The sequence below is a fragment of the Ochotona princeps genome, chromosome 6 (genome assembly GCF_030435755.1).
Source record: "Ochotona princeps isolate mOchPri1 chromosome 6, mOchPri1.hap1, whole genome shotgun sequence".
Lineage (NCBI taxonomy): Eukaryota > Metazoa > Chordata > Mammalia > Lagomorpha > Ochotonidae > Ochotona > Ochotona princeps.
In genome coordinates, this window is record NC_080837.1 from 10,940,968 (window position 1) to 11,082,206 (window position 141,239).

The window sequence follows — 141,239 nt, forward strand, 5'->3', positions numbered from 1 at the left end:
AGGAGTCTGCCCTCGGACTTCAGAACCCCAGAACAGTAAGACAATTGTGTTGTATTGTCTTTAGACCACTACGTTTGTGGGAATAAACGTTAGACCAATCAAAGAAACTAAGACACAGAAAAATATGACCCACAAGAGGGGAAAAAGACCATAGAGGCAAACCTACATCCAATGTCAAGAACTTTGACAGAACCAAGAATTTTATTTTATGTTATCAAAATTGTATTTACTTAGTCATTTGTTTGAAAGACGGAGTAATGGAAAGCAAGAGAGGAATCTCCTATCTCTTAGTTTGTTCCTCCCGTAACTGGAACTGCTGGGGTTGAGCCAGGCGCGAGTCAGGAACATGGAACTCCATCCAGGTTTCTCACATGGGTGGCAGGGGATCGGTCACTTGAGCCATCTGCTGTTGCTTTCCCAGATGCATTAGCAGGGAGTTGGGTTGGAAGCAGAGCATCTGGGATTTGGACCAGAGCTCTGATATGGGATGCCAGCATCATAGCTGGTGGCTAACCCACTGTGCCACAATGCTGACTGCACCACAAAGTGTTAGAGGAAAATAGGAGGAGCAATGAGTAAAACGCTGGAGGAAGAGGAATTGTATTTATTTTTAAAGACTTTTTTTTTTCTTTTTGGAAAGTCAGATATACAGAGAGAAGAGACAGAGAGGAAGATCTTCCGCCTGATGATTCACTCCCCAAGTGACTGCAACGGCCAGAGCTGAGCAGGAACTTCTGGGTTTCCCACGTGGCTGCAGGGTCCCAAGACCTTGGGCCATCCTCCACTGCTTACTCAGGCCACAAGCAGGGAGCTGGATGGGAAGTGGAGCTGCCGGGATTAGAACTAGTGCCCATATAGGATCTCGGTACTTACAAGGCGAGGTCTTTAGCCAGTAGGCGCCGTGCCAGGCCCCAGGATGGGGGATTTTAACAGAAAATTTGATTATTAAAAAGGTCAAAGAATTGAAGCATTTAAACAATCAAGCGATTATTCAAAAACTGACAGATATATCATAAAGAATTTGCTGAGCCCAGCAGCAAGATGGGACACAGCGGAGGTAATGGAAAAATGAAGTTGGCGAAGCCAGTAGAATGCACCGAAAGCCTGGGGCCGGTGTGGTGGTGCAGTACTGATTAGAGTTCTGACAGCTCTGCTTCCCACCCTGCTCCCTGCTAATGTACCTGGGAAGGGAACAGTTGACGGACCCTTGTACTTGGACTTGTCACCCATGTTGGAAGACCCCAGGAACCTGGGTTTGAACTGGTCCAGTTGCAAAAACAAAGAAAAGAAAAGAAAGAAAACAAAGAATAGCCTGGCGCAGTGGCCTAGTGACTAAAATCCTTTCCTTCCATGTGCCAGGATCCCATATAGGTGCCGGTTTATATCCCAGCTGCTCCACTTCCCATCCAGCTCCTGCTTGTGACCTGGAAAAGCAGTGGAGGATGACCCAAAGTCTTGGGACCTTGTACCTGTGTGGGAGACCCGGAAGAAGATCCTGGCTCCTGGCTTTGGATTAGCTGAGCTCCGGCCATTGCCATCACTAGGGGAGTCAACCAGCAGTCTCCCCTTCTCTCTGTCAATCTGACTTTTCAATAAAAATAAATCTTAAAATAAATAAAGACTTCAGGCAGAGTGATAAAGTGATTTTCTATTGGGTGGTTCCCTCTCCAAATGGTTACAACAGCTGGGAGCCTGGAACTCCCACCCAGGCCTCTCAGGAGTGACAGAGGCCCAAGGACTGGGGTTACTTGCTGTTTTCTCAGGTGCGTGCTCAGGGGGACTGGTTGAGAAGTGGAGCAGCTAGGGCTCGAACCAGCGTCCACAGGGGATGTGGGTGTCACAGGTGATGGGTGCTTAACCTGAGACATCACAAGGCTAGCCTGGAGACAGGGCCACATCCTCTCTCTCTCTCTCTCTCTCTCTCTCTGATCTGCTATTTCTCTTGTCTGCTGTGCTACCAGCCCTTCCACTTTCCAGCTTCCAAATGGGCTGCCTTTGTTTTCTTCTGTTCTCTGTGTCCTTGTTGATTTATTGCATTTTTTGGTTTTAAAGACAAGAGCACTTTGCTCTTATTTAGTGGGGGGTTGGAAGGAATGAATCCAGAAGTGTGTGTGTGGGGGGGTGTGGGTGTGTAATCGACGGTTTGTACTTTTACTCCCTAAGTCTTTAAAATGCTGTCAGCAACAAGGCACTTCCTGGAAGCCGTGTTCCCAGCCAGCGAGCTAACAGCCTTGCTGCCTGCCTCCCCGCTCCTCAAAGGCCTCCCGACTCATTTCTTCATCTCCCTTTCTTCTCGTGCCCTAGGGGACCATGAGGCTGCTGCAGTAAATTATAATTATGCCTGGCCTGAGCCCATGACTTGCACATGACACATTAGTAGGAGAGAGACAGACAGTCACTTTCTTCTTGCTGACCCCAGCCAGGGGCACCCAGGCTCAGCACAGCCCCACAGATGCCTGCCTTTCTGGGCCTGCACGGCCTGCACCAACAGTCGGTGTTAACACTGGCCTTGAACGCCAAGCCTTCATCACCGCCTCTCACCCTGCCTGTGTTTCGTGATCAGCGCAGGATTCAACCCTAACATGCTCTTTTTTTTTTTCCTAACATGCCTTTTTTCTTCTCTTCAACAAGACCTGTAAACACTTCGTTGCTTCCTAGCCTGGTTTAAGGGACACAACTCCCCCGCCACCTGCTCTAACACCTCTGGGAGTCAGCAGGCGCCCACACCCAGCGCCCATTGGTGCTTTAGGCTCCAACCTGTGTCTCCTATTTGCTTCTAGAGGGCTGCCCCACTGGATAGAGGAGTCCTAAGAACAAGAAACTACATCTGGGTCTGTGAACGCCATGATTTTCTTCTCTCTGCTAGTCTAGGGAGCTGGCGGCACATCTCCCAATACACCCAGCATCACTACAGCCCACTTCAATCTGCTAAAAACCTGTTCTTTGTCTTGTGGTCTTTCTCATGAAAAACCAAAGTGTTTTCTGCTTTTGTGATTTCTGCCTTGCTTGCTTGGCTGGGGGCTGTGTGAACTCCAGCCTGACAGTCTATGTGACACCTGGCAGGTCACGTAGGCAGAGCACTCCTCAGGAAGGACGTCCCTGGTGTTAGATAAGACCCATTGCCCTATAGCCCGTCAGTTTCTACTTTTTGAAAGTTGCTTGCTTCAAACCCACCAATAGAAGCCTGCCAACGTGCTCTTTTTTAAAAGTTAACAGATAAACTGACCAATCATGACTGTATAATTATATGGAATTGGCCTGAAATGTATAAAAACCCTGAGCTGTCGAACCTCGCTCTCTTTTTTGTTCTGGGCATTCTTCTGCCCCTTCTGCTGCAGCTTTTCCTGCTTCGGCCATAGCCGCAGCAGCTACTGCTGCTCCCCGGTCCTGCTGGGCTGGGAACTGGCTTAGTTCGAATAAACCGCCTTTATGTGTTTGCATTGACTTCAAACTCCTGATGGTTTTTCTGGGATCGCAAAATCTGGGCACAACACCCACACCCCTCTGCCTTCACATGAATTTCACACATACCCGCTCGCTACTTTTCTTGGATAAGAATGTTTGGCTTGGTGCCCACGTGAAAGGACCCATAACTGCCCTGGAGAGGGATCTGTCCTTCCGGAACACAGGATACAAGTCCAGCCAGGGAGACCCGAGGGGATTGGACAGGCAGAGAGAACTTATGATTGCACCAATATTGGGTTGTTTGTTAATGAGGAAACAACAGGGGAAACAGATCTCCACTGTCTGCATGGCTGATTTTCAGCCAATCTTCTGAAAAAAAAAACTCACGTGAGATCGTAAATATGTTGGCTCAGGTTTGCTGGTGACTTCTGAGAGAACTAAGAAGCAGACTCCATTCAGACGGAGGTTTCCCTACTGTGCGAAGGACACTGTAAAGAGAATGGGAAAACGGTATAGACTGAGGGGAAGCAGTTTCAAAAAACTGATCAGGGAACATTATCCAAAACATATACAGAAAACTTCCGAAAGTGGTGGCCACCTGGGGCATGAATCAGTGGATGGCAGATATGTCTGTCTCTCCCTCTTCGAGTCTTTCTTTCAAGTAAAAATAATTAAGCAATTTTTAAAAAAAATATTTATTTATTTCTATTACAAAGCCAAATATACAGAGAGGAGAAGAGGCAGAGAAGAAGGTCTTCTGTCCGATGATTCATCCCCCAAGTGACCACAACGGCTGGAGCCAAGCTGACCTGAAGCCAGGAACCAGGAGCTCCTCCAGGTCTCCCACGCGGGTGCAGGGTCCCAAAGCTTTGGGTTGTCCTTAACTGCTTCCCCAGGTCACAAGCAGGGAGCTGGATGGGAAGTGGGGCTGCCAGGACCAAAACCGGCGCCCATATGGATTGGCAGCACGCCCTAGTCGAGGACACTAGCTGCTGCCACCGTGCCGGGCCCTCTTCTCTGCCCTTTGACCACGACTTTGTGTCCAGCCTTACCCCCCAACTGACTCTGACAACTTCGAAGTTTGCCTGGCTCCAAGATTCTGCTTGATTCTGGTCCATTCACTCCCCTGGACTTCCACGGAAGTCATCTTAGATAGATTCCCCAGGTGGCCACTTGAGGGCGTCCGAGAGTCTCTGTTGTCTCACTTTTTGGAAAAAAGATTTATTTTAGTTATTTGAGTGGGGGAGGGGATTGGAGAAAGATCTTCCACCCTCTGGTTCATTCCCTAAATGGCCACAATAGCCAGGGCTGGGCCTGTCCAAAGCCAGCAGCTAGGAGATTCTTCCAAGTCTCCTACATGTGTGCTAGACCCCCAGCAATTGGGTTATCTTCTACTGCTTTCCCAGGAACGTTAGCAGGGAGTTGGATTGGAAGTGGAGCAGCTAGGACTTGAACTGATGCTCATATGGGATGCTGGTGTTATAGCTGGTGGCTTAATTTGCTGTGCCCTGGAATTTTCATGTTAAAAATATTTTTTAAATTTCATGTGATAGGAAAAAACCTCCCACCCACTGGTTAAACTCCTCAGATGTCTGCAGTAGTTCCTGGGTGGGCTAAAGCTGGGAACCAGATGTATCCTCCCAAAAGGATGGCAGAGGCCCAGTGACTTGAGCTGTCACCTGATGCTTCCAGGAGCTACAATGGCCAGGGCTGGGCTCGTCCAAAGCCAGGAGCCAGGAGCTTCTTCCAGGTTTCTCACATGGGTGCAGGGGTCCAAGCACTTGGGCCACCTTCCACTGCTTTCCCAGGTGCATTAGCAGAGAGCTGGATCGGAAGCAGAGCAACAGGGACTCCAACCGGCACTCTAGTATGGGCCTCTAGCAGTGACCTAATCCACTGCACGGCAAGGCTGGCCCCTGCTCTTGGTCCTCAATGGCTGATCACATCAGCACTCGGAGGCCCCCAAACTCCGCTTTCTACCTGTGTCTGTAGGCGTCGTAAAGCCTGGCTCCCCAGATTGAAGTTTGGAGCACCCTGCACCCTTTGGAATGCCTGGCTTCCTGGGCTGCGACAGGCAGTCGGCCACCACCCTGAACTTACTTCAGCTTTTACCCCTGTCTCCAGGGTCGTCTCTCTTGGGAGCACTTCCTTGATCAGTCATTGGCTCGTCACACCTGCTCTCGGGAACCCAGCCCTGGAAATCAGCCAGCCCTGATGCTGCAGACTGGACGTCCAGCAAAGCAGACCCGGAGGAAAACCTCATTCAATTAGGCTGCCGCTAGAGGGCGTCCGTGTTCTGGTCACTGTGAACAGGTGCTCTAACAGGACACGCGTCGGGGGGAGCTCCTGTGCCTGCAGCCTCGCCCCTGCAAAGCTCCAGGAAGGCGCCTGGTGCAGCTGGAGAAGCAGGCGCTAAGCCAAGTTGTCTTGCCGATCTGAACATGTTTGCCCAAGCCCCCCTGTCCCTGCAGACTGGCCACTGGCTTAGCTGGAAAAAGAGTGATTCTCTCACTACTGGACACTGAAGTACACTGGACATGAACGCGGTGTCTTGTCTGGGGGTCTGTGCTCACAGGGGACCTGCCACCTGGAAAAACAGCAGAGAATGGCTCAAGTTGCTGGACCCCTGACCCATGTGGGAGATTCAGGTGATGTTCCAGGCTCCTGGCTTCAGCCTGACCCTGTCCTGGTCATTGTAGCCATCTGGGGAATGAACCAGTAGGCGGAAGATCTCCTTCCATCTTCCTCTCCCATTCTGTAGCTGATTTTCAAATGAATATATCTTCACAAAGATTCATCTATTTTTTTTTTTTTTATTGGAAAGTGTCAGATTCACAGAGAGGAGAGGACACAGAGAGAAAAGATCCTCCATCCACTGTTTCACTGCCTAGTGGCCACAATGGCTGGAGATGAGGCAATCCGAAGCCAGGAGCCAGGAGCTTCCTTTGGATCTCCCACGCCGGTGCAAGGTCCCAAGGCTTTGGGCCGTCCTCGACTGCTTCCCCAGGCCACAAGCAGGGAGCTGGATGGGAAGTGGAGCAGCTGGGATACAAACTGGAACTCAGATGGGATCCTGGCACATGCAAGGTGAAGACTTTAGCCACTGGGTTACTACACCGGGCCCAATAAATGTATCTTTAAAAAAAGAACAGAAGCTAAGCATTGTTTATCAAGCTTAAAGACAAGGATTTCAGATAAAAACTGGGATTTGCAGGAAGGAAGGCAAGCACGGTACACGGTACAACAGGCTACATTTGTTTTTGTTTTTGTTTTTTGGCTTTTTGTTTTTAATGATTTCTTGGAAAAACAATGGATTGTTTCAATCAAAAATGATAACCGCTATTTTAGGGTTTTGAACTTGAAAATGTAACCTATTTATGATGATAGCACAGGGCAAATGAAACTACTGTCTTATTAAGTGATAAGTTTTATGAAAATGAGTGTAAATTAATTGTGAGCAGAATGGTAATTAAAGAAGTCACCTGGAGCTGAGCTAGTAATGTTATCCAGAGGTGGAGCAAGACAATTAGGAGAGGAAATAAAAATCAACAGAAAACATCTGTTTAATTGAAGACAGGAAAGAAGGAACACAAGAACTGTGGAACAAACAGGAAATCCACAGCCTGGTGATAGATGTCACCCAATCAATAAACCAATTAATAAACTGTTATGATCAATGTGAACAGACTGAGCAGTGCAACCGTCTGTGCTGCTTCGCGAGGCAGGTACAGGGAAGGCAAAGGGGCAGAGAAAGATGTGCTCGAGTCCTCCAGGCACAGTGCGGACAAGAAATACAAAGGGCCAGCACTGTGGTGCTTCAGGTTAAGTCATCACCTGTGTCGTCAGCATCCCACAAGGGCGCTGGTTCAAGTCCCGGCTGTTCCACATCTGATCCAGCTCTCTGTTCAAGTTCCTTGGAAACCATCAGAAAATGATCCACATGCTGGGGCCGCTACATCCATATGGGAGATTCTTTAAAGCCCCTGACTTTTGGCTTGGTTCAGATCTGTCTGTGGAGGCTACTTAGGGAGTGAGCCAGTGGCTGGAAGATCTCTCTCTCCCTCTCTAAATAATTAAAAATAGAATTTTGTTTAAGAATAAGAACAAATAAGAATTCTGGTGTTGTTACACTGACACCAGAGAATGAAATTTCAGACTGAGACAAGATGGCCTCAGAAGCAAGACCGAGCAGTCCTAACGATGTGTACGGGAGCAATCCACCTGCTCACACCTCTGGAGTGTAGACCCCGACAGGCCTAGTTCCCTGAAGACGCCATCCACCTGTGTCTCTGCAGACCTTCCTGCTGTGTGTGTCTGAGACCAAATTCCCACTTCTTGCAGAGGGCGGAGGGAGTTGCTCCCATCAGAGCCCATCCTACCGCCCATCGTTTTACCTTAACCATCTCTGTGAACTCCCCGCCTACAAAGACGGCAACACTCAGAGGTTCACAGGCTTGTGGATTTTGGAGGAAGACACAGCATAATCCAAACAGGACCAGAATCAGAAGCAGAGTGGATGGAGAACTCTGAACAAACCCACAGCCCTGCCTGGAATCTTTCACAGCTCTCTCAGCGATGGATGGGCCAAGAAAAATAAAAGTCAGTAAGGAAGATGTGAATGATCCCATGAACCAACTGGACCTGATTATCATCCATAATACGCGCTGCCCAGTAACTGCACGTTTCCCAGGTGACAGTTACCTTCCTGCCCAGGACTGGGTATAAGTACGTGTGAAAAAATGAATGAATGGAATGCTCTCAAAAACATGTATAAAAAAATCTGTGTTTGCCCATTAAACAGCACAATACTAAGCAACTCTTGGGCCAAGGAAGAAATACCAGAGAAATGTAAACATATTGAACTGGCAGATGATGATAATGTATCAAAATTCATAGCGTGCGGGCACACCTGTATTTGAAGGAAAATTTATAGCTTTCAATCCTTGCACTGTAAAAGAAGAAAAGTATCCAATCAACATTCTGAATCCCCCACCTTCAGGAGCTAGAAAAGGAACAAATTCAACCGCAAAGGACAAGAAGAAAGGAAATAATGAAAACAACAGCAGAAATCAGTGGAATAGAAAATTTATCAAAAAGGTAAAAAAAAAATGCAGAAAAAAATCAAAATTTAATTCTGTAAAAAGATGAATAGAATTGACGCACCTCAGGAAGACTCAGTGAGTAAGAAACCTGAAAGTGGGGCACAGCCAGAGTCCCATGGCAATGACTTCACTTGCAGGATCTCTGCCCAGGTTTAAACAAGGTGCGGGGAAAGTGCAAAAGGATACTGTTGCAGGGCTCCTGTTTTGGCCCCAAGACATGGTTTAGTTCTGCTGAGTGGTGCACAGGGACAAGAGAAGTGTGGGAAGGAGTGGAAATACACTGGCAGGGATCGTGGGGCTAGACCTTTGGACTGCCTTGTCCAGGGCCCTGACAGCCACAACTGTCACTCAGTGTCTTAGTCCCATGGGATTTGCTGAGTTGTCCACTGGGGAGTTTGTGCTCCTGCCTTGACGCCCCTCACAGTTACCATTCTCGCTTGGCTTGCACCATAAACTGAGCAGCACACACAATTTTATGTAAGGAACGCAGGTATGGAGAGGAAGAGGCTCCAATGTACACGTGAAGACAGGCATTTAAATTTAGATGCCGTGGAGGAGAGCAAGCTTAATGTTGTTCTGAATCAGAGAGCAGGCCGACCCACTTCTTTCTTCTAAGAGCCAGCAGCTGCTGGGAGGCTAGCAGATTGAACCACTTCCTGCTCACACAAGCTGCACACACACAGAGACACACACACACACACACACACACAGATGGTTAGAAGAACAAAGAAAAGGGGCAAAAAAGAAAAAAAATTATTCCTGGATGAGGTTTTTTTGCAACCTCAGAACCCAGTTCCACACCTTGCATCCCCTGACTTCCCACCCCAGGCAAGCTTCCCGGGATCGGGCCATCCTTCCCAAACAGGGAGCTACAGATCCATGCTGCAGTTAAGTACCTGCCGGCTCCCGGACGCAGGTGGAACGCAGGCGGACTGGCGACAGGAAAAAGAAGGAAACAACGAAAGACAGGTGAGTTCTTTTTTTCAGATGAATTCTTATTAGGAAACTGCACACATGCACCCCCTACACCCAACATACGCGTGAAGCATCCCCGTACGCTGAGCTGGCTGGACTTACACAACAGCACATGTGCAGTTTTGGGATCTAGAGCAAAGCTTTCGTTAAATTTACTGGGAGCAGCTTCAACTTGACTCGTCAGCTAATCAAAGCTCTTTGTTTCATTTCAGTTCCCCTCAACGGCACGAGGAGGGGCTGTGGATGACGGGCCACCTGCACCCGCTTTCACAGGCCCGGGTCAAGGACTTGGGCTCCTGGCAAGATTCCCGGGCTCCCCTGAGCCCTGTTGAAACTGAGTTGGGGTGAAAGAGAACGATCTTTGAGCATCGGGGTACAGCAGCCTGGATCTCGGGCAGCACTCTGGAACTGGGCGTCTGGCAGAGTGATGGCCCAAGGTGGAGAATGAATGTGGAAGGAGGAGGCCTGGGTGGGGTTTGTGCAGCACTCACATCCGGCCTCTGGAAGGCTCCCACAGCCCTGGGTGGAGCAGGTGGAAGGGTGGCGCCCCTCGCAGGCCAGCAGGGGAAAGGCAGGGCATAGAGGGTATGGTGGGCAGAAAAAGCATCATACCCCCACCTGACTCCTCTCACCACTCCCTGTAGCATTTCTTCCCAGTTCCCTGACCCGGGGGGATTAGCCCTCTTAAAAAATTTGTTGGGGTTTGCATTATGGCACAGAGGGTTCAGTGACTGCCCATGATGCCCATATGGGCGCTGGTTCATGTCCTGGATGCTCCACTTCTGACCCAGCTCCTTGCTAATGTGGCTGGGAAAGCAGTGGATGATGGGGGCCCCTGCTCCCATGTGGGTGACCAGATTGAGTTTCAGGATCCGGGCTTGGTCCCCATCATTGTGGCCACTTGGGGGAGTGAACCAGTAGATGGAAGATCTCTACTTCTCTGTGTGTCTCTTTTCAATTTTTTTTTTTTTTTAAGGATTTACTTACTTATTTGAAAGGCAAAGTGACAGAGAAAAAGAAAGAAATCTTCTGTTGACTGGTTCACTCCCTGAATGACTGTGACACCCATGGCTGGGTCAGGCTAAAACCAGGAACCAGGACATCCCCATGTGGCTGCAGGTGCCCAGCCACTTGGGCCACCCTGAGCTGCTTTCCCACGTGCACTAGCAGGGGTAGGAAATGGATCGAAAGTAGAGTGGCCAGGACTGTAATGTGCAGCTTAACCTACACAGCATCTGCCTCCACCATCCGCCCCTCAAGTGTTCCCCACCCCGTTTCCACCAGCTCCCAGGCCATCCAGGTCAAGTCGGCCCCCGAGCACTGGGACCCAGTCACACAGCCTGGTATCTCATGTTGTGCCTTCCTGATCTGGGCCCCGGCTCCACTACGTAAGTGGGCTGGCCCTGACTGGGAGTCCAGCCCCACCTGTGTTCTCCCAAAAATTCCCCAGGGATGAAAATGGAACAGGGCTGGAGGCTGAGGAATCTCTGAAACTGCTCTCAAGTTTCATAAAGCCCTGGGCAGGTCCTCCTGTCGACCCGGGGTGACACAGCTGTTGCCTTACCCCTTCCCAGGGTGTGTGTGGGGTGCCTGCTGAGGCCCAGTGCAGCTGCTGGGAGGCCATCGACCACTGCGGCAGGGAGGGCCTGGGCAGGGCCGGCTGGGGGAGGGGGATGTATGTGGGCGGAAGCCAGACTGGAGCACGTGGGAGGTGAGAAAAAGGGAGGGTGTGGGTGCAGACGGCTGTTTCACACATTCGGCTTGGCTCTGAAGAAGAGAATCAGGGTGGCCGCTGTAAGATGTGGGAACTAGGCAGGAATTTCAGCTTGTTTAAATGTTGGTAGAAGGTTCTAGTTTGGGGGAGAGACTTGGGGATCAACTGTAGTGGAGTGGAGTCCCCAAGAGGAGGCGGGATTCCACCCATCTCCCAGCCAGCCCTGGGGAGGGATGGGAGGCTGAGTCACCTAAGGGGGGGCCTTGGGAATGCAGCCTGTGGGCTGACCACCCACCTTGGTGATCTCGGTGGTGGGGACTAGGTGGTGGGGACTAGGAGGCGGGTTTCAGGGTCTGGGCTGTGCCATCTGCTCCTGCTGCTTCAGGCAATGGGGAGGGTGCTGTATGCAGACTGGCAAGGGTTACCCCCACCCCCATTCCCCAGGCTAGCGAACCCAGACCTTTGGCACAAGAGGGTTACGCAAATGCATGCGTCTCCCAGGGAGTCGGTGAAGAAATGGCTGGCAGATGGCCCAGCGGGAGTCTGTGAGTGGGCAGAGTTGAGGGGATTGGGAGGTGCTGCAGAGGGGGAGGAGTTGAAGTTGAAGCCTCCTCACGCCCTACTCTGGGTGAAGTCCTGGAGGGCAGCCTTTGCTGAGGAATCAGCGGCTCACCTGCTGGGCACAGGGCTGGGGCAGGGGCGGGGTGCGCAGCTGGGAAGCCTTGCCTGTTTGAGAGAATGAAGTCAACATGGACCAACAGGGCAACTGAGTCGTGGGGCCAACCGGCCTGATTCCCAGGGGGCCATCAGGGGAAGCGGGGAGACTGATGGTCTCCTCCTGGGGCTGTCAGCCTTGGCTGCCCCTAGGCCCAGGTTAGTGTCCCTTGCTGGCCCACGTGTTGCTCAGTGGCAACAGTGACTGCAAGGGGCCAGCAGCGTCCAGTGGGGGAGAGCTCCAGTTTGCACGTACAGTGTTACCTGCCTCCAAGGGACAAGGTGCAGGGGCTGGGGGGAGGCAAGGAGCTGCCACCCTCAGAAGTGACCAACTGCGTGCCAGGTGAAAAGTGATGGATGTCCCTGGATGACATGGAACCCCACCCCCAATGAGCTGGGGGGACATGGCAGAGCCTGGACAGGGAGGGTAGGAGTGGGAGCAGGATGCAGGTCCGAGGTTTCCGGTCATTGTCAGGCCACAGTGCAGGATGCATTCGCCCACCTGCCCTCCTCTTCGAAGGCAAACTCCAAGTCCAAGTCCCAGTGCCTGGGTGGGCCCACTGCTCCGTCTCCCTGCGAGCTTCTCCCCAAGGTCTGACCCGGTTCTCACACCCACGGACAGGAGGCAGAACAAAAGCAAGTGGTGTCCACAGGCCCCGGGCTTCCTCTGCTTCTCTGGGAAGCGCCTCTTTCTTGGCTGACCTCAGGAGGTGGCCAGAACCCCCATCCCTGTCCAGGGGCTCTGGTCTCCTTCACTGGTGTCCACACAAGCTGGCTCCCTGGGCCCCACAGGGACACTCCTCCGAACTCACTCCTCTAGGCCCAGCATGTGACACAGGATCCCGTGAAACTTGAGACATTGTTTTTTTCTTAAAAGGGCAAGGCACTATTTCAATCACTGTTTTTGCAGGGACAAAAGAAAGAAAAACATTGTTTGGCTTTGGGATGCTGTAGCCTGCCTTCCGGACCACTCACTTGCCCCAAGTGACTGAAGAATGCCAGGGTCGGAAGCAGGGCCAGCACCACCAACGGGCCCCGTGTGAGCACAAGTGCTTGAGCAATCCCCAGGCCTCACTAGGGTCCCACGTGGCTCCAGCTGCCCCTGCCCCGCCCCCTGCCCACCGCCTGGCCCGCCCATGACCCCTGGCCGGGCCACCCTCCTCAGGGCCACAGGCAGAAAGGAAGCTGCTGCACGCGCGGCATCAGATGCCCTCTCCCGCAGGGTTTTCCCCACGCAGCCTGGAAGCACACTGTGGCAGCCCCCACGGGACGTTGGGCAGAGCGGGTGTCTGCAGGCGTTTCTGATGGCTGCAGCTGGGGAGGCCAACCCACAACAAACAAGCTCCCCAGTCCCCAGGGCCGGGTGACAAGCATTGAGAAACTCTATCCCATCCAAGCCGGGCCCCCTGCTGCGCGGCGGCTGGCAAGCTGCTGCCTTAGTTCATGGAGAGGCCTCCCCGCTGGTTGGAGACAGGCCAGAGACACTGTGCTATTGTGGTGTTGGGGACATCAACGGGAACCTTCCCAGGCAGGTGTCCCCAACCACCAGGGCCGAGGAGGGGCCCCAGGAACCACCGGGAAGGGCGTGCTTTGACCACCCATGAGAAGCACAAAGCAGCACACACACACCGGCTAAATACAAAGACCCTAAAATCCAAAGCTGAAGCTGAAAGAGGAGTTTGTGAGCCAAAGGCAAACCTCAAAACCGTGCAGTTTCCAGAAACCTACCTTGATCAAAAAGAAAGGGCACCCCCCGCCCCCCCACTTGTCCCCTCATGTGGTGGCATAGAAAGATAATCCTCTGCCTGCAACAAAGGCATCCCACTGGTTCTAATCCCGGCTGCCCCACTTCCCATCCAGCTCCTTGTTTGCAGCCTGGGAAAGCAGTAGAGGATGACTCAAAGTGTTGGGACCTTGCACCCACATCGGAGACCTAGAGAAAGCTTCTGCCTCTGGATTAGCTCAACTCTGGCCACTCAGGCCATTTAGGGAGTGAACCAGCAGATTAAAGACCTTTCCCCTCTGCCCTCTACCCCTCTGAAATTCTTTCAGTTAAAAATAAATAAACTTAGGAAAGAGGTGATAGCCATGAGGATGCCACTTAGGGCAGCCATGTCTGTGAGCTTCAGGCTTGGGTTCGAGGCCAGTCTGTATTTCTGAAGGAGATGATGACTCAAGTCCTGAAGCCCCTGTCACCCACGTGGGTGACCCCGCTGGAGTCCCAGGCTTCTGGTCACCAGCTGAAAGCCACAACTCTCCCTGCTCTTCGTAACTCCCACCCACCTTTCTGTCATCTGTGACTCCTCCCCCTGGGGGTACTTCCCCTCCCCAGGGTCACTCCCCTTCCAAGACCCCAGGTGGACTCCAACACAGAGGGGTCATCTCTTCCTGTTGACATGGAGGGAAAGCACCCTTTCCTTCACCCTTCCCTTCATAAAGGCTGCCCAGGGACCTGTGATCTCACCTTTTAAATAAAAAGAAACTAAATCACTGCCTTCCCAGGCAGCTGCCTTGCTGGAGTCTGTCAAAGCTCTTCTGGCGAGATTGAAATTGATAGGCTTCATGGCCACCATGTTGGAAGCAGTCAGGCCCAGGCAGACCTGTGGACGGTGAGCAGCCGGGTGCGGTACAGGATGGTGGCTGTCCACCTGGGAGGGCTGGAAGTTGTTGCCTCACACAGATCCAGCTCCCTGCTCATGTACAGCCTGGGAGGCTGCAGAGGACAGCCCAGGTGCTTGGGCTCCTGCCACCCGCATGGGAGACCCTGACTGAGTTCAGGCTTCCAGCGTGAGCCTTGCCCAGCTCTGTCTGGTGTGATGTGCTTGAGGAGGGAACCAGCGGATGGAAGATCTCTCTCTGTCACTTCTCTCTTCACTCCAAATAAATTAATCTTTTTAAAAAAACAAGAACTCCCAAACCCAAAACAACCAGATTGTGCACAAGTAAGGGAACGAGAGAGGCCCCCAGGGATGAGGGACACCCTGAGTTCCTGTCCCCTTGCAGGCCAAGCTTCAGACTCTCTGGGCTGCACGTAGGCCACTTCCCAGCCGAACTTTAGCAGGAGGATACTGAAGGGCGCCCACTGCCCTGGCTGGCCAAGGCCTTGGGAGGCGCTAGGTTCTCGCCTCCCTGCGGCTCAAATTCTTGATCTCATCTCAGTCCAAAGGCACTGAGTGCCACCGTCTTCACTTCCAAAGACCTCACAGATTTCACTGGTCTCTTTCTCTCTGCTCTTTTAGAAAATCCCAATTCAGGCACAGAGAGTCAAGTACCCAAACCTTAGGTATACAACTTGCACAATTATCCCACACACGTACCCCTCCATTCCCGCACTGTAGAGTGTGTCCAACACACCTGTGAGATTTGCTCTACTCTCTTCCTGCTGAGTTGCAGAGCGAGAGCAGAGCTGCTGACGGGCAGGGCCCGTGCTATGGCCTGAGCTGTGGGATCCTGAGACCTTGACCCCTTAACTGATCATCTCTTCATTTGTCAGGGACAATTTTCTCGTTTTTCAAGATGGTGCCTTCTGGGCTTCCTTAGGCTAAGTGAGGTGGTCAGTGTGGAGCCCAAGATCCAATAGTGTTGGGGGCCTCTCTACAAGACAAGGGGGGCACCAGAGCCATGCTCTCTTACACCACACAAACCCAGGAAGAAGGCCTCGCTGACCAGAACCTCACTGTGGGTTCTCTCCACCTGCCATGATGCACACCATTAGAGCCGGGGTCCACAGCATTCCGGGCACATGAATACTGTGTAGCCCACCCTAGGAACAGAGGAAGAGGCTGGAGCTTGAACAGGAGGTCGCTGCAGGTGGCATGGTCCCAGTCAGTGGGGGGCCATGCAGGATTGGGCTGCTCCCCTCTCACGGGGTCCAGTCTGCCCGCTGGCTGCTGTGGACATGCTGCAAGGAGACCTTATACAAATTTGGAACTGCAATTGAATGTCAGCCACCAGCCTCCCATCCATCTGTCCTTTCGTGAGAGCTCCAACACTCCCGACAATTCTGTGGGACTTTATTTTCCTGATCCAAACATGACCCTGGTGGGCAGGCCCATCTGAGCATTGGATTGTTAGGAAAAAAGAAAAAAACCCAACCCACATAATGAACAGGTTTCAATGGACCAGCCAGCAAATCCCCAACACCTGCCTTTAAACAAGGGCAATCTTGGGTCACTTTGGCCAGGAGCAGCTCAGAAGGGGTCAGGCTTAAGCCAAAGTTCCTGACCTTGTCACGGTCCTGTCCACCGCCAGGCTCTTGTTAGGGTAAAAGTGTTCATGACAGCTTTCCGTTCCTAATTGTATTTTGGTGCTACAGTGTTTCTTGTTTGTTTGTTTTTCTGTGATCTCTTTATTCCTGCAATGCTGTGATGCCCCGTGCCAGGGCCTCATCCTCAGGCTACCATGGTGGGGGCGGGGGCAGGGCACAGGAAGGACACAACCCTGGATCAAGGTAGTCCCTCCTTCCAGGCAGAGAGAGCTCCTATCTGCTGGGTCAGGATTCAGCTGGCTGTGGGGTGGTGGGAGGACCGAAGCCAAGAGCCAGAGACTCAATCCAGGTCTCCAGAACCCTACTATCGCTTGAGCTGCCTCTTAGGGCGTGCATTAGCGCCGAGCTGGAGCCAGGAATGGTGCCACCCAGACATTAGGCTGAAGGATGCAGGTGTCTTCACCAGCATCTTATTTGTTAGGTAAACACCTGCCTGGGGTGGGGGGTCTGCAAGCACCATCATTCCATATGGGTGCCGGTTCTTGCCCCAACAGCTCCACTTCCCATCCAGCTCCCTGCTCGTGGCCTAGGAGGGCAGCAGAGCATGACCCAAAACGTTGGGACCCTGCACCCACGTGGGAGACCTGGAGGAAGGTCCTGGCTTCTGGTTTCAGATTGGCTCAGCTCTGGCCCTTGTGCTCCTTGGGAAGTGAACAGATGGAAGATCTTTCTCTGTCTCTCCTCCCTGTAAATCAGCCTTTCAAATAAAAATAAATAAGACTTTAAAAAAAATAAAGTAGAAAACATCTTCCCCTTATTATTATTTCAAAGCATTTACTCTAAGTAGAAAAGGAAAAGGTGCAAAGAATAAAACAAATGCCCATGTCTGATGGCATACTGTGGGGAGAGTTGGAGTCCCAGAAGAGCCCTGCCTTGTGGACCGCTACCTTCTGCACTGGGCGTTGCAGCCTGCCCATGTGCCCCTCTGTTCACAGCAGCAGGGCAGGAAGGGACCTTGCAGGCTGCTCTGCTGCAATGCAGACTCAGAGAGATTAGGAACAACCACGGAACAGGGGCACACCCTGGGCCGGCCACCCAGCACTTCCTGTCGTGACCTTGTGCGGGACCTCAGCGTTCCTTCACACTCATTCTGTTCTCCCTGGCCAGCCCACGTCCTAAGGCCTCCATGCCACCTGCAGCCATAGAACAAAGGGTGCCTCCCTTGAGCACCTCCGCCCCTCCTGGCACCGCTCTATCACTCTGCTTCCCTTCAGCACCCAGAGGAATGCCCTACTCTGCATCTTAGATTCCCTTAAGGGGCTGGCGTTGTGGTGTAGCAGGTGAAGTGCTGTCTGTGACACCAGCATTCCATATGAATGCCGGTTTGAGTCCCGGCTGCTACACTTCCCCTCCAGCGCCTTAATAATACATCTGCAAAGCAGCAGAGGGTGACTGAAGCACTTGGGCTCTTGTATCCATGTGCAAGACCTGGAAGAAGCTCCTAGCTCCTGGCTTCAGATCTGTCCAGCTAGGGCCATTGTGGCTATTGGGGAGTGAGCCAGCAGGTGGAAGCTCTCCCTCTCTCTGTCCCTTCCTCTGTGTAACTCTACATTTCAAAATAGATTTTTAAAAAATCCTTTAAAATAAGAAAAAAGGACCCGGCGCGACAGCGTAATGGTTAGGTCCTCGCCTTGAATGCACCGGGATCCCATGAGGGCGCCGGTTCTAATCCTGGCAGCTCCACTTTCCCTGCTTGTGGCCTGGGAAAGCAGTCAAGGACGGTCCAAAGCCTTGGGACCTTGCACCCGTGTGGGAGACCGGGAAAGAAGTTCCTGGCTCCCGGCTTTGGATCGGCAGCACTGGCCGTTGTGGCCACTTGGGGAGTGACTCATTGGATGGAAGATCTTCCTCTCTGTTTCTCCTCCTCTCTGTCCATCTGCCTTTCCAATAAAATAAATAAATCTTTAAAAAAAATTAAAGTAAAATAAGAAAAAAGATAGAATGACCAAGATGCTGAGAAACCCAGAGACCAAATCCCATAAGAATTGATTCTGTTTGCTCCTGGTTTCTCAGCATGGCCCACAGATCTTTTTTTTTTCCCCCTGGTTTCTATCCACTTCTTTTTGAACTTCAGTGTAGAATCCAGGGAAAACAGGATCCCCATGCCTTGGGGGAGGGGACGGCACAGACACTGACCTGGGTGTCCATGGTGGAAGTGGTGGCACACAGCTCCCTAAGCAGCCAATTTGTCTTTAGAAAAATAATTTTTTAAGATTTATTTATTTACTTGGAAGACAGGATTACCAAGAGAGAAGGGAAGGTAGAGAAAGATCTTCTTTAAAAAAAAAAAGATTTATTGGGCCCGGCGGCGTGGCCTAGCGGCTAAAGTCCTCACCTTGAACGCCCCGGGATCCCATATGGGCGCCGGTTCTAGTCCCGGCAGCTCCACTTCCCATCCAGCTCCCTGCTTGTGGCCTGGGAAAGCAGTCGAGGACGGCCCAATGCTTTGGAACCCTGCACCCGCGTGGGAGACCCGGAAGAGGTTCCTGGTTCCTGGCTTCGGAGCGGCCGCAATGGCTGGAGCTGAGCTGATCCAAAACCAGGGGCCAGGAGCTTCTTCCGGGTCTCCAATGCAGTTGCAGGGTCCCAAGGCTCTGGGTAGTCCTTGACTGCTTTCCCAGGCCACAAGCAGGGAGTTGGATGGGAAGCGGTGCCACCAGGACATGAACTGGTGCACTTATGGGATGCTGGTACCACAAACACTGGCTTAACTTGCTATACCACTGCACCAGTTTCAGCCAATTTGTTTATGACGGTGTCTCTGGTCACCCGATCCCCTGAAGTAGACCAATCCTGGATTACTGTTATAATCAAACTTCTGAAAAGTTTTGTCTAAACTCTGCTTTTCCTTTTATTGCCTAGGGTTTGTAACTGGTTTGTGTATGTATTTATTTGAAAGGCATACAGAGAGAGAGCTTTCATCTGTTGGCTCACTTCCCATACAGCTGCCATAACCAGGGCCAGGGCATGCAGAAGGTGGCAGGCAGGAACTCCATACCGGTCTCCCCTGCGGGTGGCAGGGCCTGGAGCACTTGGGTCGTCACCTGTTAGCTCCTGGCTGCACATTAACAGGGAACTGGCTCACGGTCCTGTGAGCTTCACCCAAGGCCGAGGCACAGCTGCTGGATACTCCCTGTGTCCTTCCAGGGGGCAGAGCACCCGTCCCTGGCATGTCCCATTCCTTAGGGCTCCCCTGCCAGGACCTGCTCACTTCCAGGCTGTGTCGCTGCTCAGTGTCACTTGATTTCAGAGGGAGGGACACAACATGGGGACTGGTATGCTCGTTCCCTGTCCCCAGGGGTCTCCTCCATCCTCATCCTTCTTGGCTTTCAGCATCCCTGGCCATTGTGGGGGGCCTTCTGCCTTGAGGCACCTGGATCTGCCCCCTGGGCTGGGCTCTGCCTCCTTCTTCTCTCCATCGCAGCCAGGGAACCCCCATCAGCCCAGGGTCACTAACTGGGCGAGGGGGACCCTGTGCCCTGGAGGTTTGGGGCTCTTCTCCACCACGTGAAAGCTGTCTCCCGAGTAGGCTCTGCGACCCCGGTCTCTGCTCCCTTCAGGGTCATGGTCACAGTGTGCTGGGGACTATCAGGATCTGCCAAAGGCCCTGTAGTCACGTCTCCTGGCCACTCGCTCTTTCCCTCTTGCTCACCTTCTGTCCAGTGGCCATGACCATGGCCATGGTTCAACACCTCTGCCGCAGGAAGCTTCTTCCATGAGCATGAATCTGCAGGTGTGAGACCCCCAGGCAGCAGCGTGCCCGACTGCCGCGTGGGAAGGCTTAGGATGGAACCCAGCCTCCCACTTCGCTCAGGCTCCAGAGTGCCCTCTGCTGGGCATGGCTGGATATCCGGCCCCAACTGCATCTGAGCTACTCCACAAGTTTGGAGACAAGGTGTGGGCCACAGCAAGTCAAAGAAGCGGCGCGTGTTGATCAGGCTCTCCGGGGAGCCAGTTCCTGCAGCTTTTTGTGCTGTCCATGTACCATTAAGGTGTCTGAATCAGGAAGAGGCCAATCCAGACTACCGCATCTGGAAGCCTTCTAGACCAAGTTGTGTACAATAAGGGCGCCTGTGAGTACCACATTTCACAGCTACAGGTGGAATCTGGCTTTAGAAAGCCTTCACAGTTAGTCAGTGTAGTTTTTAGCATATATAAACAAAGATTTATGTATTTATTTGAAAGGCAGAGTGACAGAGGAAAAAACAGAGAAAGCGAGATTTTCCTTCCACTGATTCACTCTCCCGAGTAACCAGGACAGCTGCGCCCTGATCACATGGCAGCCAGGAGCCAAGCACTCCATCTAGGTGTTCCATGTGGGTGGCAATGACTGAAGCATTTGCGCCTTCACTCCTTGCTTCCCAGGCACATCTGCCAGGGGCTGTGCCAGAAGCAGAGTAGTCAGACCCAGAGCTGGTGCTCTGACAAGGATTGGGGTGCGGCAATACCTGCTTGAAGACTAACTTGAGATCATTTTACAGCCAAAAGTGAGGAGGAAGATATGGAGATTTCCATCATCCCCTCCCCCAACACATGACCTCCCTGGTCATCGGCAACTTCCCACGCTGCCTGGTTCACCTGCACTGAGCGATCTGTGTAAGGGTGCACTGCTAGTTCAGGCAAGTACATCTGCCATCATCCATCATTGTGTCACCCATAGAGACTCCACTGCCCTACATAGAGGCTGTGATTAAAAAAAAAAAAAAAGTCCCAGGGTTGGCACTTTGTCCAGCAGCTATGACACCAGTTGTAATGCCCATGTCCCAGTTGGAGAGCTTAAGATTCTTAGTTATGGAGTTGTTGCAGTGGTGTTGCAAGCTAAGCCTCTACCTGTGTCACTAGCATCCCATTTCGGCACCAGTTCATGTCCCGGCTGCTCCACTTCCCATTTAGCTCCCTGCTAATGCACCTGAGGAAGCAGCAGAAGATGGCCCAGAGCTTGTGCTCCCACCCACTGAAGGAGATCTGGGGCCTTGCAGCACCAAGACCCAGGACCGCTGCGAAGGGGAGCCTGTCTTCTTAGCAGCCAGGCTGCCAACACTGAGCATGGGCCGCTGCCCCATACTCCGGGCTGTGGGCATTGGTGGGACCAACCACTAGCACGGTGGTGTGGGCTGACCTGGGCAGGTCCTGGTGGTGACCCTCCTCAGCTGGAGCAGGGACTTGGGAAAGTAGGTCTCCCACATGGACGCAGGGTCCCACGGATCTGGGCCGTCTTCCACCGCTCTCCCAGACCATCAGCAGGGAGCTGGATGGGAAGTGGAGTAGCTGGAACACAAACTGGCATCCATATGGGATGCTGGCACATTGCAGGTGGAGGATTAGCCTATTGAGTCATCGCACTGGCCCTATGATTAAGATTTTTGAGACTCTTCTAAATTTGTTTTTCTGTTAGCAATTGGGGAGGTTTACTGTTTATGTCCTATGCGTGTGTCTTAGGTCAGGCTCGTTCTCCATGATTGGTACGATATGATCTGCTGCAGTTTGCCTTACAATCTTCGATTCTTTTATTCAGCAAAAGCTGATGGAGTGTTTCCACATCTGCTTTAGGGAAGGAAATGGACAAAGCTCTCTGCCGTGGAGCTGGGAGTGTGGGGCAAACTGCTACTTACGTCCCATGTCAGAGGGCCTAAGGTCAAGTCCTGGCTCTACTCGCCAACCCAGCTTCCAACAAGTGATGGCTCAAGTGCCTGTGGCTCTGGCACCCATGGGTGCCAGAGGGAGTCCCTGGCTTCTGGTTTCATTCTAACCCAACTCTTACTGTGGCAGGATCTGAGAAATGGGCCAGAAAATGAAAGATTTCTGATTGCCTCTCCGTGTCTTGTCTTTCAAAAACAAGGAAAAGATGCCAATGTTATTATACAGGAGGTTAAACCTCTACTTGCAATACCAACATCACATACTGGAGCACAGCAGTGAATCCCAGCCACTCTGCCTCCTAACCCATGCCTGCCAGTGCACCTGGGAAGGCAGCAGAAGATGGCCAAGGGGCTTGGCGCCTGCTTTCATGGGGGAGACCAGGACTCAGTTCCTGATCTCAGCCTAGCCAGGCCTAGCTGTTGTGGGATTCAAGTTCTTCTCCCCTCTCTCTACAACTTTGTGCTTCCAATTAACAAATAAATGTTTTAAAATAAGTGAGAACTATGAGAAAAAAACATGTTGGGGTTGGCATTGTGGTGCAGTGGGTTAATCTGCCACTTGCGATCTCTTACAGGAGCACCGGCTTGAGTACTGGCTGCTCTGTTTCTGACCCAGCTCCCTACTAATACACCTGAGAAAGCAGTGGAGGATGGCTCAAGTGCTTGGGCCCCTATACCCACATAGGAGACCTGGGAGAAGCTCCTGGCTACCATCTGGGGAGTGAACCAGCAGATGCAAGAACTCTCTCTCTCAACTCTGCCTTTCAAACAAACAAAACAATAAATCTTTCTCTTTTTTAAGGTTTATTTATTTTTATTACAAAGTCAGATATACAGAGAGGAGGAGAGACAGATAGGAAGATCTTCTGTCCACTGATTCACTCCCCAAGTGGTCGCAATGGTCAGAGCACTGATCCAAAGCCAGGAGCCTCCTTTGGGTCTCCCACGTAGGTGCAGGATCCCGGCATTTTAGGCTTTTCCCAGGCCACAAGCAGAGAGCTGGATGGGAAATGGGTCCGCCAGGACACTAACTGGTATGCCTATATGGGATCCTGGTGCATGCAAGGTGAGGATCCAGCCACTAACCTACTGCCCTGGGCCCCAATTTAAATCTCTTTTTAAACTAATTGCTGAACCTGTGGTGCATATATGTGATGAAAAGAGAGGAGAGTGAAGGAGGTGAGGAGAATGAGAGACAATTTCAGTGGAGCTGGCTGTTGTGCCCATTGGAGGGAACAGGGACAGACAGGATAAGGATCTGGTCTCTGTCTCCCATAGGTCCCCGTTGCCCACTCTGAGCCACATCAGCAGCAGTGTGAGTCAAGCGTCACATGACCTGCAAGGTGAGTGGGCTCCGGCACTGGCGCTCAGCCTAAGAGGCTGCCCTGGCCCATCTGTGCTACAGTTCTGATCTGTGGTCCCGGACAGAGTACTCATCAGTGAGCCATGTCAGGGACTGGCATGAGTGGCTGACTGACTCGAGGAAGTCTTAAGATGGATGTGCGAATCAGTCCTTGGGGAAGACGAGCCTGTGGAGGCCTGCACCTATTCACCCCAGTGTCTGGAAGGTGGCCCTGATGGACACTCATGTCCTGTGTTAGAGTCCTGGCCCCGCTCTCGATCCTGCTTCCTGCTATGACACATCCTGGGAGGCAGTGGGGCCTCACTCCAGGAGCTGTGTTTCTGGCACACTCTTGGGAGCCCTGGATGGAGTGCCCAGTACCTGCCAGGCTTCAGTCTGGCTCAGTCCCAGCTGCTGCAGGCACCTTGGGGACAAGGGGAGGGGGAATAGATATGATTTGGATAATAATTTTGAGACAGGTGCGTGGAGCCAGAATCCTTGAGGCGGGTCTGGGGTGTGTGGAACCCTGGGCTTGACTGGCTGCTCCTCGTGGTCCCAGAATCTCAGCATCCAGAGCTCATCTCCCAGGCAGGTCAGCGCAGCTGGGGGGGCTGTTCTCCTCGCCTTGGCTATGTGAATGCCTCGCAAAGCAGTGATTCCTATCACTTCCGGCTTCCTGTTTCTGTTTGCATAAACAGCCATGCATTCTCCCGGCTGCCAGCCCCCTGTGTGCACACAGTCCCCCTTGCCTGTCGTCCCGCGGTTCTGCTTCCTGTGGTCAACCATAGTGTGAAAATAGTACATGGGAAGTTCCAGAAATAAACAGCTCAGGCTTGAAACAGTTTGTGGCTCTGTGGTTTCTGTTATTAGTAGTGTTCATCGCTGATCCTCTCCTGCTGTGGGAGTTGAGTTCTATTTCAGCACAGGTCTGCACATAGGAGCAGAGAAACTATGGACAGGGCTTGCTGTTGCTGCTGTTTCGGCCATCCGAGAGCCTGCGGTGGGGGCGAGATCTTTTCCGTTTCCTTTCACTGACTTGCATCGACCCCCACATCAGTCCCTACACTCAACATGTTCAATCTCTGGAAGCAAAGGAGAGCTGAGGAGCACACAGGTGCCACAGCCACCTCCCGCCACATGTCCCGCCATGCTGGGGTTCAGACTGCCTGCACCCCCAGGGTGTGTGTTGGGACAGGCCTGGTGTTCCAGCTGGCATGTCTACAGGTTAGCTAGCGGCCCTGTTGGTTCCCCTGAGTCTGGCTGGCTTGGTTCTCAGTGTGGGATTAGTTGAGATCTGGACTGCCTCCTGAGCTCCCACAGGAAGTTCAGCTCTGGTATAGCAGGAGCACAGGAAGCAGAGTGTCACCCACAAACTTGGTGGAGGCATCACTCCAACCATCATGCTGGCCAAGTGTATTCCATCGCATGGTCCCCTGGGGCCTGCAGGTGCCTCCGTCTGCACTGGGGGTCCAAGGGAGGAGAGCGGGCAGCCAGAGGCATTGTGGGAAAATCTTGTTGAATAGGAGAGGACCTGGAGCTTCACTCCTGCCACAAGGCAGGGCAGGGTTGGGTGGAGGGGCAGCTATCAACCAAACAGGGCTGCTCAGAGGAGGTGTCGTGTAATCTAGGCCTTGGAGATGGGGCGGATGAAGTGTGTGTGCATGTGTGGCACACATGTGCTTATGTATATACGTGTGTACATGCACTCATGCCTGAAGTGGATGTGCGTACATAAGTGTGTGCATGTGTACGTGTGTACATGTGCCCTGTGTATTTGTTTGTATAGGCATGCGAGTATGTATGCTTGTGTATATTTGTGTATGTGTAGCTGTGTGTGCTTGTTGTGTGTGTTTCCATGTGTTTGTGTGTGTGGAGGGCGGCCCACTAGAGTAGGAGGGTGCATCTGTCATCCCTGGTGAGAAGCCTGGAACAATCTCTTTGAACACAGTCATCTCTGGACTTCTAATCCCATCCCGGTCATTTTCTTCATTTTCAAATTCTGAAACCCACACTGTGCATGCCCAAATTCAAGTCGAAGACGCTGCTTTCAGCAAGCACTCATGCTGGAGGGCATGAGGCTTGTACCTGATATCCGAGTTTCACTCCAAGCCAGCACCTGCCTCCAGCTCAGCCCTCCAGAAAAGGTCTCCTCCATCGAGGCCAGATCCAGGCTAGGGAGCGGGAACAGTGGGAACCTCGACCGGCAGAGAGCAGAGGGTCCCCACACACGGACCAAACACACCAAACAATCATGGGAACGAGGGTTCCGGACAGGATGTGGCCAGGATAGCCCTTCACAATGTAAAATAGGGACGCACCAGGATCTGGGGCAGGCTGGGTGAGCTCATTTCCCACGCCGGTGGCAGGCTGCGAGGAGACGCCCCCTGCAGGTGGAGCGAGGAATCCCTTAGAGAAATGACAGGAGGCGTGGAGGATCCGAGTCCTCGGATAGGCAGGCTCTCTGCTTGGTGTGCTGGATTTAAACCCTGTTTCTTTCTTTCTTTCTTTTTTTTTTTTTTATAAAAGATTTACTTATTTTTATTACAAAGTCAGATGTACAGAGAGGAGAGGCAGAGAGGAAGATCTTTCGTCCGATGATTCACTCCCCAAGTGAGCCGCAACTGGCCGGTGCTGCGCCGATCCGAAGCCGGGAACCTGGAACCTCTTCCGGGTCTCCCACGAGGGTGCAGGGTCCCAAAGCTTTGGGCCGTCCTCGACTGCTTTCTCAGGCCACAAGCAGGGAGCTGGATGAGAAGTAGAGCTGCTGGGATTAGAACCGGCACCCATATGGGATCCCGGTGTGTTCAAGGTGAAGACTTTAGTCGCTAGGCCACACCGCCGGGCCCTAAACCCTGTTTCTAAAGAGCACGCACTGTTTCACCTAACCCAAGGATGGAGCTGTCTCCGCAGTTGCCCTGGGGTCTTGGGGCTCTGGGCCAGTCTCAGTGCTGCTTTGGGGTCCCTTATGTCTGCTGTTTCCCTACAGTGAGGACGCATCGTTATTACTGAACCCCAAATTCCCATGAGGGCAGAGAACGGGATGGGGTCCTGGACCCTGGGATCACCCCTGGGTGGGGGGCTGCTCAGGGCCTCCTCTGGAGGCCAGGCAGACCACGCCCTCAGGGTGATGCAGGAATGGTGTCAAAGCCCATCTGTCCACCCTCATCCCGCCTGACAGGGCTGCCTGGCAGTGTGAGGGGTATGGTGATGTGGGGGGCCGCGTAGACACCTCCCCTGCTCCCCTCCAGCTGACAGAGTTCTTCAGAACCCACCCTGCTGCCCACCCGGGCTCTGGGCTGTGCAGGACAAGGTCCTACCGAGCCCCAGGCAAGCAACTTTGGGCTCTCAGTGCCATCTAGTGCCCACATGGGGCACAGCTACACACAGCTGGCTGTGCGGTGCTTGAGAAAGTCACGGGAGCCCCAGAAGGATCTAGAACCTTTCTCCTTGGGCAGTGATGTGGTGTCTCAAAATCAGGTGTTGTGCCAACTTGGTGCTTGTAAAGTCTTATAAAACATGTCTTGTAGGGCCCAGCGCAGTGGCCTAGCGGCTAAAATCCTAGCTTTGAACACGCCGGGATCCCATATGGGCACCGGTTCTAATCCCGGCAGCTCCACTTCCCATCCAGCTCCTTGCTGTGGCCTGGGAAAGCAGTCAAGGACAGCCCAAAGCCTGGAACCCTGCACCGGCGTGGGAGACCTGGAGAAAGTTCCTGGCTTCTGGCTTCAGATTGGTGCAGCACCGGCTGTTGCGGTCACTTGGGAAGTGAATCATCGAACGGAAGATTCTCCTCCTCCCTCCTCTCTGTACATCTGAGTTTGCAGTAAAAATAAAAAAAAAACATGTCTTGTAGAGACGTGTGTTGACTGTGTGTTTACTGCATGGAGGGTGCTGCAGGGCAGAGAGCAAGGGACCTTCTCTTTCTGCTAAGGGCTGGGGATCCAAGGGCTGCAGAGTGGGGTGCCATGGCATCAGTCAAGAGGTGTCAGCCAGGGTGGGGACCCAGAGTGGACGGAGAGCCAGGAGGGGAGGCGGGAGAACAGCTACACCTGAGCATGCCTGAGGCTGTATCCAGGACTGGGGCAGGAGGAATATTCCCAGGCGGTGAAGAGGGACCGACTGCTCCCTCCTGGCACCCAGGGTCACTTAGAAGCAGAGGTGACCCCTGCCTTAAGAGCTCAGAAACCGAAAGACTAGGTGCAGACAGACAGGTCAGCAGGGTAGGGTATAGATAGACGGATAGGTCAGCAGGATAGGGTGTAGACAGAGGTGAGCAGATCCACAGGCCTGGATGCTGGCAGCACCCACACATGTGTGTGCTGGCTTAGGTACCGCTGCCCCGCAGACAGGGCTCAGGTGTTCACAGAGTCAGCACCACGAAAGTTGACTCCAGGGTTGATGGCTCCAAGGCAGGACTGTGGAGGGGCAGGTGCCCTTGCAAGAAGAGAGAGCCGCAAGCTGAGGCCAGCCATGTGCTTGGGGTGGGGAGATTGAGAGATGAGGGTAGGAAGGTGGACCAGGCAGGTGGTGGGCAGGCAGGGCACGAAGGATGAGGGGGCATGGGTACCAGGCATCAGCTCCTGGGGGATGAGCTGAGGCCTGAAGAGTGGAGCCTGGCGCTGGGGTGCCTGTGGCTGCTGCCAAGAAGGGCGTGAGGTGGGGGTCATCTCTGAGACAGGACCAGGGGTGGGCAGGGATGTCAAGAGGTCTTGGACTCAGAGGGATGCTGGCCACAGCAGGCACATGGCAGGGCCAGCCCCAGAGGTCTGCTGCTGGTCTGAAGACAACTGCAGTGGGGGTGCTCCCTTCCCCTGCTCACATCGTCCAGGCTGAGGAAGACACCCAGTGCATATGACCTTCTGGTGCTGCCTTTAATTACGAAAGATGTAAAACGACGCGTTACAAAACCTGGAAGCTACTTTATACAAAGTCCAATCTTTAAATATTGCTCCATGGGCCCGGGAGTTAGGGCACTGGCGGGGGTCTGGTGGGGGTGCCCACAGATAGGAGGCCCAGCACCCTGGTCCTGGGCTGTGGCCCCACGCTGTGTAGCTGCCGGGTAAATGAGTACAGTGACGAGTCAGCTGGCAGGGGCAGGAGGGCTGCAGGTGCCCAGGACGGAGGAGGCCCGGGCAGAATCAGTATATGCTGGCAGTGGGGCCCCTTGCTGTGTGGGCAGGTGCAGGGGTCCCCACAGGTAAGGCACTAGGCAAAGCTGCCACGGCAGGACAAGAACACTGCCGCTGGATCCTGAGAAGCCAAGCGGGGATTGGGGGGCCTCTGATTGGGGTAGGGGGAGATGGAGAGAAGGGGCTGGCTCCTTCAAATCCCTGTCACCTAGTCAGCCTTTTGGGTCCTCCTCAAGGATTGGGAGGCAGGGGGCCTAACCCAGGAGGGGATCTTTTCCTGAGCCCAAAGTCTGGCTGTGAGGGTGCTGGGCTGGCCATGGAGAGTTAGAGAAATCCTGGTATTGGAGTTTGGGGGAGGGCGGAGGTGCCTGTCAGCCTCACCGGAGATCAGGGTGCAGTTCTGAGGGCAGCAGCTGGGAAACCCTTGGTGACCACCTCGGAGCCCCTGGCAGGGCAGTGGCTGTTCCTGCAAAGCTTTCATCACCTTCCCTGTCTTCTGCAGGGTTCTCTCCATCCCCAGCCACCTGATCTTTGCCCAGACCCTGGCCTCATGGGCCTGGCAGGCTTTGTCCCCTCCACGCTTCCTGTTCGAGGGCCAATCTTAGGGTTCAGGGGGATCCCAGCAATCAGGCCTTTGTGTTTGTGCGAAGCCAGTCTTCAGAGAAACCTCAGTGGGAAGGGTTGCAGGTAGGCCTGGGGAGGGGCGACAGGGGTGGGGTACGGATGCAATCCCCTGATGTTAGAAGGACAGTAAGAGCAGCTGAGGCTCTGAGAAGACCCAGCAAGGGACAGGCCAGCTCCCAGTCAGTCTGCCACCCAGCGCTACCCTGGTAGGCACCTGGGGTCCCCAAGTGGGGCAGTGGGCCTGTAGGACTCCCTGGGGGTGGGGGAGCTGTGAGCGTATAGTCGGCTCAGGGGAGGCTGTGAGCTGCTGGGAGTGAGCATGGGGCACCCAGGCCCTTTCTTGCTGACTGAGTAGAACTGTTTTTTCCCCCTGGGACCAGGGAGAGGTGGGCCAAGCAGCAGAAAGGGGGCTGGGGGCCGGGGGCTGGGAACTGAGTCTCTGTGCCAGGGCTGAGCTCTCCCCAGCAAGCACAGAGCCCCATTATCAGTTGAGCCCTGCAAAGCCTCCAGCCGTGAAGGTCGATCACTCAGTTGGCAGGCACGGGCTCAGGCTAGAGCCTGGGGCTTCCCGCTGAGCCTATGCCATGGGCAGCAGCCCCCCCACCCTTACCCTGGGCCCTTCCTCCATGCTGACGGAGATTGAAGGCTCTGAGCACGACCCAGACTCCTGGGCTCTGTACTGGACGGCGAGAAGAGACGGGAGGTCACAGAGATGAAGGCACAGTGTGCGCCGCTGCAGCCTACAACAGGGCCTGGGATGCAGCTCATCTGGAAGCAGGGAGCTGCAGGCCGAGGGGCCGCAGCCCCACTGTTGGCAGGCTCCCAGTCCTGGCAGGCAGGCAGGCAGTCAGGCAGGCGGGTAGGTGGGTGGCTCACAGGCGGTCAGTCCGAAAGGTTTCCTCCACGGCGGGGTCCAGCAGGCCCATGCTGGAGTCACTCAGCATGCTGAGTCCATCCAGGCTCAGGGGCTCAATCTGCAGCTCCTCCTCCAAGGGAAAGGGTGCGTCCACATTCAGGTTGACCTCGGGCATGCCTGTCAGGGTGCTGCCAAGCTCTTTGAACAGGTTGGGGCCCGAGTCTTCTGGAAGGGGTGATGAGAGGGCAGATGAGGTGGCCCGAGGGCCTAGAGATCCCCAGGGCCCAGCCCCCCAGCCTCGTGGACCAGGATGTCCCTTATTACCACAGCTCCAGCTCTGCAGGGCGTGTCCCTCTGAAGGGCTGTCAATCACCTATGATTGACTATCCTGGCAGTGGCTGCACCACTCCCTGGGGCGGGCAGCTGCCTCTCTAACAGGAGTCGTACAGAGACCACATGGGATGAGCTCTCACAGGGGTATCTGTGGGTCAGGATGGGGACATGCAGGGAGCAGTGGGGCGTGGCCCACACTCACCCGTCAGCAGGGTGGGCGGGAAGCTCCCGCAGCTGGAGTACAAGGCTGGCCTCAGCTGGAACGTGTCCTGTGGTTCTCCTCGGGGGCCTTGTTGCACCAGGGGCACCTGGGGACGTGGAGGGCGGGCACCTGCTGAGCACTGAATCCCGCCCACCTGCAGCCCTAGGAGCCATTGTGGGAACGCAGGCAGGTGGACACTGAGTGTGGGCTGAGCAGCTCCCTGGGGTGGGGAATAGGGTTCCTGCCCAAGGACCCCCACCCATGCTCCTGGGCGTCACTAGCCGGCTGCTCTGGCAGGTGGGGGCACCACATTTGAGGAGCAGGGAGGACTCAAGGTTGTTGGAGCCACAGAACACACAGCAGGGTCAAGGGGTGCCCAGGATACTGTACCCAAGTTCCACCCACAGTGCAGTATGTGTGCTGAGGTGGGCAGGAGGGGTGTCAGAACAAGCACCTGCTGAGCGAAGGCTGTGGCTGGCCTAAGGGAGTGTTGGTCGAAGCCCACGTCGGGGAAGAAGCTGGTCAAAGTCGAGCCCTTTGGGGGACAGGAAACAGAGGGGTTAGCTTGGACCTCAGCATATGCCAAACCCACTCACTCCTTGCTGACACCCCTGCTGGGACCTACCTGGGATGGGAGAAGCTGGAAGTCTGACGATGCTGCCTGGGGCTGCTGGACAGGGGGCTCCTGGGTAGGGGGTTGCTGCAGGACAGGCTGGGGCAGCTCATGGGCTGCGGGGTAAGGGGGCGGCGGGGACACTTGGGCTGGCGCTTCTGAGGGCAGGAAGGCAAGTGGGCCTCGATCGGGGGACAACATCTGTGGGCAAACACACATACGCATGTGGCACAGTCAGGTTTGAGTCCTTCCAGGACAGGAAATGGCAAGGTGGGTGAAACCAGACCTCCTCTTCATCATGGTGAAGATGTTCCACTTCCCATCCAGCTCCCTGTTTGTGGCCTGGGAAAGCAGTTGAGGGCGGTCCAAAGCCTTGGGTCTCTGCACCCACGTGGGAGACCTAGAGGAAGTTGCCAGCTCCTGGTTTCAGACCATCTCAGCTCTAGCTGTTGTGGCCGCCTTGGGAGTGAATCAGATGATGGAAGATACTGCTCTCTGTCCCTTCCTCACTCTTGGTAACTTTTTGAAATAAATGAAATGAAAATATGTAGGGATGTGTGTGTGTGTGTGTGTGAGAGAGAGAGAGAGAGAGAGAGAGAGAGAGAGAGACAGACGGGGGGGGGGGGTTGTGGGAAAGTTGCAGGGCATCAAGACCCATGATCAGATGATGGCTGACCAACGATCCAGAACGAATATTTAACTAGTATGGTCATCCCAAAGAGATCAGCTAGAAAAGCTCCAAGCAGCCCCTCAGGGTAGTGGGATGAGAAATAATGCTGAGAGAAGGCAGCTGTCGTTTCAGAATAAGCCCTTTAGGAAGACGGAACACACATGCAGGGAGAGTAGTGATTGTTTTCAATCTCTTCAGGCCCCTTCACATACAGTGAATAGGGAAGAGCTCCTGGGCCTCGACATTCCAATCACACAAGCAGAAATGAAGGCAGCACGGTGACCAAGGCCAGGGGGATGTTATGAGCTACACGGCCAGCCGTTCCCAGAGGAGACAGGTGATTAATGACAGAGTCCTCCCTGGCTTCTCACAGGCTTCCATTAACTCCTCTGCACCACCTCACTGCTCATTTGGAGGAGTGGTTAATGATGTTACACTGTACCCAGGGAGAGACCGATAGGTTAAAAATTTACAAAATAAAGTGCATTAGAATATAATGTGTTCACTCTGGATCTCTGAAAGCAGCCAGGCTAAGCAGGCTTGTCTGACCCCTGTGACACATACACTCCTCACACCTCCTGCCTTAGGGACAGGCAGAACATGGTCTTGGCCATTCTACCATCACAGGGAGGCCCCAGGCTCCCTGTGGAATAGGGGTGGAATATCCTATGGACTCCTAAGCCTTATTATAGTTACAGAGCCTCTGCTTTTCCAAGCCTTCCCTGACTTGTTGCCTAGTCCGCACAAACCTGAGTTGCACAGTCTGCAGGCTGCCCTTGCTCCCAAATCCAGGCTTGCAAGTCCATGCACATTGCCATGATGACACAACCTTGCACTGTGTAGAAGTTACTGCAGCCCTCTACCCGGCCCAGTCCTCTGCTCCCTTGGGTTTGGTGTTAAGGGAGTGGACTGTGCATGAGCATGCACAGAGTGAAGCCACAACGGCCTGGGGTCTCACTATAAGTGGCTGGGGTGGGGGGTGTACCTGAGAGCCAGGGTAGGGGTTCAGTGGGCTGCTGGAAGAGAGCTGTCTGCCAAAGCTGGGATGTGCTTCTGGGCCCGGAGAGAGCGTAAGGGGGCTGACAGGTGGCTGCCGGCGCCGGGAGGGGCCACTCAGGTTTGTGGTGGGTAAAGATGGGTTGCTGAGGGAGAAAAGCCGGAGTGAAGGGTGGAGGGTGGACGCGTTGGTGGCTGAGGGCTGCGGATGGCTGTTGAGGGGTGAGGCCAGCGTCATCTTGTTGAGCGTTGTCTGGATGGAGGGGTTACTCCGGGAACTCTGCAGCCCTGCAAGACAGAAAGCACATTCCGAATGCTAGCTGGGATGCTAAGCCCCATCTCCTGGGCCTCGGAGGTGACAAAGGACTCCCTCCTACCTCTGGCTCACTGCTTTAAAGACCCGAGGTGGACACAAAGGGACAGGAGGGAACATCCCTTCACACCCCCCTATCTGCTAGCTCAGGGTCCCTCTCTTGTTCACCTAGCTGGGGGCCTCCAGCAGGGGGTACTTACCAGAGGAGCTTCGTATCCCCAGGTGGGTCATTGCAGCAGGCAAATTGCCCACACTGTTGCCCATGCTGGTGCTGCCCAACAGGTGGTCGCTGGCATCCAGGGAGGCTGGCAGGGGCGCCGTGTAGTGCAAGTTGGTGAGATCCGGGAGGGAGCCGCCTGTGTTCAGGGTCCCCAGGAAGGGTGAGAGCCCCATGTTCTGACCGTTATGTGGAAAAGCACTGCAAAGAGACAGGCAAGCATCCCGTTCCAAGGTGCACCCGGCAGCTGGGAACAGGCCCCGCAAAGTGCCTCGCCCTGCCCTCCATGCTCAGAGCTCTGGTGTGACATCTTCTTTCCTTCCACATTATGTGGGTGAGGCCACCTGTGCCCAGCCAGGTTAGAGGGATGCCAGAGCACTTTGAAAATTACAAACTGTAAGATGCAAGCCACCGCTTTATGCTCATGAGGGTTCTCCGGGCCCGATTTTCCTACCAAGAATAAATTTCTCTCTGGGGGAATAAGATGCTTTTCAATTTCAGGATACATTACTATTATTATAATTTTCAATGAGTGTGCCTACACATAAGGGACAGTGCACGCCTGTGTCACCCTCAGCCATCCCTGAGGCCCTGAGAGAGTGCACAGGTGGCGGCTCCTCTCACCCTCATATTCCATGGCAGCTGAAAAGGGCAGAACACAGGGAGTGGAGCTCACTGCAAGGCAGGTGTGATATTCGAAGTGAGCCTGCAGATGCAACCCAGCTGAAAGCCCTCCATGTCAGGGCCGGCAAGGGCTGGGTACAGTCAGCAGGTACAAGTGGCCCTGGGGGCCCCATAGCCCAAATTGTCCACATCAGAGTGGGCTGTGAAGGAAAGGCTTGGTTGAGTATCCAGAGCAGTAAGAAGGCTGGCACCAGTGTCAGAACTGGGAGCGAGGGAAGTGAGGGGCACAGGGGTGAGGCAGGGAGACAGGGGAGGGAAGGAACACAGGGAGGAGCCCGCTACTGTGCAGGGCAAGCTGGAGGATGGCTCTTAGCAATGCCACTGTGGTCAGGGTGTGAGGACAGCCCAAGCAGCAGTGTCTCCTGCAGTCCCCAGGCCTGTGCTGGGCCAAGTGCAGAGTGACTGTAGAAGAGAATGGCTGAGAAGGCTCTGTTGGCCTGGGATGCGGGAGCTGATGAATGAACGAGACTGAGGACAGCTTCCCCAATTTGGCACATGCTGCAGGTGCTAGTCACCGGTTCCAGAGGCTTGACAGAGGGGCTGGCCCCATGGCATAACAAGCTAATCCTCTGCTTGTAATGCCAGCATCCCACATGGCACTTGTTCAAATCCTGGCTCCTTCATTTATGATCCAGCTCCCTGCTTGTGGCTTGGGAAAGCAGTAGAGGATGGCCCAAAGCCTTGGCACCCTGTACTCTCTTGGGAGACCAGTAGAAGCTCCTGGCTCTTGGTTTAGGATTAGCTCAGCTCGAGTTGTTGCAGCTGCTTGGGGAGTGAACCAGTGGGGTGAAATATCTTTTGTCTCTCCTCTCTATGTATTTTTCCAATAAAAGCTTATTATTTATTTAATAAACAGGCTTAATGGAGCTGCAACAGAGCCATGACTGAGCTACAAGAAGGTAACTCATGGTGCAGTGCCACCAAGCAGGTCCTGGACAGAAGCTGGATGTGTCCAGCATGAAGGGACTGACCAGTGGGCTTTCCTGGGGGATGCCCTGGCCAAGCTGAAGGCAGAAGAACTCAGGTGACCTGGGCAGGCAAACTCACTGTGGGCAGAGTTCATGGCAGGCCAGGAGCAGGCAAGTGTGAAGTCACACCACACCCTGGGAACCATGAGGCCCTGACAGGGGCAAGCTTAGGAGGAAAGGGTGGAGGGGAGAGGTGGGGCTGTAGAGACACATTGAGAGCATGGGGGAAGGCAGGTAGCAGCGAAAGACAGCTCTGTTCTTCTCAGGATGGGGAGGGTATCTGGAGACAGAGCAATGAGCTATGCTGCTGTTGGACATGCACAGCCAGGCCCAAGGGGATGGAGCCTAGGAGGACTCCTGGGGTGTGGCACAGAGACTGGCAGTGCCACCACTAAGACAATGACCCAGGAGGGAAACGAGCAGATTAGGGGGCAGGCCAGGGGAGGGCCAAGATGGTGAACTCCACTCTAGATCTCTGGGATCTCTGTCACATGGGATGACATGGGGCAGGGATGTCACCTACCCAGTGGGGTCCTGGATGATGTCACTGATGTTCCAGACAGTTCCACGGGCCTGGTGGAGGTAGAGACCAGGCCAAGGTGTGGACAAGGGGTAGGGAGGCCTCAAGAGAAAATGCTCTTCCTGCAGGTGCGGCTGAGGGCAGTGTTTGGTGTGGCAGTTAAGACTGCTTGAGTTGTCTGAATCCAATATCAGAGTGTCTGGGTTTGAGTCTCAGCATGGCTTCTAGTCTGTCTCCCTGTCCATGCAGGCCTGTTGAGGTAGCAGCTGATGACCCAAGGGACTGGGGCTCCAGTCGTCCTCATGGCAGACCTGGGTAGGGGTCCTGCCTGTCAGTTTCAGCTCCCTCAGCATTTGTCTGTCTCTGTCTCCCTGCCTTTCAAATAAGGCCAGAAATCATTTTGGAAACAGAGTGGCTGAGGATTCCAAAGCCATGAAGAAGGCCACGGGCAGAGGTGACAGACCCCAGACAGGGCAGGGACTGGAGGAGCATCCCCACCGGAATGGGAGATGGAGGTCCAGCAGAGTTTGTTCCTGATGGGAAAATCAGGGTGTGGATGGGGTTAACTATGGAAGCAAGCTGACTGTCACAGAAAACGTGGATGTGAGCTTTGTCTTTCAGATGCCATATTTATGGATTTGGCTTACTAAGATTAAATGTCAAATTAGGAAATGAAGTTTGAGACCTCACAGCTGCCCACCCTGAGACCAGTTGGGTTCTGTGCTAGGGAGACGGGTCAGTAGGGCTGATGTTGGGGGATTGAAGGTGCGGAGAGGAAGGTGAAGGAGCACTGTGCAGTGAAAAGAAAATGCCTGCCCAACAGAAGCCTGCTCACCGGCAAGCATGCCTGAGGTCCTGGGCCAGCCACCATCGCCCCTGCTGACATCAGCACTGAATCTCCTCTGAGGCAGGGAATGTTCCCCCCAGGGCAGTCGGTGGCCAGGAGTAGCTGCCCTGCCCAACCTCTGCATCTGACTCGGTGCCCAGGGCATCCTCTCCTTCTGTGGAATTACTACCTGGCCTTCCTTAGCCTCCATTTTTGTGCAGGATGTGTTCTTCTTTTTCAGATCTCTTAGGGACTGAAGCTGGATACCACCATTAACTACATTAATTAATGAATGCTTTCCTAGAAGCTATGCTGCCCATTTTCTTATTTCCTCATCTTCCATTTCTAAGCAACAGTGGTACAACATGCATATCCTAGCGTTCACCATGCTGACCACGCATAAGTGCACAGTTGAGTGGCGCTCTCTGATGTCACTTCCGTGTGCCTGGCTGCTAGGCAGTAGCTTTGTGACTTTAAACTGAGGAAACGCAAGGGCCAATCTGGTGTTCCACATGGAAATGTGGTGCCTTGGGTTTCTGCAGAGCTGTGCGGTGACATGAAGCCATCAGAACTCCCCCTCCCCTACAACACAGCCAGACGCAGCGTCACTTACTTGCCGCCTCCCACGTCACAGGACCGAGGCCGCCCTGACAGCGACTGAATCTGCGAAGAGAGAAGAGAGCTGGCCTCACTCACTGGGAAGGTAGAGAGTCTCAGTAGCGCCAGCCAGTGCCACAGAGTGGCTGAACACTTCCTGGGCGTCAGGGAGGCCTCACAGCAATCAGCTCTCTTCTTTTGATATTTCATTAATGCATCTTTTAGGTGGTATGTAGTATTTCCTTCCACAAGGCCAATGTTTTACACATGGAACTATTTTAAAGTACTACTGTACTTTAAAAAGCTCATGGGAAAATGGAATTAAGTAGTAAGTTTATTGGGAATGGTGCTATGGTCAGGCTGCCACTTGTGGCTCTGGCATTCCTTAAGGCTTCAAATCCTGGCTGCTCTTCTTCTGATCCAGTTACCTGCTAATGGGTTGGGAAGGCAGTGGAAAATGGCCCAAGTCCTTGGACCCTGCACCCACGCGGAAGCTCCAGAGGAAGCTCCTGTCTTCTGGTTTTGGATCAGCCAAATCCAGTCATTATGACCAGCTGGGGAGTGAACCAGCAATTGGAAGATCTTTCTTTGTGTCTACCCCTCTCTCTGTGTAACTGTCTGTCTATCTTTCTTTGTGCCTTCCTTCCTTCCATTTTTATTGAAAAGGTAGATTTACAGAGAGGAAAAAGATCTTCCACCCACTGGTTCACTCCCCCAGTGGTCACAAGGGTGAAAACTGAGCTGATCTGAAGCCAGGAGCTTCTTCTGGGTCTCCCACACAGCTGCAGGATCCCAAGGCTTTAGGCCATCCTACCGGGTTTCCCAGGCCACAAGCAGAGAGCTGGATGGTAAGTGGAGCAGCCAGGACATGAACTGGCACCTATATGATATCTCCAGTATGCAAGGTGAGGACCATTCCGGGCCCAAACTATGTCTTTCAAATAAATCTCTACTTTAAAAAAGCTAAGTTTAATTTAGTACAAAACACAAAACAAAAACTCACAATCCTCTAAATAGGGTCTGTGTTAGCAGGAAGCTGCAGTTGGGAGTGAAGCCCAGGCATTCATGTGGGACATGGGTGGCCCACGGGACCTTGTGCACCTGGTCTGAGGGGAAGGGAAGGAGATGGAAAACAGAACAGGAGGAGTCAACCAGGAGTGAATGCCAGAAGGCAGCAAGTACTTCTGCCTGAGGACAGGCACCAGGAAGGTTGGATTGCGCTGCACAAGCCACCTCACCCTGGGGAGGTTAGCACCTGTCGGGCATCAGCCTCTTGGCTGGACAAGTCAGAGTTGCCTTTGATGGACTGCCCCTGTGTCTCCCACAGTGCGGTGGGTCCTCTTGTGTTGACATCCTCCCTTCACCTCCCATCAAAAGCTTAAACACTGTGTTCCTCTGTCTAAAACAAATACAAAACCCACAACTTCTCAGATGCCCTTTGCACTAATGAGGACTAGCACAGGAGCCTGACCCAGGCCCTAAATCCTAAGCAGCCTGGGGGTGACATAAGCTGAAGGTTTGGAATGGCTCCACTTTCTCTCAAAGTCACGATCACCCTTCTATGGGCAGAAAGGCTGAGCTGAGCACCAAGGGCCCCCTGCTGCCCACATGAAGGACAGAGACAGCTCCAGGCTGCTGGCTTCCGCCTGGCCAGCCCTGGCTGTTGGGACCACTTGTGACGGGGGAGTGAACCAGTGGATGGAAGATCTGTCTCCCAAATAATATAGAAAATGAATAAAATTTTAAAAAATAAATAATCTGTAAAAGGGTTATCTGGTACAGCAATAGTTCTGGAGAGCAGAGAAATCGACGTGACATACGTATGCAGGGTTCAGAACTCAGGGCAACATCAAGGCCATGGGAGAGAGGGAGGGCTTTTCGGATGAGTAATCCCTCATGGGAAGGGGAGGTCACCAGGTTGGGAAGCTAATTCATCGACACCACTGTGGTACTTCTCCCTCGAAGTGTTATTCCTTGTCCCCCTCGTTTCGGCTCCTGAGTGCCAGAGGTCAGTGACAACACACAGCCCGCTACCCACTCACCTCCTTGGTCTCCCACACCTGTTTAGGCAGTGGCTTTGGAACATTTAACAGATTCTCTTCTTTCAATGGGCCAGGAAAAGACGCAACTACAAGACAGAGGAGGGGAAAACAGCACATTCATTACATTAGAAGGCAGCCGTGTTACCTTTCGCCAAATTTTCTTTGTAAACAAATGACTTAATGAAGAAATACTTATGGTTGGGCCCGGCGGCATGGCCTAGCGGCTAAAGTCCTCGCCTTGAAAGCCCCGGGATCCCATATGGGCGCCGGTTCTAATCCCGGCAGCTCCACTTCCCATCCAGCTCTCTGCTTGTAGCCTGGGAAAGCAGTTGAGGATGGCCCAAAGCTTTGGGACCCTGCACCCGCGTGGGAGACCTGGAAGAGGTTCCAGGTTCCCAGCTTTGGATCGGCGCGCACCGGCCCGTTGCGGCTCACTTGGGGAGTGAATCATCGGATGGAAGATCTTCCTCTCTGTCTCTCCTCCTCTCTGTATATCCGACTTTCCAATAATAATAAAATCTTTAAAAAAAAAAAAAAAGAAATACTTATGGTCTAATGTGAAAGGTGCTTTGAAGTATTAGTGTGGGGGCAACAGAGACCAGTGACACTCAAGTTCAACCTGAGAAACCGATTGTGGGGCAGGGTGGGACCTGCCTCAAGGAGGGGAGCCCGTAAGAGCACCAAGGGGCACAGAGCTACAGCCTAGTAGAAGGGAAGCAGCCAGGAAGCTGCTAGGCTCAGGGGAAGGGGAAGCAGCCTTGTGGGTACTGGGGGCACCTGAGCAGACCGCAAGGGCAGGAACTGATGTGGGGAAGGCTGAGGCCAGCTCAGAGGCCTCCCTGCCAGCTTGGAGGAGAGAGTGAGAGGGAGGCGAAGGAGGCACAAGTAGCTGGGAGAGACCAGCTGTGCTGGGCCTCTGCAACCTGAGGACTTGAGACTGGGCAGCTGATGGTTCCCTGGGTCCCTACTGGCCTTGGAACCCCCTGTGAGACAACCCCTAGGGACTACCTCAGGGTTTTCTGCTCCCACACCCTGAGCCACCCCAGTGTGCAGACAAAAAGGCTGAGCCACAAAGCCAGGGAGATTTTCCAGGCCCTGAGACAAGGATCAGCCCTCAGGAATTAACAAACCTGACCTGACCTGACCTGAAGTCAGGAAGGAAGGAAGGGGCTCGTCACCTGTGACGGCTCAAAACCAGGAATGTCACAAGGCCCCGGGGAGCTCCTGAACAGCTTCCTGTCTTAGCCTGCTCACCCAAGGGTGGGGAGCCGAGGGAGATGTCAGTGGGTCTGAGTAGACTGTACAACAGGGGGTGCAAAGCAAGCCTCACAGTATGGTTACTGTTCTGTTGCAGGCAACAGGGATAAAATGAAGCACAGATGGGGCTGGGGTGTGCCTGAGCTGGTGCTCTAGGCAGGCACGGACCAGCATGTCCACCACAGCAGCCCAGGCTTTTTCAGTGTGTCCCTGACAGGTCGCTTGCTCTTAGTCTTGATCGCCTAGTCACTGTCTTTGCAAAAGCTTCTTGTGCCCACGATTTGCTGATCTTTCCTTCAGATGTCACCTGGGTGGCAAAGGGAAACAAGCCTTTGTTTCCTAGGTGGCCAGCAAAGGCAGTGCCTGGGACATCCTGGCTGGCTGCAGGAGGTGAGCATGGGTGCTCAGGGCTACTGGAGGCCAGGGCAGGCCCAGGGGCTAAGTGAAGAAGTGCCCCCCTCTCCAGGAGTCTTGGCAGGGACTGTTTTCTTTTTTTCTTTATTACTTACATTTATTTTTGCTAACAGTAGATTAGGTTGATAGGGGTCAAGGGCTACAGGAAGGTGGGTGACATCACCATTTCCACATTCTTTTTTTTTTTCCTTCCTGTATCTGGGGGAGGGGGAGGGGACAAGCAGAGAAGCCACAGCCAGCCTCCCAAACACCTCTGAACCCTGAGATGGAGGACAGCTACTCGATACCATCCCAGGGTCCCCGATGTGGGTCATGTTGAGGGCACACTGCTCAAGAGGTTTTGATAGTTCAACAGTTCTGAATTACTGCTGATCTTGCCACTCCAAGCATGATGAAATCACTCCAGAATCCACTGGTTGACATAGTCCACGCTAGAGTCTCCGTTTGCTCAGATAATCACTGCTAACACTTAGCTGGGGTAGTTGATTGATTTGTTCTGCCCTCTGTCATGGTACCAGGTCTCCTATGCAGACTCCAATGGACTGCCATATCCTCCATCCATGTGCACCTGGATATGCTGCCCACTGCTCTAAGCCACCGAGGAGGCTCAGCTTTGATACATACACTCTGTGGTCAGACCATGGAATCTGTAATTTTCTTCACGGATTGGGCTCTGAGTCCAGTGATTCAGTTGGAGCGGATCCCCAAAGAAACTTCATCTGAAGTGATCCCAAACCTGGTTCTTGTGTGTGCTTGTCAATACAGGATCTGGTACAGTCTGTTGTTCAATCAACTTATGCACATGCTGGTAGTCAGTTCTGCCTCCAGCCCTGTCTTCTACACAAACCAATGGGTGTTGGAGCCCAGCCCGATCCTGCTCACCACACACTTGGCCTTCACATAAACCAGTGGGAGCTGAAGCCTAGTCAGAATGACCTGCAATAACCCCTATGAGTCCTACCCCCTGCACTGGTTCCTGTGCCTGCCAGTATGTACAGCAGACTGCTCCAGTTTGTCCCACATCCCATTCAGCACTCATATATGTCAATGTGCACTGAAGCCTAGTTCAATCCAACCAGCCCCACTATCCAGGCCACACACCTGCTGGCAGGTACCACTCTCTGTCTATTCATGCCTGCCCCAGTCCTAGTTCTCATGCTCACCAGTGAGAGTGGCAACCCTAGAGGGAGGTGCCTACTGTTTCCTACTGGGCCCACACCCCCTCCCGGATCCTATATTCTCCAGGTACTTCTGCAGTTTGGCCTGACAGAATTAGCCCCCAGTGCTAGTATCTGCCACCTGATGCTGTGGCAAAGCCCAACCAACCCACACCCACTCTGGCTTATGCATGCACCAGTAGAAACAGTCAACCCAGCCTGGCTTTCCCCTAATCTAGCTCACATGAGGCCAACAGGTGTTGCAGCCCTGCCAGGCCTGGTCTGCCCCCATCCCAACTCTCAACACTCTACAGTGGGAGTGATAGTCCAGCATGGGAGCCCCACGCAGCCCCCTACTAGCTTTGCCCCTTCCCCGCTGGGTCCCACATTTGCTGGTTGGGTACTGTGGCCCAGTCTGGCATGGCCTGCCTCACCTCGGCGTTTGCCAGTGAGTGCTGTAGTCTGGCTGGGCCCGGCCCATCACCAATGTCAGCTCACACTAGTGGGGGTTACAGCTTAGCCCATATAGGGGCTGTTTTCTGACACATTCATGTTTTTTTCCATAGTTTTCTGTATCCAGGTTTTGCAGGGGATTCTTTAAATAATTCACGGGGCGGGGAGCAGGGGGAAGGATAAAACAACCTTGCAGCTATGTCTTCACTTCTGTCCACACGGATCATCTGCTCACTGATGTGTCAATGTCAACTGATTGTTTTCATGGCCTTTCTGTGCGTGGCTCACCCGGAAGAGCAGCCAGTGGGGAGGGTGCCAGGGAACCGTGTCCTGGTACAAGATGCTCCCCATCTGTCTCTTGTCCCAGGACTCTTAGCTCCCTGATGTATGAATAGAAACCTAACTGCTGTTAATTCTCAGACTACGAAAATGAAACTTCAGATTACAGAGGATTCAAGGGGGCTGTGGTTACTGAATGAATGAATGGACTGTGCTTGTCCATGGCCTTGAGCATTGTTTGCAAGGTTCTCTAACATTATTTTACTTAGCTCCATGAAACGCAGCCTCTTCTGAGAAATTCAAAATCGCATGTTGCAGCTGATGTGCATTATTTCCCTGGTGCTGTGCATTTCCAGCTTGGATGGCCAGCTCCCCAAATCTTTGGAACAGACTCGGCTGGTGTTGAGGGAAGGCATGAAAGATTCATTCACGTTTGCATGTGATGACCATCTCTGTGACTTGGGGGACTGCTGGGCCTCTGGGGTCTGACCACACACATGGACTGGAGCATGGCCGTAATTTTCTGCAGTATCTCAGAAAAGTAAACCAGGTGGTGGTTGCCAACATTCTGTGGTGAGCTAGAATTTTGAGTGGCAACTAGCTAGCACTGTTGAGAGAAGGCAGTAAGAATAGCCAGAGAGGCACAAAGCATTCCTACCTTCCCCATGCCCATCATGCTCGCCATCGTAGAAACCTGAGGAAAGAAGCACAGGAAACTCTTAGGTGCAACACTCCCAGTGGGAACAGAATCCTGCAATCCTAAGGCAAGTTTGCTCACTGATGTTCTTTCAGGGCACTTGAGCATTTATACTGACACAAAACACAATACAACAGCTATGGTTCCCTGGAGTCTATATTCGATTCTTAGCTACTTTGCTTTTAAAATCGTCTCAGTCTCAACATTTTCTCACTGATTCTTTCCTGAGTGAGGAACAGTTTTTACCATGTTTGCAACCCTCTGTTCAAACTGCAAAGCAAAGGCGCATAGATGGAATGTCCCTTCCAAACTGCTCGGGGAAGGCTGACAAAGGACTGCATCCCAATCCTGTGTCCACAGGGACAAAGCAGAGGGGCCCTGCTGCAGGCTGCAATGTGTAACTCTTGCATGGTTAAATGACTTAGAATGCATGTATGTCACATTTAACTCAAAGAGTGTATGTGAAAGTGTTCCATGAAGTTTTTAAACTTTTGAGTTGGAATAAATTGTGGCTGAATAAATTACTCTGACTCCTTCATATTTTAATATGCTGTAGATGGCAAAGAATAGGATTCCCCATTGTTCCCAGCTAAAACTGAAACACTATGCCTGCCAAGAATATAATGTGAATAACCATTCTCCTTGGAGCAATCAGATACATTAAGGTGAAGTTCTAGCACAGAACGCGGACATAGTTATGTGCCCCAACCCCTTACCTAGAGTTCACTCAGTTTCTGGATAAGGTGGATCTATGCTGACCTGATTACTCCGTAAAACTTCAGCAAAATGCCTCACAACCATCCATTTGACACTGGCTTTTTCAGCTCCTGCATCAGGTGCTGGGTGGGGCTCGGTGATGGCGTGCAGTCAGGAAACAGACCGTGGCAGCAAATCCTGTGACACCAGTGGCAGTCCCTGGGTCAGGCACAACACTGGGGACCTCAGGAGCACAGAGAGGGCCACAAGCTTAACCACGCTCACCAAGACAGAACTTCCCACAGAACCTAACGCAGTGACTGAGGATGCATATCAGTGCACATTAAAGACCACTTGGGTAAGCTTTGTCAAAATGCAAATTTCTGGGCCACCCATTTGAAGGTTTTGATTCAGAAGGTGGTGCGAGAACTGGCTGCTAAATCTGTATTTTTAAAGCATCATCTCAGGATTCTATTGCAGATGGTGCTAGGTCCTGCCCTTTGAGACTTGGTCGGTGGCAGCTTACTTAACCAATGATGAAATACGTCCAGGGGAAGGCCACATGAACAGAAGAACATTAGAACATGAGAGAACAGCAAGGCAACACACTGTCAGGTGGAAAGCAGGCAGTGTCTGATTCCATGATGATGCTCCCGAGGACCCTCATATGGGAAAGGACAGGGACCTTTATCATCTAATCCCCAAAACGTGGTCAACTAATTCAAAATGAAAACCCGAGCTCTACTCTACCTGTGCACCTGGTGGGCTATGGTGAGGTGTGTCTACACCACCTGGGGTTTAACCACCATGGTTACCATGGCCAGCATGCCCCTGGTGCTTCAGGTCTTGACTGAAGGGGATGCTGTGCAAATGCACCCCTTAGTAGGAAGGAGGAGGGGAGGAATGTGTGGGGAAGGGCATTAGGTCGGAGGATGGGAGAGTAGGCTGGGCCAGAAGAGGGGTGCGGGGAGAGGCATGGCAGACCACAAGATGGCTCTCAGGAGGAAGCCCCCTGCAGACAGATCAGGAGAAGAAAACCACCGAGAGGTTTGGACAAGAGTGGTGAAGCCGTGTGCTGACCACAGGGACAAAAAAAAAGTGCAAATCGGAGACACTTGGCAAGTGCTGGTAGCTCAGGAAGGGCTCGGCTGCTGAATGGGTGGCGAAGGCAGGGGAATGGAGCTTGTTAGGCACATTGTGTGGGTTCTACCCACAGATGACTGGAAGGATGCTGATGGTGATGATGAGCACCTTAAAAAACATGTGAGGGCCTAGTGCAATGGTTCAATTGGCTAATCCTCCTCTTGAAAGCACCAGGATCCCATACGGCGCAGGTTTGTGCCCTGGCTATTCCACTTCCCATCCAGCTCCCTGGTTGTGACTTGAGAAAGCAGTGGAGGACGGCCCAAAGCCTTGGGAGTTGGTACCCATGTGGAAGAGACAGAAGAAGCTCCTGGCTTCAGATTGGGTCAGTTCTGGCTGTTGAGGACACTGGGAAATGAACCAGTAGATGGAAGATCTTTCTCTCTTTCTCTCTATTAACCTTGCTAATCTGCCTTTCCAATTAAAAACAAATAAATCTTAAGAAAAAAAGCCAACAGTAATGAAAAATAATAAGCTACCACCACAAATAAAGTGTTACAAATAAAGGTCCGAGCTGTGGCTGGATATGGGAGGCAGAGGAAATAACTGCACCAGTCCCTCAGGGTGCAGGACAAGGATGGCCACAGTTGCATCTTAGTTCCAGGAAGCCTGTGACCTGAGCCATGGCCAGCTGACCTCCCAGACCACGTGGGGCCCAGGCCTCCCTGCTTCTGGCACTCCCAGGCCCAGTGGCTCAGAATAACTCCCCCTCCTACCCCCACATTCAGGCGTGCAGAGCAGCTGGGAGGGCGAGGGGGCAGTGCCTGGTCCAGAGGGCATCTGCAGCAGCACCCTCTCCACCTCCTGGGCGAGTTTCCTTTCACTTTCTGGTAGCCCTGGGATGTTCTGCGCTGAGCCCAGCCTGGTGATCAAGTGTCAGGGGTGACTTTCACGTTTCAGGCTACCGCGTTTGCAGCCCTTTCATTAACTCTGCAGCTCAGAACATATTGTGGGTTTAAAGGTCACTGGGACCTAAAGCATCTGCCCCAACATCCCTCCCAAAAGATGGTGACATACAGCATCTCCCCTGGGCATGCAGATGACCCCTCTCACACTTGCTATGCCCTCAGCTCTGGCCCACTCCCTGAGGAGCAATGACTTGATTGGGTAGGAGGTAGGGACTGGGTGGGGACTGCTCTGAGCTTGCTGTCTGCCTATTTTACGTGCACACAGTGGCACAGCCAAGGGTCAGGGCCATCAGTGTCACTCTTTATGGATTCTGAATAATTAGATGAGAATGAAGAAACTATAAAATATAATCTCGCTTGGTTGCGTCAAAGTTTATATCTGTCATTTACAACTGCTTATCACTTATGCCCAACTGTCAGGCAGCCTGTAACCATGGTGAAAGTGAGTGGTCATGGCTCGGACTACTGGCTTTGGGGACATAGCTCACGAATGCAGCAGTTTGTTGCTCGCACAGTTAAGCTGTGAGCAGGTGCTCACTTATCCCCTTTGTGACAACAACAGCGACAGAAGTGTGCCGGGCTCCAGGGCTGGGTCTCTCTGCTCAGGGAGATTCCCAGGGAAGGGAGTGGTTTGGCCCCTTGCAGGGCTGCACTTGCATGCTCCTGGTCCTGGCCCTGGCCCTGATATTGACTTTATTTGGTTGGACCCTATTACAAGAAATACCTTTTTCATAAAGCTAGCGGATATTTTTAAAACTCGGAAGGAAAGAAAATGAAAAACTTTTAATGAATTACATAAGGAAAATACGCGGGACTATTTTAGATAGCTCCCACCAACAAATATAATTCTCCAGAAATAATTCCCATCCTTGGAGACTGGACTAAGATTTTAAACATACTGGCTTGCCCGTGTAAACACGCCCATATTTGGATGTGTTTCTGAGTTCTGCTGCACTCACAGGGCAAGGGCAGGTCTGGGCGCGCCAGCAGGCAGCCATGCTGGAGGTCTGCCCCTCTCACAGCCTCAAGACCTGAGAAACTGGGGTGCTCCATAGTGCACCTGAGCACACTGCTGCAGGGCTGTCCTTCTCCCTGCTGTACTCTTGCTTTGTCCACTTCTGTGCCAATCCAACCCGCCCTCGCTTACCCCTTCCCCTCACAACCACAAATGCTTCAGGCCCAGCCATCATTTTCTCTACTTTCTTCTCTGCATGCAAGACACGAAAACCTTTCCTTGGATTGCTTATAGCTCTCTCATTCCCTCTGGATCTTTGGCCCTTCACAGAGAAGCATACACTTTGTGCAGAGGGCACACGGAGGCTTGGCAGGTGCAGAAAGGCAAGTGCTACAGGACAAAGATCTCTCCATCTTGTCACTGCCAGGTCTGAGGCACAGGCCTGGCTGCACCCACAGGTCCTGTGAGGATGGTCTCCACTGCTGTCTTAAGGCTGTTTACATATCTCCATCTCCACCTCTCTGGAAGCTGAGCTCCTCAGCTTCCCACGTGGCCCAATTCTCCAAACAGGGAGCAGTGTTGGACCCACGTCCAATCTAATGTCCCTGCCAACTTCATCTTTGTGTTCCCGGTGTGGAAACACAGGTGGATGGCCCTAACCAGTTGCCAGAGTTCTCCCCTTGAGAGGCAAACACTTCTTTGGGCAAATGGAGTCTTTTCTAATTGGGGAAGAAATTTAGCAACAATTATTCAATCCTATTCCTATCATATACAAGGAACTAAGAGCAGGAACGTTCTCCTTGGAACAGAGTATTGAGGCTTAAACAAAACCAGGAAGTGAATCAGAAAGGCTGGTATTCTGGCACAATGGTTATCTAGTCCTCTGGTTTTAACTTTGTGGACAAGTCAATCTGCACATGGAATGGATGGCTCAGCATGGCTGGAACCCTTAAAGGGCAGGCATGGAGCAGGTCTGAGTGAGGCAGCCTCAGATGTTAGTGTTCAGAGTGGTCTCAGGGCATGGGAACAAATGACCTCTTCTCACTTCTCCACCAGGGCGCCCCACCATGCAGGCACTGTGCTGGGAGCTCTGGGAAGCCAGGAGGATGTAGGGTACTGGGGTGTTGGGCTGCAAGGCAGGAAGGCCAAGGACTACTCCTCAGAGAAGGGCATGCAGCTGAGGATTCCAGACTACTCCTCAGAGAAGGGCACGCAGCTGAGGCTTCCAGACAGACAGGTGATGACTAGGGGGAATAGGCATACAGAAGAGAGGGTGAGAGTGGAACAGTAGGAAACACTGGATCCCCTAGGAGGTGTCATGGCTGACCTGGTGTGTGAGGATGGGGGTGGGCAATTGGAAAAAGGTGGGCAGATCTGGGTACTGGCCCTGCCTAAGCTGAGGAGTAGCACCGAGGGCTCTAAGCATTGGCAGGCCACAGGGGCCTCTCCACCCCGTTATGCTGGAGATCTGACTGGCAACATGAGGTCTAGGTGGGCAGGCCCTTCCGGCCCTGACAGGGCTCCTCCTTGGGGAGTCCGCCTTCTCCTCTGCTCCTGGGGACAGGGGACACTTGGGTAAGTGCCGCTGGACACTGGGGCATGGTGTGCATGTGTGTGCCTCATCCTGGGGTTCAGCTGTCACAGCCCCAGGACTCATGGAGAGAAGCCACTTCCTCTTCCCAGGGCTGATCAGTGAACCAGCTGCTAATTAGCTCCATCAGTTACTTCTGGTCTTACTTATTTAGGTCCTGGGTTGGAAAAGAGGCCCCCCGGGGAACCTGGCACAAAACCAGACCTGAAAGCTGATGGGAGACCAGTTGGGAAATCACGGTCACTGTCCATGGCAAAGACGGCGCACTGGGAAAAGGGAAGGCGATACTAGAGCCAAGAGCTGCCTGGGAATGGTGGGGATGCGAGCCCACACGTGACCTGCCATGCTTCTGCTTGGGGCGCCAGGTGCAGCACAGGTGCACCCGGGGAAACAACTCCCCCGGCTCCTTCAGGACCCAAGGGCAAGCACAGCACTGCGAGCAGGGGCCTGCAGGTCTTACCCATGCACGGGGCAGGCCAGGCTGACTGGGTCCCTCCTCCGTAGGGGTCCTGGGGCTTGGTGCTCAGGGCACTTGTGTGAAGAGCAGAGTCAGAATTGGTCCTAAGGAGGGGAGGAGAGAGTTGTGCTGAAAATTCATTTTTTTTTCCTTGACCAAAGTGCGCAGTTCTTGGCTGAATGTTACCAACAGGAAAGCCAGGCAGAAAAGCACGGCGGACTGCTGCCTACACATTGCGAGGTCGGACCTACCTGGAGCCCCTTATGTCGGGGATAGGGCATCACCTAGGCTGGAAAGCCCTCCATCTGCACACGCACAGCAGCACATGGAGGCTGAGGGTGTAGCAATCCACCACCTCTCACCCCTGCTGCTCCCTGGCACCCGCACAGGTGGTGACTGGGACTAGGAGGTCTGGTCTGGCTGGCAGAGCACGGCCACCTGGAGCCTGGGCTGCCAAGCCCTCCAGGGAGCTTGCAGGGTTGAGAGGACTCCCAAAGCAGCACTGAAGTGCACTCTGCCTTTTCTCTTCCTCTGCGCAGGGGTGCGGGCCCCAGGGCCAGCCCACACTCTGGACTGATGCCACTGCAATACCAGCGGTTCCATGAGTTTTGCAGGAGGTGCAGCTCTGGTCTCCGCAGATGTTTTCCCACTGAACTCGTGTTTCATAAAAAAACCATGTTATACTGCTTTCATTGTAAAATGGAAACACTTTCAACTTTTTCTACTTCTATTTTTAGAAACATGTGATGCCTGTATGTTTTTATGGAGCACAGTGCAGTATATCAACAGATACACACAGCATGGATGGGTCAGCCCTGACAGCCAGCCTTCCCACTCTTATTCTGCGTGTGGCCTGGGGCACGTTAGTGGGGCCCGTAGTTGCCCTGCTGTGAACATGGCACTGCAGCTTGCTGCTTTCATCAGACCGTGTGGGGGGAGTTCCCACTTTTTAATCTCCCTCTACTCTCCTCCCTCAGTTATATAAGTTCATTTTGTAAAAAAAAAAATATACATATATTTATATACTTTGTCTTGGAAAATATAACTGTGACTCCATCAACAAAGATATCACTTAAGTTCCAGGCAATGAGTTTCTTATTTTTAATTTATTAGTAAGTCTCTTAAAAATCTGTTTAGGGCCCAGCGGCATGGCCTAACGGCTAAAGTCCTCGCCTTGAACGCCCGGGATCCCATATGGGCGCCGGTTCTAATCCCAGCAGCTCCACTTCCCATCCAGCCCCCTGCTTGTGGCCTGGGAAAGCAGTCGAGGATGGCCCAAAGATTTGGGACCCTGCACCCATGTGGGAGACCCGGAAGAGGTTCCAGGTTCCCGGCTTCGGATCGGCGCGCACCGGCCCATTGCAGCTCACTTGGGGAGTGAATCATCGGATGGAAGATCTTCCTCTCTGTCTCTCCTCCTCTCTGTATATCTGACTCTGTAATAAAATAAATGAATCTTTAAAAAAAAATCTGTTTAATTTTTTTTATCTTGATAAATATTAATAGATCATGTAAACAAATGCTCTTCAAGGGTTTCAGCGATTTTTTGGGGGGAGGAGGTGTCTCAAGACAGGAAGTTTGAGAGCAGGTGTTTAGCCCAGTAGTTTCACTGATTAAAATGCTCACATTCCTTGTTGCAGGGGTTCTCACACCCAGCCCTGTTAATGTACTCCTTGAGAGTCAGTGGTGGTGGCTCAAGTAACTATCTTCCCACTACCCACGTGGGACACCTGACATGAGCTCCTGGCCTCCAGCTCCTGCCCCAAGTCATCTCCAGCTATTGTGGGCATTTGGGGATGCCCTGGTCGGGCCTCAGTTTATTTCTCTCTCTCTTCCCCATCTAGCTCTCAAAAAAAAATTATTTTTTAAGTCTGGAAACCACTGGTCTAGGGCAAATTCCTCTCCTACACAGCTCCTATTTATACACAGTGTGGCTCTCAGAGGCAACTGTTTATCTCATCTGAAGGTCAAATTGCCATTAACCAAAAAACAACAAAAAAAAAACCACTTCAAATGAGCCTCAAAAGTGTCTCTGTGGTCCTCAAGAAGGGACGAGGCCAATGAGGGGGTGCAGTGCATCTCTGGCTCTGGGAGCCAAGTCCAGCTCCTTCATACACCCGGAGACATTCCAGGGCAGTCCATCAAACATATGGGGCAACTGGGAGAAGGCAAAGAGACTGGACAACTGATTGCTCCAGGAGCTACTGCTCACTTTGTTAAGCATGGTAATAATGGTATTGCGGTTATAGTTTTTTAAAAGGTGTCCATCATGATATTTATGGATAAAATAAGAGATATCCAGAGAGCCACAGAATGAAGCTGGTGAGGTGTCCAAGGCCAAGAAACTGGGCTGGCACACATGACAGTGCACTGAGGCTGAGGGACAGACACAAGGTTCAAGAATACTCTCGGGCCCGGAGGCGTGGCCTGGTGGCTAAAGTCCTCGCCTTGAACGCCCCGGGATCCCATGTGGGTGCCAGTTCTAATCCCAGCAGCTCCACTTCCCAAGCTCCACTTCCCATCCAGCCCCCTGCTTGTGGCCTGGGAAGGCAGTCGAGGATGGCCCAATGCATTGGGACCCTGCATCTGTGTGGGAGACCTGGAAGAGGTTCCTGGTTCCTGGCTTCGGATCGGCGCGCACCGGCCCCTTGCAGCTCACTTAAGGAGTGTATCATCGGACAGAAGCTCTTCCTCTCTGTCTCTCCTCCTCTCTGTATATCTGACTTTGTAATAAAAATAATAAATAAATCTTTGAAAAAAAAAGACTACCCTCTATTTTGTGTCTGGAATTTTGCATTACAAAAAGGATTTTTATTCTTTTTAAAAAATTTTTAAATCCCAGTCCCTTTGCATATTCACTAAGGGACCTTGGATACTGTCTTACTTCTTAGGATAGAAAACAATATTCATTTTTGCAGTTTTGTGAAGATTGAGGCAGTGACTTGGGGCTGAGAGTCTGGTGCAGTAGTGAAGTGTCATTTGCAACATCTGCATCTCCTGTTCAAGTGCCTGGGTTTAAGCCAGGGCTCTGCTACAACTCCAATCTCCTGCTAATGCTTATCTTGGGAGGCAGCTGGTGAAGGCTCAAATACTCAGGTCCCTGTCATGCATGTGGAAGACCCAGATGGAGTTTGGGGCTCCTGGCTTCGCCCCAGCTTCACTCCGTGGTGGACCTGATGGTTGTGGTGGTGGTGGTTTTTTAGCATCATCTGGCAAGCAAATACTATGTAGAGAACAGCACGACAATCGAGTTGCCTGGTCTCTTCCGTTCAACTTGACTTGGACTGGGAAATAGCCCACTTACCTGTTCAGCGCAGCTGTCAGCCTGAAGCCTGGATGCTTTTCTTCTTTCCAAGGAGGCTGCTGCCTTTAAAAACCAGGGCGACATCAAAAGGAAAAGAAGTTTAATCCTCAGGGAGAAAAGGAGAACCCCGGGTCTGGGTTGATGAGTGCTGACCTTGCAGTCACTTGCCATACACGCTGACAGACACCCACAAAACCCCCGCCTCACCCACCTCGCTCATCATTGTTCAAACGAGGTCAGACAGAACGAACTCCCTGGTTTCTATGTCTCTGATTTCCAGATAAAAACTACTGCAAACCCACAAAGCAGGGTTCGCGCTAGGCACAGGACTTAAAACAGGCCAGCAGGACCTCTGCATGCCTTCTGCATTGCTGGATGTCTGACTCCTCTCCAGGGCACGGCAGCCTCTGCAGATGTGCACTTTGAGAGTGTGTGTGTGTGTGTGTGTGTGTGTGTGTGTGTGTAGGTGGTGTGCTGGGAATCCCACATGCACAGCACTCTTATGTTGGCTATGGACAGCCACTGAAGAGAAATATGACAGTTACAGTTATCCAGGTAACAAAAATGGTAGTTCAGGGGCTTGCATTGTGGTGCAACAAGTTAAGTCATTGCCTGGGATGCCAGCATCCCAGATGAGCACCAGTTTGGATCCTGACTTCCAACTCCACTTTCGATTCAGCTCCCTGTTAATGTACCCAGAAAAGAAGTGAAAGATGGCTCAAATGCTTGAGCCCCTGTCACCCAACTGGAAGATCCAGACCTCCTGCTTGAGCCTGGCCCAGCCCTCGTCATTGTGGCCATTTGAGAAGTGAATCAGCGAACACTGGATCTGTCTTTCCTGCTTTGTAACTCTGCCTTTCAGATAAATAAATGTTCAAAACCAAAACATTCATCAGACTAATCCTGGAGCTCTGGAAAGTATAAGACATTTGCTCTTGGATACACCTAAGAAAATAATCAGTTTGGAGATGGCTTTAAAACACTGTATTTGACCTAAAAGCTTGGATTCCAGGAATCTTGAGGGTGGCTGAAGCTGCTCCCCATCTTAAATTCCCTTCCCAGCTCTGTCATCCACAGTAAAGTATCAAGGGAATTGACAGGGAGCAGACTTCAACTCCAGGTTCTAAGTGTGCGCTGTCTTCCCAAAGGGAAATAAACCACCTCCACCTTGACCTTGGCCTTGGCAGTCCCTCCAATCAATCTCGCATGGGCCACTCTCTCTCTTGTGTTTAGAAGGACTCAGAGGCCCTTGACAGAATATGCCAAGACCCCGGAAGTAAACGCATTGCATTGATTTGTCCATGTCTCCCATGGAGGAATATCAGACCAGGGCATTTGTTGGTAAATGCACTCTGATTCTACTTGGTTTTAGGTATGACGAGTCCCTTACGTAACTTTCATACAAGCCTGTGATTACACATGGAAATGTTTGAGGTTTTTTTCTTTTTTAAGCAAAAACAAGAGTCTGTGTTTTATATTAGAATTGTCTGAAACATCCGAGGTAGACCACATGGAGTGAGGTCACCTAGCAGTATCTATGCTCACCGCACCTCTTGAAACCCGGCTTACCTTGGCCAACTCTCGTCCAGGGGCTGCGAAGAGTAATTGGCTCCCGAAGTGCTGCCATCAAAGTGGAATTTCGAATAAAGGAAAAGTAAGAGTCATGGGAGGCTGCAGCAAGATGAGAACTGCTGGAGCTGTGGGGGCTCGACAGCACCGTCTTCATCACCAACCATCCCCCCCATGCCTGATGGCTCTAGCTCTTGTGGCGTTTGTGGCACCCCCTAGGCAGCCATCCATCAGGCTTCTTTGCAACGTGCAACAGAATGATGTTTGATTTGTTTCACCTGTCCAGCATTTTGCTTTTGAGAATGCCCTCCACGGCTGGTCCATACCTACTGACACTGCCATGCCCTGTAGGCCTCCTGGGTCCAGCAAAGGACTTGGGGATTCTCGGAGTGGGCAGCTTGTCCCCCTGGAAATGGTAACTGGCTCAGGTTGGGGTCGTGACACAGGAAGGGCCAGGTAGGGGGCCTTGGAGGGAGAAAACGAACTGCCTCATGGGGAGCCTGGGGTTTTCATGGGGAGCATGAGGCCCATCCAGGGGTACAGGCTCAGGACATTCTGTGGCACCCTTGACCCAGCCCTTGTGCTTGCAGTGAGACAACCAGCAAGGGGACTTTATCTGGGTCACAGAGGTCCCTGGTCCTTACTGCTGAAGCTGCAGGGAAGTCAGTAGCTCTGCACCTACATGCCTATTGCACAGGAACACACCTGAGATGTGGCACTCTAACAAGGAGACATGCAAGGCCCTCACCCTCCCCAAATACACAGCTACACACGGCTTTGAAAAAAATTATTGTAACAAGAAAAACTCAACCTCCTTTTCTACCATCTTTCTGAAGAACCCTTGTTCACACTGACAGAAGTAGAGCCATTTGTGTTAGCGTAGCTACCTGGGTAACCCTCAGTGAGGTCCCATCTCGATGTTCTCCTGCTGGAGAGCCCGCAGTGACTCTCCTCCTAGACTCTGTAGGCAGTGCGCAGATACTGCAGCTGCCTGGGCTCCACACTACACCCTGTACCTCCCGTCCTCTGTCTCAGACAGGGCCACCTCTCTCCCAGGTGGAACACAGCTGCCTGGTCACCAAGTTCATGCCCACTGGTTTGTCTCCTGTATCACTGATACTCTTTAGTAGTTACCAATTACACTTATGATGCCAGACCTCTCTTTTTTTTTTTTTAAGATTTATTTTTTATTTTTTTTTTATTACAAAGTCAGATATACTGAGAGGAGGAGAGACAGAGAGGAAGTGGAGCCGCCGGGATTAGAACCGGCGCCCATATGGGATCCTGGCGTGTTCAAGGCGAGGACTTTAGCCACCAGGCCACGCCGCCGGGCCCCAGACCTCTCTTTCTCAAGATGAACGTCACAAAAGAGATAAGAAATATATGTGAAGATGTTGGACATTTGGGAGTGATCTGTGTCAGGCCTGTGCCAAGTTGTGAGTTCACATTCGTTCAACCCTAACAATCCCAGAGAGCAGTGATGTGTGGGAACTTCAAAAAGTTTGCAGTTGCTTTTTTGCCTTTTGCTTTTGGAGCCTTCGCTAGCCTCTTGCCATGCTCTCTCTTTACAAGTGACTCTGGTCCATCTAGGACAGAGAGAAAGATCTTCCATCCGCTGGTTCACTCCCCAAGGGGCTGCGATGGCCACGGTAAGCTGATCTTAAGCCAGGAGCCAGGAGCTTCTTTCGGTCTTCCACACTAGTGCAAGGTCCCAAGACTTTGGGCCATCCTCCACCACTTTCCCAAGCCACAAGAAGGGAGCTGGGTTGGAAGTGGAACAGCTAGGACACAAACCAGTGCCCTTAAGGGATCCTAGTGTGTGCAAGGCAAGGATTTAGCCATTGAGCCATCATACCAAGGTCCTGTTTCATTCTTTTTTTTTTTTTTTTCAAAGATTTATTTATTTTATTACAGCCAGATATACAGAGAGGAGGAGAGACAGAGAGGAAGATCTTCCGTCCGATGATTCACTCCTCAAGTGAGCTGCAACGGGCCGGTACGCGCTGATCCAAAGCCAGGAACCTGGAACCTCTTCCGGGTCTCCCACGTGGGTGCAGGGTCCCAAAGCTTTGGGCCGTCCTCGACTGCTTTCCCAGGCCACAAGCAGGGAGCTGGATGGGAAGTGGAGCTGCCGGGATTAGAACCGGCGCCCACATGGGATCCCGGGGCTTTCAAGGCGAGGACTTTAGCCGCTAGGCCATGCCGCCGGGCCCTCGTTATTTCTTAATCTGACCCTGGGACAGGCATTTGGCAGAGCAGGCGAGCTGCTTCTTGGGACACCAGTAACCCACTCTTCAGTGCTTGGTTTGGGTCCTGGTTCTGCTTGAGATTCTAGCTTCGTGCTGACGTACTCTGGGAGGTGGTAGTAACAGCCCCAAGGACCTGGGTCCCTACCACCCACATGGGAGACCCAGATTGAATTCCTGGCTGCATGCTTCAGCCTAGCCCAGTTCTGACTGTTGTAGACATTTGGGGGCTCAACCTGCAGATGGATGATCTCTGTCTCTCTGCCCAAATAAATTAAAAAGAATCTAAATTAAAAAAAAAAATCTGACTCTGAACCAATATAATGAAGCAGAGCTACTTCCAAGAGTGGGATTTCTCCATCCTTTGTTATCAGGCTAGGTGTGTGTCAAGTTCAGATGCGCACAGTCCATGGGAGAGGATGGGGTTGTTGCGGGAGGAAGCAGACCTGAGAGGGCGGGGGCCTTTGTGCTTCATCTGGCAGAGCCACTAGGGAGAAGGCCCCGAGTCTCACCCAGTCTGCACATTTCTGCTTCTTTTCTGCAAGCCTGGGTCCAACTCTGTCTGGAAGGTATTCAGCTCATGACATAGCGCTGTTGTCCTTCTCTGGGCGCTGGTGCCCATAAGGTTGGTCATTAAATCCAATTACACAGCACTGATCATAATGCTGTGTTGTTCCAGAGACATTATGGCTATGCGCTTGCTACTTCAACGCGGAAGAATCTTCCACACATCCTGAATGACAGGAAAACGTGGAAAATTCCCAGAACTATTGATATGATTAGGCTAAGGCAACAGAAACTAGAAGATGTGCCCATTGAACTCCTATTAATTTTGTTCTGCCTAATTGAATAAATAATTTTTTTAAAGATTTATTTTACTTGGGCCCAGTGTATTGACTCAGTGGCTAAATCCTTGTCTTACACATGCTGGGATCTCATATGGCTGCAGTTCGTGTCCCAGATGCTGCACTTCCAATCCAGCTCCCTGCTATTGCACCTGGGAAAGCAGTCGAGGATGGTCCAAAGCCTTGGGACCCTGCATCTGTATGGGAGACTCAGAAATTCCTGGCTCCTGGCTTAGGATTGGCTCTGCTTTGGCCATATGGCCACTTGGGGTTGAACCAGTGAATGGAAGATCATTCTCTTTGTATCTCCTCCTTTCTGTAAATCTACCTATACAATAAAAATAAACAGAACCTTAAAAATTTTTGCTTTTCTTATTTGAAAGGTAGAGAGAGAGAGATCTTCTATCACTGGTTAATCCCTCAAAATGGCCACAAAGGGCACTGCTGAGACAGGCCAAAGCCAGGAATCTGGAACTCCTTCTGGGTCTCCCAAGTGGATGCAAAGCCTAAGCTCTTGGGTCATCTTCTGCTGCTTTCCCAGGTACAATAGCAGGGAGCTGGATTGAAAGTGGAGCAGTTGAGTCTTGAATCAATGTTCATACAGCAGCAGCTTAACCTGGGACCAGCCCCATTATGTGATGGATATTTTAAAAACTGGAGAGCTGTGGCACTAAAAGCTTAAACTACACAGGTTTCTTTGTTCGTTTGAATACCTCAGAAAACTTCATCTGGGTGATTTTAATTATTTGCCAATTTTGATATGCCTGAAATAACAACCTTAATACAGAAAATAGGTGTGTTTGCAAACTTGCATCTCTGGAGGGCCTGCTGGTTGCCAGCTGTAAATCTGTGACGAGAGCCGACTTCGGGTTCCACAAGTCACAACAGCTCTTCCCAGGTCACCTCCCCATCTAAATAAACCAGGTAAGTCTCTGGCTCACAGTATTTCCCCCTTACAAAGGAGAGGTACTGAAAAGATAAGCAAGAGGGGAAGTGGTTACAATGATAACAGGAACTAAACTTTGAAAACATCTCCACGGGGTGAACACTGTGGCTCAGTAGGTGAAGCCACAACGTGGGATGCCCATATATCCCATACGAGAGTGCCTGCTAGCACCCCAGCCCCCTGCTTCCGGTTCAGCTTCCTGCTAATGTGCCTGGGAGATAGCAGATGATGATCACGTACTTGGGTCCCTGCCACCCACGTGCGAGACCCGGATGGGGTTCCTGGTTCCTGACATCAGCCTCGCCCAGATCCAGCTGTTGCAGGCATTTGGGGAGTGAGTCAGCAGAAGGAAGATTTTTCTCTCACTGTCCCATACTTCACCTTTCACATAAAAGCAAATCTTTAAAAAAAGAAAACACCCGCTACACCCTCATGGACATCTTTCCCCAGTTGCCCATGTGCTTCTTGCCACTGGTTGTCGTTGTCTTCTGTCTTGGTGTCCTCTGGGGCCACACCTGTGGGCACTGCTTACCCAGGGAGGGGATGGTGAGAGGGGACTCAGGATCACTGGTGCCATGTGTGGGGAGGTGGGGAGCAGGGGCAGGCTTCAGGAAGCACAGCCCAGGGGAATCTGGTCACTGCTCGTCTCTAGGGTGGACAGTGCTGTCTTCCCTGCCTACGATGGTCAACCCCATCCTTGCACAGGTTCCAGCAATCACTCATAGCCCAGACCTTTCCGAATCCACACTTCCAGCTCCCAGTTGGGAGCTTTGAGTCCACATGTCTAATTGCTCCAAGTTTCCAATTGCCTGCTGGGTTCTCCACCAAAAAGGACCCATGACACTTCATATCTCATTCCCATATCCAATTTGGTGGCCCCTCAGCCCCTCCATGCGGGGGTGTGAGTGAGTCAGAGCCATCTTAGCCTGTCCCTCTATACTCTGGTCCCTGCCTCAGCAAACAATCTGAGACTCCTCCCCTCTCCGCATGGGTGTGTCAGAGGGACCGGCTCTGAGTCACTCTTCCCCAGAGGAAGGGGGGCAGCTCTTCTTTCCGCTGATAAGAGAGGCCATCTGCTGGCCCCTTTACCAGGGGGAGGGGCTACAGAGCCACTGAAGTGCAAAACAAGTCCTACCCTGGCCTTCCAGGTGCCACCTGGCCGGCCAGGGTGAGTGGGGCTGGGTTCTATTCCGGCTTCCTGCTCCAGTGGGGCAAGGGCACCTAGGGTGGGGCTCAGGAGGCTGGTCATTTGCTGTGCTGCACCTGCTAGGGACACAGTCTGTAGGCAGGGCCACAAGTACTTACAGAGAGCCAGTCACATTGTGGTCCCCTCTGGCCCTAGTGTCTTTGCTATCTTCCTGTCCATCTTTGTCCTGCCAGGTCTTCAGGGCCAATCTGAAGGAGGTAACAAGGATGGGATCGCCCTGAGCTCTGACACGTGCATCTTTCTGTCTCCTCCAGCTTATGAATGGTAAACAAGCTGCAGGTGGGATTCTGCAGTTGGACTATTTTCCTCTCAAAACCTCACAGACCCAAGTCTCTGTGTCCTTGGAGACAACAGGAGGATTGGGTAAAAACTGAGTTCTAGGGCAATGGAGTGGTATAGGAATTAATCCTTCACCTCTGGTGCTAGCATTTTGTATGGGTGCCAGTTCAAGTTCCAGCTGTTCCACTTCCCATCCAACTCCCTGCTAAAGCTCTGGGAAAGCAGTGGAGGATGGCTCAAAGCCTTGGGATCCTGTACCCACATGGGAGACCTGAAGGAGGTTCCTGGCTCCCGGCTTTGGCCAAGCCCAGCTTTGGCTACTGTGGCCATTTGGGGAGTGAACCAGCAGATGGAATATGTCTCTGTCTCTTCCCCCTTTCTCTCTGTTACTCGTTCAAGTAAAAATGAACAAGTCTTAAGAAAATAAAAATGCCTGAGTCCTGCAGTGCCATATTCTAGGAAAGCACTAGGTTAAACAGGGCAAGTTTCCCAACTGCAGGGCTTCTCAGAGCCGGTCTATTACGCACGGGGCGTGACCACAGCAAGAGCTGTGGAGGGATTGTCACACAAGGCATCGTGGCTTTCACAGGCCACGCGTTTGTTGGGAGGTCATGTCCTTGCTTTCTCAGCTACCACTGGGTAAGGTTCCCCCAAAGGCGAGTCCCTTTCACTCTGGCAAGTTCTCTGCAAATGACTCAAGTTTGGGATTTTCTGGGCACGTGGTCCACCTGCTTTCAATAAGACCCACATCGTTAAGGAGACATCATTTTCTAGGAGGCTCTCGTGTTAGGCTCTTGTTCAGTGTGTTACCCACAGGCTCAAAAATTCATGCTGGGCATTCAGAGTCAATAGGAAGGAATTTCAGCTGCAGCAAGTTTGTCCTAAGACTTGCGTGGGCTTGTGAGAGCCCAGCTAGCTCCTTGCTATGGAAGCCACAGGTGCCCATAGTGAGCCTGCTGCTCTCAGCTTGCTTGCAGCCCAGCCACCCACAGCAGGAGGAATCTCCTGCGCCAGGGCTCTGCTTGCCATGGCTGCCCACTCCGCAGGGAAGCCAGGCCCACTGGCCAACAATGCCTGCTTTATTTTTCAACTGCCGCCTCACAGGCCTGTACCCTGTCTAAGCCATCCTGCCCATCCCGAAAGAATGCCCAAGTCCAAAAACAAGCAGCAGTAAGAGAATTCAGAGCACATTGGTTATTCTGATCAAATTCAAACCAGTTTTCATATCTGCCAAGTGATAAAGAAAACTTCATTGGAGAGGCAACATACTAATGAGAAAGGCAACAATTTTGAGCAAATTATTTCACAAGGCCAGCCCTACTCTGAGATCTCAAATAGACTGATGCATGTGACATAGAACCACGTTCCTGAGGTTATCATTATGGTGCAGTCAATTAAGCTGTCAGCTGCAACACCAGCATCCAATATTGGAGCATCAGTTTGGAGTTCTGGCTGCCTTTTTTTTTTTTTTTTTTAAGATTTATTTATTTTTATTGGAAAGGTGGATATACAAAGAGGAGGAGAGACAGAGAGGAAGATCTTATGTCCGATGGTTCACTCCCCAAGCAGCCACAACAGCTGGAGCTGAGCCAGTCCGAAAGCAGGAGCCAGGAGCTCTTCTGGGTCTCCCATGCGGGTGCAGGGTCCCAAAGCTTTGGGCCATCCTCGATTGCTTTCCCAGGCCACAGGCAGGGAGCTGGATGGGAAGTGGAGCTGCTGGGATTAGAACCGGCTCCCATATGGGATCCTGGTGTGCAAGGCAAGGACCTTAACCACTACACTATCGCACTGGGCCCGCTGTTCTGGTTTTAATCACGCTTCTTGCTAATGTACCTAGAAAGGCAGTAGACGATGGCTGGAGTACTTGAGCCCCTGCCACCTACATGGAAGACCCACATGGAGCCCTGAGCTTGCACACACACACTCTCTCTCTCTCTCTGTTATTCCGCCTTTCAGATATCTAGGCCCAGGACCCAATTTAGGGGCTTCCAGGAGACCACAGAGAGATGGCTTGCAAACGGAGGCTCTGATTTGGGCTGGCTGGTGACCAACTTCATTGATCTCTCTGTGAATTTGGCATTTGCTTCTTCTTCCCTTAGAGACAGATTGACCAGCTTTGCTGATGCTCTCACAAGCAGACTCCTGTGGAGTCAGGTCAGGCCCTCTGACATGTCACCTAGGAAGACACAATGTCTCTGGATCACACTGTGTCTTCTCCCCTCCTGGGACCTGGCTTGTTCTAGTCCCTGTGCCTGCAGCACTGCCACCCTGGTCACTCTGCTCTCCCACATGTTGTCTGTGACCACAGGACTGTCCGCAGTCACTCCCCCTGATTGTGTGTGCCTGCTGCTGTGTGCCAGCTCCTACAGGACTGCAGACTCCAGTTGACACAGGCTGGCCCTCTCATTCATCCTGGGGTCTTGGCTGCTGAGAGCGTGCCTGGTGTAGAGGAAGGGCTCTGAAGTTATGTGCTGAACCGATGAACTCATCTTTCTCTAATTGCCTCCAGGACTCCATCCTACTGCCCCTGCCGAGTCGGCTTCTGTGCTTACTCTGCTGCAGTTCCCAGCTGCAGGGAGGGTGTCTGCCTGCTCAGTCTCCTTTGTAACTACACTGCAAGCAACCTGAAACCAGGGACACTGTTAGCATCTAATGGGACCTGACCACCAGTAGATTCTTCAATCAGCTTTAAGGAATGAATGGTTTCCACTATTCAAATCCTCCCTCTTCTATTCTTTCCCCCTCACAAGGCTATGTGTACAAGTATCTATTTAGGCTATACTTGGTTCAAAATGTGTTTGAGGGCCCAGTGTGGTAGCCTAGTGGCTAAAGTCCTTAACTTGCATCTGCTAGGAATCCATATGGGTGCCAGTTTATATCCCAGCTGTTCTACTTCCCATCCAGCTGTCTACTTACAGACTGGGAAAGTAGTCAAAGATGGCCCAAACCCTTGGGACCCTGCACCCATTTGGGAAACCTGGAAGAAGCTCCTGGCTCCTGGCTTCGGATCAGCTCAACTCTGGTCATTGTGACCACGTGGGGAGTGAAACAGTGGATAGAAGATCTTTCTCTCTGTACATCTGATTTTCTAGTAAAAAAAAAAAATCTTTTTTTTTTAAAATATATTTGAAGCAGCTCTAAGTGTGAAGATATATACAGGTGGTCTCTGATGAGTTCTTGGAAATGCATACTGTAAAACAATTATGTGCGGATTTCAAAAATGACTTTGCTCCAAAATAAGTTTATCTTTCTGAAAAAAATATTCGATTTACTTGGGAGACAGAGAGATAAATCTCCCACTCATGGGTCCACTCCCCAGATGCCCACAATGGCCAAGCCTGGGCCAGTGGTGAGGAACTCAATGCAGGTCTTCCAGGGAGTGACAGGAACCCAGCCACTTGAGTTACCATGCACCTTAGGAGCTGCATGCCCAGAAAGCTGGGTCAACAGCCAGAGCTGGGAATCAAACCCAGGTTGCATCCTGTGGGACGCAGGCATCCTTAACCAGTGTCTTAACCACCAGGCTAAACAGCCACCCAATAATCTCACCTTCATTCCATTTTCCATGAAGTTTTTTAAGTACCCTCAAGTTCATAGTACATATATATGATACAATATAGAGACCATTGGCAAGAGGAGAGGGAATTGAAACTGTTTTGCTTTTTTTTTTTTCAAAGATTTATTTTATTTTTATTGGACAGTCAGATATATAAGGAGGAGGAAAGACAGAGAGGAAGAACTTCCATCCAATGATATAGTCCCCAAGTGACTGCAATGGCCAGAGCTGCGCCAATCCGAAGCCAGGAACCTGGAGCCTCTTCTGGGCCTCCCACATGGCTGCAGAGTCCCAAGGCTTTGGGCCGTCCTTGACTGCTTTCCCAGCCACAAGCAGGGAGCTGGATGGGAAGTGGGGCTACAGGATTAGAACCGATGCCCATATGGGATCCTGGCGAATGCAAGGCGAGGACTTGAGCTGCTAGGCCACCTCGCCAGGCCCTTGGTTTGGTTTTAAAGATACTGTTAATTCAATTCCTTTGTTTGAAAACTGCAGGCAGTGTGGAAGTGGTTCGATGTACCCACCCAACCCAACACCTGTGATCACACCAACATCTGCACTCTGTGCCAAGGTTATCACAGGTTCCTGTCTTCTGCGCTCTGGTTATCACTTGATTCCTGCCAGAGTTCCAGGACCACTTACCTTCACTCTCCCACTGACAGAGGATGGCCACACCCCAGACAGACCCTGCAGTCAGGGAACCTTTGTGGCCCCTGGGTGGTGCATTCCCAGAAGAGAAGCCAGCATCTCCTGGAGGCATCACCCTCACCTCCAGAGAGATGCAAAACCACAAGAAGCCCAAGTACAAGATGTGTGGGACTTTTCCGTTTGGCCCACAGCTCTTACTCAGGGCCTCCCCAACACAGGTCCTCAGAGCAAGCCACAGTGCTGGGGCCTTCCGCCTCAGCAATGTGATCTGGCCTGGGCAGATGGTTTTGGCACTCAACTTCCTTATGGGGAAACAGGGGTTAACAAAATAAAGGCCTCAGTGAGCTGAGGACAGAATGACATGTAGATTGCCCTGCACAGCCTGGCAGGGGTAGGTGCTCGGTAAACACAGGGCCCTTCCCCCACTTCCTGGTTTCTAGGCCTGTGAGGCCAGCTCCACAACACTGCCAGGAATCCAGCACGCGGCTCTCCCCACCCAGCCCTACTCCCCGCTAGGTCATGACTGTGGAGGCCGCTCAGGCACACTTTTTCTCTGGCCTCTTCCCCAGGGCTCAGCTCCATTTGTAGCCCTGAGGCTTCAGCACAGCACTGGCCACTGGGTCCCTACAGTGGCCCCACATCTCCTCTCCTCCTTCCTCATAATCACAGCCACAGCACTGGGTGTGAGCATGCGTTGCTGCCTGGGAATCTTCCAGAACACCAGGTCTGTATTTTGGCCATCATTTATCACATTTGAAACTCCCACAGGTAGAAGAGCCTATAAAATTTCTCAAGTGCCAAAAGCAGGTCAGCGGGTCAGCAGAAACACAAGGAAGCACTGGGCTGCTCGCCTGCTTTCGCTGTTGATTTCGGAAGAGAACGCTGAGACTGCCCCTGCAGAGGGGCTGGGCGACAGCACGTTTGTGTTCAGTGATGTCACTAAACGCAGCTCTCTTTGGCAACACCCATCACGGTGCTGCCCAGTTGGCCACAGAGGTGCTTCTGGTCTCTAACTCCCTCACTTTAACTGTCTCCATTCATCAACTAGAAGAGAAGATGCACAGGCCAAAGGAGGACTGCAGGAAGATAAATCCCTGAACCTTGTAAACAAGACATTTGCTCACCATTAGGGACAAAGGATATCTGCCGGCCGGGCTTGTCCCCGGGCCTCCGGTGCAGCGGGTGGAAGCGGCTCCTGGACGGCCTCTCCACCAGGCCGTGGTGGCGGGTTCCTCGGATGCTGTCCACCTGGTGGAGTGATGGCTGTAGAGAGAAGGGAAGGAGAGTCAGCCTTGAGTCACGGAATCCTCATTCACCCACTAGCGCAGTGGCTGCTGGCATCAATGGTTGAAAAGACTGATCGTTACCACCAGGTGTTCATGTGGCAGGGCAAACAGTACAGGAGCTGCTTTATGTAATCACAGAACAATGAGGGTGCTAAGGCGAACTAGTTTAGTTTGGAGAATTGGGGGTTCCAGATTCCTGTCCCCAAACCCCGAACTAGGAAGTTAAGCCAAACCATGACAGAGCTGCTCAACACAGGAACACATTGACAGGCAACAGGGCACCCAGCTGTGACCATACACCCACTTAACCAAGCGCACTTGACACTTCAATGAAACAGAGCATTCTGGCCACCTCAGTCCACATCAGCCACCTTTCTTGTTTTTACATATTTATTTACTCATTTGAAAGTCAGAGTTACAGAGAGAGAGGGAGAAACAGAGAGACCTTCCATCCACGGCTTCACTCCCCATGCAATGGCCTGGGTTGGCTGAGCTCCATCCAGGTCTCACACAGGGGTGGCAGGGGCTCAAACACCAGGGCTGTTTTCAGCTTTCTTCCCCTCAGGACATTAGTAGGAAGCCAGACCGGACAGCAGCAGCTGGGACACAAAGTGGTGCCTATATGGGATGCCAGCATCGCAGATGATGGCTTTACGTGCTATACCACAACACCCACCCCTCTCATTTTTTAATCCTTATACCTAAATACTCCAATGACTCACCATGTCAGAACTTTGAGTTAAAGGGAAAAAAAGAATATGACATGAATGCATATGGGTGACATACAAGTTGCTATTCCCCAAAAGATACAATCAGAGTATAAGCACATATAAGACAGTCACAGCCAGTAAACCCCAAACACTTTGGTAAATGATGATGTTACAGTGTGTAATGTCATGTTTTGAGGTACACACCTAGACTTGCTAACGACTGGATCAAGCAAATTAACATTGATCACCTCACATGCTTATCATCCTAGACAGACTTTCTTTGAGGCGGAATGAATCCCTTATGAAACAAGCACTGAGATGAAGTGCACTTTCACGGGGGGGAAGGGAGGGAGGGCAGGGGACATCTCCTGAGGCTGGGAATGGGTTGTCAATTTTCCTTTGCTAAACGTGGATTTTCTGACATTGAGCTTTGGGAATTAACTCTCCTTTCTCCTGATGGGGGTCGCAGGACAGTCAAATCTACTCTAAAAAAGATTTATGATTTATGATTTTTGTTGGAAAAGCAGATTTACAGAGAGAAGCAGAGACACAGAGAAAGATCTTCCATCTGCTGGCTCATTCCCCAAGTAGCTACAATGGCTCGAACTGAAGCCAAGAACCAGGAACTTCTTCTGGATCTCCCATGCAGGTGTAGGGTCCCAATGCTTTAGGCCATCTTTTTCTGCTTTTTTGGGGTCACAAGCAGGGAGCTACTGGAAGGGAAGTGGAGCAGTTGGGACATGAACTGGCACCCATATGGGATCCCAGTGTGTGCAAGACAAGGATTTTATTCACTGAGCTATCACATCGGGCCCTCTAATCTACTTTTATAATCCATATCTATAAACTCATAAAAAGATTCTAAGAAGGAGTGACTTCTGCGTCTTCTGAGTAGTAAGCTGGATTCTATCTCTATTAGATAAGAGTCTGCTATTCTGAAGGGGATATGTGACAGACTGGACTAGTCTGCTACACATGATGGCAGACCAGGGTAGGAGGCGGGCCTGGTTGGGGTTATTGTGGGTCGTCTGACTAGGGCCCAGTAAGTGATGGTTAGAACCAGGCTGGACTGCAAACACCCATCAGTTCCAGTGGAAACAGGGATGGAAGCGGAACCAACCCAGCAACTGCAACCACCAGCATAGGGGCAATGGACTGTGCCGGACCCTGTGCCTGCTGGTGCATACAGGAATCTGGTCTGGGAACACCTCACACAAAGTTTCTTCTGGGATCCCCCCAATCGAGCTTTCAGTCTCCAAACACTAAACATCAAATGACAGAGGACAGAACAAGTCAAGCAACTACCTCAGCTATATGTTGGCAATGAAAAGACGGAGCCACTGGAGACTATATGATGGACTCTATCAGTCTGTGGATTTTCCAACGACCACATCGTGCCTGGAGTGGTTAGAGTGGCAGCAATACAGTTCTGTGGAACTAACAAAACCACTCTGCTGGCTCTCCCTTCAGATCAGAGATGGCCTCCCCAAGAAAGTGATGATCTATGCTGGACAACAAGATGCTGGACTTTTTGCCTGGTAGATGCTTGCAATGAAAGAATCTCAACTGAATTTGAACTGTGGTAATGCAACAAGGTGGAGGAATCCACCATGGGGGGGAGGGTTTGAAGAGGGGTGGGGAGAATCCCACTGCATATGGGACTGTGTCACATAATGTAATGTAATTAATAATAATAATAATTTTTAAAAATGAAAAAAAAGAGTCTGCTATTCTAGGCAATAATCAAAATAGCTAAAAAATATTGGAGTAGGCATGTGGCACAGTAATTAAGCAGCAGCTTGGGATGCCCACATCCTGTGAGAGAGCACTTGTGTGAGGGTCCCAGAGCTGCTCCCAATTCCAGTTCTCTCTCCAGCACCAGGTGACGGCTCAAGTCCTTCTGTCCCTGCCACCTGTGTGGGAGATCCAGATGGATTTCCCAGCTTTGGCCTGCCCTAGCCCTGGTTATTGAGGACATTTCAAATAAATGGAAGGAAGGAAAGGAGAGGGAAATGTGGCAAAATAGTAACGAGCAGTGAATTAAGGTGAGAGGGTATACACAAATTCATTGTTCTGTTCTTGCAGATTCAGACATTTCTCAATTTAAAACATTTACAAGTTGAAAATATGATGAAAGACACAGAAGTGGATGCAGGCCTCTGACAGCTGGACTTGCTAAAAACATCAAAAAACAGGATCACCACTTGTCACTTTTTAAATTAACTTTAAAAACACAACATTATTGGCTGAGAAAAATTAATACACAATTTTGGATGATCCTTCTACATAAAATTAAATCTATTATAATTCTAGTTCTGAAAGGTTCCAGTAAAACCTATAATATGAGCTCTAAAGTTTTTTTTTATAGACTTATTTACTTTTATTTGGAATGCCGAGTAATAGCGAGAGAGAGAGAGAGAGAGAGAGAGAGAGAGAGAGAGCGCGAGCGAAAGAGAGTTCATTCACTCTCTAATTGATGGCAACACCCAGGGCTGGTCCAGGCTAAAGCCAGCTTACTCCATCTGGGTCTCTCACCTGTGCAGGGACCCCAACACCTGGGCCATCTTTTGCTGCTTTCCCAGGAACATCAACAGGGAACTGGATCAGAAACAGAGCATCTGGAAATCAAATCAGTGTCCATACGGGATACAGGCATCACAGGCTGTGGCTGTGGCTTTATGTGCTATACCTTAATGCCTGCTCCTCTTAAATGATTCTTAATTATGTCCCTCTATTCAGGAAATAGAACTTAAACAAAAACATGTCTAAATAGCTACTAAGAGTACAAAGATAAATAAATGGGAAAAAAACCCATTGATATTCAAGAGTACTGTCCTCATAGCACACTTCCTAAAGTTTTATTTTTCTTCTTAAGGGAGAGACAGTGAGCTCGCTCGCTCACTTGCTGGCTTTCTACACCTCAAATGCCCATGATGACTGGGGCTAAGTCAGGTTGATGCTAGGAGCCAGGAACTCAGCCGAGGTTCCCACGCCCTTGTCAGGGATTCAGTCCCCTCAGCCATCATCCGCAGCCTCCCAGGGTCTGCATTAGCAGGAAGCTGGAGTCAGGGGTCTTAGTCAGATACTGAACCCAGGCACTGTAACATGGGACATGGACATTTTATCCACAAGGCAAACCACTGGCCCTCTCCAGCACATTGTATTATCAGAACCTTTAACTATCAAAAATAGAAACAACCCTAAGAGACAATCTAAATGTCTTGGCTCCAAAGTGAATGTAATGTACTTGAAAACAAAGTTTTCTTCCAGGTGTCTTAGGGCTCAGCCATCACAAAACCGAGGTGCTGAGAATCTGTCAAAGCGGTTCCCCAAGTCAGAAAGTTCTTGAAACATCTTCCAGACTTGCTGGTGCATCTTTATTTTCCACATACGAGCTGCCTCTTTTGCATTAGCTTCTGCTGGCCCAAACACTGTATGACTGCTTAGACCTAGTCTCAGCTTTGGGCGAATAACCTCTGCTGATACTCGATACTCTCTTTTCTTTCCCTCCAAAGTTAAAGCTCAGTGCTCTGTGCCTGCAGTGGCTGCTGTTCGTCTATATGATATTTGGCATCAGACTTCTCAATTCCCAGGGTCTCGCTTTGCTCCTCAAATGGGCTGGGGCGATTTGTCTGGCAGGGAAGCTGTGGGGCTATGGGAGGCCGAAGCCTGCAGAAGTCCCTGAAGCAGCAGGTGCCTGGCAGAGCAGGGACCTGGCAGTGGCCCAGACAATTCATCCAATCTGCCTGCAAGGGCTAAAATTCTGTTCTTTCTTTTTATTTTTTTTTATAAAGATTTATTTATTTTATTACAAAGTCAGATATACAGAGAGGAGGAGAGACAGAGAGGAAGATCTTCCGTCCGATGATTCACTCCCCAAGTGAGCCGCAACGGGCCGGTGCGCGCCGATCCGAAGCCAGGAACCTGGAACCTCTTCCGGGTCTCCCACGCGGGTGCAGGGTCCCAATGCATTGGGCCGTCCTCAACTGCTTTCCCAGGCCACAAGCAGGGAGCTGGATGGGAAGTGGAGCTGCCAGGATTAGAACCGGCGCCCATATGGGATCCCAGGACATTCAAGGCGAGGACTTTAGCCACTAGGCCACGCCGCCGGGCCCCTAAAATTCTGTTATTTCAAGATGCATTTATAAAGTCTACTTTCAAACACAAACATAATACTCTGCATCCTTCAGGCCAAGAACTTCATTTTTTTGTTGTTGTTGTTTCTCAAGTTTTATCCATATATAGTTTTTATAGGGTTGGGTCCACAGAACATATGTTTCTGTGATCTATTTTTTACACTTAAAATTATTTCATAAACAATTTTTCATGTTACATAATCCTTATGTTTATTCACTCAACAAGTGCACAATATTTCACTTCTAGTGTTCCTGGGGCTGATGTTCCAGATTGTGGCTCCAAGAACACAGGATTTAGTCAGAGAAACAGTTCAAGTTCAGGACCCTGCACTTACTGACAAGCAGCTTCATCTTCCTTATTCCTAAAAGTGGAAATGAAGGTGATGGTAATTGCTGAAAAGCACAAAATGGGATTTCATGGGAGTGAGTGGTCTCACCTCTGGGTGGCCTGGGCACTGGAAGGGTATAGAAAGTAATGGACGCCGAGGGGGTGTGGGCAGGGGAACCTCAGCTTGGAGGTGGGGCACCCCTGCAGAGGTTCTTTGAGGTTAGGGGCTTCCCTAGTGCCCTGAGCTTTCCAAAGCCTCCCACTTGTTGCCCCATGCCATGCCACCCTGGACAGCTGGGGTCTGGGACCAGCAAGGGCAGGTTGCAGGGATGGGGAAGGGGGAGTTGCTGGGCAGGAGACTTGCTTTGGCCAACAACTTATGAGCAGATGTGAGGTTCACTTGTCCAAACTGAAACTCTCACCTGCTTTTCCTGCTGCTACAATGCATCATGGTCCACAGAGGGGGATGCTCATTGCAGAAGACAAATGAAGAAAAGCCACACACTCTCAAGAATGGGAAGGGCTGGTACTGTGGTATAGCCAGTTAATCCTCCAATTCATGTCCCAGCTGCTCTACCAATCCAGCACCTCGCTAATGTGCCTGGGAAGGCAATGAAACTCTGCTTCCATGTGGAAGATCTAGATGAAGCTTCTGGCTCCTAGATCCAACCTGATCTAACCCCGGCTGACATGACCATTTGTTGAGTGAACTGGTGGATGAAAGATCTCTCTGTCTCTGTCTCTGTGTCGCTCTCTTGCTCTATCTGTAACTCTGCCTTTCAAATAAATAAATAAATTCTTAAAAACAACAAGTTGAAGGATAGGTAGAACACAAGTACTTGTTGAAGAGGCTCTGGACTTACTATGCAGAGCTGGCTAACAGTGGGGGAGAGCAGCGAGTCAAAGAGCCCACAAATGGGTACTCGTGTGTGTGTGTGTGTGTGTGTGTGTGTGTGTATGTATGTATTTGGGGGGGAGTGTGTTTATTTGTTTGAAATGAAGAATTAGAGAGAGACCATCCATCTGTTGGACAAATGGCCACAATGGTCTAGGCCAAACTGAAGCCAGGAGCCAGGAGCTTCTTTTAGGTCTCCCATGTGGGTACAGGGGCCCACTTGGGCCACCCTCCACTGCTTTCCCAGGTACATTAGCAGAGGCTGAATGAGAAGAGGAGCAGCTGCAACTTGAAAGGGTGCCTATATGGGATGTTGAGGTTACAGATGATGGCTTTGCTGACTGCCTCACAGCACTGGCCCCTCTCCAGGTTTTAAGGGTTGTACACTCACTTGGGCTTTGTTTCAGAACATAAGACCCAGACTCCAAATGGAGAGCGAAGCCAACTGTGCCTCAATCCACCCCATAGGAAGAGCAGCACAGGGACGCTGTGACTAACATGGACAGCAGGACCCATCATCTCTGAAATCAAACAGGAGGTGGGCATGAAGCAGAGCTGGCCAGCCCTGTGCGCAGCGTCCACCTGCAGGTCCTGGCACATGGGTGCCCAAACCACAGCACGTCTAACAGCTGCATCCTGGGAAAAATGGCTAAAACATTACAGTGGGATCTCCTTATCAGTATGGGGGAAATTCCCCTCTAATCCGGTTCCGATCTATCAATGTGACATTTGCATTAACTCTTTTAAGTAGGCTACCACATAGCTACTGCATAGCTTTTAAGTAGGCTACCAGCTAGCTTTCTCATTTGACTGGCAAAGCAGAAGCCAATTCCTACTGAGCCCATGGGTAGTTATCAAACAAGGTGAAGTGTGACAGTTGGACAGCTGGTTGTTATCTCCTCAAGAGGGGGGATCCTTATTAAAAACACATGCACTGCAGCATATTATTTATGCATAAACAACCAAGACACATGTTTTTCTCTGCAGCAAAATAGAAAAGTCAAAGACAGCTTATGACTGAACTTTTGAGTACAGCTATTTAAAACAGGAGAAAGTTGACTTGTGAACACCTCCAAGAGAGACATGGTTTTCTTCATGCCAATAAAATGATCAAACTCACTCTTGCATTCTGAAGTTCTAATGAGGTCTGAAAAGTGTATGCAAACCATGCAGAAGACCAAGGACAAGTGCACAGATGGTTCCTCTGAAACTAGATTCAAAGTGCTCCAACTGTAGCAACTTTAAAAGGGGTACTCAAACAGGGTGATTCTACACCAAACAGCTCTCAACAGCTTCGCCTATAAACATGACAACCAGAGATCAGGAGAGACTGATTCAATGCCTGTGAAAGCAATGAATACTTTTCTGCAACCTCACTGTCCACACTGGAAACACATGCTGGCGGGAGGCCTTGCTAACACAGAGCAGTGTGATGTCATTACTACTTTGTGCTGTGTGCTCAATATGCCAGCCTGAACCAAGGGTCTCTTGTGAGGCAACTGCCACAATCTCAGCAAACAAAAAAATAAAGAAACATTCCCAAAACAGAAATAGGGCATTTGGGAGGGCCCGCTCCCCACCAGGCCCTCCCTGATCCCTTACATAGGCAGAACAAACCAGGTCCTCTCATCCTCCAGCCCTTGGCAGGTGAAAATAAGGTGAAGGCGGGCAAAGGAAGGAATACAAACAAGGAGGCCCGCTGGCCACACGGGAATCTTAGGTCCTCTCTTTCTTTACAGATGACAACCCAAGAACCGGAGAGATGACAGGATTTTCTCAAGGTCCCACAGGTAATAAGCACCAGCCCGTGAACTTGAACTTGGATCCTAAGCTTCACTATGGGTCCTCTTCCTTTTGCCCCTTCACCTTCCTTGATAAATGGCCTATGTAAAATCAATGATTTTTTAGAGTTTGAGTGGACTTTTCTCCCCTGCAATATACAGAAGAAAATAAAAACTATTTTATTAAGACATTTTTCCCACGGTCAGCATTGTGGCATAGTGGGACCATATACCATATCAGAAAAGCAGTCTGAGTCTTAATTACTCTACTTCCGATCCAGCTTAATGCTAACACAGGAAGGCAGAGGAAAACGGCCTAGCTACTTGGGGCTTTTCCACCCATGTGGAAGATGTGAATCAAGTCTCGGGCTCCTGGCTTTGGCCTGGACCATCCCCGGTCATTGTAGCTGTGTTTTTTTGTTTTTTTTTTAAAGATTTATTTATTTTTATTGGAAAGGCGGATATACAGAGAGGAGGAGAGACAGAGAGGAAGATCTTTCGTCTGATGATTCACTCCGCAAGTGACCGCAATGGCTGGAGCTGAGCCAATCTGAAGCCAGGAGCCCAGAGCTTCTTCTGAGTCTCCCACACAGCTGCAGGGTCCTGAGGCTTTGGGCCGTCCTCAGCTGCTTTCCCAGGCCACAAGCAGGGAGCTGGATGGGAAGCAGGGCCGCCGGGACTAGAACTGGCAACCATATGGGATCCCAGCGCGTGCAAGGCGAGGACCTTAACCACTACACTATTGCGCTGGGCCCTGTAGCTGTTTGTTTTTAGGGCAGCTAAGGTCAACACACACAAAAGAATTACACCAGTAAGAATGATTACGGAGGGCCAGGCAAAATAATCTGCTGAAGAAGAAACAACAGTAAACCATAATACACGGCCAGAGTATGAGATCTCAGGTGCAGGCTGTATGCTCCAGTTCAGGTGGGGGTGACGGGCTCCCATGAGGCTATGGGAGTGACCTCTGCTCTCTAGCACCTACAGCGTCCTCCACATACAGAGTGGCTTCTGATACATTTTTGTTGAATTTTCCAAATAATGAGGCCACAAAGTAGAGCGTGTGCGCACCAGGGAGTGCAGAGGACAAGTACATGGTGTCAGGGAAAACAGTTGTGCACTTGCTGGCTTTGTATTTGCGGTGCCTATCTATCGGCTTCCAGGATTTTCCATAATCACATGCAGAGTCTCAGCTTCTCAGGATGGACAAATGCAGGTCGCGATTTTTCAGGTCACACGCTGCCCAGCCCCTCACATTTGGCAGCCCCAAGCCCATCTCTTGGCCTGCTGTGCATGGAGGGGTGACACTGTAATGCTAATACAGCAACGATCAGGGAAGTGCCTTCCACATAAGCTGGGCTCAGATTCAGTGGAAGCAGACCAGCCCGGCAGTGATGGAAGGGATTGGAGTGGGGAGAGCTGGTTTTTGATGAATTCATACTAGAACAGTGACAGCAGCCTGACCTAGGGACTGGTTGGGCAGGAAGGAACTGGTCCACACAGTGGGGTCACAGATGTCCTTGAAGGCTCTTCAGGTCCAGGTGGGAAGCAGGAAGTACATGAGAACCAGCTGAGAGAGAAAGTCATACCAGTCCGGCCTGCCCTGCCCCACCTCACCACTCAGCCTAGCTGCGTTCTGCATCACACCATATTACCACCATCACTGATCTTCGGCAGAGGCTTCACTGCATATAGAGCTCTGTAATGTGGAATTGATGCAATTAACTGAAATTCATGAAACAAGTAGTAGAATGTGGGGCAGGCATCTGGTACAGTTAAGATGCAACCCATGGGGGCCCAGCGGCGTGGCCTAGTGGCTAAAGTCCTCGCCTTGAAAGCCCCGGGATCCCATATGGGCACTGGTTCTAATCCCGGCAGCTCCACTTCCCATCCAGCTCCCTGCTTGTGACCTGGGATAGAAAATCTTCCTCTCTGTCTCTCCTCTCTGTATATCTGACTTTGGAATAAAAATAAATTAATCTTTAAAAAAAATTTTTCATTTGGAGCCAGCTAAGTCTCTGCTTACGGCACTGGCATCCCATATGAGTACCAGTTTCAGTTCTGGCTGCTCCACTTCCCATTAACTCTCTCAATGCACCTGGGAAAGGTCAGATCCTGTGGATCAAGTGCTTGGGTCCCTGCATCCATATAAGAAATTCAGCGAAGCTCCAGACTCCTGGCTTTGGCCCAGCCCAGCCCTGGCTATTGTGGCCATTCAGGGAATGAATCAGTAAACAGATTTCTCTCTCTCTCTCTTCCTATATCTGTGTAACGTTGACTTTCAAATAGATAAGTAAACCTTTAAAAAGTATGTAATTTCACAAAGCAATCAGAAAAGTTTAAGAGAAGAGAAAAATCTGTCTGGGAGAATAAACTAAACTATAATATTTAGTTAGTTGTAACACTTGGGTCAGTCCTAAACAAGGCATTTAAAGACACATTCTGTTTTTGATGAGAAAGAGCAAAGGATGCTTTTCCTCCTCAGACTCCCTAACCATGACAGGGAAACGCAGTGTTCTGTTCATCTGGTTCACACAGTCTCCAGAGCTAAGAAGGATCTCACGGGTCAGCCAATCCAACTACGGCCATCTGTTAGGCTGCTCGGAGCACGGGAACAGACTGCTTTCCCAGGCAAGCCGGCTCCTTTCCCATGCAGCCATGTTCTGGCATGTTCTTCCTTAGGCCATGCTGTGCACTGTCCTCAGATCACTCTCTGTCTCCTGAGGCAATCTGCTAAAAATGCATTAGGAACACCGGGCTTCCTAGGCAGAATGGGGCGTGGGACCAGGCGCTCATCTGCACTTGAGTTAAAACTCCAAGCGTATCTGGATATCTGGTGGCTTTCAGGAGACGCTGAGCTAAGTTGGTTTGGCATTCCTTTTGTCAAACAAACAGAAAAACCAGGACTCACACAAAGAAGCCTCTTTAGACATGCAAGTCTCCCTGCCCCTCCATCCTTGGTGTACAGACAAGAGAGGACACAATTTGGGCCAAGTGGCGAACCAGGAACAGCTGCCATGCCCAGCAGCACCTTTCCAGGATGGGTTAATGTGCTACAGGCCCAGATGGCACCTACCATGGCAATTAGCCAGAAGAAGTGGGATAACTTCTTTTTTCTTTTCTTTTCTCTTCTTTTCTCTTTTCTTTTTTCCTTCCTCTCTTTCTCTCTTTCTTTTTTTTCCAAATCAGGCTGAGACTAGCAGTCTGGAACTTTATTCAGATCTCCTACATTGTGGCAGACACCCAACTACTCGAGCTACCTGCTGCCTCTTCCCAGGGAGGACATGACCATGAAGCCAGGATAGGGACCACAGGTGAAACTTTGGCCCAGGCACCGCAACACAGGATCCAGACAACTCTTAACTGCTACACCACATGCTCCATGAGAACTTTCATCAGTGATATGAAACCTGAACTCAGGTTAGGCTAAATCAACACAGTCCTAGCTAAACGTATTCCTCTAATTAGGTCATAAACTCGACTTAGCACTCTAAATAATGAAAAGGAGAATTATCATTAGTGAATTTTATTATATTTGTAGAATTTCAAAATTCTAAGGTTTTTTTAAATTTCCTCTGATATTCACTGTGATGGAGGGGGTTCAGTATAGAATACAAAATGAAAGACTGAAAATAGCTTATGTTTAATCAGTGCGATAATTTGGATATTCAGCGGGTGTTCTGACATTATGGGTAAGGCTGCTGGCTGCAAAGGCAGCATTCCATGTGAGTGCCGATTTGTGTCCTGACTGTTCCATTTCCAATCCAACTCCCTGATAATGGTCTGAGAAATGCAGTGGATAATGTCCTGGAACCCTGCCACTCACGTAGGAAGCCTAGATGAAGCTCTTGGCTTTGATCTGGCCCAGTGTTAACTGTTGTGGCCATGTAGGGAGTGAATCACTGGATGGACGATCTGCCTCTCCCCTTCCTCTGTAACTCTGATGTTTAAATAAATAAATAACTCTTTACTTAAAACAAACAAAATACAGAGGATTGGTGCTATGGTATAGTACACTAGGCTTCCATCTGTAGTGCTTACTTCCCATATGGGTGCTGGTTCTTCTGATTCAGCTCTCTGCTAATGTGCCTGGGAAAGCAGCAGAAGACAGCCCAAGTATTTGGAGCCACACACACGTGTTGGAAGACCTGGATGGAGTTCCTGGCTCTAGATTGCCCAGTGCTGGCTATTGCAGCATTGTAGGGAGTGAACCACTGGATGGAAGATCTCTCTTTTTCTCCCTTTTGCCTTCTCTCCCTCTTTCTCTGTCACTTTGGTCTTCAGATAAATAACACTTTTAAAAATTCAGGTATTTGCTATAAACCCATAATGAAACTTACTAATAAATCCTAAATAATTTTTTTCCCTTTTCTGTGTATTTTTACCTCTTCTTGGGAGAAACACCAACATTTCTGAAATTTCTGGAAATAATTCATAATGGTAATGAAGGGACTGAAAAAAGCAAGGCTGCTTCTGGGATGTGCCATACTGGAAAGGGGAGAGCCATGTGAAGTTCTCGCCTGGGCCTGGCCAGTGACTGCCCCTGATCCTTACTTCCCTTTGAGGTCCCTGACCTTCCAGGCCATCACTTGTTCCCCCAAGGCCACTGGTCCCAGTGGGACCCAGTGGGGAGGAATGGACATAGGCGCGATCTGCCCCACAGACACAAGGCAAGGGACTTCTAAGTCAGTGGTTCACAGGCACAGGACGGGCGAGTCACAGGTCCTGAGCTCCCTAGGTCACTGGGGAGATCCAGGCCCTGCTGGAATCCTACTTGTAAAGATAGCCAAGCAACTGAGACCCAATTATCTGAACAAGTAACCTGTGAAGCTGCCGAACAAATGAAAAGATGGACAGTGATGAGGAAGCCTGCAACACCTGCTGCCCTCTGCCCAGTGCCCTACTCTGGTAGAGAACCAGGCTATCAGCTTCTCGTGCCCCCATCTGATGAGGAGCAAACTGAGATGACGTCTGTCTGTTTGTGGCAGCTCACAAAAAATGTAAATTCTACACCTGACTTGGGGTTTTTGTGCTAACTGAACCTATAGCTGGAATGCTATACTGGATCCCTCTCTTCTTCGCATATCACATCAGCCCACTTCTTTAGCCCCTTCTGTCCTGCTCTGACTGCCCGGTCCTCTTCCTGCACCCCTCTAGAGGCTCAGGTCAGCCCACACTCCCCTGGTGATGTGAGTGCAAGGTCCCCAGGCCTTGGGGCCATCCTCTGCTGCTTTCCCAAGTCATACATAGGGAGCTGGTTTGGAAGTAAACCAGCTGAGACATAAACTGGTGCCCTTATGGGATGCCCCTGCTGCTGAAGGTGGTAGCGTAACCTACTACATCACAGCCCAGAGCGCCTTACTGTCCTTTAAATGTCATGGTCTTCAAGGCTGTCCCATGAAAACTATGTCTCACACCAGGCTTCTATACTCCTAGTGCTGCCCATAGGCACTTGAGGAGCCACTGGCGCGTTGTGTGCGGGAGCTTCCAAACTAGTCCATCTCTGCATTTGGAGTCCCTGGAGAGTCACCACCCCTCTGACCAGACTAGACAGTCTGGTGGCCATCCTTCCCAATCACCAGGCCTGCTCACTGACACCTCCTAAACCCTTCAACTCCTCCAATCTCCCTAAGTCCTTATCCACTGCTCCCCTGGAGCCACTCTAATAACATGGTCACTGGTCCTTTGGTCTAGGCTTCATCAATCAAATCCCCACACCAGTCAGAGTAATATTCACACCCAGATCTGACCATGCCACTTGGCTGTGCAGAACACAAAAAGACCCATAATGAAACAATTTTAAAATCCATCTGGGAAGGAGCAAGCACAGTGGCACAGCAAGTTAATCCTCCACCTGCAGCACCAGCATCCCATATGGACACTGGTTTGAGTCTTGGCTGTTCCATTTCTGATCCAGCTCCCTGGTAATTGTCTGGGAAAGCAATGGAGCATGTTCATGTCCTTGGGCCTCTGCACCCATGTGGGAGACATGGAAGACGCTCCTGGCTCCCAGCTTTGAGCTGGGCCCAGCACTGGGCTTCTGTCTCTCATTCTCTCTCCCTGTCTTTCCCTCTCTATATATAATTCTGATTTTTAAGTATAAATAAATATTAAAAATAAAAAATTCATCTGAGAAGAAGCTCCTGGCTTCTACTATGTGTTTGGTTGCTGTGGCCATTTGGGGACTGAATTAGTGGATGGAAGATCTCTCTGTGTTTCTCCCACTAACTCTACCTATCAAATAAATAAAGACATTTTTAAAAGATATTTTTAAAACTAAAGTTCATCTGGAAAAATCAAACACAAGTCGAGCCTAGAAAAATCACTAGGGAAATGAGTGACTTAGCCCTATCAGATGTTTAAATGTAATATAAAGCTACAGTAACTCAAATAATGTGACAATGATGCAGGACAAGACACACAAGATGGACAGAAGAGGAAGTCCCAAAACACAATCAAATCCTTGTCAGAATTTAGTGTATGATTAAAGCAGTATTTTAAGTCAATGGAGAGAAGATGCTAATTCAATAAATAGTATTGGAGCACCTGACAAGCACAATGAATTAAAAAGAGGGAGAGATGGGGTCTGGGGATTAAAACTTTCAGCAGCCTGTTGGCTGGAGGTGGGTGCCAGGCCAGGATCATCTCCATGCTCAGAGTCCCAATTCCAGCCACCAAGTACACGCAGTGACCTGTCCCTGGGCAGCCAGTGCGCCATTTGGTGCCAGGCTCTGCCTGCTGGCTGCCCGGCGGCCATCTCTGGGGTTTTGGGGCTTTGAATTGCTGCTTAGGTAGCTCCATGTTAAGCCCACTGTACTTCTGGGATGTCAATCAATCCTAAAGACTCCTAACGACAGAGTAACTTTTCCTTTGAAGGTAAGCAAGGGTAATGAGACCTGGTAGGTTTGAGGAGAGGGACCAGATGATCTTTATGGAAAAGTCTGGTATACCAACCTCCTATCAATCCCGTGTAGAACTTGTAATCACTGAACAAAACTGAGCACCAAACACCAGTCCATGCAAAAGCTAAGGCTTAGGGCTTGTTTAGCAGGATCATATTCTATTACCTGACATGATGATGGATCAGGAGACAGGTCACATTAGGCAGGGCTATGTCATTAACTAGCACTCGAGAGAACCATATCCGGGGGTAGCTTCTGTAGGGGATATGTGGGCCAAACCCTGTGGAAATTCTAGCCCCACTGGTTAGCTCACGAGTTGGCGTGTTGATTGACTAAGAAAGGTGTGACCAAGGAGCCTGCCATCAATCACAGGTAAAGGAACCAACAATAGTCTGGACTGGTCAAGGTAGCAGCACCCAAACGTGCATCTTACAAAGGGTGTGAGATGGGATGGGCTGCAATGTTCACCAGCTCACACAAGGCGAAATGGAAGGCCAGACTATGCCGGGCACTGGCCTAAAACCCAATGGCATGTATGAGAACTGGGTCTGGGAGTAGGTCAAGTGGAGGATCTTGGGAAACTCCCCTGGCGGGTCACAGCTCCCGCTGGTGAACACATGGTCCAGACCTGGGGGTCGGATAAGCTGGGCAAAGTAGCTCTAATGACTGGCTAATGTGTGAATTGGTAATGGAATGGGGTAGACCAGGCAGGACTGAGCAAACCTTAGCCCACAAGCAAAAACAGAAACCAGGATGGAGCACAGGTCATGCCGAGTTAGGCTTTTGCACCTACTGGTCTGCGTGAGCCGAGCCAGGGACGCTAAGCCACAGCATCTAGGGCAGGGGCCAGGACAGGTGAGGGGCTGTGCCAAGCTGAGTCAGAGCAACCACTGGCATGCATGTGATCTATGGCTTGGAACATGCCCGGTTGGGGAACTAAGGGGACACCCTAGCTGGGTTGAGGTTCCCACCGAGGAGCACGGGGGGTTAGAATGGGAGCTGCGTTCTGGTCTGGACATGGCTGTAGTCTCCCTTGGAACAAGTGTGGACTGGGACTGGACGCACAAGCTGGGCCAGACCCCAACACCGTCTGGTGTCCTGGAGGACCAGGGTAGATGTGGGACGGACTAGGCTAGGTCTCAACCCCTCTGAGCCATGTGTGAGCTGTATGTGGGTATGGACAAGCTGTGGCTGGGCTGAAACATCCAACAGCAAGAACCAGATTGGGTTGAAGGCCAGTCAGGAAAAGCCACTGTACCTGCTAGGACAGGAGGTGAACTGAGTAGGGCTGGCTCATGGACCCCCTGGTATGTGCAAAATCTGGCCTTGGGAGAGGTTCTGATGGAGAAGCCTGGGCAACACCTCTGGCAGGACATAGTCCCTGCAGGTAAGCGCAAGAAGCATGATAGGAAACAACCAAGAACAGGCCATGGAAAGTTTCCCACTGGCATACATTTGGCATGGGTCAGGGGCAGACCAGACTGAACCAGTTCACATCACCTACTGGCAAATTCAAGCACCAGAACAGAGTGTGGATCGGGCCAGGTTCAGTCGCGACAAAAAAAAACAGTGCACATTACGGAATGCCAAGGTGAAGTGACCTGCCCCGTTTGTGACCACAGTGCCCAACCAGCACATGTGAGAACCAGGGAGGGAGGGGGCAGAGCTGGCAGGGGCAATGGGGGTGTGCTGCTGGACAAGCTACTCCCACTGGAGAACGTGAGCTGGGATGGAGGCAGACCAGATTAGGCAGGGCTACAACACCTGTGGGCCTCATGTGGACTAGATCAGGGAAAAGTCAGGCTGGGCTGATTGTTCCTCCTGGCGCAAACAAAAATTAGAGTGGGTGAGGGTTGTCTGAGCTTAGCCTCAGCATCAGCTGGCAGAAGCTGGCACTGGGGGCTAATTCTGTCAAGTTACACTACAGAACCACCTGGAGAGTGCATAATCTGGGAGTGGGAGTGGCCTAGAAGGGAAATAGTGGGCTCCTCCCTCTTGGGTTACCACTCCCACTGGAGGGCATGAAAATTAGGACAGGGCCTGGGGTGGGATAGACAGAAAGGCACCCAACAGCATGTGTGTGGGCTGGACAGTGGTGCTGGTTGGGTTGAACTAGGCTTCAATGTCTATTGACATGTATGAGAAACAAATGGAATGTGGGACAGACTGGACTAGTCTGCTACACATACTGGCAAACCAGGGTAGGAGGCGGGCCTGGTGGGGGTTATTGTGGGTCGTTCTGACTAGGCTGCAACTCCCACTGGTTCATGTGAGGGCCGAGTGTGTGCTGGGCAGAACCAGGCTGGTCTGCAACACCCATTCATTCCAGTGGAAGTCGGGGCTGAAAACAGAACCAACCCAGCAACTGCAACCACCAGCTGATTGGGGCGATGGACTATACCAGCCCTGTACTTGCAAGTACATACAAGAATCTGGCCTGGGAACACCTCAGACAAAGTTTCGTTTGGGATATCCACAATCGAACTGCCAGACTCAGAACCCTAACCATGAAAAGACGGAGGACAGAATAAGTCAGTCAACTACTTCAGCCATATGTTGGCAGTGAAAAACTGGGTAAATACTCTATGATGTACTATGTCAATCAGTGGACTCTTCACTCACCTCACCGTGCTTGGAATGGCAAGATTGGCAGCAAATCACTGTTCAGCAAATCAACTGCTGAACTATCAAAACCACTTGAGCAGGTCACTCAGAGCATGTCCCACATCAGGGACCTGGGGTGGGTGGGAGACTGGGTGGGGTTTCTCCTTTTATCTCCACCTTTACCTCAGATACATGAAAGAGACAATGTGGAAATAACAGTCTTACCCATTTTCCTGTAGCCCTTGAACCTTTTTGCCCTGATTAACTTGTAAAGAATGTCAAAAATAAAGGAAAAATATAAAAAAAAGATTTAAAAAAAGAGGGAGAGAGAGATAGAGAAACCGCTAAGTCAGATCTACAGTGCACATCTCACATTAACATAAAATTCTAATGGATCAGAAATTTGGGCCCAGCGACATGGCCTAGCGGCTAAAAGTCCTCGCCTTGAACACACCAGGATCCCATATAGGCGCCGGTTCTAATCCCAACAGCTCCACTTCCCATCCAGCTCCCTGCTTGTGGCCTGGGAAAGCAGTTGAGGACGGCCCAAGGCTTTGGGACCCTGCACCCGTGTGGGAGACCTGGAAGAGGTTCCTGGTTCCTGGCTTCGGATCGGCGCGCACCGGCCGTTGCGGCTCACTTGGGGAGTGAATCATCGGACGGAAGATCTTCCTCTCTGTCTCTCCTCCTCTCTGTATATCTGACTTTGTAATAAAATAAATAAATCTTTATAAAAAAATTCTAATGGATCAGAAATTTAAAATTTAAAAACAAAAGCAAAAAGTCTCACAAGAAACAGCAGACAACTTTCTAACTAGACAACTTCCTATGAGAAAACTAGAAACACTATAAAAAGACATTAAATTTTAATACACATGCAAAAAACTTAAAGCCTGCATTTTGAAAATTCCATCATAAAGTCAAATGGTAATTGGCAAACTGGGAGAGTATTTCCCACTCACAGCACAGATAACTGACTTCTTTTTCTAATATATTTACTAAAGATGCCTGAAAAATCAGTAAGAAAAAAATTAACAGCTCAAAAGAGAAGATTTGAACAGATGTGTCAACATACTCCACTCATAAAAGAAATGTAAAGTAAAACCATACAGAGACAGAATTTTTTATCTGTAACACTAACAAAGATCACAAGACTTGACAAAACCCAGGGCTGGGAAGGATGAGGGCAAACAGGTAGGGCTATAAGCCAACATGGGTTCTAGGGGGGTGAACTGACAACACCCACAGAAACAACAGGCGAGCATGCCTGTGGCAGCAGCCATCCACTTCCAGAAGCTCTCTCTGCGGTGATAGCTCTGTGTGTGTGTACACTGGACACTGCATGCTGTTCACCACAGCACAGTTTATACTTCTTGGAAAAATCTGCACACAAGGACCTAGTTAAATAAACTATAGTAAACACATAAACAATACTGTGGACTTATGGAATATGAAAGCTAAGGATGGTTTTGGGAAACATATCAGGTGAGAAAAGCACAGTGTAGAAGTGATACTGTGCCCCAGCACCCAGGCAGGGGCAGGGTGACCCACCTGGACACAAGCCACCCCTGAAAAGACAAGCAAGGGCCGCAACTCTGCTGCCTGTGAGGGTGAGCCAGGTGGCAGGACGGGGTGGCGGGCGTCATGCTCCACACTGTACACACTGTCCAACCACACGAATATGAGCTCACCTCTAGCTCTCCAAAAACCAAGTCACTGAAACGGAAATAAAGGACATGTTACAAAACAACAGAAAAACACTCACAGGGAAGTAGAGCTATATTGGTGGAGTAACTGAAAAAGAAACTGGCAAAACACATTAAAAAAATGTAAGAACTGAGATAACAGTTGGTCACAGGGAGAGAGAAAAAGTAGGATCTCTGTCTCAAATCTCATGTCAAAATTAATTCCAGGGGATGGGAGTTTGGCTTAGCACTTTCAGATGCCAATTAAGATGCCTGCATTCCACAGCAAAACCACAACAAAGTATCATCTCAGATCCATCAGAATGGCTACTCTTTAGGAAAAACAAGAAAATAATAGTGAATGAGGATAACCAGAGATCAGAAGCCTGTGTGTTCCCACCCTGATCAACCATGGAATCATTCTTAAAAAAATAAAATGTATTGGGCCCAGCAGCGTGGCCTAGCGGCTAAAGTCCTCGCCTTGAAAGCCCCGGGATCCCATATGGGCACCGGTTCTGGTCCCAGCAGCTCCACTTCCCATCCAGCTCCCTGCTTGTGGCCTGGGAAAGCAGGCGAAGACGGCCCAAAGCTTTGGGACCCTGCACCCACGTGGGAGACCCGGTAGAGGTTCCTGGTTCCCGGCTTCGGATTGGCGCGTACCGGCCCGTTGCGGCTCACTTGGGGAATGAAACATCGGATGGAAGATCTTCCTCTCTGTCTCTCCTCCTCTGTGTATATCCGGCTTTCCAATAATAATAAAAATCTTTTTAAAAAAATAAAAATAATAAAATGTATTAAAATAAAAAGCAGCAGCAGAGGCCGATATGTGCGTTTCTGGTGGAAATGTGAAATGTGGCAACCACGATGAAAAACAACAGGTCAGATCCTCACAAAAATCCAAAAGCAGCACTGGAATGCAGTCCAGCGCAACTAATTCTAGGTATCAGCCCAAAATAATTGAAAGCAGGGTAGGGTATCGTAGCACAGCTCATTAAGCTGCTGTGTGGGATGTTCCCAACCCATATGAGAGGTGTACAAGTGGTTCAAGTCCTGGCCACTCAATTTCTAACCTAGCTTCCTGCTAACATGCCTGGGAAGGTTCAACTTCTTGAGTCCCTGCTACCCACATAGGAAATCTGGATCGAGTTTCTTGCTCCTGGCTTCAACCAGGCCCAGTCCTAGCTGTCACAGACATTTAGGAAACGAACCCGCAAATGGAAGATCTCTATCTTTTCTCTGTCACCCACACTGCCTTATAAACAAATAAGTTAATACATTTATTTAATAAGAAAGAATTTTAGCAGAGTTTCAGAGAGGCATTTGCATATACCCATGTTCATAGCCGTGTGATTCGGGGAAGTGGGGGGAGGAGGGGTGGGAGATGTGGAAGTCACCCAAGTGTCCGTCAGCTGCTGAATGGGTAAAGCAAATGTGGAGCACGGAGACAATGGAATACAACTCAGCCTCCATGGAAGGAAATCCTGTCACATGCTGTGGCTGGGACGAACCTTGAGGACTTGCAGCTACGTGAAGTCAGCTGCTCATGAAAAGACAGAAAGCCTATCATCTCCCTGATCGAAGGCACCTCAACAGATCAGCAAGATTCACAGAAACAGAAAGTAGAAAGCAGGCTGCTGAGGCTGCAGGGGAGAGGCAGTGGTTTCCTGGCTACTGAGTTTCTATTTCGTGAGGTGAACATGTCCTGGGTCCTGGAAATCCCTTCTGCACAACAATGTGTATATTCTCAACACCGCTGAAATGTGCACTTGCAATAATAAAACTGGTCCATTTTTTAGCTACATCGTTTGCCATGATTTTCAAGAACTGGATCTATCCAGGGGTGAAGATGATATGAAGAGGCAGACACTCCTACCGTGTTGGAATACTTTAACCTCAGTTTGAAAAAAGTACACGTATCTTACCTAGCCATTTTACTTCAGTGACTCTCTCCCATGGAATCACCCATATACATACCCAGAAACCATTGTCATAAGAATATTCACTGAGGTTTCACTTTGGAAAAAATGGAGAGAGAAGGTGTCCCTCACGAGAGCCCATCTAAGCAAACAATGGACAGCTAGCAGGGGGCACCCCAAGAAGTCCGTGGGAAAACAGAACAAAAACTACTCGGTATGGGTCTTCACAGTCAGCCTCCTCCATGAGCCTTTTGAAGCTAGCCCTGTAGGCAGGCAGTATACGGTGCCGTCAGACAGATGAGGGCAGAGGGCTGAGATGGCGCGTTCTGTCTCTAAGGTACGAATCTGCTCCCTATGGTGCAATTCCACATGAAGAGAAAGTACGGACAAGCGTACAAACGCCGGGTACCCAGGTTGCTGCTGGGGGTCAGAACCCCAGCAGGCTGTGCAGGACAGACAGGGAGGCCTCCAAGTTCACTTTATCATGCTTCCAAAATTGTTTGAGGTCTTTGTTTTGTTTTGTAAAAGCAACTGTGTATCTTATACAAAAACCTGGGAGGAATGAATAAGCAAGGAGACAGGGAAGGAAGTGATGCTTTTCCCACACTGTTCCCCTGCCTGCAGGACAAATCGCATCCCCTGAGCCTGAGAAGCCAGTCAGTCGCATCCCTTGTGATCTGGCTCCCTTCTCTCACCTCTTACCACTCCCGCCTCATACTCCCCAAACTTTCAGTTCCTCAGACACGTTACGGTTTCTCTGACCTTCCAGCTTGGTTCAAGGCTGTTCCTTTTTCCTATTCCAACCTTCATACACCTCTTCCTCCAGGAAGCCTTCCTGGCACTCACCCACCCTGTTGGGCTCAAGCTTCACTCCAACAGCCACAGGCTCATCCCACAATATCACCATGACTAGAAAAACCCTCTGTGTCCCTCCCTGGACTGATGCCCTACCTGCCTGGGTGATCGTCATATCTCTGGCATCAAGTTCGGGGATTGGCACAGAGCCAGTATTCAAGAAATACTAGTTGAGCACACTTTCACTGATGAACAAAAGTGACAGCACATTATAGACAATTTAGCAACATACAAAAGGGTGGGGTTGGGTTCTGAGCGTCCCATCCACACACAACCACTCTTGGCATTCAGGGGTTTTGCTCCTGTGCTGGGCATTTCAGCAAGGTCTTTTTGGGACACAGCTGTTTCAGTCAGGGATCATTGTGTTGCACCCTGTCAGAGCACGGGCCTTTTGTAAGCCCCAGCAGAGTGGCGCACTGTTTCCATTAGCAAGGACTATGTACAGCAGGCCACAGGCATTCCAGACCCCTGCATGTCACTAACCTCTCTCTCTTTCCTGTGGACTTTCGCTCTGTTCTTCACCAGGAGGATGTATTATTTCTCTAATTTTGAAAACGCAATGAGGGGTGAGCATTTGACCTAGCAGTGAGGAAGCCAGTTAGGATGCCCACAGCCCACGCCCAAGTGTCTGGATGGGAGTCCTAGGTCTGCTCCTGCTTCCAACTTCCTGCTAATGGGAGACTCCAGAGGGAAGCGGGGCAGCAGGCGAGGGCTCAGGGAGCTGGGTCCCTGCCACCCATGTGGGGGCCTGGAGTGGGTTCCTCAGCCCAGCCTCAGCCATCACAGATGTCTAGGGAGGAGTGGACAAGCAGATGGGAGCGTCATCTCTGCCTCACAATAACAACAACAAAATAATGATTCCATTTACATTCTACTGTGTCAGTGGCTTAATTTTTTTTAAATTATCTTCTCCCACAATCATTATAAAGGAGTGTGACTAGAAATCAGTACAGTGCCCGTATCACTGAGACCACTGCTCCCACGTTCCTCGTGGATGTAGGGAAGCAGGGCTCTTCCTGGGTCCATGCCCCACCTGGCCTCTACAATGAGGGCAAACAGAGAATCACAGAGCAAATCCACAGAAGAAACAAGTGAATTCTTGGGGGCCTCCAAGCCCTACCCCATCCTTGGCCCTGTGAGGCTTGAGGCACCATCAAAGAACACAAATAGCTTAATGTTCTTCAGATGTACTTCCAAGCTGCTTCCAGGAAGATACACATCACCTTCCAGTGCCTGTACTAAAGGATGGTGAAGAACACACTCTCCAATAGTACCAGCTCAAAAACTCCTCCCTAATGTAATGGGCCAGCTAGCGTCAGGATGACACCTGGATTTGCATTTATAATGCTGCAGGCACAGTGCTAGGAATTCTGAGACTCCCCACCTACAAATATCTTGCTTGCTCCTCTGAGGTGCTACCAGCAGCAGCCCCAAGTTATAGACAAGGAAACAGACTTGCAAAGCTCCAGCCCGGGAGTGCCACGTTCATGCTGGGTGGAAACGGGCCCACCTCTGACCTGTGTGCTTGCGGGCTTTAATCCACACGGAACTGTTTACAGTGACCACAAACACACTCCCTAATGCTTCTCTTTCTGTCCATGGCAAATCCAAATAAACCCCTAGGGTCAGAGGCAGCTTAGAAGCAGAGGTTTGGGACAAAAGGCAAGACAGGGATGGTTTGCAGTGAAAGCAGGTCAAGGACGAAGGGCCGGGTCGAGACACGAACTACAGGCCCTGGAGCCAAGGCCCAGGCAGCCTGTCCCTCCCCGACCCCAGCTGGCTGGGATGGTGAGCTCCTCAGGCTTGAAGAGCCAGATCTGAGGTGCAGAAAATCAAAGTGAGGTGAATCCCCACCTGCAAACAGCTGCAGACGTTCCTAAAAGCAGCCTCTGCCTTGTTCTCTGTGTGAGGGCACGGGAACAGCCAGCACTCGCCCTGATGATGTCATACGGTTAAGCAATGAAGAAATCAGGAAATGGTGTCTTTTTTTTGTTTGTTTCAAAAAACTCAACTCTGGTTGAGTTTCCGCAACAGGTTTCAACTTCTGCCTTCAGAAGAGACAGCTCTGCTTCAGCAATGCAGCCATGAGCGCTGACAGCCATCACAGTGCCCAGGCTGCCACTGGGTCTCCCTACTTAGGGCTGTAGGTCTGCCCCCTCAGCCCGCACTGACCCCGCATGCAGGGGGCCCACCCATGGCACACACTGGCCAAGTGTTGTGATGACAGAAGTGACAGCAGTTCTTAAAGCTAATGACAGAAACCTTGCCTGAAAGGAAGGAAGAGAGAGGAGGGAGGAAGGGAGAGAAAGAGAGATAAGTGGAGGGAGGGAGGGAGAAAAAAGGGGCGAGGGAGGGAAAAAAAGGGAGAAGAGGGAAAGGAGAAGGAGGGAAATAAGAAGAGAGCTGGAGGGACAGAGAGGGAGGAAGAGAGGGAAGGAGAGGAGAGAGAGAAGGGGAGGCAAGAAGAAAGAGAGGGCGGGAGGGAGGAACGGAGAGAAGGGCACACTGCATCCAGAAGCAAGGTAGACAGACGATGGTGGTCACATGGGATGAAGCTGTTGAAAACTTCAGACCAAGTCCGACAGAATTTGCTGCTAGCACTTGCTGCACACCAGCTGGGTGGCTTCCACATGAACCACCCAATCATCCTTTCTGGTTCCTGGTCTTTCTGGTGGGAGTGCTGCATCAGAAGAGCTCCAGGCTCCATCTGGTCCTACAAATTCTGATTTGTGTGCCAGGGCAGGCAGTCGGCATACCAATATTCATTTCCCTATAATCGTCTTCTTTTGGATTTGTTCTGAGTTACAGGTCAATCTATATGCTGCTTCCAGTGTGTTAAATGATAGCTCTAAAGTAGTTCAAAATCAACCCCATTCCATTCCCACCAAAACTAACCAACTGACTAAATAAATAAAATAAAAAGCCACTTTAGAGACCAAACAGGCCCTGACTGGTGGAAAGCCCTCTTGGGCAATTTCATCAACGATAAGATGGTGGGGTGGGAGATGGAGAGCAGAGATAAGCACAGAGAGAAGAACGTCAGCGCCAGATAACCGGGAAGCCTCCCGACCTGTGTGGCCGCCTCCTGCCGACAACCCCGGCCACCCCCACCCCCGTCTTGTTGGCAGTCTGCTCCCTTGGGACCCGGCTTGCCTCCAGGTCTGGCCTGTCCCCTCCTGGTTCTGGCCTTTCCTGACCAAATACCAGTATGGAGCCCTCTGACCAGGGGCAAGTCCAGACCAAAGACTGGTTGCCTTGGCAGCCAGGGAAAGGGAAGGGAAGCATGCTTTGGATGGCTGTAGAGTTAAACTAGCAAAAGAGACAACTCAGGTGGCTGGGACAGTGAAGAAACACGCCATATTCTAAGAAGGAATCATCAACGGAGCTAGTGTGCTGGCTCAACAACTGGCTAATCCTCCACCTCCAAGGGCAGCATCCCATATGGTGCTGCTTCATGTCCCGATTGCTCCACTTCTCATCCAGCTGCCTAATAACGGCCTGGGAAAGCAGTGGAGGATGACCCAAAGCCCTGGGGCCCTGCACCTGCTTGGGAAACTCAAAAGAAGTTCCTGGCTCCCAGCTTTAGATCAGCTCAGCTCCAGCTGTTTAGGCCATTCGGGGAGTGAATCAGCAGATGGAAGATCTTTTTCACTGCCTCTCCTTATCTCTATAAATTTGCCTTTCCAATGAGAATAAATCAATCTTAAAAAAAAAATGAGCAAGGGTCCAGCGTGATAGCGTAGCAGTTAAAGTCTTCACCTTGACCACCACGATCCCATGTGAGCGCCGGTTCTAGTCCTGGCTGCTCCACTTCCCAGCCAGCTCCCTGCTTGTGACCTGGGAAAGCAGCTGAGGATGGCCCAAGGCTTTGGGACCCTGCACCCGTGTGGGAAACCTAGAAAAAGTTCTTGGCTCCGGCTTCAGATTGGCACAGCACCAGCGGTTGTGGTCACTTGGGGAGTGAATCATCAGACAGAAGATCTTCTCTGTCTCTCCTCCTCTCTGTATATCTTACTTTGCAATAATAAAATAAAATAAATCTTACAAAAAAATCAGCAAATATGGCTCTCAACTGGGCAGTGGACAGCCCAGTGAGGGTAGGGTGGGAAGAAGAAAAGGACATCTACCCGGGGTGAGAAAAGGGAAGACTGTAAGCACACCTCCTCACTTAACACGGATTGATTTTGTATCTCTACTTGTTCAATCTTCTCAATGAGAGCAAAGGCCTGGAAAAGATGAACTGCCACTTGACACGTGTATGGCCCTGGGCACAGGTACATGGGGACCTCAGTGCTCCCCCGTGCATTCCCCGTCCCCAGCCTCCTACTTAGGTCTGCAGGGAGGTGTGGTGATTACCGTGGTGACTGGCTGGGAGGAGGTCAGGGAAGAAGTTGGGGAGGGGAGAGCATTCTGGAGTTCCCCCTCCAGGGGGATGGTGCAGAGGTGCACGTTGGTTGTCGTCAAGGTGGCCGATCTGCACACCCAGGGAGTTCCCTGAAGCACAGACTCCAATGGGAAAGGTGTTCTTGGCAGCCTGCGGGCATCAAGGCCCTGGACAGAATCTTCCACAGATGCGATTCTGACTCCTGGAAAGTGCCCAGAGTCTTAATAAACAACTACAGCTTCATTTTAAAAGTTTAAAGTATAAAAATGGACTGTTTCATAACACTGGGACAAATTCTAACACCCGACTATTGTGAAATTTTGTAGGGAACTGGAACAAAACTTTGGCTGATTTCGTGGCCAAAACACGTGGGAATGTCAAAGCCTTCATTGGACACAACCACTTGCTTTCAACGTGCTACCTCTTCTCTCATGCCAGGGACCCAAGCACTTGGTGGCAGGACGTGAACAGACTGGATTTCACATGTGTTCAAAATGTGTGGCATCTGGGGAAGTGACTGGGTCCAGCAGGGAGGGATGCTGTGCTGGGTCAGGGCAGTAACCTAAGGCCTGGCTGACCTTAGGACAGGTTGATTTAAGACCTCAGCAAGAGTGTTTCTGCCCATCAGGGAGAGCTACTAGGATGAAAATGACCTGCAAAATTATAGTCCTCTAGCCCTAGGTAAAGTCTTACCAGGGACATGGGGAAAGGCAGGCCACAATTCACCGAGCCACAGGCAGTGGCAGGTGGGTCCAGCCTCCACCGCTTCGCTCAGCCCAAGAGTCTGTACCAGGAACTACACGGCATTCACTAAGCCACTTCCATGTGCAGGGCACTCTAAAGATGGACACACATTCACTGTTCTACTCCCCATGGCTGTAACTGGGTACCACAGGCAGCCACAGCTCATGGACCACAGGGTTGAGGTTTCCGACTCCAGTCCTGGAGCTGGGCGACAGGAAGTCAGCTAACACTTCCCTGCCGTCTGATTCCAGGGACCATGTCCTGACCCTGAAACTGAGGTGCCAGGGCAGGGTGGGGGCACCTTGTTCATTTTAATGTACTGATGTACTGGATTACGGGATGTAGAGATTTACTGGGGACACTTGCTGAAGCTGCTTTATTAGGGATGAGAAGTATGTGATATTAAAGGTCTCAGATCCATTTTGTTGAATGGCTTAAGGACAGCTTCTTTGTGGGATGTTTCCACACAGGACATCTGAACTGGAAAAGTGAGAATGGGAGCCCTCACACTTCCTTTTTGGGCCTAGATGCATTGTTCAGCACCAAACAAGACCTGTGGCTCAGGCAGAGGACCCCAGCACCTGCAGAACCCGGGCCAACTTGGCTATCCTGCTGAGCATTGAGGGTCTGACACTTGCTATAGGGACATCTGCAGTCCTCCACATTGGCCGCTCTGTGCCACATGGTGCAGAGGGTGAAGGAAGCAGAAGGTAGGATGTCCACAAGGACAACACAGGCCTGAGAGCTGGGAGCCATGCCCATGTGTTCCAGAACTCTTTTGAAATTTCTGATTCTGTGGCCAAAGTCTGGGATATGTTTGGGTCTACTTGGTTCCAAGACATGCTCCTATTCAAGAATCTGCTAAAACCAAAGCAGAGAGCCCCCACGGGTGACAGGAACAGGCAGGCAGGGTTCAGAGCTGTCCTGCAGATTCTAGCCTTCCAGGAACACGTGTGGCATGAACCCATTCGTCTTCTCATCCACACCATCAGTCACTAACATTGGATGAATGAAAGAGGATTCCAGAAACACCATCAAGCAATAACAGGTGAAGTAAGGAAAACTATTTGTAAGAAAGCACGCTTCTCTAACATTCACAGAGCCATGAGTGCAATTTGAATGCGATTTGGTTTCCAAACTCACACACGACTTAAACTCCAAAGTCGCAAGTTAAATTCTGAGAAAGTGGAAACTTCATCTGACTGTGGTGTTTTGAAGGCAGGCCTCCAGAGAGGTCCTGTGGCCACAGGGTGGGCCGTCTGAAAGCAGTTCCCTGAGAGGGCTGCTCAGGAAAGCCTGAGGGGGCTCAGCCTCCCAGCTTCCTGGCTCGTCACATGACCCCTGCACAAACTCCTTGGTCCACCACTGATCCCTGACAGAGCCAAACAAGTGGGTCGGCCTGATCTTGGACCTGAACTTCGAAAACTGTGAGCCAAATAAACCTTCTCCCTCTAAGAAGTTAGTGTTCTCAGGTATTTTGTTATAATAATAAGAGGGCGGGCCCGGCAGCGTGGCCTAGCGGCTTAAGTCCTCACCTTGAACGCCCCGGGATCCCATATGGGCGCCGGTTCTAATCCCGGCAGCTCCACTTCCCATCCAGCTCCCTGCTTGTGGCCTGGGAAAGCAGTCAAGGACGGCCCAAGGCTTTGGGACCCTGTACCCGTGTGGGAGATCTGGAAGAGGTTCCTGGTTCCCAGCTTCGGATTGGCGCGCACCGGCCAGTTGCGGCTCACTTGGGGAGTGAATCATCGGACGGAAGATCTTCCTCTCTGTCTCTCCTCCTCTCTGTATATCTGACTTTGCAATAAAAATAAATACATCTTTAATAATAATAATAACAATAACAATAATAATAATAATAATAATGAGAGGGCAATGGGTATAAACTCCTACAACTTCACAGCAGGGAGAGAAGAAGAGAGAAAAAAAGAAGGGAACAAAGAGACAGGGAGGGAAGGAATGGAGGGAAGGAAGGATGGAAGGAAAGGCTGGACGGGAGGAAGAAAGGAAGGAAGGACAGAACGAAGGGAGGAAAAGAAAACTGAGCAAAGGCTCAAACTCAACCTCACCAGCCATCAAGAAGATAACACACACACAAAAAAAACAATACACCCACTGACTTCACTAACTCTCCCAACTACCTGGGAGGTAGACTCAGTCTGTGTTTGTAGCAGAGGAGATTGAAATGTAGATAGATTTAGTCACCTAGCAATACAGACCCAAGATCTGAATGTGACTGTTTCAACAGCAACCTTTCCTCCATGCTGACATGGTTTCCTGTCTCTGTCCGTCTGCTGCCTCAGACAGGTCCCCCGGGGCAAAGACTTTAAGACTCAAGCCTCTCTAAGACTCAGTTTGCACATCGGTAAAATGGGAACCACAATGAGTACTGTCACATAAGATGACTGTCAGAATCCAGTAATGCACATAAAATGCTTGGAATGCTGCTGACTTGGCACCGAATCACCATCTGACACAACCACTCAACAGTAAGTGGCTGAATTCAAACCCTGGACAGGGACTTCCTAGATGTTGGCAATGCATTCTTACCCTCATGGAGGAGAGAGAACAGAAATAAACAAAAATCCATAGAAGACTGGACGATGATCAGTGATAAGGAGAGAAATGAAGCAGGAAAGGTAGGAAGACGTGGTTTCAGAGAGGGGAGGCTTCACAGAGATGGGTGAGCCTAGACGGAGAGCTAGGGTAAATGAGGAAGTCAGTTGTGAGGAGCATGGAGGAAGAGCGTGCCAGGCAGAGAGGAACAGAGAAAAGGGCCAGTGTGGCTGGGGTGAGGTGAGAGAGGAAGGGTGTAGAACTGGGCCACCCCAGGTGAGAGCCCAGACAGTGGTCCCCAGCTGAGAGAAGCCATCCCAGCTGCTCCCATTTCAAGGGACACATAGAAAGGGGAGGCACTCTTCCACCAGGAGCCTGAGTAGGGCTGGGATGGTGGCAGAGGAGCCCAGGGCAGTTGGATTCACTGTACATCCAGGCTGGGCAGGGAGAGAAGGGTGACACCAAGGTGTTAGTCCCGGGGGAGTCCATTTTCTGAGTTCTGCATCCAGGACACAGGCTCCTGGCAGAGCCTGGTGGTGAGCCCCCAGAGCAGAACCTCCGTTCCACTCTCATTCCTCCCTCCCCTGATCAGAAAGGCAGGCCTGGCAGTTGGCGTTTGAGGGCAGAACTTCAGTCCCTGGGAGGGAGGCTGATTTAAAAAAATAAGAAAAAAAAAAACAAGGCACAGTGAACTCCAACAAGTTACCATAGGATTCTGGCACCCGGGAGCAAACAAAGGTCCAATTATTAGAGCCGAGGCACAAGGCCAACGGTGAAATGAGGCCAAGTGACAGGGTGGGAGGTGGCCTCCATCCTTCTGCCTCAGACCAGGCTGGGATCTAGAGGGTTGGAGAGGCCGGCCTTGACGGGGCTACAGTGGGCCTGTATTTAGGAAGACGGTGACAGCAGAAGCCAAAAAGCAGACAGGCTGACTCCACCTGCAGCTGCAGTCCTTGGCCCTCCCATCGAGATGATGCCCGTGTCGGGTCACTATGAAGAGTCCAGACAGGCAGCAGCGGAGGTCTCTATGGGAGGCCTCAGTGTGTGTCTGGGAGCCTCAGTGCGAAGCAGGCAGGTCTGCCATTAGAAGGGATGGGCTGCCACTTTGCTGGGCAGCTGAGAGAGAAAACAAAAAATGATGTGCAGTCCAGATGCATGGCAACTATAGTTTCCACCACCTCCCCACAAGTAAGGGGAGACAAGGCACCCTGTGGTGAAGGAGAACCTGCTGCGGGGTTAGGGAGCTGGAGAGTGGGTGGGGCTGCTTAGAGGAGCAGGTGAGATAGACGTTACAGCAAACTTGCGATGGAGGTCTCTGGGGGTCACATGTTCTCAGACTCCCCAGACACTGATTAAACTGTTTTCCATACACTCTTTTCCAGCTATAGGATAAGACATTTCCACCGAGGTTCAAGGAACGGATATGAAAAAGCCAGTGGGGGATGACATCTCTAGCAGCTGGCTATCTGACAAGGTCCTTGAACGTATCTGCTTCCCACTTTATCATAATGATAATTCCTTTAGTTGGAGTTAGTTTCTAGTTTCTAGAAATGACAGACATTATAAAGCAGCTTAAGAACAGTGGACATTTGCAAACCTTTGCTTTTAATACAGATGTAACCATTTATTGTCTTTCTCTTGAGTTCTATTTCTCTGATAGTCACAGATTTCAATATTCACCCAGTTCTCTATACTCAGAAATACTAAGCTGCCAAGTCAATACGTGAGAAGCCTTGCTTAGGAAGCCATGAGACCCCGGTGAAACACCTGCCGGGAAGCTGCGGTCACTCATTAGCTGTGTGGTTAATTTAACTCTAAGCTTCAGCAAAAATACAAACTATTTTACGTTATGAACTTTGGAGTTATTCTTGAACATTCAACACATGCTTGGAATGTTAGATTTGAAAAGACTAAGGTTCTCTTGTAGTTCAGGTAATAAACATTCAAAACAATCAGTGTCAGATTTTTTTTTTTTTACATTAAATATCACTGCCAGAAAGCAATAAAACCACCTATGGATGGCCAACACATATTTCTACTCTTTGATATGAGGCATTTAGCTTAGTGACTGAGCCACCAGTTAGAATGCCCATGTCCTGTACAGGAGTGGCTAGGTGCTACCTGTTCATGCAAACCCTGGCATACTCAAATAGTTCGATCCTACCCCTCCTATGGGAAACCTGCACTGAGTTACTCCCTTCCAGAGACTAACACTGGAGCACAATGGCTTAAGCAGTAGACTGTGATGGCTGCATCCCTCATGGACACTGGTTCATGTTCTGGCTGCTCCATTTCTGATCCAGCTTCCTGCTAATGGCCTGAGTTACTTCCTTCCAGTTTAGGCCTGAAACAACCCCAGCTGTTGCAGGCATCTGGGGAGTAAACCCATATGATAGGGGATGATTTTTTATCTCTGCCTTTTTTTTAAGATTTATTTATTTTTATTGGACAGTGAGATATACTGAGAGGAAGAGAGACAGAGAGGAAGGTCTTCAGTCTGTTGATTCACTCCCCAGGCAGCTGCAACGGCTGGAGCTGAGCCAATCCGAAGCCAGGAGCAAGGAGCCTCTTCCAGGTTTCCCACGTGGGTGCAGGGTCCCAAGGCTTTAGGCCATCCTCAACTGCTTTCCCAGGCCACAAGCAGGGAGCTGGATGGGAAGTGGAGCTGTTGGGATTAGAACCGGCGCCCATATGGGATCCCGGGGCTTTCAAGGTAAGGACCTGAAATACTTTTTAAGTATGACTTTAATGACTACATAATATTCCATTGTATATGACTTACCATTTAAGGCTATTCCCCAAATGGCAAACATAATTTTGTTGATTCTGCTTTTTCTATATTATTAATTATATAGAAACAAACACCTTACTATTATGAATCATAGATTTCTGTGAGTAGAATTACTCCAGGAGAACAGTTTCTTTTTTAAATTTAAAGACAGAGATAAGGGCCTGGCAGAGTAGCCTAGTGGCTAAAGTCCTCACCTTGCACATGCCAGGGTCCCATTTAGGTGCCGGTTCTAATCCCAACAGCTCCACTTCCCATCCAGCTCCCTGCTTGTGGCCTGGGAAAGCAGTCGAGGACGGCCCAATGCATTGGGACACTGCACCCGCGTGTTGGAGACCTGGAAGAGGTTCCAGGTTCCCGGCATCGGATTGGCACACATAGGCCCGTTGCGGCTCACTTGGGGAGTGAATCATCGGACGGAAGATCTTCCTCTCTGTCTCTCCTCCTCTCTGTATATCTGACTTTGTAATAAAATAAATCTTAAAAAAAAAAAAAAGCATTGGGCTCGGCAGCGTGGCCTAGTGGCTAAGGTCCTCGCCTTGATCCCATATGGCTGCTGGTTCTGATCCCGGCAGCTCCACTTCCTCTCTGTCTCTCCTCTCAGTATGTCTGACTTTGTAATAAAAATGAAATAAATCTTCAAAAAAAAAGTATTTTAATGACATGGAGATACAGTATATAACAGCTGAAAAAAAAAAAAAAGAATCCAGGGGCCTGGCGGCGTGGCCTAGTGGCTTAAGTCCTCACCTTGAATGCCCCGGGATCCCATATGGGCGCCGGTTCTGGTCCCAGCAGCTCCACTTCCCATACAGCTCCCTGCTTGTGGCCTGGGAAAGCAGTCGAGGACGGCCCAAGGCTTTGGGACCCTGCACCCACGTGGGAGACCCGGAAAAGGTTCCTGGTTCCTGGCATCGGATTGGCGCGCACCGGCCTGTTGCGGCTCACTTGGGGAGTGAAACATTGGACGGAAGATCTTCCTCTCTGTCTCTCCTCCTCTCTGTATATCCGGCTTTCCAATAATAATAATAATAAAATCTTTAAAAAGAAAAAAAGAATCCAGGGTATGACTATGAAGAGTGATATCAACTGTAGAAAGGCACATGAAGCAATAAAACATGATGAAATTTAAATGGTAATATCTACTTGATAAAATGTGTCTTTTTAAAACTTTGATATTTTCAAACAGTATATCATAAACATGTATTATTTTTTTTATAATGAAGAACAAAGAATAAAAGACAAAGCTACAAGCACACACAATGTACTGCTTTTCCTAAATACACAAATCTAAAAAATGGAAGCTGCACATGAAAAAAGAACCTTAGAGTCCATGGTTTTGTCAACAGCTACTGTGTACATGCCAGGTCCATCACAGTTCATTAAGCTTCTTAAACAAATGGCAATTCTCAGAATGATCATGAACCAAATAACATAGCAGGCTCTCAATATGTGTCTGTTAATGAATACATTCAGGACAGGCTGCACTTGCTGTTAGTGTGACAGTCAACCTGAACAGTCCCAAGTGACTAGTGAGCACCTGTGGCATCTGGACAGGGGAAGAACAGCTGGAGTCTTGGGGATTGCGGCATCTGGATCCATATTCAGAGAGCACATAAGCTGGCATGTGGAAGGGCATGACCACAGAGGGGTATGGACATGTAGAACACAGGTGGTACCCAGCGGGAGAACAACTACACCCACTGGCCAGCCATTCTCAAACTTGTTTCCTGTCCCCACACAAAACACAGACACTTCACATTCAAGGTCCTGGGTCCCATCAGGCCAGGTCAGTGTATGCCTAGTCATAGGGCCACAGACCTATCTCCTCCTGGATTTTTCTACTTCTCAAAATGTAAGCAAATGGTGGGGGGCAGCCCTGCTTTAGCTTCAATTATTTTTTAAAAAAGATTTATTTATTTTTATTGGAAAGGCAAGTAAGATTTATGGAGAGCAAGAGAGACAGAGAAAGGTCTTTTTTTAGAAAAAAATATTTATTTATTTTTATTGCAAAGTCAGATATACAGAGAGAGGAGGAAAGACAGAAATATCTTCCATCCGATGATTCACTCCCCAAGTGACCGCAATGACCAGTGCTGTGCTGATCTGAAGCCAGGAGCCAGAAGTTTTTCTGGGTCTCCATGTGGCTGCAGGGTCCCAAGGCTTTGGGCTGTCCTCCCCTGCTTTCCCAGGCCAGAAGCAGGGAGCTGGATGGGAAGTAGGGCTGCCAGTATTAGAACCGGTGCCCATACGGGATCCTGGCACATTCAAGGCAAGGACTTTAGCCGCTAGGCCACCATGCCAGGCCCAAGAAAGATCTTTCATCTACTGGTTTACTCCCCAAATGGCCACAATGGCCAGAGCTGAGCCAATAGGAAGCTAAGAGCCAGAAGCTTCTTCTGGGTCTCTCACATAGGTGCAGGGTCTCATTGATTTGGGCCGTCTTCTACTACCTTTCCAGGTCATAAGCAGGGAGCTTAATGGGAAATGGAACAGCCAGGACACAAACTGACGCCCTATATGGATTGCTGGCACTGGCAGGTGGAGGATTAGCCAATTGAGCCATCGCACAGGCCAAAGCTCCAATTATTTTTTAAAAAATAATTCTCTATTGTTGACACTCCATTAGTAAGAACAAATTACTTGTGACACAGTTCCCCAGAGAACAAAGCAGTTAGTACGAGTTACTAATGTCTGCTACATTACAAATGCCCAATGGAAGGTTTAGCCTGCTGGAAAGTGGCAACATATGTGGCGCTTAAACCAGGCTGGGGCAGAGGTGGCAAGGAGGGCCATGGAGGTAGCAGTTATAGTAAAGATAAGCAGAGGGATGAGCCCAGGATTCTCAGGGTATTATCTACAATGTATACCTCACAACAGAACAAAGATGCTGAAAGATGCTGCTTTAAGGTGGGGAAACTGAGGCAAGGAGCTGCGCAGAGACCTCCCAAGGTCACACAGCTGGAAAGTGGCCAAGGCTGTGTCTGAATTCAGGGTCTAGCTTCTTCCCATTGAGGCCACAAGGCTGCCGGAAAGCTTCTTGTTTAAGGCAAAACAAATGTTGTCTGTTGGGTCCTTATGGAATTTCTTTTCCGAAAGGTCCTGGTCCTCCCCCCCACCCCCCGCCTCACCCCACCCCCGGACAAGCCTCTCAGGATTGCCCATCTCACCTGGCATCTCTGGCTCAAAGATGCTGAATCATGGGAGCACAGCTCAATCTACGGAAGTTTTCTTAGAGGCCACAATTTGGGGACCTTGGGCATCCCTTCACTGGTCCCTGGTCTCTGCGCACAGCAGGGAGGCATGCAGAAGGCAACATGAAAATGGCAAGACCCTTGTTCTCTACTCAAGTTCAAGTTCTTGTGAACACAGCTGTGCTTCATTCAGTGCATGGGTAACACGTGGTCTTACCCCTTCTATGATTTCAAACAAAGACTTCAGACTTACTTGAGATTCACAAGCTGCCCTTCCCTCCCTCCCTCTTCCTTGCGATACATCGTCTATTCAACACATGTGGTTAGATGAAAAGGAAGGGAAAACAGTACAGTTCAAATCTGTATTTGAAAATACAACAACCGTATTCTTGGTCACAGTTCCTATTTTGGGGCAGATGCACATTCCAGAATTATTAAGTCACCCACTAACTTTCTGTGCTTCTCATCAGTTCCTTAGGCAGAAGAGAAGAACACACTGCTGGAAGACAAAAATCACAGGCATGTCAGCCAGCACGGAGCAAAAAGTCATAGCCACAAAGTGCATGTTGTGTGGGAGGTATGGACAAAATCACAACAAGGTCATTCTCTGGAAAAGAAAACAAGATGCAACGTGCAGCACCACCAATATTAGTAATCAGTGGGAAGTTTTCCTGGAAATAGTTCATGCTCAAATAATTTCTAAATGTGATCTTCCAAATCCCAAGCAGGAACCCAAGGCCATGGCCCTATCTCGTTCTATCTAACAGTACTTGGATGAAGCCAGATTGTGTCAGGGCTGGCAGAGAGCAGACTGTACCAAGAGTAGGGCTGGCTAAGGTTGATGACCTTGAGAACAAAATTTCCTCTCGCTTTTAAGTTTTGAGCAGATGACTAGGCCACAAAAGCCACAGGCTATGATGAATGAACACACACAAACAGAATGCAGTCACTGGCTTGGGAAGAAATTGGTTATCTTTACACCATAGTTCCTTTAACACACCTTAGTTCCCAAAACCCTTGGTCAATGTCTCTGATTATCTCATGGATACCTATTTTATCACGGCTGTGAGAAAGCTGAGAAAATGTCCCAGATCAAAAGGGTGGCAGAGGCAGGACCCAAACCCAGCCCCTTTAGGCAACCAGGCACTAGCTCATCCCAGGCAGAGCCCCGAGGAAACAGAGGCTTCCCATGGATCACAGCCAAAGTCCCAGCGGGCAGAAAAGCCAGAGTGAAGGTCTAGCAGCAGGAGTCATCGAGAGATGGCCTTGAAGACAGAGATATTCGGGAAGATCTTTCGACAGCACAAGAACATACTCTGAGATTTTCATGGAGCCTTTCATCTGTGACTCAAGACAGAAGCACGTGGGAACATCTCTGCAGCTGCAAGGTCCTTCCTGGCTTCCAGCAGAGCAGCCCAGCCTCAGCGAGAGCATTCGCTGGATGCAGGAGACCGAGGCCTCTGCTTGTGTCACACAGGGACTGACGGGCTGTGGACACGAGGCCTCTGCTTGTATTTCACAGGGAATGACTGGGCTGCGGACACGAGGCTGCTGGTGTTGCACAGGGACCGACGGGCTGTGGTCTTGCTTCCTTCTATGTTTCCTACACCTACTGCAGAGGCCACTGCAGTAGCTGCTGAGGAAACCTGGCTGAGTTTATTGGATTATCCACTAGCAAGCTAACTCCTCCCAGAGAGGGGAAGCAGTCAGTAGACCAGAAGAAAGCCAGGCCACAGTGGGCCTTATACAGTCAGACACGGCCTTAGTGGTGCCTGCTGTCATCTGATGACCATCAGCAATCAGCATTGCCACACTGCATTTCTGAGTCACTGCTGTTGTCTATGCTGACATGCCATCCATGGAGACGCGTGTACCTCACAGCAGTTTGATGGATGCCAGAAGTCTCTGCTGGGAAATTTAATCAAAGTGCTTTTCTCATTATTCCACTAAGCACTTGAGTCAAGACACCAAAATCTGGCTGGCTGATAAGGGAGGGGAAGATGACTTTAAAGAACCGAGCCACTAGGGGAAGGTGAGGCCGCAACAGGCGCGAAATCGGGAAGCAGAGTGCAGCAGCAGCAGAAGGCCCCCGAGCAGGGCAGCCTCCAGCCACATGTGCCCATCGGAACCTTGGCGTGTGCTCTATGCAACCAAGGAACTGAAACCTTCTGTGCTTTCAATCTTTTTTTTTTTTTTGGAAAGGTTTATTTTGCTTGAAAGATTTACAGAGAAGCAGAGAGTCAGAGAGAGAGGTCCTCCATCTGCTAGATCATTCCCCAAAAGGCCACATCACCCAGAACTGGGATGGTAGAAAGCCAGGAGCCTCTTCCAAGTCTTCTCCGTGGTGCAGGAACCCAAGGACTTGGGCCATCCTCCGCTGCTTTCTCAGGCCATAAGCAGGCAGCTGAATCAGAAGTGGAGCAGCCAGGAAGGGAGCCAGTGCCTATATGGGATGCAAGTGCTGCAGAATGGAAGATTAGCCTGCTATGCCACTGTGGAACCCCACATTTAATCTTAACGAATATACATTTGGATAACTACATTTGGTTAAGCACTGCTTACTTTTGCTTAACACTTCGATTTGCAAGAAATCTATAGCTATGTATAGATTCACATCAATCTATATTCATGTCTATATTTGAGTGATCTGCATTCACTAGATCCTTATGACATCCCAATTAAGTAGGCAACTGGCACCCCCATCACTCACAGATGGGGTTCAGAGAACGCTGGGATCTGCCTAAGGAGACTGGGTAGAAGGCGGGGGCAGTTGCTGACACCAAAGCTGGCCAGACTGGCATCAAGGGAATGCACCACTTCCTTTCAGAAAAGGGGCAGATGGCCCAGGACTGTGTCCACCCCGGCTCTGCCCTACACCATCCCAGGACCAGTCTCTCTGATACCACCTCAAGGGTCTTGCCCATGTGAGTTCAGCTCGCTGGCCTCACAGTGCCCCCTGGGCTGGGGGTAGACAGAGCTTGGGTCCCTGGCAACCTGCTCCTGCTCCCCTTACCCAATCTCCATTTTCCAGGCATTTCTCCTAAGTTTCCTAAGTCAAACAAGTGTTTCAGGACAAACATATATGTTAATATGTATTAGATATTACATGTATTTGTATTACATATTTGATATTTGATATCAATACATAAGCCATGGTAAATGTAAACTGTCTGCTTTAGATAGTCTAACTGGCCATTGATAACATGTCATAGGTTTTTTTTTTTTTAAGATGAAAGATGTTATTTTCAAACGGTTAGTTTTAAATTTAGTTACTGATTATAATTTTATTAATTAAGTTCAAATTTAATTTTACCTTTTTAAAAAAAATTTATTTTCATTGGAAAGCCAGATATACTGAGAGGAGAGACAAAGAGAGGAAGATCTTCCATCCACTGACTCACTCCACAAGAGGCTGCAACAACCAGAGTCGAGCCAATCTGAAGCCAGGAGCCTCCTCTGGTCTCCCACGCAGGTGCAGGGTCCCAAAGCTTTGAGCCATCCTCTACTGCTTTTGCAGGCCACAAGCAGGGAGCTCGAAGGGAAGTAGGGCCACCAGGATTAGAGCTGGCGCCTATATGGAATCCTGGCGTGTTCAAGGTGAGGACTTTAGCTGCTAGGCTACCGCACTGGAACCCATTTTTCATTTTTTAATTGAGACTCTTCAGCCTAGTAAACGATCAATTTATACACACACAAAATGTATAAATACTGAACACAACCGACCTGTCTAGCATTAAGGGAGCAATTGAATAAGTGAAGGTAGAGCCAGCATGATAGCTTAACTATCCACCTTCAAGCGCTGGCATCCCATATGGGCACTAGTTCATGTCCTGGCTGCTCCACTTCCCTTCCAGCTCCCTGTTATTGCACCTGGGAAAGCAGCAGAGGTTGGCTCAAAACCTGGGGATCCTGAACCTGCACGGGAGACCCAAAAGAAGCTCCTGGCTTCTGACTGGCTCAGCTGTAGCTGTTGTAGCTACTTGGAGAGTGACCATGGATGGGAGATCTTTAAGTCTGTCTCTTCTTCTCTTTGTAAATCTGCCTTTCCAATAAAAATAAATAAATCTTTAAGCAGTGGTATAACTATGTGCTACACTACTGTGTGGTCACTATACAATGCTCCTAGATCACTTAAACACATGGGAAAATGTTCATGACAACAAAAAAGGGAGCCACTAAATTATACATGAAGGATACTGATGTTCACGATACTAAGTCATGGCAAAAGCAGCCAAAGGAAAAGACAAAATATGAAGCAAAGATACTACTATTGTCTCTAATAAGAAAGCATCAAATTCCTAAACAGAAAAAAAAGTTTCAAAAATTTGTGAATATCTTAAAAGGTATTTACTATCTTAGAGAATAAATTTGTGTATCCGCTAACTTTCCTGACTTGTTCATGTAACACTGTTTTTTTTTATTTTGAATATTGATTCAGCTATCATAGTGAATTGAAAACTCACAGCTGTCTTGTTGTCACATTCTTGGTTACTATAGGATTTTGGGGTTTTTTACATATGTTATTATGTAGCAGCTTATCACATAAAGTCAAACAATTTGTGATGTCATCAGGTATATATACCAACCCTAAGGGGTCTGTGTTAAGACTAAGTAATCCATATAGTTTGACATGATGTCTAGCACATAACATGAACTCAATAAATGCTAGCTAGTAGTAGTTGTATCTTGGAATGTATACTGCTACTTGTAGTTTCTAGTTAAGTGACCTTTCAATCAATTTTTAAAAGAAATATATGAATATATAAAAGGATCTGCCACTAAGGAAAGCCACTGAAATTGAATGAGGAGTCAAAGATGTGATTTCTAAGTTTTAATTCTCTGACCCACTTGCCATACACACTGTATCCAGTTCTATATACTCGTGATAAAGTGGCCCTTCTGGCCCCACCTCCAGGCCTTGCCTGTGATGCAACAAGCCTTTCTGCCTCAGCCACCTGTTTCCTAAATTGGTTAAATTTACAAACCATGGGTTATAAACAAGACAATGCAACTTTGCTACCAGGTAGCAACACGGGAGATGTAAAAAGCATGATGAGCATGACAGATTTTTAAACGTCATAAACAGTCCCTCTCTCAACGCAGCCTGGAATCAGCTAGTCCTGGCCCTCAGGGAAGAAGATGAACCCACTGTGCTAGGCCATGCCCTGACACGTGAGGGGGCCTGCAGCCCTCCTCACCTTCTCGGAAAGGAGAACCCACCCCCTCACAGAGGATTACCAAGAGGCAGCCTGAAAAACTGGCTAGCGTTTGCCCATCTGATAAAGTCTGTGGCATTCACTGCACAAGGCCTCACTGAGTTAGAGGAAAAGAATGTGCTTTGAGATTGTCCACTAGGATAGAAAATTGGTCCCTACCCCTATTACAGCACTTCTATACTTTGCAACCCGTGTCACAAAAAGGCTTAAGCAAAAGAACAGATGTGGAAACACTTGTTACAAACTCCACATTGATCTAAAAACATAAAAGGAATACACAGGAAGAATAGATTCTTTTTGCACAGCCCAGTCATTACATAGCTAGTAACAGAATACTGTGTTCCAGAAAGTCTCGGTTCCCACCACACACTCTCTCTCTCTCTCTCTCTCTCTTCCTCTTTCTCTCAGAGGCTACCAGGTAAGACATATGTTAATTGGCCTGAGTCAGCCATTCCACAGGGTACCCATAGGAAGGATCAATAAAACATTCATGAAAAATGTGTATCATGAGAAAACTATGTATGGCTTTCAAACATTTGCACCAAAATACACCTACCTCTGAATTCCATTTTCCATGAATGTTTGAAGAACCCCATGTATATAAATCATTGTTACTTGTCATAAATAAACATATAATTTTGTCAATTAAAAACACATAAAGGAAAAACATACAATGGGGGGATTACTCAACTTGAATCAAAATCTGTGCCCCTATGCCATGATGATGGGTTAGAAGCCTCCATATTAGAAAGATGCTAATTCTCAACCTATCCATGGAATCAAGTCTGTTTAAATGTCCAAAATGCTGATTCAAGTTTTATGGATAACAGAAGCAACTTTCGGAAAAAAGAAAAAAAGAGGGCTCTCATCACCCGATTCCAGATCTTCCAGGACAGGCTGGTTTCAGCAAAATGACAGACTAACAGACCTAAGGAACAGAAGACAGGGTCCAGACCAGAGATGGTCTCACCAAGAAACCATTGAACCTACCAGGACAATAACATGCTGGACTTTATGCTTGGTAAATACCTCCAATGAAAGAATCTCAACTGAATTTGAACTATGATAATGCAACAAGGTGGAGGAATCCACCGTGGGGGGAGGGTTTTGAGAGGGGTGGGGGGAATCCCAGTGCCTATAAAAATGTGTCACATAATGCAATGTAATTAATAAAACTAAAAAAAAAAAAGAAAGAAACACACATTGAACTTAACTCTTCTTGGCATTATCGTGGTGAGGTAATATCAATAAATATGTTTCCTTTGTTTTTTCTCTTAAAAAAAAAAAAGAAGACAGGGTCCAGAACCACATCTACACATTCATGGTTGATTGATTTTCCACAAACGCTTCAGGGAAGTCAGTAGGGAAAGGCCGGGCTTTCCAACACATGGTTCTGGAACAATCCAAAATCCCTCTGAAAAAGACATGGGCCTTGAGCCCACACCTGGCACCATATTTTTAAAAACTTCTCTAAGTGTAAAACCTGCAACTCTAACACCTTTAGAAGAATACAGAGGAAGAATACATTGAAGAAGACATAAAAACAATGTCAGTAAGCATACAAGAAGATGCTCAACCTGAGTGGGAGAATGCAAGTTAACATCCCAATGGGCTATTGCTACAACTGTACTAGGATGACAAACACTTTTTAAGCCTGAAATACCACCACTTCACACTCATTAGGATGCCTAAAAGATAACAAGGGCTGGTAAGGCTGTGGGGAAGGCAGAATTCTGGTGCCCTATTAGTGGGAACACGAGAACAGCATGGCAGGTCTACCCCTCAAAACTGAATGTCGGTATGACCCTGCAGGCATGCACCAAAACACACACCAGACCCTGCAAGTAGAGACTTGAAGAGATATCTGTGCATCAGATTCATGGTAGCCTGACACCCAAGAGCCTATGGGCAAAAGCAGCACAAGTTCCTGGGGCAGTGGACACACAAAGTGTGGTACATAACATGTATACAATCCGTCACAGACTATAACATGTATGACCCTTGGGGACACCACATTAACAGAAACAAGCCAGTCAGGAAGACAAACAGTGTGCTGTTATATTTAGGACAGGCACCTACAGCAGACAAACTCATAGATATGGAGAATGGAGGGGGGCTGCTTGCTATTGGAAACAAGGAAATGGGGCATTTTTGTTTAATGGCTTCAGTTTGAGCTCTGCAAGGTAACAAAGTCCTGGGGATTGGCCACACAGCAATGTGAATGTACTTAATGCTACTGAACAGGGTATATAAAAAGAGTTAAGACCATAAGTTTGAGGCCTGGCGTGATGGCGTAGTGGCTAAAGTCCTCGCCTTGAATGTGCCGGAATCCCATATGGACACCAGTTCATATCCCAACAGCTCCACTTCCCATCCAGTTCCCTGCTTGTGGCCTGGGAAATCAGGGGAGGACAGCCCAAAGCCTTGGGACCCTGCACCCGCATGGGAGACCTGGAGAAACTTCTGGCTCCTGGCTTTGGATCAGCGCAGCACCGGCCATTGCAGTCACTTGGGGAGTGAATCATCAGACGGAAGATCTTCCTTCCTCTCTGTCTCTCCTCCTCTCTGTATATCTGACTTTGCAATAAAAATACATAAAATCTTTAAAAAAAGACCATAAGTTTGACCGTGTGTGTGTGTGTGCACGTGTGTTTCAGCCACAAATGTTAAAACCAACAAGCCTGAAATATCAAATGCTAGGCGTTGTGGAATTCTCATGCTTAGCTGGTGGGAAATGGCACAGCCACTTTGGAAAACAGTTTGGAAGTTTCTTATTAAGTTGGAGTTAAATCAACATGTATCATATAATCCAACAATCCCACCACTATGTATCTGCACAAAAACTGCATGTGAATGTTTACCACATCCTGATTCATAATTGTCACCAAGCGGAAACAATCCAAGCGCCCAAAAAGTGATCCCGTAACACATGAACAAATTAAATACACTATACACAGGAACACAACTCAGCAATACAGAGGAATGAACTACTGGAAATACAATGGGACAGGTTGAATTTTGTGCCGCTAGAAAGAGGTTTTCCAGTTAACTCCCAGAAATTGTGAACTTCATTTGGAAAAAGAATCTTGGCAAAGGCAATCAACATGAGTTAGCTTAGAGTAACAGAGGGAGGATCCGGGGGGGAGGGGGATGAGTAGTGGTGAGGGTCTGCGTAGAAGCTCCGCTTCTGATCTAGCTCCCTACTAATGAGCATCTTGAGAGGCAGCACACAATGGTTCAAGAAGTTGGGCCCCTGCCACTCATGTGGGAGATCTGGAGTAAGTTCCCTGTGTCTGGCTTCAGCTTGGCCCAGTCTGGAGCCATGGTGGGCATTTAGGGAGTGAATCAGCAAATGGGAGCTCTCTCTCTATCCCTCTACCTTTCAAGTAAGAGTGAAAACAAAATTTTCTTTAAAGAGAGAAGGGATGGGGTATTTGGATACAAATACAAACAGGGAGGAAGGTCAAACCATGAAAAGAGCAGGGGAGGTAGAACAGAGCTGGGAGCAAAGGCCTGCCAGCAGCGACAGAATAACAGAATGGGAAGAGGTGGAGGGGAACTCCTGGTTTCAGACTCCTGGGCTCAGAACCCAGAAAGCATGTCTATGGTGAGCCTCAGAGCGTGTGGGGGTCCCCACAGCAAGGGACCTGGGACAATGCAGATGCATCTCAGATGAGATGGGCTAAGTAAAAGAACTCGGAGATTACATATTTGGAAGTTCATATGCTGGACACTCCAGATGAGGGCCAAACTACACCTCAGTGCTTCACAGAGGCTGCAGGTAGGATGGAGACCCCCTACAAAGGGACACAGGAAAACTCTCTGGGCTGTTGGAACAGTCCTGGATCTGGATTGCAGTGGTGATTGCATGCAGGTGCATGCCTGAAAAACCTAACATATAACCTATGCAAATTACATCTAAAAATAAATATCTGTGCTAGTGTTGTAGTGCACCACGTTGTGGTACTGCCTGTGACACCAGCATCCCATCTGAGCACTGGTTGGAGTCCCAGCTGCTCTGCTTCTGAACCAGCTCCCCGCTGGGCTGGCTGATGAGCCTGGGAAAGCAATGAAAGACCAACAAGGCCCAGGAGCCTGGCCCCCCGCCAGCCATGTGGGAGTTGCAGATACAATTCCAGGTTTCCTGGCTTTGGCCTGATCCAGACCTAGCTGTTGGCAGCCAGTTAGGCAATGAACTAGTAGGTGAGAGAGATCCCTTTCAAAAAAAATAATAAAATCTTTGTTAAAAAATGTGGCTTCTAGGATTTGTTCACCCCCCCCAGTTCAAATGGCATAACCAGAGATGTTAGCAATGAAATAAAAAGAATAACTATAAAGTATACCCCCCTGAATTAAACAGGAACCATAAAAACCAAGGACAGAGGTGAGTAAAGATTGTAGAAACTGAAAATTTACTGCAGGTCAGAATAAAGTTCTTCCTCACCAAACCTTCACTTAGGACTGAGCTGCCAGCTGAACGGCAAGGGGAACACCATCAGGACCAGGCCAAGTCAACAGCACACAGCTGACGGGACACAGAGGCAAACACTGTTTCTGTGTTATTCCTGAATCCCAGCATGAAAATACATCACACGGCCCTCCTGAGGTACACGGTATGAACAACCAGCCTATCATCCTAAAAACTGGCAAGATCATAGGGTCAAAAGAGACTCGGGAACTGTCCCAAGAGGAAAGGGACCAACCATAGTCAATTCTGGACACCACTGAGGGGCATTTGGTGGCACTGGAAGGAGAGCTGCGGGGGTCAACAGCTTCCCACTTGATGTCTATACTCTCCTTGGGTCGGCTGCCAGCAAGCTCCGTTCAACATGTGGGGGCTCCAGGGCATCACGCCAGCCACCTACTCTCAAGGGAAAAGAAGCTGCGTGGGTCGTACCACAACTTCCCTGTGAGCCTGGGGATTGATTCAAGGTCAACAGTGAAGGTAGAGTATCCCTCATCCAAAACACCTTGAGACCATAAGTGACCCCATAGTTTAGAGTTTTCCAGATTTTGGAAAATTTGTACAGACTTTACCAGTTGAGTAACTAGAACTGAAAGTTCAAAATTTGAAATGCCACTCTAATGGATTTCAGAGCATTTCACGGTTTACATTTTTGGATTAGGGATGTTCAACCTGTGGGGAAAATAAAAAGAATCGTGGCAAAACCAAGAAATATCAATCTCTTCCATTCCCCATCATAATAGCAGGGAGGGAATCACAATAAATGTTTCTAAAGATAACAATAAAGTATTGCAAAACTGGCATCTTAAACACAGCAAACCAAGACTATGTCCTCTTCTCTTTTTTAATGTTTATTTTCACATACTTGAAAGTCACAGCAACTGAAAGACAGGAGGGGTAGAGAGAAACAGACAGAGAAAGACAGAGATTTTCTATCCCCCATGGGTTATTTCTCATTTCCCCAAATGCCTCCAATAATCCGAGCCAGGCCGGGCTGAAGCCAGGAGAACAGAATTTCATCAGGGTTCCTCATTTGCATGGCAGGACCCCAAGCACCTGAGCTATCTTCATCTGCCTCCTAGAACGCATTTAGCAGGAAGATGGACAGGAGGCCCAACACAGGATCTGAGGCTGGAACTGGCACTGCAGTACAGGCTGTGGACATCTCCAGTGGCAGCTTACCCCACCAACACCCACAGTGGCATCCTGTCTTCCGAAGCATGAAATCCAATGTAAAGCGAAACTGTACTGAATGTCCCACTGGCTAATATACAGATTGCTTCGTCTACAAAGGTATCTCTTACACGGGCAGTATTGTGTAAGATTTCAACGCCACTACATTACAGACAAGATTCCAGTGTAGGCGGGTACAAGTATGTTGCTACTGTACTTTCTCCTAACCTCTCCTGCAGTAATGGTTCCTATGAGCACTCTCAAAATCAGTCTCCAGTGTAAAGAATGGCATCATCAAGCAAGGAACCCCAGTTTCTAAGGCTGAGGAAAAAGACAATATTTTTAAAGCACAGGGTCACCAAGATAAACCAAGCTGCCAACAAAAGTGTGTGAAGTAGCTCATTATGTTTCTTATGTTGATCACAAACTGATTTTTTAAATTATTTAACTGTTATTAAAGTGAATTCCATCTGCTTAATGTCCTTTACTAAGGCTACTAGAAAATTCTCAATGACCTCTGTGTCTCATGTTGTGCTTTTACCAGGCCAGCCGTGAACTAACACAACACTGTGCTGAAGGAAGCACGACACAGATTATGCATGAACTTCCTGAGCCACTGAGCTTCCCTCAGCCCGGCTTATCCTGGGAGGCCTGATGCTGAGGCTGATGCTGGGGGATGGGGGACGGGGACACTTGCTGGCTATTTTGTCACTCTGCATTCAGCCTTCAGTAAGCACGCGCGTGGCAGTACCTGGAACTCGGGTGCGTTGCTCCGCAGCTGACTCACATTGGGGAGGGATCCTCCATGGTACTGGGTAAGGCGCAGTTGCTGAAGCTTCTGGAATTGAACCTAGAAACAGTCATTTCAAGAACATTGAGTGATGATAGCAAAGATCTCAAAGAGCATCAAAGTCAGTACTTTGTAGTAGCAGATTTGGCCAAAAGCCAGTCTTAGTTTTGAACCCAGCACAATACTTCAATTAGCTAATCCTCCCCCTTGCAAGCACAGGTATCCCATATGGGTACCAGTTCATGTCCCAGGTGCTCCACTTCCCATACAGCTCCATGCTTGTGGCCTGGGAAAGCAGTCGAGGATGGCCCAGAGCCTTGGGAACCTGCACCCAGCATCAGAGATCTAGAAGAAGTTCCTGGCTCCTGGCGTTAGATTGGCTCAGCTCTGGCTGTTGTGGCCATTTGGGAAGTGAATCAGCAGATGGAAGATCTTTGTCTCCTTCTCTCTGAAACTCTGCCTTTCCAATAAAAATAATTTAATCTTAAAAAAAGTGTATTCCAAACAGAGATCACTGACTACGGATATAGCACCCCAGTACTATAAAGGGCACCTCGCTGTTTCCATCTGCCTTTTCCTGGGGAAGTTCTTTCTGACGGCAGCTTTCCAAAGGCAGTAAATATGGCTACAGTTTTTGTAGACCCCAAAGCGGTTCAATCTGGTCCTTATGAGTTTAGTTCCTGGAACAATAAATGAACTTCAAGGTTACACATGAGAAAAGACTCATCTCAGAGGCTCATCTTCACCCACTCACTTCTCTCAGGCTCTAAGACTGAGAAAGCTGTATGGAGCTGAGCCAGGTGCTGTTCTCAGATGCTTACTACAGCCATGCAGCCCCCTGGCCACGCGAGGCCCTGCAGACCCTGATGCACAGACGGTCAGTGACTTGCACAAAGTCGTACAGCTCACTTGTCTGTCCTGCTCTTGGCTCACATTCCTACTTTTGCTATATTCCTTTTCCTTTGCTGCAATTCTCCCTCAGAGATCTCAACAAATGGTTCAGGCTGGTGGAACAGATGCATTGCTAAGCCTAGAAAGCTCTCTGATTTTGTTTGGTTTTGACATTTATTCCTGGGGTGGGGGGGGAATCCCCAATACATGCAAAGGAGACACAAACATCATGAAATCCCACATCCTCTGCCGGGTTCAATGATTTCCAACTTTAGCTCAATCTTGATTCCTCTTCACAGCACCCAAGTACCATGCCACAGTACCACAGCACCCCCACTCAAAGACATCTTTCTCCTTTCTAGTGTTCTGCGTTTCAATGTGCAGCTCTGCAAGGTAAGGGCTCCATCTGTTTGGAGGCCACAACTTCCTTAGCCCTGCAGCATTGATTTCTCAAACACGTCACCTTGGGACACCGTTCTACCCTGGTCACCAAACCCCACAGTTTAGAGTCCAGTGTGAGAGGAGGAGAATGTGGGGTACTTTCCCCAGCTCCAAGCGGAGTAACCAAAAAAGTCACCACCTTCCATCAAAACATTCTGAAAGCATTTAGCAGCATTTCACACTCTGGTCCTGAAGTTCTCTCGACAAAACTGCTGGCCAGCAGCAGCCCATACACCAACTCTGTTACACACAAACTCAGATGCTGGTCAGGACTGTACCAGGCACCAGCTAGGATGAGTGCAAACTGGAGTCCTTGCCTTCAGGGCTTTCTTCCATGCTCACCCGCAGGCTTTGTCATTTCAACTAGGAGAAGCACCAGTTACAAAGAGGGCTCCACCTCCAGGGAGGTGAAGTTAGAGTCCCCTGGAACTGCTCGCCTCACCAAAGCACCCCTTTAAGGAGCCTTCAGAGACTGAGGAGTCGGAAGGACACCAGATTTACAATCAAAAGCCCGGCTCTGTGACTTGAACTCTCACGTGGCTGGACACATTTCTCTCAGCATAAGGGATCAAGAATGAACACACACACCAATGACAGATGAAAGAGAAAGCTGTGGACAATGTCTCCAGGTACGACCCTTATGGTGAACATTCTCAGAGACCTCTAGAAACCTTATAATACTTCTTTTCCTTCCAAGAAATTCAGAATTATTGAACCAGAAATCGAGTTGAGCCTTCTTCCATACCTTCACGTTTACAGAAGATAAAAATGAGTACCACAAAGTGAACAACCTAGGGCATAGGGCACAGACAGACAGCCCATGGGGCACATGGGACATCCAGAGAGCTCTGGCCCACAAGATAATGATCGACTCAATGTTTTACATTTCAATTTTAGTGGATGGCATCATGATATAGTAAGCCAAGCCTCTGCCTCTGACACTGGCATCCTATATGGGTGCAGGATCATGTCCAGGCTGCTCCACTTCTAATCCAGCTCCCTGCTTATGGCCTGGGAAAGCAGCAGAAGATGACCCAAGGTTTTGGGACCCTCTACCTGCATGGAAAAACCCGGAAGAAGCTTCTGACTCCTGGCTTCGGATTGGCCAAAACAGTTCTGGCTGTTACAGCCATTTGCAGATGAAAGTTTCTGTCTGCTTCACCTTCTCTCTGTGTAACTATGTCTCCCAAATAAAAAAATTAATCATCTTTTAGCAAAGATAAATTTCAATTTTAAGAAGTAGGAGATGATGGGTGGGCATTTATCTTAGTAGTTAAGATGCTCATGTCCTTTCTCGAAGAATCTGTATTTGATACCTGCCTCTGGCTTCTTGCTAACACAGACACTGGAAGACAACAAGGATTGTGCAAGAAATCAGGTACCGATTACCCACGTGGGCTCCCAGCTTAGGCCAGATGAGTAGTCCCCTCCCCCTTCATATCTTTTTTTCTCTCTAGCTGTCCTCGGCCGCAGAAGCTTACGAGAGAACGAGAGAGACGGGGGGGGGGGGGGGGGGGGGGGAGGGAGAGGGAGAGAGAGAGAGAGAGAGAGCAAGAGAGAGAGAGAGAAAGAGAGAGAAGAGAGAAGAGCTTACATAAAAACCTAGGATTCCAGCTTCTTTTGATTGAACACACTGAATGCATGCTCTCCTATGGCCATGCCGAGTGGGACAGAACAGAGAAGCGGTTGACTCTTCAATAAGCCTTCAGTTCTCTCACCTGCCCAAGTCAGCTACCATTTATCATCTAATCCCAGCCCCTCCACTCACAGGTCTCACCCTGAAACTTCAGCCAGCTGACACACACCTTAGTGGAATTTCTTCGATGCTACTATGAGATGATACCCAAGACTCACTAACTCCTCTTGGAAAGGGTTGCACAATAGTGAACACAAATCCAGTCAAAATCCTAGCAGGTGTTATACCATAAATTAATAAGATGATTCCAAATTATATGAGTGTGCAAAAATCTGGAGTAGCCAGAGCAAGTTACACACATACACACACACACAAACACACACAACACACACACACACAGAGCGCTAAGTTTGTGGACTTGCTACTTGACTTTAAGACTTTCATGAAGCTAGGGTAATTTGGGCAGGGTGCTGCTGCCGAAAACAGAAGTGTGTAGATTAATGGATGCACACATACACAGTCGACCGATTTTCAACAATAATGCCATAGCAACTCAAGAGGGAAAGAAAAGTCTTTTCAACAAATGCTGCTGATACAATGAGATTTCTTAATGGAAAGAAGTTGGGTTAGCATACAGACATTTGGCATGACAGCCCGATTCAAACTCCAACTCCAACTTCCAGCAAATCACCATGCCTCTTGGAACCCCAGCCTGCTCTCTGCTGCCTGAAGGAGCTTCTAGATGTCCAGCCAGTGGGGTCACCAGCCGCTGGGCTCATTCTGAGGACCACATTAGATAACACCTGTAAAGGGACAGCGCCAACCTAGTCTTTCTAGAAGTCTCTCTCTGCTCCTCTCAGGGGCCCTGTTCCATAACATATCTACTCTGCATCTATTTTTACATAAAAATAATGGATGTTTCCCAAGCCCATTTGGTTCAAGCCAAATGAACCTCCAGGCTGACAATCCTGTGGCTTCTCAACATGGGTTGTCCATTACGGCCAAACTTCTGGAACAGCTTCCGGCCCTACCTCCTTTTCCTACGTACCCTCAAAGCCCCAAACCTTCCCTCTCCCCAGCACCCCGGGAAGACAGTGTTGTGCTTACCAAGGTTACCAAGAACCCCCAGAGGACCAGAACAAAGGACACAGCCTTCTCATGTCTGGCCAGGCAGCAGCACTGAGCTCGATGGGTTCACATTCCTTCCTCCTCATATCCTGCCGGCTTTTCCCCAGCCTCCCTGCTCGTCCGTTGGTCTTCTTCACCAGCACACCCCTTCTCCCCTCCCCTGGGAATAGCAGAACTTCTTGGGTTTCTCCCAGGCCCTCTTTCACCTTTTGCTTTCTGGCAGGGACCATGAACACAAATGCCAATAGTTGTGGAATAGGGGAGACAAGCAAGCGAAATCAGCCTTGCCTCCGGGTGAGGAACCCTGGGGACTGTGGAGACCTGAAGGCCAGTTACATGCCAGCAGGGTGAGAGCTGCCAGGCGACCTGGTTCTTCAGGAGAACTCACAGTCCAGATTGTGATGGAATAGTCTTCCTCCCCATGGAGGGCCCTACATCTTGGTTTTTTTTTTTTTTTTAATTCCAGGCCAAACACCAAAACACACATCTGAAGGCCAAATATAGAACACAGATCACCAATCTGCAATATCTGTTCCATAATTTCCCAAGACCCCCTCGAATCTACTTCTGTGGCTATACATCAAACACCCCCATACTGGTACTGTTGACACAGCCTTCCCTCCTGAGTTCCAAGGACTGCCTGCAGCACCTCCTTAACCCACATGCCTTACAAGCACCTGAAACCTGACATCCTGCAGCCAAGCCCCCACTCCTGCCAGGATCTCACTCCAGCAGGCCCCCTTTTCTGACACCCTACACCTGCCAAGTATCAGTCTGTTCATACCAAGGCCTCTTGGTTGCTACTTCCCTAGTTAACACCCCTACCCCACACTCTCCCTGAAAGTCTCCACCCTGTTTCTCAGTTGCAGGGATCTCCTTAAGATGCAAATATCACACACACCCTCCCCCAGTCCGGCCCCTTCAATGACTTTCCATTGTCCCTCCAACCAAGTTCCAAATCCTGCCTCTGAGCCTTATCCTGATGAGCTCGGCAGGCTCCTGTATTCCCCACCCCCTGCTGACCTCTGTTCTCAGTGCCCTCCCCCACAGAGATGCCCTCCTAGGCCTCTTCCACTCCCACCAAACCCTCAGGCTACCAGAGGAGGCTAACCGTGCCCAGAACTCTATTCTGTTGTTGGGACATTCATCAAAAACATGTCCTCACTCGTTACACCAACATCTTCCCCATTAAACCCTAAAGCCTTTTGGGCTTTGCTTGGTCACTACTCTATGCCCAAGTGTCCATCCTAACACACTGGACATTGAGTAAGTATTTACCACATTCACAAAATCTTTAAGGAGAAGCACCGCACCTTCACTCTCCGCTACCTACAGGCCCCTATCTGCTGCTGCCTACACAAGTCTTTCGAGCGTGGTCCACCAAAAGCTAAATACACACATATCCCTGCATTCACTTTTTTCTTTCTTTTGTCCATCCCAGGCACTGTGACCCGACACAACCTCCCAGCACCTCCCTTCTCTATGCTTTCCCACTGCCTCAGGAATCTCTGAAAGCCAGAGTGAAAAATTCTCCATAATCTAGTCCCATTCTAATTACCAGGCAGAAGGAATTTCACTCCTAGCGCTAAAGAGCTCTGTGGTCACAGGGAGAACAGGCAGCCTAGACCAATGACCCACATCTATGCCATCAGTCAGCATGCCTGAAGGGGCCTGCTAGGCCATCAGCACTGTGCCACTCAGCTACCTCCCAGAGGTAAATGGGATCCTCTGCTAGCATCTTTCAGCCGCCCACGCCTATATGCCTGGAGGGAGCTTTTCCTATGAGAAGTGTTTGAATTTTATGATTTACGTTCCAAAAGATCCCTTCGAATGCTTAAACAAGCAAACATCAGTGAACAAAACACAACGTCATCATTTCATACGTGTTTATGAGCACAGTGGAGCCCAACAGTATCACTGTTCCTGCAATCGACCTGGGAGAAAAAAAAGTGGGTGGAAGCAACACGCAAATGTCCTCCCTGCCACTAAGCAAGCAGCATGAGGACCTGCATATTTTGTAGTAATCAGAGTAAAGTAAGTAACTGCCTCATTTTATGGCTGCTGTGGAGGAGCTTCACTAAGCTCGGAGAAGCTGAGCTCTGGCACACAGCACCGGTTACAATGGGCCTCCATTCAATTCAACAGCATCTGCCCGGTTAAAATTCACACATTCGGTTGTATTCGGTTGTATCTGTAACTTTGGGCTTAGCCTTCACACGTCTTTTGGTTTACATGGGTCAAGCACTTGTACATAGGGTAAAGCATTTGGAACCTTTACCCTATGTGAACCCTATGTGAACCTTTCTGGCCTTTCTGGCCTTTCAACCTTTCTGGCCTATGTGAACTTTTCTGGCTAGTATGGGGCTAGCTCCATGACTCAATAGTCTAATCTTCCACTTGCAAGTGCTGGCATCCCATATGGATGCGGGTTACTGTCCCAGCTGCTCCATTTCCCATTCCATTCCCTGGGAATAGATGGCCTGGGAAAACAGTAGAGAATGGCCCAAACCTTGGGACCCTATACCCATTTGAGAGACCTGGAGCAGGCTTCTGGCTCCTTGCTTCAGATTGATTCAGCTCTGGCCAGTGCAACCATTTGGGGAATGAACCAGCAAATTGAAGATCTTTTTCTGTTTCGCCTTCTGTCTGTAACTCTGCCTTTCCAATCAAAATAAATAAATCTTTAAAATAAATCTTGGAGAGAGTCTGTACTTTACTCACACCCTCACCTGGCAGAGCTTATTTTATAAGGGATTTATGAGTTAGGTGAGACCACATCAACTCAAGATAGACCCTATCCAGTTCATACAATTGTGTGTAAACAACAACTGCATCTAAACAATACCCAGCAGCTGAGGCCCCCAACATTAGTTGGCCATTTCACCAATCAGTTCCTTGGCCTTAATCAAGGTCATGAAAGCCAATGCCTGTGGATGGCAGCAGGTGATGAATGAGTGAAGCTGATGAGGGCAGAAAACATTTTCCTGAAATCTTCAGTTCTTTTTATCTCTTCTTATCCTCCCCCAGCAGTGTGACAGAGCCATAAACCTTTTACTGCCCCCTCTACTTTCTCAATGCCACCACCTTGAATCAGTAAATAAAGAATGACTCCCCTAGCCTCTGGGTGGGGGACAGAAACCAGGTCTGCTCCCTGTAACAGGGAACTTAACGTGGTCACCAACAGGAATTTAGGATGAGCGCGCCACTGGGTCTCCGAACTCTTAAGATAAACAAGCAAATGTGTAAAGTTGAAGGTTCCGTCAACGTCTCCCAATTAAGAAATTCTACTTGCAACAGATTCGAGAAAGTTTTCCTAAGTCTGCAATGGCCAAGCCACAATGTGTCTGCTGCTCGGCGGCGAGGAGGGGACCTCAGCTCTTAGCTCCCTGTCCTCTCCCGGCCGGTGGAGCCTCCTCCTCCCTCCCACGCTCCTCCATGGTCCTTCAAGGTCAGCCTTCGGGGGTGCCTCAAGGCCTGCCCGGCCCGCGCTGACCCTCGGTAGCCCAGGCAGCCACTGCCACGGACGCTCCATCCTCCAATCGCCTTGCTCAGCAGTTGGCCCAACCTCGCCAGGTGCCAGTCCCCTGCTGGCGCCCTCAGTTGCCAGCGACCCTGCTGCACCTTGTCAGTTCCCAACAAGACACGTCGGGATTTCAGCCAGCCAAGTCAACTGGACCCGAGACAGCACCTCCAAGCAGGGCAGGGAGGAAAGCCTGGCCCTCAGCACGCAATCGCCTCGTGCCACCGAGCTCCTCCGCAGTCGCCAAGCCATGCCGGAGCCAAGCTCTCCGTTGCAGCGCCCGCGGCCTTCCGTGCAGCCCCGAAGGGCTCGCCGGGGGCGGGTGTCCCGAGCCATGAGAAGCTGCGCAGCCTGGGCCCGCCGCGCGGCTCCGTCTGGCCTCCCCGCAGTGGGTGCTCACGGTAAGGCCACCCCGCACACCCGGGGGCGGAGACCCTCCCATCTCTGCCAGGTTCGCAAATGGTCAGCGGGTGTGGGAAGGCATGGGGGAGCGTCGAGGCCGCGGCCGCTGCGGCCCCGCTCCCGGGCTCTGGTCCCCGGGGCGCCGCCCTGGCCCGGCCCCGCCATCGCTGGGGCCCGGCGACCTCTCTCATCCGCCGCCGCTACCGCGGGTCCTGCCCGCCACTCGGACACCCTCAACCCCGGCCCCGGCCCTCGTCCTCACCCGCGACAGGGTGAGGTCGGTCATGAGCTGCTCGAAGGCCCGCGTCTCCTCGGCCTGCCGCTGCGTGTGTAGCGCGATCTTCTCACTGAACTTCCGCGGGTTGGCGCTGCCGGAGCCTGGCGAGGCGGCCATGGCGCAGGCCCGGCGCTGGCAGGACCGGGGAGACGGCAGGCGTGGGGGCCTGCGTCTCGGCCCAGCCGTCGGTCCTCAGGCCGCCCAGGCCGCCGCCCGAAGCCCCGTCGTCCGGCGCGACCCGGCAGAGGAGCCGCGGCGGCCCCAGCGGCAGCGAGCGGCCGGGAGTGCGCCGAGGTCCGCCCCCGCGCCCGGCCCCGCCCCGGTCTCGGCACGGCCCGCCCGGCCGGCCCGCGGGGGAGGCTCCGAGGGCCGGAGGCTCCCGGGAACCGGCCTGGGGCCAGAGACCGGGCGTCGGGTTTCGGAGGAAGACGGTCGGCTGAGCGAGAGGGCCCGGCGGCTGGAGGAGGAGCTGATTGTCCCCGGTCTGAGGGACGCGGCCGCGGCCCCAGCGCGACCCTGGCTCGGGTCGCTCCCCCGCCCGCTCCGGGCAGCGGCGATTTACTTCAGGGCCGAAGACGGCGCCTCGGGGCCGTCACTTGGGCCCAGCTGCTCCTTGCAGGTCTTCCCCCTTCCCAGAGGACCTACACTTGGAGCGCAGTTTCTAAAACGGTCCTGTTTGGCACCGGCTAGAGATAACGCCCTGAGGTTCTGGGCAACCTCATGGCCACAAAGCACCGACCCGTCTTCCAGATCTCCCCTGGGGGTGGGGGACGGCCTCTCGGAGCCCCACCTTCAGCAAGGGGCCACCTCATCTTTTAAAACCAGCCAGACAGCTTTAGGAGGTTTTCCCCTCGAGTCCATTAGGAAACAGGAATCACGGTGGAGACGTGAACATGAAGTGACATTCATCACACCCCACACACGATCAAGATTAAACCTTATCAAAACACGCTGCTGGGGGCAGACTCCCATACGGGGGTGCCTCAGCTCGCTTCAACCTGGCTTCTTTCCAGGCTCCAAGCTTCAGCCTAGCTCAGCTGCAGCCTTTTCTGGTCTTTGGAGTGTGAACACAAAAAGAAAGCAAGCACCCTGTTCTCCCTCTCTGTGTGTCTCTTGGCAATCTCCAATAATTTTTTTTAAGATTTATTTTTATTGGAAAGGCAAATCAGATTTACAGAGAGGAGACGCAGAGAGACCAAGAGATCTTCCATCTGCCGGTTCAGTGCTGGAGCTGAACTGATCTGAAGCCGGAAAGCCTCTTCTGGGTCTCCCGTGTGGGTACAAGGGATCCAAGCATTTGGTCCATCCTCTACTGCTTTTCCAGGCCATAAGCAAGGAGCTGGATGGGAAGTGGAGCAGCTAGGACACAAACCAGTGCCCATATGGAATACTGACGCATATAGAGGATTAGCCAGTTGAGTCATTGTGCTGGCCCCTCCAATAAATTGTAATTTACTCGAAATAGTTGTGACTTATTCCATGTTTGTAAATTTAGACAACAAACCTTTTTTTTTTTAAGATTTGTTCATTTTTATTGCAAAGTCAGATATACAGAGAGAAAGATCTTCTGTCTGTTGATTCACTCCCCAAGTGGCCACAAGGGTTGATGCTGTGCCAGTCTGAAGCCAGGAGCCTGGAATTTCCTCCGGGTCTCCCACGCAGGTGCAGGAACTCAAGCCTTTTGGTCGTCTTTGACTGTTTTCCCAGGCCACAAGCAGGGAACTGGATGGGAAGTGGAGCTGCTGGGATTAGAACCGGTGCCCATATGGGATTCTGGTGCATTCAAGGTAAGTACTTTAGCCACTAGGCCACTGCACAGGGCCCAAGAAAACCTTTTTTTCTGCCCAGAGAAAAGCCACTGTGTTCAGGTGAATGAAAATCATTACCATTTATGTGTATATGTATATGTATATGTATATGTATATGTATATGTATATGTATATATGATCAGCAACTACAAGTGGAACACCAGATTCTGTGTCTTTAAATTTCATGATCCTGTTGAATAATCTTTTTGCAACCTTTTCACTTGTGGAGACTGTTTTGAAGCTTACTGGTGTTGGTTGATTAACTTTAAGCTGCTGTGTGGTATCTTGTTAGATTTTACGTGGGTTTCTCATAAGGGGCAGCAGGCTGGGTTATTCTGAGGCCTTCTGAGAGTGAATTCACATGAGCAGCAGTTTAGGCTGTTTTAGGAGTGACCATCTTCAGTTTCATTTTGTGCTGTTTACCAAGCTTTTAAAAATATATTTATTTATTTCTATTGGAAAGTCAGATATACAGAGGAGGAGAGACAGAAAGGAAGATCTTCCATCAAATGATTCACTTCCCAGGTGACCGCAAAGGCTGGAGCTGAACTGATCCAAAGCCAGGAGTCCAGAGCTTCTTCTGGGTCTCCCGTGCGGATGCAGTGTCCTAAGGCTTTGGGCCGTCCTCAACTGCTTTCCCAGGCCACAAGCAGGGAGCTGGATGGGAAGCAGGGCTGCCAGGATTAGAACCGGCTCCCATATGGGATCCCAGCAGCGCATACAAGGCAAGGACTTTAGTCACTAGGCTCCTGCACTGGGCTCTACCACACTTTTTATTCAGTTTATTTCCTGCTTTCCTGTCATATTGTCTCAGTTCAGTTTCCGAGAATAAAATCCATTCCAGGGACTTCAAATGTAAAAGGACTCAGTACAGAGTATAAAAACAGTGAATGGGCTTTGGGGCATGCTGAAGAAGCCAGCTATGAGCTGACGGGTCAGGATCAGTGCAAAAAGCCTCCTCTTCTTTTTAAAGTTTTAATTATTTATTTGAGGGAGAAACAAAGACACAAAGTGATTTCCTACTGACTTGGTTACTCCCTAAATGACCACGATGACTGGAGCACGGCCAAGAGCCAGGAGCTCCATCCAGATCTCCCACATGGGTGCAGGGACCTAGGCACTTGGGCCATTCTCAGCTGCTTTCCCAGATGCATTAGCAGGGGGCTGGATGGGAAGTGGAGCAGCCAGGGCTGGAGCTGGGGTTCATAGAAGATGCTGGCATCTTAGGGCAACATCCACCTCTTCTAAGATCAGGAAGCTACCTACTGAATTGGAAAATTGTATCTATACTTACCATATGTTGAACTCTTCAGGCACACTAGCCCCTCTTGCCTTACCTGGAATCTCTTTCACAGGATTCAGTTGCCTGCAGTCAACTGAGCTCCAACAATATTAAATGAGAAATTATAGAAATTGTGCACATTTTAGTCTTTTTAAAAAGATATATTTACTTACCTGAAAGGTAGAGTTACAGAGCAGAGTAAAAGAGTGAGATAAGAAGAGGGACGTTTTTTACCCACTAATTCACTCACCTAATAGTCACAGTGGCTGGAGCTGGGCCAACCAGAAGGTAGGAGCCTCCGGGTCTCCTATGTGCATGGTATAGGACTCAGAGACTTAAGTCATCCTCTACTGCTTTCTCAAGCCACGGCAGGAAGCTGGATCAGAAGTGGGGCAGCCAGGACACAAACTGGTGCCTATAAAAGATGCTGGTGTCCCACTATACCACAGTGCTGTCCCATTATTAGATTGACCATGATGTTGTATTCATATTTATTTTCAAGTAACCCTTGTGTTACTTAGAAATAGCCCCCAAAGCTCAAGAGTAGTGATGCTGGCAGTTCAAATGTGTCAAATTCCTATAAGTGCAAAGGCTGAAGAGAAGGAGAGAAAGAGACCAGCATTGTGGTTTTAGTAGCTTAAGATTCCACCCGTGGTGCTGGCAGCATCCCATATGAGCACTAGTTTAATTCCCAGCTGTTTCACTCCTGATCCAGCTCCATGCTTATGGCCTAGGAAAGCAGCAAAGGAGGGCCCCCAAGTCTTTGGGCCTCAGCACTCAGATGGGAAGCCTGGAGGAAGCTCCTGGCTCCTGGCGTTGGCCTCACCTAGCTCTGGCCCTTGCAGCCATCTGGGGAGTGAAACAGCAAATGGAAGAGGTCTTTCTCTCTGTCTCTTCACCTCTCTCTATGTGTCTGTAACTCTGCTTTTAAATAAATAATTTTTAAAGGACAATATTGTATACTAAACTGATGAGAACCATGGTAAAATGAATAGGAAACAAATATATATAATGGGCCACAGCACCCACATGTCCCTCAGTGTCCAAAGTGGCTGCATCCTAGGACTTTGTCCCCCATCCATGAGTCTGCATCTATTCTCATTATGACTCGATCATTTCAAATTACGTTCTTAATGAGACCAGTGGATGTGAATTGCTTAAGATATGAAGTAGTCTTACAGACTTAGAGGTTTAATAAATTATTTACTTATTCATTGGAATTTATGTGTTTGAAATGTCCACAACATCCTGAACTAGGCCAGGCCAAAGCCAGAAGCCCAGCACACAATCTGTGTCTTCCTTGTGTGTGGCAGGAAGCCAAGTAGTTAGTCATTGTCTCCTGCCTCCCAGCAGGAAGTTGGATCAGAAGTGGAGTAGCTTAGCCTCGAACCAGGCACCGCAATAATGGGTTGTGGGCATGCTGAGTGGCAGCTGAACTTCTGCCTCAGATGCAAGTTCTCCAGATTTATCATTTTAGAGAATAATCACCACCATAATATGTTCGTCCTGCTGTTTTATGATACATCTCAATATGAGACGTCAACTCTACTGCTCACTTTCCGTTGTGGAAGAGAATGATTGAGCTATTTTATGCTCCCAGCCCCCCCAAAAATGTATTTCCTCTGCCATCACTCTCTCAACCTAACTTTACCATCATTCTTGCTAAGTCAACAATAAATGTTTACACAGAGGACTGTAGCTGGGATTTGGTCCAGGTTTTCTTCTGGAGTTACAGATGGCCTCAATGGCTGATGGGATGAGCTTGTCCTTCAGCCACTTTGAACCTCTTTCCACACTTGCTGATGGAATTGCAGACAAATGGTCCAGAGAGTGGCTTTTCCTGGGGTGGTCTTGGCCTGCCTGCTCCCTCTGGGCCTGGCTGTCCTCAGCCTTGGCTCTGCCCAGTCTCCTCCATCCCATCACCCTGCACCCACCTCTGGTTGTGTGTGTGTCTTCATGAGGTGGGACACCATCTCCATGAATCTCCTGTGGGTACAAAAGGGATGTCTGAAAGGTGCAATCTCAGAAGCCTGGGACCCATGAGGAGGTGCCCCCTTTTCCTGTGCCCCGAGTGCTGGCTGGCCTGGCAAGATGCCCTGGCCTCACGGGTTCCTCACTGCCAGCCCAGCAACTGGGCAGGCCCCTCCATTCTCTTTCCTCTTCCTTTGTGGGTAACTGGGATTTTTTGAAGGTTGTTATTTATTTTTGCTTTTCCTCCCATTCTCTGAAGACCTGGTGTTCTCATGGTTTATGACCCTGCGCCTCAGTGTGACTCTTTTGTTTTTGGCCACGTCAGGCATATTCGTCTCACTGTCTCCATCATTTTCTTCTTTTCTTTCTGGAACTTCCAGCCATTGGTTATTAGGCTTCTGGGATTGCCCTTCTGATTTTCTGGTAGTGTCCCTCCTGCTCTGTCTCCTTTTGTCCACCCTTGTCCTGTTCCCCCAAGAATTCTTTTCTCAACCGTGTCTCCCAACTCTGGCTGGACTTTGAGTTTTGCCATCCATCATATTTCAAATAACTCCTTCCTTTCCCCTGGCTATTTCTTCCTGGGTGAATCATTTCTATTTTTTTCCATTTTTTCCCACTCCTTCCATTGTGTGCCTGTGTTCTGAGTTCATAGTTGTTTGTTTAGAGATTCTAGTCTCTACATGAAGACTTTCCTCAAACCCCTTGTGATTTCATTGATTTGAAACCTACAGCTGGAGAGAGACAGAGTGAGTTTCCACCCACTGGTTCACTCCCCCAAATAACCCAAACAGCCAGAGCTGGAACAGGCTGAAGCCAGGAGCTCCAACCTGCTCTTGGGCCCTCATCCACTGCCTCCCACGTGCATTAACAGGCAACTGGTCAGAAGCAGGAACCAGCACTCTGGCAGCAGATGTCAGCAGTGCAAGCAGCGGCTTCACCCACAACACCACATCACAGCCCTGTGTTCTAGTGATTCTGGACTCTCCATTTTTAACTCTACACCAGGTGTGTAGAGTTCCCTTGGTTCTACAATTAAAATGGTTTTTAATACACCCCACTGTCTATTCTGTAGCATAGGCTGCTGCTCATTCTTCCTTCTTGCCATTATTATTATTATTTTAAGATTCGGGCAGCCCAGGTGAACCATGTGGTACTGCCTGGCACAGAGGGCCTGGGTTCTAGGCCAGAGCATGCCACCTTGGCCTCAGAGCATACCAGACCATACAGTATGTGAGGGCTACATATTACCTGGGCACGTTTGACCAGTGTGGAATGGCGAGACTTGCACAGACCAGGCCACTACACTCACAGGTAAGCAAGAGAGCCAAGACAGGGTGATTTAGAAAGGGGAATCAGGAGGACATATCTGGATCAGAAGGCACCCACCCACGTGGCAGACCTGGATTGGGCTAGCTAGCATTCCCCACTGGTGGGTACCTGGTCAGAGGGAGGACCATGTCAACTTGTGCCACAGCACACATAGGAAGCCCAGGCCAGGCAAGGCTGCAGTGCTCATTGGCAGGTTTGGGGCTTACTGGGCTGGGTTGGGCTGCAGCACCTGCTGGCACACGTGAGATCCAGGACAGCAAGTAGGCAATGCTCAGCTGTGTTACAGAACTCAATGGTTCACATGAAAACTGGGTCTGGGGGCAAGCTGGGCCATGCCAGGCTGCAGCAGCTGCCAGAGAGTGCCAAGGCTTGGAGCAGGCCATGCCAGGCTGGGTCGAAGCACTAACCAGCACGTTCAAGATCTGGGCCCGGTAGGGGAACTCTGGGGACTCCCCTACTAGGCTGCAGCTCTCCCTAGTGAAAGCAGACCTTGTAGGGAAACTCTGGGGACTTTCCTGCTAAGCTATAGTACCCACTGGTGAGTAAGAGAGCCAGGGCTTGGAGTAGACCAGGCTGGGCAAAGCTGCAGCACCCAATGGCACATGTGTGGACTGGGTCTAAGGGTGAGATAGGCTGAGCTAAATCGCAGAACCCATGGTGCACACAGGAGCCAGATGGGATGTGAATGGACCAGGCTAGGCCACAGCACTTACTGGCATACACAAAAACCAGCAACTGCCCATTCATATGACAGATGGGCTGGGGGTCAAACTGACAAGGCAGCTGCATCCACCAGTATGTGCATTGGCTGGTGCAGGTGACAGACCAAACCTGATCCTGCACTGGCTGGCACACCCAAGAGTCAAATCAAGTCAGCTTAGGTGAGGTTTCTTGGGGGACTCCCCATTTAGACTGCTGGACTCAAACCCTGGCCACAGAGAAGATCACAAGACATGTGATCTGACCTTGGAGTGCATGTATCGGGACTGGGACTCCTCAGTTGCTGATGCAACATACCCAGATGCAATAGAGAACATACCCAGATGCACACTTAAGAGATGACAGCCAGCTCATCTAAACTAGTAGACGATGTTAAGTATCTAATCAAAAGATGGAAAACAGAGCAGGTTAAACAACTCTCCTGGCCAGGCTTTGCAGCAAATGTCTAGGTCTGTGGATACACGGAAGTAGACCTGGTCAGCCCCGGTGCCTTGAAGCCAAAATTATCAAGACCATTCAAGCAGCACCCTCAAACATTTTCCCCAATACTGGGGTTTGTAAGGTGACATCAAATGATTGTCTTCACCATCAGGTGGTGCAAGGGGTGCCCCCTCCCCGCCTCCACCCAACAGACACAGGAATAAGAAAAAGGGAAAAAATGTTTATCTCACCCTCCTTCCTCCATACCTTGACCCTCCCCACCCTAATCAGAGACCCACATGGATGTGTATCCCTCTCAACTATGTAAATAATATTAAAAATAAAATTGAAATTAAAAAGTTGATTTAATTGGGCAGAACTACAGAGAGAGAGAGAGGAGAGAAAGAGAGATTTTTCCACTTGCTAGCTTACTCCCCAAATGGCCACAACAGCCGTACAAAGCCAGGAGCCAGGAGCTTCTTCTGGGTCTTCCACATGCATACAGGGACCCAAAGACTGGAGCCATTCTCTGTTGCTTTCCTAGGTGCATTAGTAAGGAACTGAATGGGAAATGGAGCAGCCATATGGGGTTCTAGCATCCAGATGCTTCTTCTTCCATTACTGAGAGAAATCCCAAAAGCAGATGGGCACATCTGGGCCAACCACAGCCATCTGAAGCCCACCATTTCCTGCTGTCCCTAACACAGAGGGGCAGATGAGTGACCTTGCCCTGCCTCATGGGCTGCAAGGAGAAGTAGCAACACAGGCAACTTTGGGATGATGGCCTTAAGGGAAAGAAAAATGGCATTTTTTTTTTTCTCTCTTCTTGCCTTCTTACCACCTGGGATTCAGCTGTGTTGGCAAGATTAGAAGCAGCCATACTAGCCATTAGAGGAAAAGTGAGTGGAGAGTGACACATCAAGGGCAGCCATGGGGCCTGGGCCCCCAGGACAGTGGCCCTACATTGGCTCCAGTTGTCTCTGGGTGACTCCAATTTGAGTCATGAACATCAGCCTTGCTGAAAGCGTTCATCACAGGAAATGGGCGAAGATCTAGCGTACTGAGGCATCTTTCTCAACGCATCATGATGTGCTGACTAATAGCTGTGGCCTTTGTTATGATGGGAGACTTAGGTCTTCTACTTTATACTTTGTTTAACCATTTTCACTTTCTTTTTTAATGTTATTTTCTTTATTATTATTTTACTTTTCACTTTTTTTTTAAAGCAAGTATGAGGGAGATCTTCAAAGAATCCATGGAGGAAACAGGAATGTGTTATAGTGGATAAGCCACTGCCTGGGACACCTGCATCTCACTGCAGAGGGCCCAGGATCGAGTCCCACCTGCTTCTTTACTTAGTTATTTGCTTTTATTTGAAAGGTAGTATTACAGAGAGAGAAGGGGAAACACACATACAATTTTCTGTTTTACTCCCCAAATGGCCACACCAAACCAGCTGTCCAGGCCAAAATCCAGGTGTCCCACATGGGTGCAGGCACATATGAAGTTGCATCATCCTCTGTTTTTTTCCCAGGTACATTAGGAAGGAGCTAGATTGAAAGCAGAGCAGCCGGGACTTGAACTGGTGCCCCTATGGGATGTCAGTGCCACAGATAGCAGCTCAACATACCATATCACAGCATGGGCCCCACCCCTGCTTCTGATTAACTTCCTGTTAATGCTCCTGGGAGATGCCAGATGGTGGCTCAGCTACTTGGGTTCCTGCCATACAGGAGCTCCTGGCTCCAGCCTGGCCCAGACAGCTTCTGTGAGCCTCTGGAGAATTAATTAGCAGTCTCTCCCATGCATGCACAGGCTTCCTTCCTTTCTGTCACTCTGCCATTCAAATAAATAAATCCTTTTTTAAAGGACTTTTAAAAATAGTGTTGAAAGAAAAAGCAAAAATGATTTTTAAAAATAAAGTTTATGGAAAACATTTGGGAAATGATTCAATTAGGAACATTCCTTCCCCCTCTATTTTCTTATTTTTATTTTTATTGCAAAGTCAGATATACAGACAGAAGAGACAGAGAGGAAGGTCTTATGTCCAATGATTCACTCCCCAAGTGACTGCAAAGGCTGGAGCTGAGCTCATCCGAAGCCAGGAGCCAGGAGCTTCTTCCGGGTCTCCCACACAGCTGCAGGGTCCAAAGGCTTTGGGCCATCCTCTACTGCTTTCCCAGGCCAAAAGCAGGGAGCTAGGTGGGAAGTGGAGCTGCTGGGATTAGAACTGGCGTCCATATGGGATCTCGGTCAGTGCATTCAAGGCAAGGACTTTAGCCACTAGGCCACCATGCTGGGCCATTTCCCCCTCTATTTAAAAATTTTTTCTATCAAAAAAAATAGATAGCAAAAATATTCTGGGGTTGGCATTATTATGGTGTATAGTGGGTTAGACTGATGCCTGTGGTGCTGACACCCCAAATGGCCACTAGTTTGAGTTTCTGCTGCTACATGCCTGACCCAGCTCCTTACTAATGTGCCTGGAAATGAGGTAGAGGATGATCTTGGGCCCCTGCTGCCCACATGGGAAACATGGAATAAGGTATAGGCTCCTGGCTTCAGTCTGACTCAGCTCCAACTGCTGTGGCCATCTGACGGTGTGAACCAACAACTAGAAGATCTCTCTCTCCTCTCTGTAACTCAGACTTTCACATAAAACAAATCATTGGGAAAAGAAACTTCTGTATTAAAAAATGTTCATAGACGATATATATTATGAAAAAATGTGTTGGTTTGAAATGTTTTGCATCAAAAGAAACATTTTCAGGTTCTACTTTTTTTAGGCTTTTTGAAGTATCTATCTTTATATATTTTTTTTGGTAAAGATTTATTCATTTTTTTATTACAGCCAGATATACACAGAGGAGGAGAGACAGAGAGGAAGATCTTCCGTCCGATGATTCACTCCCCAAGTGAGCCGCAACGGGCCGGTGCGCGCCGATCCGAAGCCGGGACCTGGAACCTCTTCCGGGTCTCCCACACGGGTGCAGGGTCCCAGTGCATTGGGCCGTCCTCAACTGCTTTCCCAGGCCACAAGCAGGGAGCTGGATGGGAAGTGGAGCTGCTGGGATTAGAACCAGCGCCCATATGGGATCCCGGGGCTTTCAAGGCGAGGACTTTAGCTGTTAGGCCACGCCACTGGGCCCTATATTATTTTTTTAAATCAGGAAAAGATGAGAGAGAGCAAGAGAGCCACTGAGTCCTCAGCAGCTGACTGGAAGCTCTGTGTGCAGGTTCAGTAGGAGTATGCGCAGCCTTCTCCTCACACACCTCTGGTATCAGCATCTCCAAAGACGAGGTCTCTTGTACATTTCTGTCGGAGGAATCCTGGCTGCAGTGCAACCAGCAGGAGCAGAGCAGAAGCAGGGGCCATCTCCACCCTTCAGGTGCACCTCCCTCGTGGATCCTCTCTCGCCTGTGCGTGCTGCCGCCCCACCCCAAGTCCAGAACCCTCCCATCACCCTGGTCCATAGCAAGGCTGCAGTCTGCCACCGGGTGGAAAGCCGCCCAGCTCCGAGCAGCCCATCAGCTGCCTACTGCACATCTTCCCAGCAGCTTCTGCATCACAGCCTTGCACACCCTGTTTCTCCAGCCCCGATCATCTTTCCCAAGCTCTTCAGTGCAGTTAACTTAGCTTGCCTTTCCTGTTGTCATCCTGGGGGCCGCAGACACCTTGGTTTCAGTTTTCTGGCCTCTGCTTTGCTGCCTGACATTGGGCTGTGGCTGGGCCTGCTCTGGGAAAGCTCCCACCTAGAAAGATGCTAAAAAGTAAGACATAGAGGTGGGGCTTGGCAGGGGTGGAGGGCCTGGCACTGTGGTGCAGTAAGCTAATCCTTGGTCTGTGAAGTCAGCATTCCATAAGGGCGCTGGTTTGTATCCAGATGTTCCACTTCCCTTCCAGTTCCCAGCTTGTGGCCTGGGAAAGCAGCAAAAAAAAAAAAAAAAAAAAAAAAAAATGGTCCAAAGCCTTGGGACCTTGCACCCATATGGGACATCTGGAAGAAGCTCCTGGTTCCTGGCTTCAGACCCACCCAACTCCAGTGTTGCAGTCATTTGGGGAGTGAACCAGCATACTGAAGGTCTTTCTTTGACTCTCCTGCTCCATAACTCTTTCAAGCAAAGTAAATATACCTCCTTTTTTCCCCTTAAATATTCATTTTTATTGCAAAGGCATATCCACAGAAAGGAGAGACAAGAGAGCAAGATCTTCTGCCTGCTGGTTCACTCCCCAAGTGGCTACAAGAGCCAGAGCTGAGCCTATCCGAAGTCAGGAGCTAGGAACTTCTTCTGGATCTTCCACACGGAGGCAGGGCCCCAAGGCTTTGGCTCATCTTCTACTGCTTTCCCAGGCCACAAGCAGGGAGCTGGATGGGAAGTATAGCAGCCGAGATACTAACCAGTTCGTATATGGGATCCCAGCACATGCAAGGTAAGGATTTAGCCATTAGGCTATCACACTGGGCCCAGAACGAACACATCTTGAAAATGAAATAAAACCAGGGGCTGATGGGGCCCATTGACGGAAGTCTGCTGTGAAGGTTTTCTCAGAGTTTTTCATGCTTCATCATGAAGCTGGGAAGAGAATGGGCTCCAAATGTGTAATGTTCATTCATTTTCAGCAAGACTCAAACCAGGGATTTTTTTTCCTTGTTCCCTCACCTTTGTCCTGCCATCTGACTTGTTCCTTTGTGGGCCACCTGCTTCTTCTCCTTGCTTACTTTGCAGTTTTGTTAACAATGTGCGGGAGACTTCCTTTATCTCCTTTAGAACTCAGAATACATTTCAACTTGCAGAGCTGTCAGTAAAACCTTTCCCCATGTGACCTTCAGAAAGACAAAGCGCTTCTTCTATTATGTAAAAGGTACTGCCCCGGGGCCAGTCCAGTGGCTTATCAAGTTAATCTTCTGCCTATGTTCTGTTGAAGTCCTGGCTGCTCGACTTTTGATCCAGCTCCCTGGTGATGGCCTGAGAGAGCCAGAAGAGGATGGCTCAAGTCCTTGGATCCCCGCACCCATGTGGAAGACCCAGAAGAAGTTCCTGGCTCCTGTCTTGGGATTGAATTAGGTCAGCTCTGGTCATTTTGCAGCCATTTGAGAAATGAAAAAAATCTCTGTAAAATCCAAAATTAATTAATTAACTAAAGCACAGCTCCAGCCCCTTGCTCTGCCATCTTCAGGGCAAGGGGCTGCACATCTGGCTGCAAGAGAAAGCGAGGCAAGAGGAAGAGGGTCCTCCAGAAATGCTCTGCCTCCCCAGGAGAGTGTCCCAGGGCTGCCATGCCCCTCCCTTTTGTGTGTATCCCAGGGGACACCTCTTCTTCACCTGGCCACCCCCAGAGGCCCGAGAGCCCCTGCCCAACAAAACACAACAGAGAATTGGTCCCCAGACATCACCCCCTTGGCATCACTGGGTTGCAGTAGAGACCCACAGGCCAAACCTGCACTTCTAATCTCTGGATTGAGCCCATTGGATATGGAATGAGAATCTGCCTTATCCTCTCTTTTTAAAAGATTTAGTTTATTTTATTTGAAAAATGAGTTATATATAAAGAGAAGGAGAGACAGAGAGAGAATCTTCCATCCACTGATTTACTCCCCAAATGACCGCAATGGCCAGGGCTTGGCTGGACCAAAATCAGGAGCTGGGAACTCCATCTGGGTGTCCTGTGTGGGTGACAGGGGCCATCACCTGTGAGCCATCGAGGCACTGCAGCTTCCCAGGATGTGCACCCATGGGAGACCAGGGTCAGGAGCTAAGGCCAGAAGCCAGGTCCAAGTCCTCTGATGTCAGGGGTTGGGGTCTCACCTGTCAGATCAAGCGTCCACCCTGAGGGCTGTTCTTTAATCCTCCTCCTTGTGTCATCTTCCTGTGCTGTGACTCTTCAGCTCCCACCCCCGAATTCTGTCTCAGCCTCTGGGTCTCTGTCCCTCCAGAATCCTGGAGTGTGGTTTTCCTATGCAGAGCCACTGCAGCTAAAGTCCTCAAGTTCACAGTTATAGGCCTGCAGGAGCACAATTGCATTCGAACAAATACCTGCAGTGGAAGACCGAAGTTTTCAACAAACTTACCTGACTGTAGCTATGGAATGGAATTCAGAATTCTTGGGCAAATGAGAACCGCAACAGACATGGTATAGCAAGTGAAGTCTCTACCTGCAGCACTGTCGTCTTATATGGGCACTGGTTAGTCCCGGCTATTCCACAACTGCTAATGCACCTGGCAAACCAGTGGAGGATGGACCAAGTGTTTGAACCCCTGCACTCATGTGGAAGATGGAGGAAGTTCCTGCTTCCTGCCTTCATACTGGCCTGGCCTCGGCCATTGCGGTCATTTGGGGAGTGAAGCAGCAAATGGAAGATCGATTTGTTCTCTCTCTCTCTCTCTCTCTCTCTCTCTCTCTCTCTCTCTCTCTCTCTCTCTCCTCTGTGCAACTCTGCCTTTTCCAATAAAAATCAATAGAAAGGGAAACTTCAACTCGAATTCTATCCAAGCCTCCTCTCTCTCCTGCATTCCACAGAGTGTGCTCCCAGCATGTGAGTTTCCTAGCTGGCTAACAGGGACCACTAGCAGGGCTGGGAAAGGCCAGGAGGGAGGAGGTTTCAGCAGGTGTCTCCAATGGAGGGGACCCCAGAGGACTTGAGTGTGTCCTGTGACCTGCAAAAGGAATAAGGAAAAGCAGCATCGTGCCCCACCCTGCCCCACCCACCTGTCCACCCTTGGGGCGGCCCTGCTCTTGTGGGAAAATGCAGGGTGGCTCCTGCTATGGCCAGCTCAGGCTCCATGTGGTGGGCAAAAGCACCTGGGATCTGCTCCTGGCTGCCCTGGCCGGATGGAAACAAAGCCAGCTCCACTTAAGTGTTTCTAGAACTCCTACACCTCTTTCCCAACCCACCACCTCTCTGCATCCCAGGCCAGCAGATTTCTGACACAAACCTTAATTGGTGCAAGCCTGCATCTTTGCTGGGCCTGGCTCCATCCGAGCAATTTGAGGAGCTGCTCATTAAGAGCCAGGGAAGAGGCTGGGGGCAGTTCCAGGAGGACTTGTTAGTTCCAGCCCATGGGAGCTGGGCCCTGGGGAGGGCTTGTTTGGAGAGAGTGGCCCCTGGGGAGCCCCGGCCTCAGGCAGGGGGGAGCCTGCTCACAAACAAACCCTACTTCACTTTCCTCCAGACAGCGCGTCTTCTACGGATGCCTCTCATTGGCCAAACCCAAGTAGAAGCTGGAGACAGAGAGCGATGCAGTTGTAGCCGGGGCAGGGAGCAGGAGAGAAAAGGTGGGTCTGGGAGCACAGATAGAAGATACCCAGCCTCCCCACTCCCATCCCCGACACACTTCTTTTCAATTCTTTAAAGGTGTATTTATTTGTTTGAAATATTAACAGAGTTTCCATCCTCTGGTTCATTCCCCCAGATGCCCCCAGTAGCCAGGGATAAGCCATATCAAAGCCAGGAACGCCATCCTGGTCTCCCACATGAGTGGCACTTGGGCCATTTCCTGCTGCCTCTCAGGTACATAAGCCTGTGAAACAGTTGGGATTGGGCATGCAGGATCCCAAGTGGCAGTTCACCTGTTTTCACCCTGCCCCCATTCTGCTTGCTTCTGAAGTCCACTCCTCCCAGCTCCACCCCAACTCCCATCCGCCTCTCCCACCCTTTCTCACTGTTCAGGTCCATCCCTTGCTCCCCACTGGGTTTGGGACTAAGTCAGCGGTTTGGTGCTTCCTCAGGAGAGCAGGTGATCTCTTTTGCATATAGAGACAGAGTGGACAGATCTGCAGCTTGAAGCACTCTATGCACACCATGGAACTGGGCAAAGCTACAAATCAGAGGGTCAGGTTGCTTTCAGCGTACCACACAGAGTAAACACGATCTTTTCTCTTCTTATTGGAAAGGCAGATCTGGGGAGAGAAGGAGAGAAAATATCTTCCATCTGCTGGTTCACTCCCCAAGTGGCTGCAATGGCCAGAGTTGAGTTTATCTGAAGCCAGGAGCCAGGAGCTTCTGGGACCCATTTGGGATTCTGGCACTTGAAGGGGAAGGATTAGCCAAATGAGCCATCATGCCAGGCCCAAACATATTCTTTTTTTTTTTAATGTGTATTTATTTTTAGTTGAAAAGCAGATTTCACAGGAAGGAGAGAGAGAAAGAGACAGAGGAAGGGAGGGAGGGAGAGACCTTCCATCTGCTGGTTCACTTCCCAAGTGGTCATGATGGTTGCAGCTGAGTTGATGTGAAGCCAGGAGCCAGGAGCCTCTTCTGCGTCTCCCACATGAGGGCAGGGGTCTGAGTATTTGGGCCATCCTTTACTGCTTTCCCAGGCTATTTGCTGGATGGGAAGTGGAGCAGCCAGGACTAAAATTGTGCCCATATGGGATGCCGGTGCCACAGGTACAGGCTTAGCCTCATATGTCAAGGCACCCACCCCAGTAAATACATTCTATATTAAGATTATTTTGGTACAAACTCAGGAAATGTTTTTACTTAAACTGTGGCCACCTCTCCCACATTGAGGTACACATCCAAAGGAAATGAAACCAACCCAGCCCAGGAGTTAACACCTGCCTTGCCATGCTCACGCCAGCACCCTTCCCAATGGCCCAGATGTGGGCTCTGCCCAGGCCTCCACTGCAGGGGGAGTGGATAAGGGAAATGCAGCACATATACACAATGGGGCCTCACTAGGCTGGAGGGTGGGCACTGAGTAAAACCAGGCAGGCACAGGGGGCAGATGCCACAAGGTCTCCATCAGAATTTGGAATAGGAATGACAAGAAACGGGGCAGGGTGGGAGGAGCAAGGAGAGGGAGTTTGGATGAGGGATCTGAAAGCTAGTTAGCTAGGAGAAGTCGGCTTCGGGCACAGTGCAGTGGGGCAGCCCCTGTTCCCAGTCAGGCATTCTGCACCACGGGGAGAGCTGGCCAGCTCCAAACACAAAGAGAAGGAAATGGAGGTACTGACTGCCTGACCCCATCATGTCCCTCCGCACATGCGTGTTGAACTGCTACATGATGCCCTGTAAAGTATTACACGATCATGAGGGGAAAAAAATGTCGGGGCAGGTGTTACAGCACAGGTTAAGCTGCTACTTGGAACACCTGTCACCATGTCAGTGGGAGCACCAGTTCCAATCCCAACTACTCCACTTTCCATCCAGTTTCCTGCTAATCACGCTGGGAGGCAGCAGGAAATGCCCACAGCACAGGGTAACCTGCCACCCATGTAGGAGAGGAGGATGGAGATCCAGGCTCCTGCTCCCACCCAGCCTTAGCTGCTGCAGACTCTGGAGGCATGAACCAGTGAGTGGGAGCTATCTCTGCTTTTTAAACAAATGTACTTTCTCCTTTTTAATATTTATTTATTTTTGTTGGAAAGGCAGCTTTACAGTGAGAAATATCTTCCATCTGTTCGTTCACTCCCCAAGTGGTGGCAATAGCTGGAACTGAGCTGATTCAAAGCCAGGAGCCAAGAGCTTCTTCCAGGTCTCCTATGCAAGTGTAGGGTTCCAAGTCCTTGGGCAGTCCTCTATTGCTTTCCCAGGCCACAAGTAGGGAGAAGGATGGGAAGTGGAGCAGTCAGGACATGAACCAGCACCCATATGGGATCCTGGAATTTGCAAGGTGAGGATTTAGCTTCTAAACCATCACACCGGGCCCCAAACATAAAAACTTCAAAAAAATTATTTATCTTAATTTGAAAGACAGATTTTCAAAGAATAGTAGAGACAGAAACAGAGAGAGAAGCATCTACTGGTTCACTCCCCAAGTGGCTGTAATGGCTAGAGCAGAGCCAATCCAAAGCCAGGAGCCATGAGCTTCTTTGGGGTCTCCCACATGGGTGCAGGGTCCCAAGGCCTTGAGCCGCCTTCTGCTGCTTTCCAAGGCCATTAGCAGACAGCTGCATTGGAAGTGGAATGGAGCATCCAGGACTCAATCTGGTACCCATATAGATGCCAGCTCTGCAGCTAGAGGATTAGCTTGGCACTGCCACTGTGCCAGTCCTAAACATAAAAAAATTTAAGCAGTTGTAAGAGGAATGAGGAAGTTTAAACACTGCCATGTTTGGTGCTTTAGATCTATCTATCTCTATCTATCTATTGATCTATTTATTATAAATTTGGTACTTTAGATTTATGTATGTATGTCAAAGGCAGAGTTAGAGAGAGAAAGAGAGAGTAAGAGATCTTCTATCTACTGTTTTATTCTCCAAAAGCCCCAAATAGCCAGGACTGGACCAGACCAAAGTCAGGAACCTGGAGCTGTGTCCTTGTCACCCATGTGGATGGTAGGAGCCACGTACTTGGGTCATTATTCGCTGTTCTCCCAGATGCATTCTCAGGGGAGCTGGGCACATTATCAAGCAGAACAGCCAGGACTCGAACTCACTCTGGACTGTGGGATGCTGGTGTTGCAAGTAGTGGCCTAGCCCTAAACTGCACCACCTCAGCCCCTTAGAATGTTGTTTAGATGTTATCATGGTGCTGGGATTTTTTTTTTTTTTCTGAAGTTCTCACCTGGAAGAGCAGTAAACTTGCAGACATGGTTAGTATTGGGGGCTGGAGAACGTCTCACAGAGAGCATGGGTCTGCAGATTGCGTCTGGCAGCCACCCCTTCAGCATCAGGCCAATAAAGCCCAGTTCTAAACCTGGCCAAATGTCTCGGGGCGGCAGCTCTGCTCCGGGCTGAGATGCATCCTCGTCTTTACGGTTGAAATGGCATCCGCCCTGGGATTAGTCCAAATAACCCAAGGGGCGCGTGGGCGGAGGGAGGGAGGGGGAAGCAAGTTGGACCCTGTGAGGATAATTGAGGCTGTTAGGTGGGCACGAGGGAGTTTATTGCAGCCATCCTTCTGTTGCACACGCCTGCTGGAACTGTTTCAGAATGAAAACAAAACAAAAAGTAAAAAAAAAAAATTACAGGGCCAAAGTAGTAGCAAAATATTTCTACTTCCTCAAAGTGTCTTTTGGCATTTAGGTTAAACATCTTTTAAAGTTTAAGGGTTATGGGCTCAGCAGCGTGGCCTAGTGGCTAAGGTCCTCGCCTTGATCCCATATGGCCGCTGGTTCTAATCCCGGCAGCTCCACTTCCTCTCTCTTTCTATCTCTCCTCCTCTCAGTATATCTGACTTCGTAATGAAAATAAAATAAATCTTTAAAAAAAAAAAGTTTAAGGGTTATAACAGTCATGTAAAAAGTCATGGTAAGAGGGGCCAGCACTGTAAGGAAGCAGATAAAATCACTGCTTGTGATACCAGCATCCCATAGGAGTGCTAGTTCGAGTCCCAGCTGCTCCACTTCTGGTCCAGCTCTCTGCTAATGTTCCTGGGAAAGCAGCGGAGAATGGGCCAAGTGCTTGGGCTCCTACACCCATGTGGCAGTTCCATTAGAAGCTCCTCCTGACTTTGGACCAGCCCAGCTCCCGCCATTGTGGCCTTCTGGGGGAGTGAACCAAAGAGTGGACAGGCTCCATCTGTCTCTCCTCTCTTGGAGAATAAATAAACCTTCTTAAAAAGTGATGGCAAAACTCCCTGTTTATTTTCCAAATCCTGAGAAAGCAGATGATCTGATATTTAAGTGATACCTGCTTTTCCAGATCAGGAAATTGTCTTCTTTTAGTAAAACCATAGGATCTAATCATGTTACAAGTTTTCTGTTGTAGTCTTTATTAAAATGAGGAGTCTTAGGGCGTGGCTGGCACTGCTGTAACAACACCCTCCAGGGCTCTCACAGTGTACACTGCTGAACAGGAAAGCTGGGGAGTAGAGGGGCAGGCGCTTCGACACAGGGAAGCTGCCACTTGGGACACCTGTACCCCACACAGCAGTGCCTGGTTCCAGTGGGAGTCCCATCCAGCTTCCTGGTAATGTGCCTGGGAAGCAGCAGTGAGGGCTCTGGTCCTTGGGCCCCTGCCACCCATGTGAGCTGCTTGGACGGAGCCCCTGGCTCCTGGCTCCAGCCTGATTCAGGCCCTGTGAGCCTCTAGGGCGTGAACTAGCAGATTTATCTCTGCCTTTCACACAATTACAAAACATACAAAAGAAGATTGTTCACATGCCCTATTTCATTGTAGTAAGAGTATGTAAAATGTTTAAAAACTTTAGAAATATAGTTATTTGAAAGGCAGAGTTACAGAGGGAAAGAGAGAGAGCTCTTCCATTCTGATTCACTCCCCAAATGACTATAACAGCCAAGGCTGGGCAAGGCTGAAACCAGGGTCCTGAACTCTGTCCAGGTCTCCCACATGGATGCAGGAGCCCAAGCACTAGGACCATTCTCTGCTGCTTTCTCAGGTGTATTAGCAGGGAGCTGGTTGCAAGTGGAACAGCTAGGACTCGAACCCATCTCCACAAGGGATGCTGATACTGCTGCCATTGGTTTAACCCACTATGCCACAACACCAGCATTGTAAACCTTCATTTTTCAAGTTTGTTTTTATTTGACATTCAGAGCAAATAAGATCGATTTATCTTGGTTACAGAAATATTTGCTTGACTTTCCAAACACATGCAGCATCTGGGTCTGGCTCATGCTGGAGCCAGGAACCAGGGTCGCCCATGTGGGTGGCAGCCATCATTGTTGCCACCCACAGTGTGCACCAGTAGGGAGCGGCTTCAGGACTAGTGTCCAGGCGCTCTGCCGTAAGATCAGGGCACCAAAAGCAGAGGGGTTGGGGCCCGGCGGCGTGGCCTAGCGGCTGAAGTCCTCGCCTTGAAGGCCCCGGGATCCCATATGGGCGCCAGTTCTGATCCCGGCAGCTCCACTTCCCATCCAGCTCCCTGCTTGTGGCCTGGGAAAGCAGTCGAGGACGGCCCAAAGCTTTGGGACACTGCACCCGCGTGGGAGACCCGGAAGAGGTTCCTGGTTCCCGGCTTCGGATTGGCGCGCACCGGCCCGTTGCAGCTCACTTGGGGAGTGAAACATCGGATGGAGGATCTTCCTCTCTGTCTCTCCTCCTCCTCTCTGTATGTCTGACTTTGTGGTAAAATGAATAAATCTTAAAAAAAAAAAAAAAGCAGAGGGGTTGGTGTGCAGCAGCAGCTCAGCCCATTGCATCACAACCACCTGCTTAGAACTTTGAAAAAAAAATCTTACCTCAAGAAATACATTTCAATTACCTTTTAGAATCCTTTGTCAAGACAACAGGTTACATTATTATGATCCCATAGGTACTAACAGTGATAATGACAAAATATTTTTCTGGATTGAGCTGATCATAGCCTTATGGTCAAAGAAAGCATTTTTTTTTTTTTTTTTTTTTTTAAGATTTACCCATTGAACCTGAGTGTCACAGTTACACAGAGGGGGATATTTCGTCTGCTGGTTCACTCCCCAAATAGCCACAATGGCCAAGTTGAGTCAGGCTGAAACCAGGAACCAGGAGCTTCTTCTAAATCTCCCATGCAGGTGCAGGGTCCCAAAGCTTTGGGCCATCCTCTGCTGCTTTCCCAGGCCACAAGCAGGGAGCTGGATGGGAACTGAAGCAGCCAGGACACAAACCAGTATCCCTTTGGGGATTAGCATGCTATACTACTGCACTGGCCCCAGAAGACAAGTTTGAATTTCATTATTCTTTTACAACAGAATGATTCTAAGAAGGACAAGTTTTAGAATTTTAATGACACCAGGAGGGTGGGGTTTGGCTTAGTGGTTAAGATGC

The 141,239-nt window shown here is 50.1% G+C and overlaps 1 protein-coding gene across 2 annotated transcripts; it reads right to left on the reverse strand.

Moving 5' to 3' along the window:
• Positions 1-28,008: 28,008 nt before the first annotated feature.
• Positions 28,009-120,369, reverse strand: CRTC3 (CREB regulated transcription coactivator 3). Of its 2 annotated transcripts, XM_004577918.2 has the most exons (15): positions 120,041-120,369; positions 111,722-111,820; positions 64,499-64,618; positions 53,629-53,690; positions 52,060-52,122; positions 48,759-48,859; positions 42,967-43,002; positions 38,749-38,834; positions 36,723-36,772; positions 33,095-33,312; positions 32,571-32,869; positions 30,928-31,116; positions 30,757-30,837; positions 30,303-30,408; positions 28,009-29,992 (listed from the first exon to the last, which is right to left on the reverse strand). In XM_004577918.2, exons 1-15 carry the CDS (start codon positions 120,170-120,172, stop codon positions 29,784-29,786), a joined length of 1,851 nt encoding a protein of 616 aa, XP_004577975.1. In that variant the 5' UTR covers positions 120,173-120,369; the 3' UTR covers positions 28,009-29,783. The 2 variants fall into 2 exon arrangements, with proteins under 2 accessions (XP_004577975.1, XP_058521555.1); XM_058665572.1 differs by lacking the exon at positions 42,967-43,002.
• Positions 120,370-141,239: the final 20,870 nt, after the last annotated feature.

What these genes read in the sequence shown, in the direction of transcription:
- CRTC3 (XM_004577918.2), bottom strand. Translation starts at nt 120,172, where the DNA reads ATGGCCGCCTCGCCAGGCTCCGGCAGCGCCAACCCGCGGAAGTTCAGT. An exon ending in GCAACGCACCCGAGTTCCAG is followed by an intron (nt 64,619 to 111,721) that starts GTACTGCCACGC and finishes TTCTCTCTACAG; the next exon opens with CCATCACTCCACCAGGTGGA. An exon ending in GGGGATACGAAGCTCCTCTG is followed by an intron (nt 32,870 to 33,094) that starts GTAAGTACCCCC and finishes TCTGTCTTGCAG; the next exon opens with GGCTGCAGAGTTCCCGGAGT.